This window comes from Ceratotherium simum, chromosome 8 (genome assembly GCF_057802395.1).
Source record: "Ceratotherium simum simum isolate JZ-2026a chromosome 8, ASM5780239v1, whole genome shotgun sequence".
In the NCBI taxonomy this organism is placed as follows: Eukaryota; Metazoa; Chordata; class Mammalia; order Perissodactyla; family Rhinocerotidae; genus Ceratotherium; species Ceratotherium simum.
This window is the reverse complement of record NC_141907.1, coordinates 55,568,545-55,697,142: the sequence shown is the minus strand read 5'-3', so window position 1 is coordinate 55,697,142 and position 128,598 is coordinate 55,568,545. Positions and strand designations below refer to the sequence as shown.

Here is a 128,598-nt window from a genome sequence, read left to right as displayed (position 1 = left end):
TGCTTATCAGAGGGCATTCACTATAAAAGAAACTCAGTGACTAGATGGACATGACAGCACATCCTGTGGATTTCAGTCAGCTTTTTTCCCTGTCTTCTGTGTTTCTTGAGAATAGGCCCATGTACAAAATGGTCATGAGAGCATAGGCTACTTAATATGTACTTCCCCTTTTCAGGACTGAACTAGTTGCTGGCATTGCATATATCTAATATTCTAATAGCTAACACCAATATTGAGCCACCAAGGTTGAGCATCATTTTCTGAGGTGACCAGCCACACATTGGTATTAAAATGATACGTAGGACTCCTTCCAGAATGGACGGTGCATCGTTTGGCCGTCATAGGGTGATACACATATTCAAAGTACATATTTGCCCTTCCCTACCTTCAGCTTTTCTTCCAGGACTACTATTCATGAACTTAGTGACTGCCTTTTCACTTGTGATGGTGTACCACAGATCCGCTCTGAATAGGGAGCACATTTTACAACAAAGGAAGCATGAAAATGGACTACCTGGTCTGAATGTATGTGTTGCATTGAGCTTTCAATTTTAATTTTACTCAGGTTGCAGCAAAAAATCAATTAACTGCCTGAAACAGCAGATCTAAGAAACCACACAAACTACATGGTAAGCACTTACAGTTTAAGAATGTATTTCTTTAGAAAGCTAAGTTGCTAAATAAACCAAAAAGACAGGACAAAAGTATAAGAGTCAAATCTCCGAATTGGTCTCTCCGCTTTGACTGACACGAGGTGTCCTCTGTTTATTGATGTTTCTTAGACACAGAGAGATGAGTACACAGATTGCTCAATGGAAATAGGTTGGTGACATTGTAGCAGGTTGAGTTTTCATATTAGGTAGGCACTAGATGTTGTTGTGACATCTCACGTTCTTTGGTTCAAAATTTACTAATTGGGTTACCTCATTAGACATGTGTCATTTTCTTAAATGCACCTGTGCTTGTCATATTCTTAACTGTCCATTGAGAGGTTGTCATCTATTTATCAGGATAGTCAGATTCACTTGGGGTGATGTAAATCAGTAAATGAGCTTATGGCCAAATTAAGTTCATTTCTAAGCAATCTTCCACATAAGGCAATTATAAATAAATGATGACAAGCAAACAGGATGAGTCATCTTTTGAAATACACATACCTCAATATGTCAATTAACTTAATACATTGGTGGAGAGGTCAATAAAAAGCTGAAAGATGGCATCTTCTGGAGGTCTGTCATTCAGGAAGTGGTGAAGATTTTACTCTTGGGGTCAGTATAGGATACCATTGCCTCCACAACCAAAATATATAAGTCTGGAACCAAGAGGTGGAAGTAGCCCCTTATACTATTACAAGAAATAAATCTTTCAGCAATTTTTGCTTCCAGTCTCCATGACATTAGGGCTCAATGGGTTGGAAGGTCCTATTGCTTGAAGAAGGAATGTATTCATCAGGAAGTAGTTCTGTGAAATTGGAAGATGAGAGTGTCCTCTGTCCTCTGCCTGAGCCAACAGACAGAGAAAGGAAATTAGGATGTTGCTCAGCAATAAACAATGAACACTATTTGGGGAATCCAAGAAATTCACTGGGATGCCTCTTAATACTACCCCTCCCAATAGTACTTTCCAATGGGAAGCTGCAGCACCCAGTAAGGATGGTACCACTAAGAACTTGGGCGTTATAACCACTACCTTCTCTTGATCTTTAGATTTGGGTTGATAATAGCTCCCCCAGTTCCCAGTCCCCAAATTCTGCATTATCCCTTGGTGATTCCCCTAAACCCTGCTCCTATGCCCAAAAATAGTTACCTAAGTAACATTAAATTTTTGATTAAGTACATTTGCAATCAAAATACTGAAAAGAAGCAAACATCAAAGAAGGCATTAAAATACTATGTGGGCTTGTGCCCTTTACACAAAATGAGTATCTATAGTTAAAAGCTCTGCTACAGATAATCATGTGTCTAGGGTTCTGTTCAATGATAATAGGACCCAATTACGGTTAGTGGATGCAACAAGCCTCAAATCCTACCCTGAATGACAAATATTTGCTTGTGAGAATAAGGAATGTCAAGGCAATATGCACAAGAAAAAATAGTGAAATGAAAAAAAAGAAAGATCATTAGGTGTGTTTGTGCTTATAAACCCAAATACATAGCTCTCTGGGTAGACGATGAGTACCTTTAGTCCAGATGTAACTGCTCCTTACACTGTTTAACAAGCATTCTAATTGGCTATGATAGACCAAGATACTGAAGACATCTGTGCTGGTGGTAACATCAATGAATGTGTTTGTTAGTAGTTATTGAACTGTACACAGAGAGAGGTGCATTTTATTGTCTGTAAATTATACCACAACAAAGATAATATAAAAAGGAAAAATGCATGCATTACCAAAATCCTGTCATGTGTATTTATAAAATGCATAATAGTACTTTAAGCTTTAAAATACACTACCATACTTGGAAACACATAATTTTTATAGTCTTTGTAGAGGAAATGTCTAGTTAAATATTTAATTGTCTATAAAAGTGGATCTGAAGTGAGAAATAAGGTACAGGTTTCCCTTATATTTGTCTTACAAAACTCATATTAGTCCAGAGATAAAGTTGGCTAGATGATTTACCCAGTAATTCATACCAAAGGTGTGAAATCCACCATCCTGATGATCTATGGACAAACGTGTCAATCATTCACAAACATAATGTTCACGTCCCATGTAATAATTAGGCCAGTCATGGGACATATGGTCAAATTGTTATCTCATTAATTATATGAATGAAACAAACCACTGATTTGTTAAAAACGTTTGTCAAATGTGAAGCAGTTAATTAAATGAAATGCCCATTTTTAACTCTTTCACCTGCAAAAAAGCATTTACAAAATTGTATGTCTCTCTAAGGCAATTAATGTATTATCATAAGAAAACAGTTAGTGAATTGAACTCTTAACATAGACAGAAATTCAGGGTGTTTAATGTGTCAGAAATGTGGAAATTTGAAACACAGAAAGAGCATTTATGGATAAAGTTCTTATATACATCAGAGTGATTTAACAAAGCTACTTCTCCTCTTAAAACAAAGCAAAGGGATATAAACTCTCTGGTTTTCGTTATTTAGAGAAATACGTAATAACTACTCACTAAAAGAGAACCCTTAAAGGCTACCCAGAAGAAAAATAATAAGTGTAATAATAATTTATCAGACATAGAAAGGCATACAAGTGAACCCAGGGGCCAGACTGTGGACAATCTCTTGTTCTTACTTTCAAGGAAAAATAACTCATCTTTATCAGTTCCTGGTAAATATGCTTCATTTCCATAACTTGTCTACTAGTCCTGTTTATCTATAGCTTAAGGGATAAAGATTTTGTATCAACCATTTCTGAAGGTATTTAATGGTTTGGCATATGAGAAGTGTTATGAGAGGTTCGGGGATTCGATTGGAGATGTAAAAGACACTTTCCACTCCAAACAAATGGACTGAAGGTATATTTTATTATATAGAGGATAGTAAAGGCGATAGTCTGCAAACAGATCCAAATAGGTCAAATATTAAGAGGGAAAAAACATCAGCCCAACTGGAAAGGGAAAACACCCACATCGGCTGAAGAAAAATGACACAAATCAACCGGAAAGAGAAACACCAGGTTGACCGACAAGAGAACACATCAAATCAATTACTTCATATCAAATCAATTACTTCACATCAAATCAGTTACTCACAACATCCACGCCCCACTGTCGGGAGAGCCCTGTCAATCGACACGGCTGGGCAAGGATCACACGTCCTGGGCAAGGTGTCCCTTCCACAGGTGGAACTCTCACCGGGTCTCAGTTTCCAGCAGTTTTTATACCATCAGTGATTTTCAGAGTAAGCAATTACAGAGTTTGCAGAGCAAGCATTTAGTATTTCCATGCACAAAATGGTTATCAGTGGCGTATGTGCACTGAGCCCCCTGGCTAACGTCCCAGCCCAGTAGTTGTGTACGTGCATTGTTCTCTTTGGTTATCGTCCTAGCCCGGCACAGATGGCCAGTCCATCCCGTGCTACGGCGCTCCAAGAGCCTTGAAATGTTACAACTTGCAACTCTCTCTGTGGGGGAAGGGCCAGTTCCCACCACACAGAAAGCAGCTTGGTATTTCTGTTTGTGCTGGTGGCTGTAGGTCAATGGAGCGGCCAAACATGGCCGTACTCATGTCAAGACAAGAAGCTAGCAGTATATTAACCATTTATCTCTAATTACAAGTGTAGTCATCCATTAAAAAAAAAAAATCCCTAAATACATTTCTTTCCTGGAGAAGCAAATTTTTTCTTTACAAGAACTGGAAGAATTTGTTCAGAGCTTTGGAGAATCTGGTATTGTGGTATTATCATTGGGATCAGTGATCAAAAATCTCACAGAAAAAAAACATGAACATGATTGCAGTGTCCCTTGCTCAGATCCCACAGAAAGTAGGATAAACTTTAAACTCTTTATCACATCTATAAATTGCTTTCCAAAATGGGAGGTAAAATTTCAAAATACATGTGTAGCCAAAAATCTTCCTACATATTTTTGCATTATTTTTACCCATTGGCTTAAATTTTGCAAATCTTGCTTTTCATTACTTTCGGAAAGTTATATGAATATAAATTAAGGATGAGATTTGGATAATATGGCCAAGGACAAAAGAATTTCTAGATTCATTCATCAACCAGGCTTCATTCCACTGGATTTTCTAAACAATGTGTGGAACCTGCAAGCAACGTCAGACGGAGACATGTTATCATTCCAAACACTTGTTACCCAGTGTAGAATTGTTAAAAAGGTTGAATTGACAAGCTCTAATTCTAGGTACAAAATGATCTCCAACTCCCACCCCTGCTTTTATTCACTCTTTTTCCAAACTGACTACAGTGTAAAATTTGAGAATAGCATACTTAAAGTGTCTTCTGGGAGACATGGCTTGGGTACCATGAATCCTCTTTTACTCTGATTGTGGAGTAGAAGAGAGAGACCAAAATCCAGTCTCAAATTAGCTACTACTTTTTCTAGTTTCAATTGGGAAATAGCAACAGAAATGCTGGGACATAGGTTCCTAAATTTAATGTCTCATCACTTACACATTGAGAATGTGACTTAGTCACTATAATTGCCTGTGAATAATCAGATAAACAACTCCAAATTTTGGAAATGTGGTGGAAATAGATACGTATAAATTTGGGAAAAAAGCAAGCGGAATCAAGTCTAACGTACAAAAAAGTAAAAATGTCCCCTTCTTTTAAAATCTTATCACTTTGCTAAAATTATAAAATCAGCTCTGTTATTGCTTTTGAGCTACAGGCTAGGTTCCTGCCTTATCTGAACTCCTTCCAAACAACCTACATTACTTTTATAACACTGTTGTTTGAGAATTGACCTGGAATATAGTACATAGCAACTTGCCATAAAAAAAAAAAAATGTTCCAGTAATCTAGGATTCCTTGGAATTTTATTCCATTGATATGGTTGCAGAATCAGGCTCTAGTTAGATTTACATCTTTTCAATCTTTTCCATATTATAAAGTGGGATTACATCACCTAATAAGATAGCCTAATAATTTTCACATTTTAGTTAATGGTGATCAGTTGACTACAATGTGGGATCCTCATTCTTGTGGATATATCAATGATAATATTATGATTTATTATATTTCTATGGGTTTTCCTCTTTCTACATGTCAACAACACTATATTATTGACTATATAACATAGAAAGATGTAAATCTTCAGCAAAATATCTATAGGTAATAAAATATAAGGAAATCACTCCTTATTTCCTTCAAAAAAATGTTTTAACAAGGAATGCAATAGAGAAACCTAATTGCCTTAGAGAATACTTAAATCATAAAAATAGACTGTAAACAGATATACGGGCATCGAAGTTGCTGCCAGTGAAAGCTCACAAAGAAACGAAAAATATGTTATTGGAAACTAGAGGAAAGGGAATCCTTGCTCAATAGAGTCAGAAAGCTTTGAGGACTTGTGTTCCATTATGATGTGGACAGCGGGACCTGTAAGTGGTGAACACATATGTTTAGCTGAGAATATTTCCCAGCAAAGTTTCAAGATACTTCCTGGTTTCTTCTGCTGCTTGTAGTAAAATGTGAGAGGAGAGAGATAAACTATGGAAGAACTGATATACAAGGAATTTGGGCCTGATGATTTGTAAAATTCAGAGCTGTCCAAATTGTAAAAGATGCTTATATGAAGAGATTCACTGTGAGAAAAACATGTTCTAGAGGAAAAACCAAGGATGTGGCTATGGAATTTTTTGCTAACACTTCAGAAAAATCAAAGGGTTAGAGTAATCAGTCACATAAAGAATGTTTGAAGAGATTGGGGGTATGACTCAATCGATCCAGAGAACATCTAGGAAGTTACTCCTCAGCCATGTCAGTTAAAGTCAAAAGAGAGAGAGGATTAGCAAAGTAAGATGTATCTAAGAAAGAATAAGCCTGTTATCTAAGGGAGTGAATCTCCATGACATACATTGGAGATCCACAATGTTACTGAGAATTTCACATCAACAGAAACACTCTCAGCTTTGACCTAAAGAGAGTAAAAACTGAAAGAAAGCTGGCTGATCTGGTGTCTACATGCAGGAAAAGAGCTAATAAAACTACTTGGCTGCAAATACATGCTATCTTCCACGAAAAAGGAAGGATTGCCCAGAAGAGAGAGTCACAATGCCAGAGCACAGAGTCATAAAGTACAAACGATCATGCCCAAGTCTTGAAATCTAGTGGCGTTTTCCCAGGTGGATTTCACAATGGCTTAGACAAACAACTCCTTTTTTTTTTTTTTTCATTTTCTCCTCTTTTGAACCAAAATGTGAATAACTATTATCTTGGGTCTATCACCATTATATTTTTGGAGCAGATAAATTGTTCTTTAGTTTCACAGAAAAGGAATTGTGTTTCATAATGGATCATACCAAGAGCCTCTCCAATACTTGATTTAGATGATATGGATGATGAGATTTGGGATTTTGATCTGATGAGATTTTGGACTTTGACTTCGTGTTGCAGTGGGTTGAGACTTTGGGGGAACTTAGGATGTAGTGAATATATTTTGCATCTACGATGGACTTCAAGTGAAGTAAAACATTTCCAATTCTACTTAAATTCCCAACTTCGTCTGATCTCTTACCAAGGTCAGGGCCCTAGTTGAGAAACAGCAGAATCCCAAGACATCTGATAAATGGTTAATGTTTAGAACAATAAAATTAAGATGGGCAAAAGCACAAAGCTGAAAAATTAAATAAGTGGTTTGAAATACTTCACTTCAACACTCCACATACTACTTGTATAGACATTGTGCTAAGCACCAAGTACACTACAATATAGAAGACCAGGAAAGTTAGTTTTTCTTGGTCTGGGAGATCTTTTTAACAGACACTTTCCATTGCCAGTATATATCTTTCAATTATCCAAACTTAACTTTGCCGAGAGGAGTGCTCCCTCATCACCACTTATTCATATATATAAAGCATCTTCTCGTTGGACTGTATTGTAAAAATTTGGAAACCTAAAAAAAAATCTCTTTGGGACCTTAACTATACTTAGCAAAATGTAATAATTATTATCAATGGATAAGAAGGTATGTAAGCTTAATTTAAGATTACAGAGGAAATAAATATCCAAGTTATAAAAACACTTACCTTTGACTATATATATTGTATGAGAGTACAGGAGACAGTGACTTGGAGAATAAAACCCAAAACCAAAGTCTCAAAAACAAATCTGCTAAAAATTAATCAAGAATCACAGGTCATAGAAAATAAGCTCTTAGATGAGATTCCATAGTAAGGTCATGCACAGTAATGTGAAGGAAAACAGGGATCAAATAGCAAACAAAGTAGAAAGCTGGATGGTAAATGGGATTGGTGAGTGGGTTGGAGGGTCTGTGGGAATGTAAGACCAAAGAAATTATTCAAAGCTACAGAGAAACTTAGGGAACATTTTAGGTAAATTAGGGACATCTGTGCAAGAGATTGATACACGTAAAATTTTACGACAAAGTTTCCCACCCTGACTTTCCAGAAGTTTTATGTCATTCCTTGAACAGGCACCCATCACAGCAGGGCTGAATTATTCTAGGAATAGAAATTGACAAAAGAGATCCCTTGGCCAAGTTCCTTTGTCAGAGAATTTTCAGCTTTTTGCGGGTGAATCTCCCTTACCACATATTCCCACATGCTTGGTAATACTTAGTTTTTCCAATATTTATAATTCTTCTCTAGACAAGAGACACAAATTAGGTATGGGAAGATAGTTGATAGACTGAATGATGGGATAGTACCTCAGGCCCCCATTCATTCCGTGCAGATATAAAGCAGCCTTCCCTGTAACTAAATTATAATAATCAATCCATGGCATAATATTTCAGTTTCTCAGGACAAAAAAAATATATGACATGGAGATGGAGGTGAAAGATATCATTTCATTTAGTGCATCTCATTCCTCTTATACTTTCCTGATCGCAGATGGTTAGGGACTTTGGTCCTGTAATAAGCTTTCTTCTGTAAAATACACCAGGGAGAGACTCTTGAAGCTATGGAAGGGAAGGCTTGTTGTTTTCCTGGAGAGATCTGCATCATTAAGGAGGTCTGTTGAGCCACTGGGCTTTCTCTGCTTGCCTCTCTCTATACCCCTACAGGACATTCAGCTTCCCATGAGTAACCTCTTTGTTCTCTGGTGCACCTAGAGACTACATTGAGACAAGTGTGACCAATGCAAATCTTCATGCTGCAGATCCATATTTAACGTGGGAAACCATCACGATGTTTAGAAAATAATTTCTTATTCAACCAACTTACATCGATCTTGGGGCATTTCTTCATTTCAATGAGCAGCAAAGTGGGTTCTGAGCCTGTTCCGTGTCCCATGCAAAACCCTGTCGCATGGGCCTTCGCCAGAGACTGAGGATCATTAGTTAGCAAAGAAAATAAATCAGGTTTAAAACGCCATAGGATTAAGTCAAAAAGTCACTAATATCCTAAAAGAGATACAAACCCAAGACTATGAAGACAAAATGAGAAGATGGTCATTGAAAATGTAATATTCATCCTATATACTGAAACTATTACAGAGAAATGTTGACAGAGAAATATAGAAATAAAATGTATCAGTTATCTTGAACTTGTAATACATGAAAAGGAGAAAGAATCTTTAATGAATATTTGAACTTAGAAAAGCTATAAAGGTAAAAGTATCTGGTTAACTATTAAGTCTCTCACATGGTTTTCTTTTTGATTTTTTTTTTGTGGTGGTGTTTAAATGCTTGTTTAAATTTTAAAACACTGGCATATTTTGAATATCTTGACCTACAGAGACCTGAAACTTTATTCTTATATATTCTAAGAAAATATGGATATAAATTCACAGATACACCTATTTTTCTTTCCCTATTTTCTATTTCAGGAAGACTCACTACATTGTGTGAATTGATGGGGAAAGCTGATATATGGCTGATACGAACCTATTGGGATTTTGAATTTCCTCATCCACTCTTACCTAATTTTGAATTTGTTGGAGGACTCCAGTGTAAGCCTGCCAAACCCCTTCCTAAGGTAAAATACTGGTCTCTTGAAAAGAGTTTTTCTTTCCCCATCCTGGTGCTTTAATGCATGATATTATGATAACCAGCAAATAAACAAAGGCCCCAATTCTGCCACTAATATCTTTTTTATAAAATGTAGATGTACAAGAAAAAAGGAGAGAAAAGGGGAAAAAAAGATACTTACGTATCTCATTGAATTGGTGTGAAAATAAAAAGTTCTTAAACAGTTATTCTTACTTGCCTACTCCATATTTCGAATTTTCCTATTCACTAAAATTTACTTGTAACCCCAAAATCAATGCAAGCATTGTCTTCACAATCATTCATGATTGTGCACAGAGCAGCAAAAAACTGATTCACCTGAGAGGCATGTTCCCAGTTGAGGTCACACAAGGTAATGTTCTGCCTTGTTGTACAGCTCTCATACTGTAAACAAGTGTCCCTTTCGCAGTCTATTTAATGCTGCATTTTTTTGCAATTTTGTGCTTTTTGTTGGTGATTGCGCTGTTTAGAATGGCCCTCAAGGATAGTGCTGAAGTGCTCTCTAGTGTTCCTCAGAGGAAGCAAGAAGGCTGTGACGTGCCTTAGGGAGAAAATATGTTTGTGGGATAAGTTTCACTTAGTTCCATGAGTTATAACACTGTTGACTGTGAGTTCAATGCTAATGAACCAACAATATATGTTAAATAAGGTGTCTTTAAGCAGACACACATGAAACAAGGTTGTGTGTTGATCACTTGATGAAAATGCTGTAAGGAGAGGCTTGCAGAAAACTAACCTTGTGTTTTCTGCTGGGAGCAATGGTTCAGTATTCACTAATGACATGTTTGTGGAAACTTCATAGAACATAATTACTGGGAATAATAAGAATCGACTAAATATGTAAAGCTTACACAGTGCCAAGCACATTGTACTTAATAAATATTAGCTATTGTGATTTCAATTCAACTAGTGACCCTTTTAACAAAAGGAATTCATTTTAGAAAACAAAGCAAGCAGATGAAAATGTTAAAATCTGTTTGAAGCTTTAAGCAGTCATACCAGTTTCTAAACTGGAGGGATTCCTTCTGAGATATACATATGTATTTATATCTGAGTGTTTACTGGCTAACTCCTGATAGGGTTTCCAGAAACATTTCTGAATGCACTCCAGCTTTTGATCTGATCCTACATGATATCAAAGAACTTCACAGCACAAAACAGAGCGGAGATTACTGAAGCCTGATAACACAATTTGTGGAAATCAGCCTCTCTCAGGAATTAGTAGTAGTGATGTGTTAAAAATCATGAGGGGGCCAGCACAGTGGTGCAGAGGTTAAGTTCGCCTGTTCCACTTCAGCAGCCCAGGGTTCACAGGTTCCGATCCCTGGCGCTCACCAATGCACCGCTTGTCAAGCCATGCTGTGGTGGTGTCCCATATAAAGTAGAGGAAAATGGGCATGGATGTTAGCCCAGGGCCAATCTTCCTCAGCAATAAAACGAGGATTGGCATCGGAAGTTAGCTCAGGGCTAATCTTCCTCCCCCCCCCCAAAAAATAATAATAATAAAAATCATTTAGTAGTGCATAAATTAGATAAGATATAATTCTATTTCAAACTTTTAAATTTTCTGATCTCACTAGCTGGCTTGCAAACAAATACAGTAAGTAAGACATCAGGGAGGAAATGCCAGGTTTAAAATTAACCTGCACAACATGTCACAGAGTTAGAAATATAAATGGAAGTTTTCAAGCAATTTTCATGATTTTGCAGTTTGAAAAAAGAAGATTATTCTTTTAGGTACATGATGACAGTAGTAGTTGCTGGGTAGGGAAATAGGGGTTGAATACAGATCTCTGTTTAAGACTTGTCAGGGAGACAATTTTATTTTTTTATTTTCTTTTGAAGAGTAAAATTACTGCCACAGTGTAAATCTCTTCATTTCTCTGGACTTTAATGAACAAGAAATGTTTGGGATCCAGAAATGCCCAACAAGGTGAAACTAATTAAAAAAATTGACGTTTTCAGATCTTTATCCTGTGGTGTGCTATTGATATAATGTAATATATTATACTTATATTATTATAGTTATTTTAAAGCACTTAAGTATAGACATTCTGTCATTCTGAGTATGTAAGTGTATATGTGTGTGTCAGTATGTATGTGTGTTTCCTTTAGTGGATCCCCTAGCAGGAGTTACCTAACATATGGCATGCCCTAATTAGATTACTTACATCCCAGAAGAAACTCTTAAAGTCACTTTAATTTTTCGTTTGAAAAGCTTTTGGCAGCGGGCCCTGTAGCCTAGTAGTTAAGTTCACGCACCCTGCTTCAGCTGCTCGGGTTTGGTTCTCGGTACCTATACCACTCATCCACAGCCATGCTGTGGCAGCAACCCACATACAAAATAGAGGAAGATTGGCACAGATGTTAACTTAGAGGCAATCTTCCTCAGCAAAAAAAAAAAAAAAAAAAAAAAACAACAAAAACACAAAAGCTTTTGCTCTAACTAAACCTGGGCTGAAACTGAGCACAGGAAGGTCAGAATCCAAAGTTATGGTAAGTGTATTCCATGCTTCAATTTCTCATCCAGTTGCTGGTGACTGGGACTGAACTTTGGACAGCCTGCCCATAACAATGGATGAAGTTGAGTGTAGCTGCTCTAATGTAAAAGGCCAGTAAAATTTTGCAACATAGCTCAAACTTCCAAAAGCTTCCTAAAAACTACATTTAGAGGAGAGGAGTTCAAGGGCTTAAAACTGAACACAAATCAAAGTCATTTCTTATTAAGTTTAAAAAAAGTCCACCATCATGCCTTCCCTGGTGAAATACAATGGTGGTTTGTTTCTTTAGATTCATTTGAATGTTCATTAGAGCAGAATATTTTCTCTCTCTCTTGTATTTTCTTAATGTTGGAGTGATGCCAGGTGTATACTTTGAGGAGTCATACTCTTACAACTTTCTTTTGTCAAAGTGTATAATTATTTTGAAATTTTAAATGGTAGTTTTTATGGGCTGAACTGTGTTCCTCCAAAAAATCCTAACCAATAGTACCTCAGAATGTGAATTTATTTGGAGATAGGGCATTTAAAGAGGTAATTAAGGCAAAAGGAGGTGCTATAGGGCCCACCCTATGTAGAGATTAAGACATAGACACATGCCAGGAGACCATGTGCAGACACCAGAGGAAGAGGACCATCTATAACCTGAGAAGAGAGGTGTCAGAAGAAACCAACTTTGTTGACACCTCTATCTTGGACTTCTAGCCTCCAGAATTATGAGAAAATCAATTTCTGTAGTTTATGCTACCCAGCTTGTAGTGCTTTGTTATGACAGCCCTAGAAAACTTACACAGTGGTATATAGGAATAAATTTGAATCTTGAATGTTGATGTGGTATATGGAATGTATTTTGAGAGTGTCAAGTTTGTATTATCATAAGAAAGGAGGATTATGCACTATTTGGAGGATGATACAGATATAACAAGCTACATATGTTTATAAAACTTGTCATTTGAGAAAAGACCATCAATTTCTGGCATACTCAATCTTTATTTTCTGGGAAATAATTTGTATATCAAGTACTTGCATCCCAGATTCTTGTTTACCTTTCATAAATTTATAATAATAACAACCATTAACTTAAAATTTATAAATATATCAGTTTCTCAGTAATGAGAACAAGACATTGTTGTGCATTTGGGAATATAGATATAGGTGGTTAAGTTCAGGATAATCATTTCTTGTAGAACAAACATCAGAGTTCAGAGTGGGTAAGTAATTAGGAGAGACAGCAAAAATATAGAGATTTAATAAAGGAATAAAATCAGGTAGGAGGGTGTATACACCAACATGAACGAAATTATTATTTTTGAAGTTTTAGTGGAATTTAAACTAGATAATAGGGCAAGAATATTTCCATTTTTTGTTTGTTTATTTACTTATTTATTTGCTTATTTTTTGTGGTAAGAAACAGGTGACATAAAATTTACCATCTTAACGATTTTTCAGTTTACAATTCAGCAGTATTAATTATATTCACATTATTATGCAATACAGCTCTACAACTTTTTCATCTTGGAAAACTGAATCTACACCATTGAACAATTCCCCATTTTATCCACTACCCCCAGCCCTGGCACCCACCATTATATTTGATGTTTCTATGAATTTGACTACTCTAAGTACCTCATATAAGTCGAATCATTTGTCTTTGTCTTTATAGGACAGGCTTATTTAAGTTAGTATAATGTCCTCAAGGTTCATCCATGTTATAAGTGACATTGTTCACTTCTTTTGTTTTTTAATTATTTTATTGAGGTAATATGGCTTATAACGTTGTATAAATTTCAAGTGCACATTATTATATATCAGTTTTTATATAGACTGCATCGTGTTCACTACCAATAGTCTAGTTTTTATCCATCACCATACATATGTCCCCCTTTACCTCCTTTGCCCACCCCCATCCCCTTCCCTTCTGGTAACCACTAATCTGTTCTCCTCATCTATGTGTTTGTTTATCTTCCCCATATGAGTGAAATCATACAGTATTTGTCTTTATCCGTCTGGTTTATTTTGCCTAGCATAATACCCTCTTATGATGGTCCATCCGTGTTGTTGCAAATGGAACAATTTCGTCTTTTTGTGGCTAAGTAGTATTCTGCTGTATATATATACACATTTTCTTTATCCATTCATCTGTTCATGGGCACTTGAGTTGCTTCCATGTCTTGGCTTTTGTGAATCATTCTGCAATAAACAGAGGATGCATATCTTTTTGAATTGTTGATTTCAAGTTCTTTGGAGAAATACTCAGTAGTGGGATAGCTGGATCATATGGTATTTCTGCTTTTAATTTTTTGAGAAATCTCCATACTGTTTTCCAGAGTGGCTGCACCAGTTTGCACTCCCAACAGCAGCATATAAGGGTTTGCTTTTCTCCACATCCTCTCCAACACTTCTTAGTTCTTGTCTTATTAATTATAGCACTCTGACGGGTGTAAGGTGGTATTTCATTGCAGTTTTGATTTGTGTTTCCCTAATAATTAGTGATGTGGAACATCTTTTCTTGTGTCTCTTGGCCACCTGTATATCTTCTTTGGAAAAATGTCTGTCCATATCCTCTGCACATTTGTTGATTGGGTTGTCCATTTTTGTTGTTGTTGAGTTGTATGAGTTCTTTATATATTTTAGAAATTAACCCCTTGGTGGATATATGATTTAAAAATATTTTCTCCCAGTTGGTGGGTTGTGTTCTCATTTCATTCATGGCTTCCTTTGCCTTGCAGAAGCTTTTTAGACTGTCATAGTCCCATTTGTTTATTTTTTCTTTTGTTTCCCTTGCCTGAGTAGACATGGTATTTGAAAAGATACTAAAACCCATGTCCAAGACCATACTGCTTATATTTTCTTCTTGAGTTTTATGGTATCAGGTTTTACATTCAAGTGTTTGTCCATTTTGAGTTAATTTTTGTGTATGGTGTGAGATAATGGTCTACTTCCATTCTTTTGCATTTGGCTGTCCAATTTTCCCAGCACTATGTATTGAAGAGACTTTCCTTCTCCATTGTATGTTCTTGGCTCCTTTTCAAAGATTATCTGTGCATAGTTGTGTGGTTTAATTTCTGGTCTCTTAATTCTATTCCATTGATCTGTGTGTTTGGTTTTCGCTAGTACCACTTTGTTTTGATTACTGTAGTTTTGTAGTATATTTTGAAGTCAGGGAGCGTGATAGTTCCAACTTTGTTCTTTTTTCAGATTTGCTTTGTCTATTTGTGGTCTTTTGTTATTTCATACAAATTTTAAGCATCTTTGTTCTGTTTCCATGAAGAATGTCGTTGGAATTCTGATCGGGATTGCATTGAATCTGTAGATTGCTTTAGGTAATATGGACATTTTAACTGTGTTTATTCTTCCAACACATAAACATGGAATGTCTTTCCATTTCTTCGTGTCTTCTTTGATTTCTTTCAATAGTGTCTTATAGTTTTTACTGTATAGGTATTTCACCTACTTGTTTAAATTTACTCATAGCATTTTATTCTTTTTGTTGCAATTGTAAGTGGAATTGTATTCTCGACTTCTCTTTCTGCCGTTTGGTTGTTAGTGTATAGAAATGCAATTGACTTTTGTATGTTGATTTTGTACCCTGCAAGTTTACTCTATTCGTTGATTATTTCTAATAGTTTTTTGATGGATTTTTTAGGGTTTGCTATATATAGAATGATGTCATTGGCAAATAGTGACGGCTTTACTTCTTCCTTTCCAATTTGGATCTCTTTTATTTCTTTTTCTTCCCTAGTTGCTCTGGCTAAAACTTCCAGTACTACATTGACTAAGAGTGGTAAGTGTGAGCATCCTTGCTTTGTTCCTGTTTGCAGAGGAATAGCTTTCAGTTTTTCACCATTGAGTAGGATGTCAGCTGTGGATGGGGCATATATGGCCTTTCTTGTGTTGAGGTACTTCCTTCTATACCCTTTAGATTAAGAGTTTTTCTCATAAATGTATGTTGGATCTTGTCAAATGCTTCCTCTGCATTAAATTAGATGGTCATGTAATTTTTTATTCTTCATTTTCTTAATATGGTGTATCATATTAATTGATTTGCAAATGTTGAACCATTCCTGCATCCCTAGAATAAATCCCACTTGATGGTGGTGTATGATCCTTCTAATCCACTTGCTAATATTTTGTTGTGGAATTTTCCATCTATGCTCATCAGTAATATTGGCCTGTAATTTTCTTTTTTTGGGTTGTCCAGTCTGGATTTGTTATCAGAGTAATGTTGGCTGGGTAAAACAATAGAAAGCTTCCCATCCTCTTTAATTTTTCAGAAGAGTTTGAGAAGGATAAGAATTAAATCTTCTTTGAATGTTTGGTAGAATTGGCCAGAGAAGATGTCTGGTCCTGGACTTTTGTTTTTTGGGAAGTTTTTCTTTCAATCTCTTTGCTTGTGATTGGACTATTCACATTTTCTATTTCTTCTTGATTCAGTTTTGGGAGGTTGTATGATTCTAAGAATTTATCCATTTCTTCTAGGTTATCCAACTTGTTGGCATATAGCTTTTCATAGTATTCTCTTATAATCCTTTGTATTTCTGTGTGTCTGTTGCATTTTTCCCACTTTCATTTCTGATTTTATTTATTTGAGTCTTGTCTCATTTGTCCTCAGTGACTCTGGCTAAGGGTTTGTAAATTTTCTTTATCTTATCAAAGTATCAGCTCTTACTTTCATTGATCCTTTCTATTGCTTTTTGAGTCTCTATTTCATTTATTTCTGCTCTGATTTTTATTATTTCCTTCCTTCTACTGACTTTGGGATATGTTTGTTCTCATTTTCTTGTTCTTCTAGGTATAGTGTGAGATTGCTTATTTGAGACTTTTCTTGTTTGTGGAGTTAGGCCTGTATTGCTACAAACGTCACTCTTAGCACCACTTTTGCTGCGTCCCATTAAGTTTTGGTATCTTGTATTTTCATTTTTATTTTTCTCCAGGTATTTTTTGATTTCTCCTTTGATTTCTTTACTGATCAAACAGGTGTTCAGTAGCATGTTGTTTAGCCTCTACATAGTTTTGACTTTTCCAACTTTTTCCTTGTATTTGATTTCTAGTTTCATACATTGTGGTCAGAAAAGATGCTTGATATGCTTTGAATCTTCTTTCATTTATTGAGGTTTACTTTGTTTTCAAACAATGGTGTATCTTTGAGTTTTCCTTTGAGAATGTTTCATTTACACTTGAGAAGAATGAGTATTCTGCTGCTTTGGGATGGAATGTTCTGTATATATCTATTAAGTCCATCTTATCTGATCTAATGTTTCATTTAAAGCCACTGTTTCCTTGTTGAATTTCTGTCTGGATGATCTATCCATTGATGAAAGTGGGGTGTTAAGGTTCCCTACTATTATTGTGTTACTGTCTACTTCTCCCTTTAGTTCTGTTACAGTTGCTTTATATACTTTGATGCTACTGTGTTAGGTGCAGATATATTCATAAGTGTTATGTCTTCCTGGTGGAATTTTCCTTTTATCATTATATAATACCCATCTTTGTCTCCTGATAATTTTTTGTCTTCATGTCTGTTTTGTCTATTACGACTGCATCTACTTTCTTTTGCTTGCCATTTGCTTGAAATATCATCTTCCATCCTTCCCTCTGAGGCTATTTTTGTCTTTAGAGCTGAGATGTGTTTCCTAGAGGCAGAATATTGTTGGGTCTTGTTTTTTGATCCATCCAGCCATTCTCTGTTATGTGATTGGTCAACTCAATCCGTTTAGAGTTAGAGTGATTATTGATATAGGAGGGCTTAATAATGCCATTTTATCTTTTGTTTTCTGGATGCTCTATATTTCCATTGTTACTTTTTCCTTGTATTTCTGTCTGCTGATTCAGTTTGGTGGTTTTCTATGATGATCTTCTCAGTTTTCTTTTATTTATGTTTTCTGACTTGCTCTTTTTGTTTTTTGGTTACCATGGGATTTTTATAAAAGATCTCATGGATGAGATAGTCCTTTTTCTGATAGACTCTTATCTCCGTTACCCTAAACAGGTTCCATCCTCTCTGTCTTCTCCTTTTACGTTATTGTTTTCACAAATTTTTCATTTTTGTGTTTTGAGCTTATGACCAAATTGAAGTGATTTTTGTTATTCCTGATACTTTCTTTCTCCTTATCCTTCATGTTATAATTAAGTTTTTATTAACCTATTCAGATACAGAGCTGCAATTTTCTGATTCTATCTGTCTATTTATATCCTTGCTCAAAGCTTTGTAAACCTTTGCCTTTTTGGGTCAGGAAGGTGAGCTTCTTTTAACATTTCTTGTAAGACAGGTCTATTGGCGATGAACTTTCTCGGCTTTTGTCTGGGAGAGCTTTTATTTCTTTGATACCTGAAGGATAATTTTGCTGGATAGAGTATTCTTGGCTAATAGGTTTTGTCTTTCAGTATTTTGAATATATTCTTCCACTCATTCCTAACTTATAGGATTTCTGCTGAGAAATCCACTGAAAGCCTCCGGGGCTTACTTTGTAGGGTATTTTCTTGTCTCTTGCTGCCCATAAGATTTTTTCTTTTTCACTATTTTTGACAGTTTTAATACTATATGCCTAAGAGAAGGTCTTTTTTGAATTGAGGTAATTAGGAGTTCTATTGGCTTCATGTATTTGCATGTCCAGTTTCTTCTCCCGGATTGGAAAGTCCTCAGCTATTATTTCTCTGAATAAGCTCTCTGCTCCTTTCCACCTCTCTTCTGTTTCTTGGATACCTATAATCCTTATACTTCTTTGTCTAATTCAGTTGGATATTTCTCAGAGAATTCTTCATTATTTTAATGTCTTAGTTCTCTTCCTTCCTCCACCTGAATTACTTCTAGGATTCTATCATGTTCACAAGGCAGGCATTTCTTAATATGCAAGAATTTTACAAAGAAAGACCTCTGGATATATCTCAGGAAAACAAGGAAACAACAACACCAAAAGCTCCAAGAATATAAACAAAATATTTTTCAGAGAACAGATTAAGAAAAAAAAAAAGCCCTCAGGAATAGAAAGACTGACATAAAACGGAAATGGCATCATTATATTCACTAAATACCAAACTAATGGATAAACAGTATGGAAATTACCATCATTGACAAGATGTGAATGTTACAAGCTGTAACATTGTAATAATGATAATACATCAAACAAAAATTAAGAAGTGAGCTTTAAGACACATTGATGAGAGGTTAAGAAGTGACTTTATAGTGAGAAGTCATTCCGTATTGATCAAAATTGGAAACATTTAGAAATAATTATTATAATCCATAATGTCAATATTCATTCATGGATTTGTATGTAATTTTCAGTAAGTGATTTATCTATTAAAGAAATATTATTCAAAGCCTGGAAATTCTTTTAATTTGACTATATTTTCTTTCTTTATCTGAATTTATTTGATTCATTTGAGATCGAAAGAATAATAAGAGAATAACAACTCAACAATACAAGGCCTTGGGGACTGAAGAATTACATGCACCCGGAAAAATACATCTTGGCATGCTATGGGGCTCTGTAAGATGAAACACTCAATCACGGGACATCATGTTAATGCTCACCAGAGATCATCCATCACAGAATAGGTGATAAACAATAAAGTAGTAAATAACAATAAATTGACTCAGCCAGTTTACATCAGCCAGCCTCTATCATCAGCCATCCCAATTCTGGCCCCAAGAACAAATGAGCAGAGTGTCCATGGTGGCAAAGAGTGAGACTATGTATGGACCCAAATGTATGGACTTCCATTTTCCAAAGCTGATCTAACTGCTCCCAACAGTAATTACAGTATCTAGAGCACCAAGTCTGCTAGCAGTAGAATGAAACACTGACTCCTTGATATGACATCATTCTTTGAGTGGATCAACTGGACACTTGGAGGACAGTATTCTAAATTGGATCTTTTTTCACTCTGGCTATTTACCCTGACAGGAATAGCCACATATACTGGGAATAACTTTATCTTATTATCTTCATGGACTCTGCAAAAAGGTCACATTCCACTAACATAATTTTAGCAGTTTAAACATTTGACAAGACTGAAATATATAAAAGCAGTATTAAAGTGATGATAGTTTAAGGCCATGTGTGAAAATTGACTGTAGCATGTCAAAACAAAGCCCTCTTTGAGTAGCTTAATTTTTCAGTAAAAAATAGTGTGGGCTATTTTGAATTTCTAAATTATGCAGATCCTATTCCAGATGTCTAGTCTCCTCAAACTCCACTTTCTTCTTCTTCATGAGTGATACCCCCAGTTTCTGATGGAGATCCTGTTCCTTGCAGTATAATCTGAAAAGTGGCTATGGTAAGAAAGCTTGAGTGATCTTAGTGTTCACCTCATTATTTTCCCTTCTCTTGGCTATCATATTTCTGTGATGTCTAATGTTCACTCTCTGAAAATAATTTTTATATGTAATTTGTCTAGTTTTGTAGTTGTTTATGGCAGAATGTTAGTCTGACTGCAGTTAAATTATGACGGCCAGGAATGGACGTCAATACCTTAATTCTTGAGCAGTACAAACAACTTGGAACATTCTTTGAGTAGACAAATTAAAGGCTGAAGAGGCTGAAGAAGCTTTGGAAACAGAAAAGAATTTTCATAGTGCAGACATACAGTGACTACTGAACTCATATCTAAGGGACAGTAAATATTTTTACAGACATATTAAAATTATGAGAACAAAAAAATACCTTTTTTTTTTCCTAATAAAGAACAAAGTGGTTAACACCCAGGCCAGAATGTACCCAATAACATTGAGAGAATAATACTGATACTGGTTGAATTCATTGAGCTGAGTCAAAGATCTTTAGCTCTTCTGTGGTGCATAACAAATATAATTAAGAAGAATGCTTGATTTAGGGGATTTTGGTCTTGTTTCTCAGGATTTCTTTGGCTATTTGAGGTGTTTTTGTCTACACACAAACTTTAGGATTGTTTTTTCCTATTTCTGTGAAAACGCCTTGAAATTTTTATAGGGATTTTACTTGTTATAGATGGTTTTGGGTAGTAGAGACATTCTAGCAATATTACTTATACTAATCCATGTATAAAGAATATCATTTAATCTTTTGTGTCTTCTTCCATTTCTTTCATCAAAGTCTTGCATTTTCAGTACATTCATGCATCACTTAATGACGAGGATATGCTCTGAGAAATGCATCATTAGGTGATTTTGTTGTAGTGCAAACATCATACAGTGTACTTACACAAACCTAGATGGTATAGCCTACTACACACCTCGGCTATATGGTAGTAATCTTATGGGACCGTTGTTGTAAATGTAATCCATCATTGACCAAAATGTTATGTGGTTCATGACTGTATACAGATATTTCATGTCCTTCGTTAAATTTATTCCTAAGCATTTTATCATTCTTGATGATACTGTGAATGGGAATGTTTTCCTTATTTCTTTTTTAGAGGTTTCATTGTTAGCGTACAGAAACACAACTCATTTTTGTATGTTGATTTTGTATCCTGAAAATTTAATGAATCCATTGATTAGTTCTAACAATTTTTTTGTGGAACCCTAAGGATTTTCTATATGTAGGACATATTAGGGGCCGAGCCAGTGGCTCAGCGGTTAGGTGCATGCACTCCACTTAGGCGGCTCAAGGGTTCGTGGGTTCGGATCCCGGGCGTGCACTGACGCACCGCTTGTCAAGCCGTGCTGTGGCCGGGTCCCATAGAAAGTAGAGGAAGATGGGCATGGGTGTTAGCCCAGAGTCGATCTTCCTCAGCAAAAAAGAGGAGGATTGGCATTGGATGTTAGCTCAGGGCTAGTCTTCCTCACACACACACACACACACACACATACAAAAAAGACATTATCTACGAACAAAGATAATTTTACTTCTTCCTTTCCAGTTTATATGCTTATTATTTCTTCTTCTTGCCTGATTGCCCTGGCTAGGACTTCTAATATCTTGTTGAATAAAAACGTTGAGAGTGGACAAATGCTTTTTTCCTGATTTTAGAGGAAAAGCTCTCAGCTTTTCACCAGTAAGTATGATGTTAGCTTGGGGCTTGTCATATATGGCCTTAATTGTGTTCAAGTATGTTTCTTTTATACCCAATTTGTTGAGCATTGTTATCATGAAAGCATGTTGTATTTTTCAAATGCTTTTTCTGCATCTATTGAGATGATCATATTATTCTTAACATTCATTCTAATAAAGTGGTGTATCAAATTTATTGATTTGTTTATGTTGAACTATGTTTTATCCCAAGGACGAATCTCAACTGATCATAGTGTATGATCCTTTTAATATGTTGTTGAATTCAGTTTGCTAATATTTTGTTGAGGATTTTGTTTTTATATTCATGAAGAATATGTATCTGTATTTTTCTTTTCTCTTCTAACTGGATAATTTCAAATGAATTGACTTTGAGTTCATAGATTCTTTCTCCTGCTTGATTGAGTCTGCTGTTGATGATTTGTATTCATTTTTTATTTCATTCATTGTATTCTACAGATTCAAGATTTCTGTTTGTTTGTCCTCATCTAAACAAAATAGTCTCTTTAATTTTTTTCCAGCTTTACGTTTGATTCTTTTGATGATTTCTGACTGTGTTGAACCTCCCATTTTGTACATATAATATTTTCCTGACATCATTGAGTCATCTACCTGTGTTCTTTTACAGCTCACTCAGCTTCTGTTAAACAACTCAATTTAATTTCATTTCAAGCAGTTCATAGATTTGCATTTCTTTGCTGTTGGTCACAGGAAAATTATTGTTTTCCTTTGGTTGTGTCATATTTCCTTGATTTTTCATGTTCCTTGAAGTCTTGCACTGGTGTTCACATTTAAAGAAGCAGTCACCTCCTCCAGTCTTTACTGACTGGCTTCAGGAGAGAGAGGTACCTTCACCTGTCAGTCTCACTAGGAATTTTGAGGTTTTCTCAGAACTTTCCTATGGATATTCCTGCTCCACACTTCTTGTTCCCACTTGAGGAAGGTTTCTTCAGATTATATGCCTTCTCTCAATCCCACAAAGCCAGACCAAGTTTTGAGAGCCTCCCATTTGCTTTCCCTAGGGCTGAGGCTTGAAATGCTGAAGTATGTGAGAATTCGCCTAGGCTCACAGATTTGGGCTGGCCTTCTACACTTGTTCACTAGCTGTCTACAAAGACTCACTCTCACCATCAATGGAAACACATACGTGAAGCCATCAGGGTAATGGGAGTGAAGTGCATGGAGCGTTAGGGGCATCTATGGGCCAATTGGGGGTGATCTGCAGGTGAGGTGTCCCTAGCGGCTTGTGAGCAGGCTTTCTAACAGAGTCTGCAAATTATTTAGTAGGAAGAACCATGAAGTGATTTGTAGCATCCCTTTGATGAGTTCTGAGCTCTGGTGGTAATCCCAACCTCTTCTACTCCCTCAGCTTGCAGATCACTCCAGTAATCTGAGTAAGGCAAGAAAGAAGCCCCTCCCTTCTGGGCAGCATCCTGCATGACAGGGGAAACTAGGCACTCACTCACTATATCATATTTTCTGCCATAGTAGAAATCACAGGTCACAGTGTTCTCTCCTGGCACTGAGCCATGCTGACTTGGGGGAGGAGGAACATAGACAAAGTGAAACTGTTCCTTTTACCCTCTTCAATGAATCTATTCTTGGAATTAATTGTTCCATGGTGGCTTGAAACTTCTCCATTGGACTCCTGGACTCCCAAAGGTACAATCATCCCTAGGTGACTGTCAAAATCAACTGTCCTTTGGGGGGCTGATAGTAGAGAACTCCTATTCTGCAATCTCCAGAAAAGAATTTCTTGTAATCTAAAATCTCAAAAGAAACTTATATGGATTGGAGGAGGAAAGTGGAACAGTATAAGATTAGAAAACTAGTCAGGATCTTGGGGGCCATGTCAGACAGTGCTAAATTTCAAGTATATAAAAGATAAAGTTTTTAAAGTATTTTGCTCAAGAAAGACATTCTCTGAAGTAGATTGTTTTTGAAAATTAGAAAAGTTCTTATGTGGAAAGTGGGTGGCAGGTGTGCAAAAGTGAAAGCAGGAATATCAGACGGCTATTTCAGTTAGTCTATGTTAGATACCTAAACGGACAGGATGAGATTGATGATAGTGAAGACTGATAAAGGAGAATAGATTGATATATCATTTGGGGTAGAATTTATAGTTATGATGATCAATTGAATAATTAGTCCTAATTCTTCTTAACCAATTATTTTTATAACAAAATGATAGTGTTGGGGCTGGCCCAGGGGCTTAGTGGTTAAGCTTACACACTCTGCTTCAGTGGCCCGAGGTTTGCAGGTTCAGATACCTGAAGTTATTGTCCAAAATATCATTGGATTCATTTCTACATGGGTTAGTGGCTTCCAGTTGTGGGGATACTAGCAAAATAATGGAATTTTACATTATAAAAACTGTCTTAGATTGAGAAAGCAAAGAAAATAGAATGGATGTGCTGGAAGGAAGGATAAGATAATTGTTATTTTCTTCATGACTTGCTTTTTCTATTCTTAGATATCTCTTCTCAACGCGAAATTAATCTAACCCAGAATCAAGACTTGAACCCATATCTGCAGTAACAGTAAGAAAATAAATTTTTTTTCTTAAAGATGTGATTTAGCAGAAAGAGCACTAAATTTAGCAGTAGAATATTTGGATTTAAATCTTCTCTTTGCCTTAATGCCTCTTACAGTGCACATATTCTCTCTTTCTGGCAGTAGATGATAGCCTCCTTCCTGAGTACAATATTTTGAAGTTATCACTCAGAGAAATACTAGAGAGGCAATTCTGTTGAAATAAACATTAAATGAAACCAGAGAAAAAGATACAAAAAATACAATCTTTTGAATATGCATCACATGGTGATGGATTTTCTTAACATTATTTAGAAATTATTTTAGCTCTGTGTTAACCTTGAATCCTCTTTATTTTCATATCCTCCAAGAGAAATTTCAAAACTCTGATTCTTAGTATTTTCTTCCTACCTCATTTTATTGACCTTTTTTTTTTTATGAAAGCAATTGCATTTAATTGTAGTCAATAATACAAAGTGTGCTGTTCAAAGTTCAGCCCAACCTACTATAAATTGGTTGAGAGTGTCAAAGAAGAGGTCTTTGGATTGTGAACTTCATGCACTTGGTTTAAGCCCAGGTTTTGTTTGAGCAGGAGCTGATAATGAAGACTGTGAAAGGCTTCTGTGCCCTTTTCATGCTGTATCTGTGTTTCTTCGACTCTGGAAGGACTGGGAAAGTACTTGTATGGCCTATGGATTTTAGTCATTGGATTAATTTAAAAGTTATTCTGGAACAACTCCATCTTCGTGGGCATGAAATAACCATCCTGGTACCTTCACCTAGCCTTACGATTGATCATACCAAGATTCCCTTTAATGTAGAGATCCTTCAACTTTCAGTAACTAAAGAAACTCTTATGGCAGAGCTCAATACAATTCTCTATGCTACTACTTTTGAACTGCCTAGACTTTCATGGTGGGACATACCAGCAAAACTGACAGAAATGATCAAGGAGTTTTTCAGGACATGCAAAAGAGTATGTGACAGTGCTGTCTCAAATAAGGAGTTACTCAGCAGGCTACAGGCAGCTAAGTTTGATATCTGTATTGCTGATCCTTTAAGCTTTTGTGGGGAGCTGTTGGCTGAGCTTCTCAATATTCCATTTGTATACTCTTTTCGGTTTTCTGATGGGAATGTCTTTGAGAGAGTGTGTGCTGGGCTTCCCACCCCTTCTTCTTACGTTCCTGGCAGCACATCAGGGCTGACAGACCACATGACTTTCGTACAGAGGCTGGAGAATTGGTTATTGTACGCAATGAATGATGTGATATATTTATATTTTCTACTTCCAGAATGGGATGAGTATTATAGCAAGGTTTTAGGTAAGAGAAATTTGCGTGTAATAACGATTCTTATCTCATATGTAAAATGTAAATATTTATCTGAATGTACAAAAACTTTAAAAAGGTGTTTTTAAGTGAGGTCTTGGAGTAGCTCAACTGTGGCTAAACAGTAGCAAAGCTGTTTTAAGTGAAAAAAAAGATTCTTTTGTTGGTTTGTTTTAGATGATTGAGTACTTACAACAGATCAGAGAAGGAATATGCCTTACGTTTATACAAAAGTCCTACTTGCTGCTGCTAATTTTTTTGAGTATCTGTATTACCCACATCTAACAATGTGCTTGATTTCCAATACCTTGGACTATTTCTCTCTTGTTTAAGTCTTTTATACACTGTTTTCCTTCTGATTAACTTGCTATTTCTTAGGCTTTCGTTTGCGTCCTATCTAGGCTTAGGTGCTTAGGTGCAGGGCTCGTCATGTGGTGAGCACAAAACTAGAAAATAAATACATATATCTTGGTTTCATCTGCTCTTGTCTCCCGAAGAAGAAAAAGATGATAGATTTTTCTCTGAAGGACCATGCTTCCAGATTTTTTAACTTATTTCACTGTTTTATTGTTGTTCTATTTAAAAATGCATTAGACTTCAACTAGTGAGCTTTGACCCTGAGCACAATGTTTCTCTATATTTCAGCAAGTCCGTTTACCCCTTCTTTTTTCCTTTTGCATAATTGATTTTTACTAATTTAAAAAAGTTGTTCACATGATTGTCTTAAGAATGATTTTTGCGTTTTGATATTAGTTTTCTTTGAGGAATCAGTACCCTGCTTACATTATTTAGGGGTTTTTTTTTTAGATATAATTGACATATAGTATTATATTAAATTCAGATGTACAATATAATGATTTGATATTTGTATGTATTGTGAAATGGCCTCTATAATAAGTCTAGTTAACATTCATCATCACGCATAGTTGTAAATTTTTTTCCTGAGATAAGAACTTTTCAGATCGACTTTCTTAGCAACTTTCAAATATACAATATAGTATTATTAACTGTAGTTTCTGTACTGCACATTACATCCCCAAGACTTACTTATTTTAGAACTGAAAGTTTGTACCTTTTGAACACCCCTTCATCTATTGTGCCCACCCTCCAACTCCCACATTTAACAACTACCAATCTATTCTCTGTATATTTTTTTTGTTTTTTAGATTCCACGTGTAAGTGATATCTAACAGTATTTTCTTTCTCTGACTTACTGCACTTACTATAATTCCCTCAAGTTTCATCCATATTGAGGCAAATGGCAGGATTTCCTTTTCTCTCATGGCTGAGTAATATTCCATTGTTTATATAACCACATTTTCTTTACACATTCATTCATCGATGTACACTTAAGTTGTTTCTTTGTCTTGGCTATTGTAAACAATGGTGCAATGAACACGGGAGTGCAGACCTCTCTTCGGGATAGTGAATTCCTTTTCTTCAGATATATGCCCAGAAGTGGAATTGCTGGATGATGAGGTAATTTTATTTTTAATTTTTGATAAAGCTCTATACTGTTTTCCATAGTGGTCGCACCAATTTACATTCCCACCAACAGTGCACAAGGGTTCCTTTTTTCTCCACGTTCTTGTTATCATTTGGTATATGTTGTCTTTTTGATGATAACCATCCTAACAGGTGTGAAGTAATTTCTCATTGTGGTTTTGATTTGCTTTTCTCTGAGGACTAGTAATTTGGAGTATCTTTTCAAGTACTTATTGGTCATTTGAATATCTTCTTTGGACAAATATCTATTCAGGTCTTTTGCTAATTTTTTAGTTGGATTATTTGTTTTTTTGCTATTGAGTTGTATGAGTTTCTCATGTGATTTGGATATTAACCTCTTATCAGATATATGGTGTGCAAATATTTTCTTCCATTTCTTGGGTTGTCTTTTCATTTTGTTGATCATTTCTTTTGGTATGCAGAAGTTTTTTCATTAGATGTAGTCCCACTTGTTTATTTTTAATTTTGTTGCTTATGATTTAGGCATCATATCCCAAAAATTATTGTCAAGACCGACATCAAGAATTGTTTTACTATTTTCTTCTCTAGGAGTATTACAATTTCAGGTCTTACATTTAAGTCTTTAATCTATTTTTAGTTATTTTTTTGTGACTGGAGTAATATTGGGGTCTAGTTTCATTCTTTTGCATGTGAATATCCAATTTTCATAGCACCTTTTAGTGAAGAGAGTGAGTTTTTTCCTTTGACTATTCTTGGTTCCCTTGGAAATTATTAGTTTACTGTATGTGCATGGATTTATTTTGGAGCTCTTGATTCTGTTCCTTTGGTCTACATATCTGTTTTTATACCAGTATCATATGGTTTTGATAGCTATAGCTTTATAATATAGTTTGAAGTCAGGAAAGATGATTCCTCCAGTTTTGTTATTTTTTCTAGGGATTGCTTTGGCTATTCAGAGTCTTCTGTGGTTCCATATGAATTTTACGATTGTTTTCCTTGTTAACAATTTTAACATAAGTATCTCTAATACCTTATCACTGCTAAAGTTTAAGATTATTCCTAAAAAAAATTAAAGTTTTCTTTATAGTTGTGATCTCTTATTTTTTAAGCAGCATCTGTTTTCCTTTTTTTTGGTATCTGTTCTAAATTTTCCTTGAGAAATTATTTCCTAACCAGCTCACAACAAATATGAGAACGTCTAAAGAAATTTTCTGCCCAGGAATATGCTAGATCTTCAGGGAGGCATATGATCTAATCAAGGCAAATACATTGCATTGAGACTTTTTCTGCGCTGTCTTTGACAGAAGTAGGTGCTCATATCTTCTAGACTTAACCCTAAAAAGAATGCAGGCAGAAACTCCTGCACTCATCACCTATCCATGGTCAGAGTTCAAGCAACAAGAGGCAAAACTGAGAAAAGGTAACTTAGAATCTCATCCTGGAGACATTTTCTGAGTCTTGGATTAGGTAGCGGCTGATCTACTGCTGGACCTAAATTGTTTATTTAATTCTGGTTCCAGCAGTTTGATACTCAGTTTTGGAACCTCTTACATAGCGAAGCATTAGTGATAGGACATGACTCTGTCTCTGATTCGTTCCTAATTCTTGGCACTCTAGAATATTCTTTCTAGGAATATATTAATAATCTGAGAAAGAGGAAAGAAGGCTTGAAAAATAGCAGGAAAACATTTCTTTGACTCATAAATTTAAAAATGCTATTAGTTATAGATTATTTAGTTATTCAGAATTTAGGATTTCATTTTATAATGTATTATAAGTATATTTTTCACATTTTTAAAAATATAACTCTTAACTCTTATAGAATTATTGAGTCATACCATAGATATATTCAAATCATTGAGGAGGAAATCAGTAAGATGGCAAATCTGGTCAAAAAATATTTTGAGGAATTATTTGTAAACCTTTTGGGAAGAAAAAAGGAATGTTAAGGTAATAGTACCAGGTTAGACACAAAACTGATTGATAGCCTATAGGACAATAAAATCACAATTTGGGAGGTGATATTTTCGGAAATATGCAAGTTAACATTTAACATCACTGTATCTGGACTCAAAAATTCATAGTAAATCAATAACAAATTACAGAGGTTGACATAGGCATATTCTTCTAAAGAACAAATAATCCTTCATTCGTTGTTCAAAAATACCCCAGCATGGTATAAAAAGTGCATACTGTAGTTTCTTTTGATTTCCAAATTTGAGACATTTCTCATAATCTCTTTATTCAGATCCTTTCTTTTTTACTCCTCTTGTACTATATTGTCTTCATTTCAAAAAGATGCATCAAGCACGCTAGATTATTATCTAGAAGTAGAGATTTAATGGGAAAAAGATACTATCTTTTTATGAAAGAGAGTGAATCAACCATTTGACTCTGCAATTCTACTCCTAGGTATATATCCAAGATAAATGAAAACATATATACATGAATGCTCATAGGAACATTATTCATAGCAGCCAAGAATAGAAACAACCCAAATGTTCATCAGCTGATGAATGAATCAACGAAATGAAGTATGTCCATACAAAGAAATATTATTCAGCGATAAAAAGTAATGAACTAGTGATAGATACTACAACATGAATGAACCTTGAAAACATTATGCTAAGTGAAAGAAACAAGCACGTAAGACTACATAGCATATGATTTCATTTATATGAAATGAATTAAGATTATTCTAGAATAGGCAAGTAGAACAGAAAGTAGATTAGTGGTTGTCGGGGCTGGGAAAGGGGGAAATGGAGAATGACTGCCAATGGATTTCTTCTGGTGGTAGTGAAAATATTCTAAAATTAAGTAGTGGTAATTGTTGAACAACTTTATGAATATACTAAATACTACTCAATTGTGTATTTAAATGGTATATAAATCATATCTCAATAAAACTGTCATAAAAAGGATGAGGCAGTGAAGCATCACACAAAGAAAACAAGATCATATCCATGGCTGACACCAATAAGGCATGAAAATGGGATAAGTAATCAATGTAAAACTGAATTTTGGATACATTTGTCATTACCGGACTCAAACTCATAAAGTATTGATATTTGCTTCTAATCTCTTATATGGATAGATTGTTCTGGTCAGTTCAAAATCCCTCGTATTTTCTGATCAAAACTTTAGTGCACTTAGAACATCAAGGTGAATATTCAAAAAGCCATATGGTAGGAAATCATATATTAGTTATGATTTTCCTTGTATGAGCAATACTGAATATAATTTCAAAAAGACATCAAACATCTGGGGAAGCTTCCTTATACCACAATAACGGAACAGAATTTGCAAATGACGCTCTGGTTCCAAGTTATGGAGAAATATTTGATTCAGAGTCACTAATTTGAGTTCTTACTCTGTTAACGTTTAACAGCTGCCACTTCAGTGTAAAGGTACCCCTTTTGAACTGTTTGCCAGCTAAACAGCTCAGAATAGCAAATATTTTGCCACCAGATTATTATGTAGAGCTATATCTTCAAAGAAAACAAAGCCGTGTGACACAGGATCTTTCATTTTGTATAGCAAAAGAGATAATCACTTTCAAAAATTTATTAAAAGATTTCTCTTCCTAATAGGATGTAATTAGTTATGGCAGCACACTTGAAAACACTAGAAAAAGGTGGATAAATCGCAAAAGTCGTTTTTGAAAGATATCAAAAAGCATTTGGAGCAGCAAGGATGAGATAAATTGGAATTCCAGAAGAGGAGGAGAAACTCTACCATAGTGAGCTGAGGATCACTGCCTGAGTATCTTGTTCCTGCTGGGAGAATTTGCCAATTCTGAGCATAAACTAGGGCTCAGGCTTAGTTCAAGCAAAAAGATTGTATTGTCAGCAGGCATTTGACCTTATTCTACACTTAAATTCTTGTTTGGTTATTCATAATCTCACTATGGTATACTCTAGGTAGGGGGAGGCCCATTGATTTCACATGGGTTACACATGCCCAATATTACATCTTTATGGATTTTTCTTAGAAAATTGGTTGGTAAAACATTTCCTACTTAAAATATCAGACTGTTTTTTATTTCACTTTTATTTAGGAAAACCTACCACATTATGTGAGACTATGAGGAAAGCTGAAATGTGGTTGATTCGAACTTCCTGGGATTTTGAATTTCCTTACCCTTATTTACCTAATTTTGAATTTGTTGGAGGACTACACTGCAAGCCTGCAAAGCCCCTACCTAAGGTAATTAAATGTCCCTATTTTTGCTTGTTCGAGTATTTGTCTTTTGGAAGAATTTCTGGTTTATTATTCATAATGTTTGACCCTCAAACTGAAAACATGGACACAGGAATTAATGGACATTATCCTCTTAAAATATTATACTGCAATAGATATCTTATAACATTACCATGGCAATCATTAGTGATGTTCATCAAGTATGCCAGATATTTGATAAGAGTGAAATTACTAGTCTTGAGTTTAGTGGAACCATGGAAATATTCTCTGGGCCATAACTACAATCTAAATTGTCATGGATCACTTCTACGCCTAACACATAATTGTCTGGTCCAGATATTCCAGAATTCTCTTTTCCCTTGATATGTCGACAGGCCGTGTTCCAAATATTGGCTACTCTGTCAACCTGAGTTCTGGATTAAGGAACATATGTGCCAACTGCAGCTCGATAGATGGACATATGGCATGAGAAAGAAAGAAGTTATTGTTGTAAGCCACTAAGATTTTGTAGTTCCATGTTATTTAGCATCACATCATCTTAGAAATGGACAATAGTGAGGAAATTATAATAATTTGAGAATAGATCAAATAGAGATATGGTGGTCTATCCAAAAAATCTGGCAGAAGTGCAGTAATGATGAACTGTTTCATTTGAATAGAGGAGAGAAATTAGACTGGAGAAGTATTCAGAGGATAGGTTATGGAAAAACAAAGGGGCAATACCAAGTATTTCTTTACTTCAAATTTAAGGTCAATGAAGGATCAATGTATAATTTTTAAGCAGTAATGTGATACAGCTTACTCTTTCGTAAATCTTGGCTATTGAATTTTTTGGAATGAAGCAAGATTTAAAGTAGGGAAATGAGCTAACATATAGTTGCAAGAGTTCCTGCAAGAGATTATAAAGATCCATACTACAATGTGATAGTGATTTTCAGTAGAAGTGTAGATATTTAAGAAGTATTTACAAAGAAACGCAATAGGATTTGATGATTGGCTGGAGATGAAGTGTTTAAGGTAGAGAGTTCAAGAATGAATCCTTGATATTTTGTTCTTTGATGTCTTCCTTTAATTTGCTTCTCTGTATGAAAATATTGGCATTTACTAAGATGAGGAAGAAAGAGGAGCAGTGGTGAGGGAAAATAATGTGTTCATATTTGGGCATGCTAAATTTGAGGTGCCAATGCCATGTCTAGTAAGTAGCTACTGAATACTGTGTCTTAATCTCAGGTGACAGATATGTAGTTTCTGTGATTTTTAAAAGTTACAGCCTTTTTTTGGATCCATTTAGATTTACAGAAAAATTGAACAGAAAGTGCAGAGAATTTCCACCTATCTCCTGTCCTTCCACACACAGCTTCCCCCACCATCAATATCCCACATCAGTGCGGCACATTAGTTACCATCAATGGACCAACATTTACGCATAAATATCAACCAAAGTCCACAGTTACATTAAGAATAGATCTGCATTGTCTGTTCTACAGGACTTGCTAAATATATAATGACTTTTATCCACCCTTATACTATATACTGTAGGCATATATATTCCATGATAATACTGTTATCCCAAGAGAATGCATTATAGGTATTTCTGCATTCCTTATTTGGTCAATAAGTTACACGGCAACCTCATTCCTAAATGTGTTTATGGAATCTTATAAAAAGACAAATGGAACCAAAAAGTAAAGAAAATTTCAATTTAAAATACAAAAAAAAGTAAATATACGGTTAGCATGTCATTATACTGACTGTTTCAGAGTAAAGTTATTGATAATATTCAAAGTATCTAAATATGAAGTAAAGTACCAGAGCTATTTATCTTAAAGTAGAATTCAAGTATTCTTCATTTGGAGCATCGTGGAGAGGGTGTTGGAAGGCAGTAGAGAGTATTGAATATGGTCATTGGCTTTACAATCAACAAGCTTCACAGAAATTTTGCTTTGCCACCTACTGCTGTATAGACTTAACAAAGTACTTAATCTCTCTGAGACAGCTTTCTCATTCACAAATGTACACGTCTCTTAAGATTACCGTACATTTTTGTTAAATGATGCACGCAAAGAGCTGAGCACATGGCAGAAGATAATAAGTAGTCAATAATTTGTAAGCACAAACACACAAACACAAACACCTCAAAACTATTTAGAACATGCTAGATGGAAACCTTCAATGTAAATAATTTTAATTTGCCTAATAACCAGTGATTTCAGGTCATATTTCGTACTTTAAAATTGTTAATATATGAAAAGGCAGAACTGTTTGAATAATTCAGACACATTGAGAAAGTTGTGTGACTATTTTATTCTTGTAACTCTAGATTTTCAAATTACAAACATTGTTTTCTTTACAGGAGTTAGAAGAGTTTGTCCAGAGCGCTGGAAAAGATGGAATTGTGGTATTCACTTTGGGGTCAATGATCCAAAACCTTACAGAAGAAAAGTCTAACATAATTGCATCAGCCCTTGCCCAGATTCCACAGAAGGTCAGATAGTCTTATTTTTTGAGGGGTAGCTATTTGAAAATCCATGTAGGTCTCCTTAAAAATGTACTTTACAAATGTAGGAAAAACTATTGGTGGTGTTAGTGTCAATTTAACTTAGCCTTAAAGAAAAAATATTAAATATTAGACGATGGTCGCTACTAATATTTGACTGCTATCTTGCTTTAAAACTGGCATTACTATCAGGAAAACATATTGCAGTATTTTCTTTAAATAATGAACTAAAACTAAATCATTCAGTGATATTAAACAATCTGTCAGCTTTATGGCTGGGTTTTAAGGCTTCTATGTAATCTAATCTTGTTTTGCTGTTCTTGTTTGTTTTTCATACCTGAGGCAGGCATACAAGGTACAACTAACATGATAAAGAGTAAAGGAAAAGATATTCAAAAATGTGACCTCAATTCACAAGGTTCCTTGGGATAATATTTCCTACTAATTAATGGTTTTGGAACAGGCTCTGGTGGAGTACTTCTAAATAATGACTCTTTTATTTAAAAAGTTAAAATTTTTAGCAACATTTAAAAGATTTGTACACTCTATGTAGAGCATCACTCTATGATGCTCCTACAAAATATGAGTCTTTTTATTAACTTAATTCTAGATGATAATTGAGCAATGTTGTTTTTATACTATCAGGGATACTTTTCCTTTCTAGCTTTAGTTAAAATAGACAAATACATGTCATTTTAAGTTCTAAAAGACCACAACAATACTTGTCTTTATAACCAAATTTCTTTCAAAAGTTGTTTACGAAAGCAGTACTGATTTAAATATTTAATCTAAAAAGGATCTTCATAAAAATATTGAATTTTCTATTGCATTAAATTATGATGCTTAGGAGTGACATCAGAATGGATAAGGAAGCACCAAGGATCTGTCTCTTAACCTAAACAACAATTGTACTTGCAGAAACTGTCTAAAGAAGTAACTATGCTAGAACTCTGAAGTCTATCTAAACACTTGTAACTTCCAGGGGAAAACTTGGCTGGTAAATAGTGATTAATTAAAATCAGTCAATTTCAGCCTTTAGCATAGCTACAGCTTCAAATCCTCCATCACTGAGCCCAGGTCAGGCCAATGCCTGTATTCTTGGTATGGTTTGGTGGAACCAGGATAGGCGTTAAGGACCATATCGTCCAAATATTGAGTTTGTTTTCTGATTGTTGATTGCTGCTTTTAATCATTGAGGTGGAGGCATGGAAGTTGGCCACAATTGTTTCAACCCCACTAGCTGAAGCAGCTTCTGGGAGATTTAAAGGAGGAGCACTATTTTTTTTATTTTTCATTATTTCTTTTTTCTCCATTTGGGAGTCAGACATTAAAGAATGAGGCCATTCTAAAACAGCCACAAATTCAGTGGAATTTAGAATGCCATATGCATATCCAGGGAGAGACACAGGCTCAGAAAAGGTCTGAGAAGATGTGAAGCTTTCACCTCAGGCTGATTCCTGGCAAAGAGACACACTTCAGCACTAAAAAAAAAGAAAAATCAAACAATAAGGAAAGGGAAGAATCTTATTTCTAGAGTTAATACATTATAAGAATCAAAGTCCAGGGCTCTACAAAAATTGCAAGGCAAACAAAGATATAGGGAAGTGTCGCTCACTCAAAAGACCAAAATAAATTGAGAGAAAGTATCCCTGAGGAAGCTGAGATGTTGGAATTACTAGACAAAAACTTTAAAATAATTGTCTTAAAGATGCTCAAAGAACCAAAGGTAGACATTGATAAATAGAAGAAAAAACATAGGATTAAAATGAAAATATTAATAAAGAGAAAACAATTATAAAAAGAATCAAAAAGAAATACTGGAGCTGAAGTACAACAACTGAAATGAAAACTTCAACTCAGGGATTTAAAAGCAGATATGAGCAGGCAGAAGAAAGAATTGGCAAACTTGAAGAAAGGATGATTGAAATTATTGAGTCAGAGGAACAGAAAGAAAAATAAATGAAGAAAAGTGAACAAAGCCTAAGGGACTTGTGAGACACCATCAAGTGGATGAACATACACATCATGGGAGTCTTAGCATCAGAGAAATGGGGAAAAATAATATTTGAAGTAGTAATGGCTGAAAACATCCCAAATTTAATGAAAGAGATGAATCTAAAAATCCAATATGATTAACAAACTTCAAGAAGGGTAAACCCAGGGACCCACACCAAGACACATTATAATTAAGCTGTTGAAAGACAAAGACAATGAGAGAATCTTGAAAGCATCAAAAGAGAAACAACTCATTACATAAATGATCTTCAATAAGATGATAAGCCAATTTATCCCCAGAAACCTCGGAGGCCAGAAAACTGTGGGTTGGTATTCTCAGAGTGCTGAAAGATAAAATTCTCAGGCAAAATTTTCTTCAAAAATGAACTAAAAATTAAGACATTCCCAGATAGACAAAATTTGGGGGAGATTATTACCACTAGACCTGCCCTGCAAGAAGTGCAAAAGGGAGTCTTTCAGGTTGAAATGAAAGGTTGCTAGACAGCAGCACAAAACCATATAAAGAACTAAAGATCTGCAGTAAAAGTAACTACAAAAGCAATTATAAAAGCTAGTATTACTGCACTTTTGGGTGACTCCACTTTTTACTTTCTTAATTATTTAAAAGAAGAGTGCAAAAAAACAATTATTAATCTATGTTATTAGGAACACAATGTATAAATATGTAATTTGTGACATCATTAGCAGGAAGGAGGGTGGAGCTATAAAGGAGTAGAATTTTTGTATGTTATTGAAGTTAACAACCAAAGAGTCAAAGAGTAAGTGGCAAGGATAATTAAAAAATACTTTAAAATGAATTAAAATAAAACAGACTGACATATGAGATGCAGTTAAAGCAGATATCAGAGGGAAATTTATAATTGTAAGTGTCTATATTGAAAAAGAAGAAATATCTAAAATCATTCACCTAATTTTATACTTTAAAGAATTAGAAAGGAAGGCAAACTAAACCGAAAGTTAGCAGAAGGAAGGAAATAGTTAAGGCTAGAGAAAAGATAAATAAAACAGAGAATCGAAAAACAATAGAGAAAATTAATGAAACAAAAACTTGGTTGTTTGAAAAGATCTACAAAATTATCAAATTTTTAGGTAGAGTGGCAAAGAGAAAAAAGAAGATGCGAATGACTAAAATCTGAAGTGAACATCGGGAGAGCACTACTGACTTTACTGAGATAAAAAGGATTATAAGAAGGCTATTATGAACAACTGTGCTCCAATAAATTAGACAAACTAGAATTAATAGATAAATCCCCCCAAATCACACAGGTTTTTTCAACTGACTGAAGAAGAAATAGAACATTTCAACAGACCTATCACAAATTAAGAGATTGAATTAGTAATCAAAAACAGGTCAAAAGGAAAAGTCCTGGGGCAGATAGCTTCATTGGAAAATTATATCAAACATTTAAAGGAGAATTAAAGAATTAAATTAATTCTTTTCAAAGTCTTCCAAAAAATTTAAGAGGAAGGAACACTTCTTAAATGGTTCCATGAGGCTAGATTTACCCTGATATAGAAGTCAGATGAGGAGGACATCACAAGAAAAAATTATTACAGACTCGAGATCCCTTGTAAATAAAGATGCAAAAATTCTCAACAAAATGTCAGCAAATCAAATTCAACAGAGGATTGAAAGGAGTATTCATCATGATAAAATGTAGTTTCTCCCAGGAAGTCAAGGGTAGGTCAACATAAGAAATCAATATAATGCATTAATACAATGAAGAAAAAAAACACACACACACAATCATTTCAACATACACACAAAAAAAGAATTTGACAAAATCCAATATTCCTTCCTTCATGAAAAAAACTCTCAAAAAACTAGGAATAGAGGAAAAATTCATGAATATCATAAAGAATGTTTTTGGAAAACCCACAGCTAATATCTTACTCCATGGTAGAAACTGAAACTTTCCCCCTCAGATAAGGAACAACACAAGGATGCCTGCTTTTACTGCTGCCATTTAACATTGTATCAGAAGTTCTAGCCTAGGATATTATGCAAGAAAAAGAAATAAAAGGTATCTAAATGGGAAAGGAAATGGTAAAACTATTTCTATTTGCAGATGACATGACCCTATATGTAGAAAACCTTCAAGAATCCACAAGGGGCTGGTCCGGTGGCGTAACAGTTAAGTTCATGTGCTCTGCTACAGTGCCCTGGCATTTGCAGGTTTGGATCTTGCGCACTGACCTACACATCGCTCATTAAGCCATGCGGAGGCGACACCCCACACGGAACAACTAGAAGGATGTACAACTATGACATACAACTATCTACTTGGACTTTGGGGAGAAAAAAGTAAAAAAGGAGGAAGATTGGCAACAGATGTTAGCTCAGGGCCAATCTTCCTCAAAAAAAAAAAAAAAAACAAACAAACAAAAACCCAGAATCCACAAAAAGGTACTAGAACTAATAACCAAATTCAACAATGTTGCAGGATACAAGATCAACACACAAAAATCAGTTGTGTTTAGGAGTTGGCCCAGTGGCTTAGTGCTTAAGTTTGCACGCTCTGCTTTGGCAGCCTGGTGTTTGCAGGTTTGGATCCCAGGCATGGACTTATACACTGCTCATCAAGCCATGCTGTGACAGTGTTCCATATATAAAATAGAGGAAGATGGGCACATATGTTAGCTCAAGGCCAGTCTTCCCCAACAAAAAGAGGAAGATTGGTGATGGAGCTAAGGGCCAATTTCCCTCGACAAAAAGAAAAAAAAATCAGTTGTGCTTATATACACCATCAATGAACAATCTGAAATTAAAAAAGCAATTCCATTTAAAAGAGCAAGTAATAAATTAAATGCTTAAGAATTAGTCTAACCAAGGAGGTAAAATATTTGTATGCTGAAAACTATAAAACATTATTACTACCAGAAATGAAAGAAGACCTAAACAAATGAAAAATCATGCCGCGTTCACAGATAGGAAGACAATGTGGTTAAGATGTCAACACTGTCCAAAGCAATGTACAGACTCAATGCAGTGCCTATCAAGATTCCAACAGCCTTTTTTGAAGAAATGGAAAATCCAATCTGCAACCTCATGTGGACCTGCAAGAGCCACAAATAGACAAAACAATCATGAAAAAGAATAAAGTTAGAGGACTCATATTTTCAGCTTTGAAATTTACTATAAAGCCACAGTAAATTTAACAGTGTGGTACCGGCAGAAAAACAGACATAAACCTATGGACTAGAGGACAGTCAGAAATTAATGCTCCCATATACAGCAAATTGATTTTCAACAAAGGTTTAAGACCATTCAGTGGAGAAAAGTCAGTCTCTTCAAAATAGTGCTGGAAAATCTTGATAGCCACATGCAAAATAATTCAATTGGACCCTTACTTTACACTATATACAAAAATTAACTTGAAATGGGTCAAAGACCTAAGCTTTAGAGGTAAAACTGTAAAACTTTCAGGAGAAAATCATTCTCACATTAGATTTGGCTATAATTTCATAGATAATGAAATTATCTATGGCCATAATTTCATAGACACCAAAGCACAGGCAACAAAAGAAAAAGTAGATAAATTGGACATCATTAAATAGAGAATTTTGTGCATCGAAAGATACTATTAAGACAGTAAAATACAATGTCCGCAGATTGGTAAAAATATTTGTAAATTATATATCTGATAAGGGATTAATGTCCACAATGCATAAATGACTCCTATAACTCAACCACAGTAAAAACCCAATTCATAGGTGGGAAAGGACTTGAATAGAAACTTCTCCAAAGAAGGTATACAAATAGCCAATAAGTACATAAAAAGATACTCAGCATCATTAATCATTAGGGAAATGCAAATCAAAAGCACAATGAGATACCACTCCACACTCATTAGGACAGTTATTATCAGAAAATGGAAAATAACAAGTGTCAGTAGCATGTGGAGAAATTGGACCTCTTGTGCATTGCTGGTAGGAGTGGAAAATGATGAAGCCACTGTGGAAAACTGTTCTGTGGTTCTTCAAAAAGTTAAATATAGAACTACCATATGACCCAATAACTCCCATTTTAGCTGTATTTACAAAAGAATTGAAAGCAGCAAGTTGAACAGATTTGTGTGCACAGTGGTCATAGCAGCATCGTTCACAATAAGCAAATGAATGGATAAACAAAATGTAGTATATATACACAATGGAATATTACTCAGTATTAAAAAGGAAGGAAATTCTAATACATTACTACATGGATGACCCTTGAGGACACAATGCTAAGTGAAATAAGCCAGTCTGAACAAAACAAACGCTATATAATTTCACTTATATGAGGTACCAAGAATTGTCAAATTTATAGAGACAGAAAGTAGAATAGAGGTTGCCAGAGACTGGGGAGTAGGGGAATAGGGAGTTATTGTTTAAAGATAGAGAGTTTATGTTTAGGATAATGAAACGTTTGAGGTGTAGATAGTGATGATGGTTACACAACATATTGTATACTTAAAATAGATTAAAATGATAAATATCTTCATGTATATTTTACCGTAATAAAAGAAAAACAATGCTTGTTTCTACGTACTGTCAAATATATAACAAAAGTTCAAAACACTAACAAATTCTTAAAGTGAATGTAACATTCCTCCCCTTTGCTTCTGAAAACTCCATTTAAAAAATTTCCCTTACCAGAATGGCCTAGTAACACCAATATGTAAATATTTCAGATACAGATTGTCCTTTTTTTTTCTGTATCTACTAAATGAGAATTGTCCTAATGATGATAGCCTATCTGTTAGGATTATTGCAAGCGTTTAAAAACGTAATTGTGTTTCAATCCTTTAAAAACATGCATTACTTAATCACTTACGGCCTTAGTTTGCTCATCTGTTACATGGAGGCTTTGAACTAGGTTAATTCTAAGTAAATGAATCATGTGAATTGTGAAAATCTTCTAATAAAGTAAAGGCATTTATCTTAACAGGTTCTGTGGAGATACACAGGAAAGAAACCAGATACATTAGGACCCAATACACGGCTGTATGAGTGGATTCCACAGAATGATCTTCTTGGTAAGACCAAAGAGAAGCAAAACTAAACAAAGTTGAATGAGAGATAATCTGAGTGATTCCTCAATACCAGTAAATCCAACAAATTTGTATTGAAAACAAGGACAAAAAACACTTAAGGTTTTCTTCATATTTCCTCTGGAGTTTCTTAAAGAAAAAGTTATTCATGACTCTTGTTCAAGACTATAAGACACATTATTTGAGACCATAGTGATAAGTATAAGTACTACTGCAATGGACTTTTGCAGTGGAGCAGAGAGATTGGATTCAACTCTGAAAACAACAAGGAAAAGTAGGGATGTTATAGCCGAGGAGCAGAGCAGCAGAACAATCCCAGGAAGGAAAATTATTCTGAGGAAACCTCGAGGGAAGGAGAGACTCTTGCTAAACTGACTTAATCATATTCTTGCTGATGGCAGGCCAGGGTGATCAGGCATCACGTGGGGGATGATTAAAGATGAGGAAACTAATCAGGTATAAAGGATGATCAGATATTGAGACTGGGAGTGTCTAGCTAAACTGATTTCGTAGGATTCTTGCTAAAATTAGATAATGCAGAGACAAACACAGAAGCCCAAAAATCAGGGCCTAGTTGAGAAGAGAGTTCAGAGGAGCCTGACTAGAGTTTGGACAAGGAGAGAATCTCTTTCAAGCTCTGACATGAATACGGAATTTATAATTCTCCCGTTTATGATACAATCTCTCCCTCCTCAGAATCAGAGTCAACGTACCTTTAGATCAGGCTCTCATTAACTTTGGCATAGAATATTGCAGCACCTCCTGAGTTTCTGTATCCATTTTCTCCCACCTCTCTTCTCTCTTCCCCATTATAACTACTCGAAAATGAAAAACTGGTAATTCTCTTCATCATTTCTAATATTATAAATGGCTCCATATTACTATAAAATCAAGGTCAAAATCCCATTTTCCTAAACAAGGTACTTCATGAACTTGGCCTGGTCTACCTTTCTACCCTGCTATGCCAACATTCTCCCATGTAAGCCCCACACATCATACTTCCCCTTCCAATCCACACAAGAGTTTCATTTCTTCAATCCCTCCATTCTTTTTTATCAATGTATTCCTGACGCCAACAACTTGTCCATCTGACAACTACTCTCCATCATTTAAACTACACAGAAAGCTTCTCAGAGATTTATGGAATGACTTAACTGCTGGAATAACCAGTTGCTGCTTTCTTTAGAGTTTATATGTCTTTATACATGGCCTCATGACACAGAATTGTATAGAAGATGCTGACTAATTGAATCAATGATTTGTACAGGTGTCATTATTTTCTGTTTCTGAATCTCTCACAACTTAGAATAATCATATATTTTTTCCTGTTAGGTCATCCCAAAACCAGAGCCTTTATTGCTCACTGTGGAACCAATGGGATCTATGAAGCTATTTACCATGGGGTCCCTGTGGTGGGAATTCCTTTTTTTGGTGATCAGTTTGATAATCTTGCTCGTATGAAGGCCAAAGGGGCAGCTGTTGAAGTAGACTTGCATACAATGACGAGTTCGGATCTGCTTAAGGCTTTGAGGGCAGTTATTAACAACCCTTCGTGAGTATAGAATATATTCTTTACTGAGAAGTATCTAGTATTGGAAACAAATTATTTCACTCAATTTTAAATTCATTACTTTTAAATAATCACCACTGCACAATTTATATCAAATGCAATGGACTTATACTTCCTATACTCTATGGCAACATTTTGATTCACCTATTGTTAATGGGTAATAGATTACAACCTCAAAGAAAAACTAAATTTAGGTAAAGAAAATAAGGTATCATTAGAAAGACACATATGTTTATTTTTTATTACTAGTAATTATTGTTTATTTCTTAAAAAATACAGATATTACCATTTTAAGAATTTAGCAATATAACCAAAAAAAAAGAGAAACAAAATTAAAAATCACTTAACTCTCTTCATGCAGCTATAACCAATTACCAATAGAGAAATATTACTTCAGATATTTCTTTTTGCTAATTTATATGTAAAAAAGAAAAAGAAATAATTTTATAAATACTGGATCTTGCTACTTTTTAATGAAAAAATATTCTATATTGCTGTATTTTAATTTAAAACAAGGGAAAGAAAATGAACTAAAATTGAGAGGTCCAAATGGCGACAAGAAGTCCCAGCCTTTCTGTCTCTCCACAGAGATCAATAACTGGAGAACTATCCATGAACAAAATGACTTCTCAGAGAGCTCTAGAGTCAAAATATTTTAGCAACACAGTGAAACAAAATAAATAAATAAATAAATGAGAACAGTTGCCCAAGAAGAGAAAGAAGATAGCTTCATTTTGCCTATATCATCCCATTTGCAAGCCAGCATTGCTCCGTGACAAGAGGGACTGCCCAGGTAGAAAGAGTTCCTCACCAGGAAAGGAAGAGTGGGTTGAGTGACCAGATTCTCAAGTCTTTTGGTCCATAGAAATAGAAAAAAAAAATCCTAAATTCATATGGAGCCACTAAAGACCTCAAATAGCCAAAGAAGTCCTGAGAAAGAACAAAGCTGGGGGCATCACACTTATGATTTCAAAATATACCACAAAGCTATAGTAATAAAAAAAAGTAATGGTACTGGCAATAAAAGACACATAGACCAATGGACAGGATTGAGGGCCCAGAAATAAACCCTCACATATACAGTCAACTAATTTTGACAAGCTAGTAAAGAATATTGAATGGTAAAAGAATAGTCTCCTCAATAAATGGTACTGGGAAAACTGGCTATCGTATGCAGGAGAATGAAACTGTATCCCTATCTTACACTGCTCAAAAAATTAATTAGAAATGAATTAAAGACTTAAATGTAATACCTGAAACCATAAAACTCCTAGAAGAAAACATAGAGGAAAAGCCCTTTGACATGAGTCTTGGTAATGATTTTTTGGATATGACACCAACAGCACAAGGAACAAAAGCAAAAATCAACGAGTGGGAACTTAAAGGCTTCTGCACAGCAAAAGGTATGATACCAAAATGAAAAGCAACCTATGGAATCGGAGAAAATATCTGCAAATTATGTATCTGATAAGGGGTTAATATCCCAAATATATAAAGAACTCATATAACTCAATAACAAAACAAACAAACAAAGAAACCATGTAGATAAAAAAACAAGCAGGGAGGCTGGCCCCATGGCATAGCGGCTAAGTGCGCCCACTCTACTGCTGGCTGCCTGGGTTTGGATCCTGGGTGCGCACCGAGGCACCACTTGTCAAGCCATGCTGCGGCAGTGTCCCATGTAAAGTAGAGGACAATGGGCACAGATGTTAGCCCAGGGCCAGTCTTCCTCTGCAAAAAGAGGAGGATTGGCATGGATGTTAGCTCAGGGCTGATCTTCCTCACACACACACACAAAAAAACACAAGCAGGGGGGCTGGCCCCATGGCCTAGTGGCTAAGTTTGCTGTGTTCTGCTTTGGCAACCCAGGCTCAGTTCCCAGGTGTAGACCTACACCACTCATCAGTGGCCATGCTGTGGCAGCAACCCACATACAAAAAATAGAGGATGATTGGCACCAATATTAGCTCAGGGAGAATATTCCTCAAGAAAAAAGAGGAAGCTTGGCAACAGATGTTAGCTCAGGGCAACTCCTCTTCAGTAAAAAAAAAAAAAAAAAATCGAGCAGGAGTACTTAATAGACATTTTTCCTAAGAAGACATCAAATGGCCAAGAGGTACATGAAAAGGGGCTCAACATCACTAATTATCAGGAAATGCAATGGAAACCACATTGAGATATCACCTCACAACTCTTAGAATGGCTGTCATGAAAAGACAAGGTATAACAAGTGCTGGTGAGGATGTGGAAAATAGGGAACACGTTCTCACTTTTGCTGGGAATGTAAATTGGTACAGCCATTATGGAAAACAGTATGGAGTTTCCTCAAAAAATTAAAAACAGAATTACTATACAATTCAGCAATCCCACTTCTGGGTATATATCCAAAGGAAATGAAAACAGGATATGGAAGAGATATCTGTTCTCACATGCTCATCACAGCATTATTCACAATGACCAAGATATGGATACAACCTCAGTGTCTGTCAGTGGATGAATGGATAAAGAAGATGTGGTATATGCATGCAGTGGAATGTTATTCAACCTTGTGAATGAAGGAAATCCTGTCATTTGGACAACATGGATAACCTTAAAGACATTATGCTAAGTGAAATGTCATACAGGGAAAGACAAATACTTTGTGATATCATTTATACGTGTGCTCTATAGCGGCAAACTCACAGAAACAAAGGGTAGTCCCTGGTGGTTACCAGGGCCTAGGGGTTCAGGGAATGGAGATATATTGTTCCAAGTGTACAAACTTACAGATATAGGATGAATAAGTTCTAGGGATCTTTGTAAAGCATGGTGATTATAGTTAATAATACTGTATAGTTAATAATAAATCCTAAATGTTCTCAACACACCCACAACGAAAGCTAATTATGTGATATGATGGAGGTAATACGTAATGCTACAGCGGTAATCATATTGCAATATATAAGTGTTTCAAGCTACCCATTGTACATCTTAAACTTATACATTGTTATATTTCATTTATGGCTCAGTTAAGGCGGACAAAACCCTTTCATTTTGATGTTACTTGGTAATGCTATTTCATTTCAAATAAACGAGACTGATCATAAATAAATTCTCAACAATAAATGATTACATTAATTTTGTTATCTGATTTCAAATAAATGTATTCAGGGAAAGAAAGAAGCTATAATCAAACTATAATCAAATAAAAGAATTGCCAGGCATTGGATAAATATGCTTTAATAGATATATCACTTGCTATAAATTACATATAAATCCATGAACAAATATTGATATTGGTGATTAGAATAATTATTTTTAAAATGTTTCCAATTTTGGTCAATATAATGACTTCTCGCTAAAGTCAGTTCTCAACCTCTCATCCTCGTCTCTTAACCTTCAGATCTTAATTTTCCTTTGCTATATTATCATAATTATATTGTTAAGGCTTACAACGAATACATCTTGTCTACAACCACAATTTCCATTAGTGTTTAACCTTAGTTTGGTATTTATATGGATTTAATGATGCCATTTGTGTATTACATGAGTATATTTCTAGAGGGGTTTTGTTTTCTTAACCTGTTCTCTACCAAATATTTTGTTTAGGTGACTTGGAGCTTTTGTTGTTGTTTCCTTGTTTTCCTGAGATATATCCAGTGGTATTTATTCCTTAAAATCTTGCGTGTTAAGAAAAGCCTGCCTTGTTTTTTTTAAAAACAAAGGACTACAGGCCTTTGTATAAGTTTTATGGCTCTCGATTCTCTTCTCAGGACTCTCTACATGTTACACTGTTCTCTACAATTTAATGTTCTATTTTCTTCTCAAATGATGATTGCATGTCAGTGTGGAAGAATAACCTCCTTCCTTCAACTCATTCACGCATCCAAGGAAATCCTCCTTCTAGGTCTTCCATCCAAAATCTTAAACCAAAACCCTGGCCTGATCTTTTGTTCCGGGAGTGAAGTTAGAAGGGTTGGTGATCTGACTATTGCCCTTGTCCCTTCTCACCACTGGCACTTGCATCCCTCAATAGCTTGAAGCAAGGCTTCCAGTATCTACTCACTCTCAGGCCCTACTTTTTGCCCATAGGTTCACATTAAGCTTTTTGGTTTGGTGTGAAATGTCAGAGCCGTGAAGATCATAGACAGAAACCATTACCTGCTACTGTTGAAGACTAGCTTTTGTTAACACTAACACTCCAGACCAAAGCCTGCGGGGGGAAGAGAGGGTCTCTTTATCACAATTCTGCCCCTCAGTGCTACTTTCTGTCACTATCTTGTTCTTAATACCACACTTAGCAAATGAAATCAAAATTCTGTATTCTCAACTGACATAATCTACATTCTTATTCTGAACTTTTTAAATGCTATTTCCAATCAGAAATTATTTTCTCCCCACCTCCAATTATTACTTAGAGTAGAAAATACTGAATAATTCCAACTGATAGGCCACCCTTTCTAGAAATTTCTCTTGAGGAAATGAACTGTTTTATACATTCTGTGTTCTTGGTGATATCATCTATGACATGTTTATTATATAATTATATAGTATACTTTTAATGACATAACATAGTTTTAGGTAGATGATGTTCTCAATGAATTTTACAAGTTGCTTTCTATGTATCCAATCTCTTTAGCTATAAAGAGAATGCTATGAAGTTATCAAGAATTCACCATGATCAGCCTATGAAGCCCCTGGACCGAGCAGTCTTCTGGATCGAGTTTGTAATGCGCCACAAAGGAGCCAAACACCTGAGGCCAGCCTCCCACAATCTCACGTGGTACCAGTACCATTCTTTGGATGTGATTGGGTTCCTGCTAGCCTGTGTGGCAACTATTATGTGTCTGGTCACAAAATGTTGCCTGTTTTGTTGCTGGAAGATTGGTAAGACAGGAAAGAAGAAAAAGAGAGAGTAGTTTTCTTTGAGTTTGGCTGGAAATCTTGATAGGGTCATCCTAATTAGTCTAGCCACTGATTTGAACAGATTCCTCTCCTACTCTTCTAAATTCTTGTCCATTCCTTAGCTTATCAAGTTAGAGATTAAAGACACTCCCAAGGATTTTGCCACTTGATTTATAATTAAGGTGTAAAATAGTCTATTCTTTAAAAAGCGAGGAGGGGTCCGCCCGGTGGTGTGGCGGTTAAGTGCGTGTGCTCTGCTACGGTGGCCGGGGGTTCCGATCCTGGGTGCGCACTGAGGCTCTGCTTGTGTAGCAGCATCCCCTAAAAAGTGGAGGAAGATGGGCATGGATGTTAGCTCAGCGCCAGTATTCCTCAGCAAAAACAGGAGGACTGGCGACAGATGTTAGCCCAGTGCTAATCTTCCTCACCAAAGAAAAAAAAAAAGGAAAAAGAAAAAATAGAGGCCCACCTAGTGGCGAGCGGTTAAGTTCTCGTGCTCCAATTTTGCAGCCTAGTGTTCAGATCCCAGACACCGATGGATACACTGCTTATCAAGCCATGCTGTGGCAGTGCCCCATATAAACTAGAGGAAGATGGGCACAGGTGTTAGTCCAGGGCTAATTAGCAAAAAGAGAAGGATTGGCAACAGATGTTAGCTCAGGGCTAATCTTCCTCACAAAAAAAATAAATAAATAAATAAAAAGAGAAGGTAAATATATAAACACATGGAAGTTACTACTATTGAAATCATAGTGCTTTACTTTGTTCATTTCTTACAGTTCAACAAATTGAGATGCTGTTTGAGGCCTCAGGAACATAATGATTAATTCTATATTCAGTATAAATCACATTGAACATTTTCTAAGTATTTAACATCATTTTGATTCCTATATGCTATAATTACTGCATATTCTCTAAAACAACTAAGCAAGAAGTAGGATAGAGCACTCTATAGCCAGAGCTTCCCTTCCAATTAGGAATATCAGGAGATTGTCAGGGTTTCTACTCTTCTGTGAAGCATGTTTTATACCACCAATTTCCTTTCATCTGACACATCTACCTTTGTCCTCTTTAGAGTATAAAACGCTTTTTTTTTTGTTTTTGATTTGAAGGTTGACTTTGATTTGGAAATTCAATATAAATCAGGTGATTTATATTGTAACATGTATGGCTTCAGAGAACTAGTTGATTTTGACAAGTTAGCATGATTGATGGTGTGGTGGAGCAAAAGTAAATGGTTGGAATGTAATACCTACTCTTTTAAGTAACTTAATTTTTTAAAAAAATTCTTTCCTACATTAATTTTACTTATAGTATCCATACTTGGAAAGAAGGGGCAAAACTACTTAGCTACACTGCAGAGACTTTGGGGGGAAAATGCATCTGTCAGAAGTGCTATTTGCTATGGGGGTGACTTCTTCATCTAATCAGAAATTCAATGAGTTTGCCCATTTCTTCCTCTTCGTTTACCCAGTCACTTCTCTTGGTCCTCTCATAAACTGACCTGTGACCACTACACCAGGCACAATTACTTAGGCTTCTTGTTAACTAGTGTTAGCCAGAAATCTGCAGTCAACTTGAGGATGTAAGTTGAATTTTAATAGAAGTAAGGCTTTCTCTTCCTTTCTTTTCTAAAAAGACTCTCTTCCAATATATTTGCCAATTCTTTGTCCTTGAGGTCAAAGAAGCATTCAATCTAACTGTGATAAGATTATCTGCTAAGCAAGTTAAGTACGTGATTTACCACAGAGTTTGATATTTATAATCCAAGCTTAACAGACCTAAAATTAAAGATCTGTCTTAGACCAATATAAATCATTAGGGGGATTTCTCTTTTTAAAGGAATAGTGATAGAAATAAGAGGAAGGTAAACAACTTGTTCTTAGATGGGACGTTAACTTTAAAGCAATATAGAAGAAAAACAGATATTTTCTCAATTTTATGAGGTTTTGAAATAATTATAATGATTTAAGATATAGAGTTTAAAAAACGTAAACACTAATGCTGCTTATTTTAAGATCTAATTAATGTAGTCAGAGTAATAATTTACAATGGTGCTGAAATTTTTATTCTGGCAATAAGATGATACTCTTTCCTATCATAGTCTTTAAAATCATAGTTTAAACTTTGGTCAATTTTTGTAAAGTCAGGATATCCCTTAACTTTTTCATTATTATAAAATGATGTAACATAAGGAGTTAAAGTAAACTGAAGATTTGGACACTTTTTTAGTAATCTCTGAGTTTATTCAAAAGAATTACGCTGACAAATAGATGAATATATTGTATATCTTGTAGGCACAAATGCTTTTCTTTAAAACAAATATTTACCTATCCAAATCATCTATATATCATTATATTAAATGTATTAACATTCTGGTAATGATTTTGGGTACACAGAGGCTAAACCTTTGTAACTTATTGTAGTTTTTCCAGCTTAAGTTTTATTTATAACATATTTTTCAGGAGTTTAATGACTTCTAGCTTTCTTAGGTAAAATAATGTAATTTAAACTAGTTTATTTTAAAAATATTTACAATTCCTATGTGACTATATCATGAAACTCTGCTCAAATTTCCTCTGGATCATAATTTAATAGAATATCTAATAAGTAGATGCAGATATTTTGTACATATTCACATGCATATACGTGAACAAAAAGTTACGTCCTCTATATTATAAATAAAAAGTGATTCATATTGTTTTATGTTTTGATTTTTGAACTTGCTTGCCATTTACAATGAGGGAAGTATTTGTTTCTGTTATGTCTTATATATTTTACCAAAAATAATGATTCACCTACAGTCCCAGATCTACCATACTCCCTAAATTAGCGGAATAGTATACATGATATTTTAAACTGTTTTATAGCTGGGCCTGAGAAGAGTCTGCTGCCTATGAAACAGAGAATCTAAGTTCTGCAATGTGCATGGAATCACTACCTACCTTCTACTTCTCACTTTCATTTTCTCCTTGGGCTCTTGGCTTTTAAATCCCACTCCAGTTCTGTCATTGTTCTGGATTCTGGCTGCAAACACAGACAAAGAAGCTGAAATCCTAATCTTTCAGTCTCAGTTTCTGCCAATCATTTCCCCCAGAGACGGTCCTTATATCCATCAGATGAAATCCCCTCATAAAGGATACAGTAATCCAAATGACACCGTGCAATGCAGGCACCTATCTTTCACTCTTAAAGCAATTGTCAGATCATAAAATCATGATTTTAACATGAAAGGAACCACCCCACTGTCCTGGAGATCCCTTGCCCCAATTAACATTCCTTCTTATGGCTCCTGTCTCTTTTCCAGGAACTCCAAGAGAAAAGATCTCATCACCCAGGTAATGATGAGGGTGGGGGGTCCTAAAATTACTGGAGAGTTTAAAATAAACTAGATCTTTCCTCTTTCTTTATCTAAAACTGCTATTTCATCAATAACTAGTAGGAATTGAAGGAAGATTCACTTTCCAGGTGTCATGATGGTGTCATATTGCTTGTGTGAGAGGTAGAAGAAACCACCTCTGGTAGTATTACTCCTACACAATCCCTTTCCCGTTAGCGGCGAGCTTCTATTCCATATCTTCACAAAACCCAATGCTATACATCTGGAGAATCTCAAAATTAGAAACGTAAATTCACCTATTACTTTTATATGTTTACTTGGGGAGCTGGTCCCCAAGTATTTGCTACTCTTAGAGCCTCAAGAAATAATTTGAGTACATTATCTGCCAGAGTTTATTACAGAGCAATGGCCCCACTACCCAATCAGGTCCCTCCCAGAGGGATTATGAATATGGACTTGATCATGGGCCTATGCCTCATTCCTGGGTCCAGATGAGAGCTTGCTATGAGGTGCTATTCATTTTTTTCTTCCTACTGGAAATATAATGCTATCTTGACACACATGTTCCAAGTTCTCCTCTGAGCATTTCTTGTGACATCTCTCTTCTAATTGCTTAGCTCCTTTGTGATGCAGCAATTTATCTCAACCTAAATCAGAAGTTAATTCCAATTCCAATTCCAGATGAGATCTCTTTATCAGGTTAAATTACACAGAGTCTATTTACCATGGCATTTGCATTCTGGAGAAAGAGAAATATCTAGATCTTTCAGAGGTTATTTGATAATCACTTTCAACTGTCACTAATCTCTGGAGACCCAAAACACCACTATGGTACAAAATGAAGAGTGAGAGTAGATAAAGGTCAAGTGATAGGTGAAGGTTTACCCTCAGTTCTTCTTTTTCTTTTTTTTGAGGAAGATTGGCCCTGCGCTAACACCTGCTGCCAGTCTTCCTCTTTTTTCTCCCCAAAACCCCAGTACGTAGTTGCATATCATAGTGGTAGAGTTGTAGCTGTTTAATGTGGGATGCCACCCAAGCATGGCTTGATGAACAGTGAGTAGGTCCGCGCCCAGGATCTGAGCTGGTGGACCCTGGGCCGCCGAAGCTGAACATGTGAACTTAACTACTACACTACTGTGCGGGCTCTGACCCTCAGTTCTTCTTACAATGGATGCAGTAGGATCATGGAATCATCTTATATTATTTCTCTGAAGCCAAAATGTAGATACACTTAGTAACTGACAGAATCTCCATATGAGTGACCTCACCAGTTTGGCGACAGCCCCATGGTTATCTTCGTGAAAGTCTAGAGTCTAGTACTAACTCTAGCCCAAGAAAAGGATGAGTGGCTAACTAAGGATTTATGATTTGGTGTTAAAATTTAAAAGTCTTCCCCCCCTTTTCCCATTAGCCTCCAAGGCCAGTTTGTTTATTGATGGCTGACAGCTGCTGTAATCTGTGAGATAGGCTGCCTTAGCAAAAGGTTTAGAGGAGCACAAAGGATTACACTAGTCATTTTAATCTTGTACAAAAAATCAAAATTCATCATATAAATCTCAATGATCCTATCCTGAGACAAAATGTGCCCTATACAAATAAGAAATGACCCCAGGGATCTGTGCCTGGAAGTCTTTCAGACCCTTCATGCTCCCCTTTACTCTCTTTCCCTTACTTTAACTCCACAAGCTCTAATTTTCCTTTAATAAAAGCACTACCTGTGTATTCTCTGGAGTCCTGTGAGTCCTTTGAACTACCCAAGCTAGAGATCTTCACAAAAGGCCAAGTGGAATTGCCTGCTCCTCATCTATCAAGATACTACATCACACGCACTGCCATAGTTCTGGGGGATCTTCAGATATTCATGTACTATCAGAGACTTGGAAGATACAGAGGTGATGATTCCTATCACAACCTCATTTAACACACCTGTTTGGAGTACTAAAAGTTAGGTGGATCGTAGAAATGACTATAATTTATAACAAACAATTAGTAAAACTAATCACAGGTACAAGTTCAGATGTGATATCTTTCGTGGAGCAAACCAGCGCAACCCCTGGCATCTGGAAAATGCTTTTAATTGAGAAAACGCTTTTCTCCCCTATCCCTACCAACAAAGATAATAAAATGTCTGGCAATATATACCATACACAATATTCAGAGTGTGAAGATATTTGTGACCCCTGAAATGCTTATCAGAGGGCATCCACTACAAAAGAACTCAGTGACTAGATGGACATGACAGCACATCCTGTGGATTTCAGTCAGCTTCTTTCCCCATCCTCCCTGTTTCTTGTGAATAGGATCACATAAAAAAATGGCTGCGGAGGCATAGGCTACCTAATTTGTACTTCCACTTTTCAGGACTGAACTAGCTGCTGCCATTTCATATGCCTAATATTCTAATAGCTAAGACCAATATTGAGCCCCCAAGATGGAGCATCATTTTCTGAGGGGCCAGCCACACATTGCTATTAAAATGATACATAGGACTCCTTCCAGTATGGGAGGGGCAGTTTTTGGCCCTCACAGGGTGACACACGAATTCAGAGTACATATTTGCCCTTCTCCACCTTCAGCTTTTCTTCCAGGACTACTATTCATGAACTTAGTGACTACCTATTCTCTTTTGATGGTATACAACACATCACCTCTGAATAGGGAGCACAGTTTACAGCAAAGGAAGCATGAAAATGGACTAGCTGGCCTGAATATACACATTGCATTGAGGTTTCACTTTTAATTTTACTTAGGTTGCAGCAATAAATCAATTAATTGCCCGAAGCAGTAGATCTAAGAAACCACACAAACCACATAGTAAGCATTTACAGTTTAAGAATTTATTTCCTTCGAAAGCTAAGTTGCTAAATAAACCAGAAAGACAGGACAGGGGTATAAGACTCAAATCTCCAAACTGGTCTCTCTGCTCTGACTGACACTAGGGGTCCTGTGCTTACTGATGTTGCTTGGAGAGACAAAGGGAGCCAAGTACAGGGATTCTCAATGGGAATAGGTTGGTGATATTGCAGCAGGTTGAGTTTTCATACTAGTTAGGCACTGGATGTTATTGTAACATCTCACATTCTTTGGTTCAAAATTTTTTAAATGGGTTACTTCATTAGAGTTGCATCCTGATTCTTAAATGCACCCGTTCTTGTCATATTCTTAACTGTCCATTGAGAGGTGATCTTCTATTTATCAGGATAGTCAGATTCACTTGGGGTCATCTAAATCAGTAAATGAGCTTAAGGCCAAATTTAAGTTCACTTCTAAGCAATCTTCCACATAAGGCAGTTATAAATAAATGATGACAAGCCAACAGTATGAGTCACCCTTTTCAGTTTTGAAATACACATACCATAATATGTCCATTAACTTAAAACAACAGACTTAGTGCACTGTAGGACTGGCCAATTAAAAGCTGAAAGATAGCGTCTTCTGGAGGTCTGTAATACAGAAAGTGGTGAAGATCTTACTCTTGAGGTCACTATAGGACGCCATTGCCTCCACAACCAGAATATATAAGTCTGGGACCAAGAGGTGAAAGTAGCGCCTAATACTATTACAAGAAATAAATCTTTAAGCAATTTTTGATTCCAATCTCCATGACATTAGGGCTTAATAGGTTTGAAGGTCTTATTGCTTGAAGAGGGAATGCATTCATCAGGAAGTAGTTCTGTGAAATTGGAAATTGAGCCTCTCCTCTGTCCTCTGCCTGAACCAACAGACAGAGAAAGGAAATTAGGATGTTGCTTAGAAAAGAACAAAGAACACTATTTTGAGAATCTGGGAAATTCACTGGGATGCCTCTTAACACTACCGTGCCCAATAGCACTTGCCGATAGGAAGCTGCAGCAGCCGATAAGGACAGTACCACTAAGAACTGGGTCTTATAACCACTACCTTTTCTTGACCTTTTGATTTGGGTTGGTAATAGCATTCACAGTTGCTAGCCCCAAAATTCTGCATTATCCCTAGATGATTCCCTTAAACCGTGCTCCCATGTGCAGAAATAGTTACATAAGTAACATCAAATTTTTGATTAAGTAAGTTTGCAATCAGAGTACTAAAAAGAAGCAAACATTGAAGACGTCATTAAAATATGATGTGGGCTTGTGTGCATTACACAAAATGCGTATCTATAGTTAAAAACTCTACTATAGATAATCACTTTTCTAGTCTTCTGTTCAATGATGATAGGGTCCAGTTATGGCTAGTGGATGCAACAAGCCCCAAACCCTACCCTGAACTACAACTATGTCCCTGTGAGAATGGGAATGTCAAGGCAATATACACCAGAAAAAATAGTGAAATGAAAAAGAAAGAAAGATCATTAAATGTGTATGTGCTTATAAACCCAAATACATAGCTCTTTGGGAAAATGATGAGTGCCTTTAGTCCAGATGTCACTGCTCCTCACACTCCCTAAGACACATCCAATTGATTTTGAAAGACCAAGGTACAAACGAATCTGTGATGGTGGTAACATCAATGAATGTGTTTGTTAGTTATTTGACTGTACACATTTATAGATGCATTTTATTGTTTGTAAAGTATATTTCAACAAAGATAATGTAAAAAGACAAAATGCATGCATTAAAAATTATTATCATGTATACCTGTAAAACACATCATATTACTGTAAGCTTTAAACTACACATTCTCACCTGCCAAACTTGGAAACATGTAATGTTTATAGTCTTTTGGAGGAAATGTCTAGTTAAATATTACATTGTCTCTAAAAGTGGATCTTAAGTGAGAAATAACTTGCAGATTTTCTTTACCTTTTTCTTATAAACTCATATTAGCCCAGAGATAAAGTTGGCTGGATGATATGCCCAGTAATTCTTGCCAAAGGAGTAAAATCCACCATCCTAACGACAAAATGTGTCAATAAATCACAAGCATGGCTTTCAGGTCCCATGTAATAATTAGGCCAGTCATGAGATATATGGTCAAATTGTTATCTCATTAGTGAACTGAATGAAACAAACTGCTGAGTAGTTGAAAATGTTTGCCAAATATGAAGCAGTTATTAAATGGCATGCCCATTTTTACCTCTTCCTCCTGCATAAAAATCATTTTCAAAATTGTATGTCTCTCTAAGGCAATTGATATCTTATGATAAGAAAATAGTTGGTGAATTGAACTCTTAACAGACAGAAATTAAGTGTGTTTAATGTACTAGAAATGTGGAAATTTGAAACATCAGGAAGAGCATTGTGAATAAGGTTCTTATTTATATGCATCAGAGCGATGTAACAAAGCTACTTCTCTAATTAAAACAAAGCAAAGACATGCAAACTCTCTGGTTTTGGTTCTTTGGAGAGATACATAAGAACTATTCACTAAAAAAGAATCCTGAAAGCCTACTGAGAAGAAAAATATATCAGTAATAATAATTTTATCAGACACAGAAGGGCATAGAAGTGAACCTAGGTGCCAGAGTATGGACAATCTCTCGTTCTTGCTCTGTTGGAACAAGAACTCATTTTATCAATTCCTGGTGAACATGGTTCATTTCCATAACATGTCTGCTAGTCTTGTTTATCTATGGTTTAAGAGATATAGGTTTTATATCAACTCTTTCAACTGAAGATATTTAATGGTTTGGCATATTAGAAGGCAGCAAAGTATTAACAACTTATCTCTGTTCACAAGTGTAGATATCAATTAAAAAAAAATATCCTTCTAATGCATTTCTGACCTGGATGAGCAAATTTTTTCTTTGAATAAAATGGAATAATTTGTTGAGAGCTTTAGAGTATCTGGTATTGTGCAGTTTTCATTGGGATCAATGATCAAAAATCTCACAGAAGAAAACACAAACATGACCACAGTCGTCCTTCCCCAGATCCCACAGAGAGTCAGATAAACTTTAAAGTCACTATCATATCTATAAATTGATTTCCAAAAAGGTAGGTAAAATTTAAAAATACACGTGTAGTCAAAAATCATCCTATATCTTTTTGCATTATTTTTACATCGGCCTAAATTTTACAAACTTTGCTTTGCATTGCGTTCAGAAAGTTACATGAATATAAATTAAGGATGAGATTTTGATATCATGGCCAAGAACAAAAGAATTTCTAGATTCATTCATGAAACAGTCTTCATTCCACTGGATTTTCTAAATGAGGTGAGGAACCTGCAAGCAGCATCAGATGGAGTCATGTTATCATGCCACGTACTTGCTTTCCAGTATAGAATTGGTAAAATGTTGAATTGACAAGCTTTGACTCCAGATATAAATGAGCTCCAACTCCCACCCCTCCTCTTATTCCCTCCTTTTCCAAACAAACTACAGTGTACAATTTGGGGATATCATACTTAAAGTATCTCCTGAAAGAGATGATATAGTCCACCATGAATCCTCTTTTACTCTGATTGTAGAGTAGAAGAGAAAGACCAAAATCCAGCAAAAATAGCTACTACTTATTTCTAGTTTAAATTGGGAAACAGCAACAGAAGTGTTGGGACATAGGTACCTAAATTTAATGTCTCTTCACTTGCCCACTCAGAGTGTGATTTAATCTAATTACTTCTGAATAATCAGATAAACAACTCCAACTTTCTCAGATGGGGTAGGAATAGACATGTATAAATTTGGGAAAAAAGTGACCAGAATCAAGTCTAACTGAAAAAAGTTAATAAGTCCCTTTCTTTTAAAATCTTACTATTTTTCTAAAATTATAAGATCAGCTGTGTTACAGCTTTTGAGCTAGGATCATGCTAGGATCCAAGCATGGGCTAGGATCATGCCCGATCTGAACTCCTTCCAAGCAACCTGCACTACTTTTATCACAGTGTTATTTGAGAACTGACCTGCCATATAGTACATAACAACTTGCTGTAAAAAAAAAAAAATCTTCCAGTAATCTAGGATTCCTTGAAATTTTATTCCATCAATATTGTTGCAGAATCAGGCTCTGGTTATATTCATGATCTATTCAATCTTTTGCACTTTACAAGTTGGATTAAATCTCCCAATAGGATAATCTGATAATTTTCACATTTTAACTAATGATGGTCAATTGATTATAATGTGGGATCCTCATTCTTGTAGATGATCAATGATAAAATTTCTGATATTTCTATGGGCTTTTTTCTTTCTACACCAAAACTATAGAAAATGTGTGACTAGGCGCCTAGTGGCAAAAATACGTTAGACTCAAGTCAATGATTTCTGTCTACAATATTCTAGGAAACAGTGTTTCCCCCATACTATACAATAAAAAATTAGTTTTACTGCCTCTCTAAGAAGAATACACGTTATTTCTTACTCCTAAGTCAATGACACTATATTGTTGACTACATAACATAGAAAGGTATAAATCTTCAGCTAACTATCTATGTATAATAAAATATAAGCAAATCAATCCTTATTTCCTTCCAAAAATGTGGTAAAAATGATTCTACTGGAAAAATTGTAGTTGCCTTAGAGGATACCTAAATCATAAAAATAGACTGTAAGTAGAATTATGGGCATTAATGTTGCTGTCAGTGAAGGCTCACAAGAAAATAAAAAATGCATTATTGGAAACTGGAGGAAAAAGAATCTTTGGTCTATAGTGTCAGAAAGCTTTGAGAAATGGTGTCCCATGATGACATGGAAAGCAGGATTTGTAAGTGATAAACTTATATGTTTTGCTGAGGATATTTCCCAGCAAAGTGTCAAGATACTACCTGGGGTTTCTTCTCCTGCTAATAGTAAAATGTGAGAGGAGAGAGAGAAATTGATGGAAGAACTGTTAAACAACAAGGAACTTGGGCTTGAATGTTTGTAAAATTCATAGTCTGACAAAATTGCAAAGTAAGCTGATGATAAGAGATTCACTGTGAGAAAAACATGCTGTAGAGGAAAACACAAGGGTATGGCTATGGAACCTTTTGCTAACATTTCAGAAAAAAGTCACATAGTTGGATTATTCAGTCACACAGAAGACTGAAGAGATTAGGAGTATAACTCAATCAATCCAGAGAACATTTAAGGAAGTTACTCCTCAGCCATCTCTGTAAAAGTCAAAAGAGAGAAGGGATTAGCTAAGAAAGATCTACCTAAGAAAGAATGACCCTCTTAACTAAGGGAGTGAATGTCCACGATATACCCAGGAGACCCGCAAAGTTATTGAGAGTTTTATACTAGCAGAAACACCTTCAGCTTCGACCAAAAGAGAGTACCAAATGAAAGAAAACTGTCTGATCTCCAGATTTCTGCATGCAGAAAATGGGCTAATAAAACTACTTGGCTGCAAATACATGCTATCTTCCATGAAAAAGGAAGGATGGGCCAGAAGGGAGAGTCATAAAGCCAGAGGGCACAGCCATGAAGTACAAACAATCATCCCCATGTCTGGAAATCTAATGGCATTTTCTCAGGTGGATTTCGCAATGGCTTGAACCAGAAACTCCATGTTTTGTTTTTTTTTTTTTTTCATTTTCTCCTCTTTTGAACCAAAATATCAATAACTGTTATCATGGGTCTATCATCATCATATTTTGGGAGCAGATAAATTGTTCTTTAGTATCACAGAAAAGAAATTGTGGTCCATAACATATCCTACCAAGAGTCTCTCCCGTACTTGATTTAGATGATATGGATGATGAGATTTGGGACTTTTGAGCTGATGAGATTTTTGGACTTGGACTTGATGTTGCAATGGTTGAGACTTTGGGGGATCTTAGGATGTAGTGAATGTGTTTTGTATTTGTGATGGATGTAAATCTTTGGGTCCCAGAGGACAGACTGTTATGACCAGAATGATGGCTGTCACAGATATCCAAGCCCTAATCCTTAGAATCTTCTAATATGTGAGCACCCATGGCAAAAGGAACTTAGCAGATGTTGTTACTGATTTCTAATTTTCTACCATTGTGGTCAGAAAAAATGAGTGGAAGTATTTCAATCTTAAGTTGCTAAGACTTGTTTTGTTGCCTTTCATATGATCTCTCCTGGGAAAGTTCATGTGCACTTAAAAATGTGTATCCTGCTGCTGTTGGATGGAATGTTGTATTTATGATTTTTAGATCCATTTATTCTAACGTATAGCTCAAGTCCAACATTTTCTTGTTGATTTTCAGTCTGAATGATCAGTCCATTGCTGAAAGTGGGTTATTGATCCCTTGCTATTTTTTGTGTTGTCCATTTCTTCCATCAGATCTGTCAGTATTTACTTAATATATTTAGGTACTCTGACATTGGATGCATATATATTTACAATTGTTATATCTTCTTGGTTAGCTGACCCCTTTATCACTATATAATGACCTTCTTTGTTCCTTGATACATTTTTTGGCTTAAAATCTATCTTGTCAGATATAATTATACCCATGGTCTCTTTTGGTTTCCACTTATATTGAATTTCTTTTCCATCCCTTTACTATGAACCTTGTGTGTCCTTAAAGCTGAAGTGAATCCCTCGTGGGCAGCTAGAGTTGGTTTTTTTTTTTTTTTTTTTTTTTAAATATATCCACCCACTCTGTGCCTTTTGATTGGAGAATTCAATCCATTTTCATGTAGAGGATTTATGGATATGTAGAGACTTAGTAATGCCATCTGATTAATTGCTTTCTCACTGTTTTTTTTTTTTGTTGTTGTTGTTGTTCCGTTGATTCTTTTTTCCTTTCTTTCTGCCTATCTTTGTAAATTGATGATTTTCCATGATGGTGTGCTCTGATTCCCTACTCTTTATGTTTTCTGAATCTATTAGAGGTTTCTGCCTTGCTGTTAACATGAGGCTTCCATAAAACATCTTATAGATAAAACAGTTCATTTAAAGTGATAGCCACTTCACTTTGATTGCATACAAATCTCCACCCATTTAGACTCTTTTTTATGTTTTCATGTCACAATTTACCTCTTTTTATGTGGTCCATTTGTTAACAAATTATAGTAGCTGTATTTTTTTATTCTCTTTTCCTTTAACCTTATACTATAGTTAAGTGGTTAACACACCATCATATTACAGAATTAGAGTTTTCTAAATGTAACTGTATATTTACCTTTAACAGTGTGTTGTTTATTTTCATATGTTTTCATGTTACTAATTAGTCTTATTTTATTACAGCTAAAGAAATCCATTCTGCATTTCTCGTAATGTAGGTATGGAGTAATAAACTCTCTTAGCCTTTATTTGTCTAGGAAAGTCTTTATTTCCCCTTCATTTCTGAAGAATAATCTTACCAGGTAGAGTATTCTTGGCTGACATTTTTTTTCTTTTACCATTCTGAATATATCATTGTACTCTTCCCCGGACTCTAAGGTTTCTGTTGAAAAATCTGCTGAGATCCTAATGGGGGTTACTTTGTAAGTTGCAGATTTCCTTTCCTTTGATGCTTTTAGGATTTTCTGTTTGTCTTTAATTTTGGGTGGTTTCATTACAATATGTCTTAAAGAAGATTGTTTTGAATTGCAGTATTGGGGTGATCTATTAGCTTTGTTAACTTGGATATCCAAATTTCTTCCCAGGTTTGAGAAGGTCTTGGTTATTATTTCTTTAAATAAGCTTTCTCTCTCCGTTTCCCTCTTTTCTCTTTCTGGAACTCCAATGATTCAGATATTGATTTTTTTTGATGATGTCCCGTGGATGACATAGACTTTCTTCACACTTATTTATTTTTTTTCTTTGTTCTCCTCTGAAGGGATTATTTCAAAGTTTCTATTCTGTAACTCACTGATTCTATCTTCTGTTTGGTCTGTTCTGCTATTGATTCTATTACATTTATCATTTCATTTATTGAATTCTTCAGCTCCAGAGTTCTTTTTGGTTCTTTTTTATGATTTCTATCTCTTTGTTAAATTTATCTTTTTGTTCTTGTATTGTTTTCCTAAGTTCATTGAATTATCTGTCTGTGCTTTCTTGCAGTTCACTATGTTTCCTCAAAACAGCCACTTTGAATTCCTTATCAGGTAAATCAAAGAATTCTGATTGTTTGGGTTGGTTACCGGAGGATTATTGTCATCTTTTGGTGATGTCATGTTTCCTTCATTCTTCAAGTTTCTCGGAATTTTGTATTGCTATTTTTGCATTTGAAGTTTCAGTCTCCTCGTACAATCTTTACAGCTGCCTATAGGAGGGAAATAGTTTTCACTAGTCCTACTTAAATCTGGGGCATTGTCAATCTTGTATAGATGAACGTTTTCTACACTTCGTTCTCCCTTTTGTGGCAGAAATCTTAGGCTTGTATGTCTTTTATTGATCTTACAACTCACTAGACCAGCTGTATGAAACCTCTCTCTTGTTTTCAAGAAGGTGGCACAACAGCTCAAGTTTTTGGTTTCTCCTTTGCCCATAGGCCCTGGCCTGTTTCCTGTGCACTATCTTTGTCTACCAGAACTCTCACTGTTGCTCTCAGGAGCACAATGAGATGGTTTCAAAGTTGGGGAAGGTAGGAGGTTGACACTAGGGGCATTAAAAAACTAACTAAAAATAAATACGTGAACATATTTCAAGGCTGAACTTGTCTTGATTATTGAAGTATAAGTACTCTAATTAGTTTAACAATATTTGTTGATGAATGTTTGGGATATTTTAATTAAACTTTGCTTCATTTCCTACAGTTTCATTGAAAGTATAAGAAGAGAGAAGAAATTCTAGATTTGAGTGTTAGAGTCCAGCTTTCATAAGGTTTAGGGAGATCCACGGTGCTAGATACATCTTTAGATGGCTCATTATGCAAGCAAATCCCTTAAAAGAGAATAGTCAGAATTTTGTGTTTAGAGAATAAATCACCTCCTATGAAAATTTATATTAGATTTTAAATTTCATTATGATACATAGCTGCTATTTACAACAAAATAGAGCTATTTGGGAAAATCATGTGTTTCACAACTTCGATATTTTTTCCTAAGGGCTTTAAAGATTCTTTACTTTGGTGTTCTCCCTCTATACATAATGTTTAATTGTGCATCTTCTGAAATGTAGTTCGTCTAATGAGGTTAATATCTTTGAATGCTTATCCTTTCAAAATATATGCGTATGGATATCTTCCCACAGGAGCAAGAGAAATGTTGAGCTTCTTTAAGATTTGTGGTGCTGTTGAAAGTGTTTTTGAAAGACAATTGTATATGAAGCTATTATTCCACATAAACAAAATTTATATAATCTTTTCTTGTTCTTTCTCTATCTTTTCAAAGACCTTTCTTTCTTCTCTTTCATCTCTTTAATACATAAACATTGAGTACCTCAGCAGAGGTGATATTAATAATATCTTTTCCTCTACATTTTAAATTTAGGTAACATATATCTGTAATTGACAAAAAAATAGAAAATTATAAATGTAGACTCCCAGTATTGGGTAAAATTGGAAACCTCCTCACAAAGTTTTAACAATTACTCACAAAAGTCATTTTGTGGTAAGAGAGTTCTATAAGGAGAAAAATGTAAATATCTCAATTGATCAAGAAGTTCATAATCTAAAATCTTAACAAACAAAATAGTCTTTGTCTCACAGCCCAATTCATTTCAAATATAACTCTTATTATATGTATCTGCCAAGAAAATTTACAACAGGATTTGCATGAGTTCATCTAAAAAGTATGGGGTAATTTTAGAGAAAAATAACATCTTTAAAGTGAAAAATATGTTAGATATATTTCCTAAGTAAAATTATTGCAAGAACTATTTTGTTCAAACATACACTATAATAAAATCCATAAGATAGAGGATAGTTTCTTAATATTTTCTTTGCAATTAAGATCATTAAAGATCTTTCCAATGATTATCCTTAAGAATGTCTTCTAGATATCAATTTTTCATTAGATTATTTGTTAACCAGTCATCCTTTAACATTTCCTGCCTTTCTAAAGTGATTAGGCATTTGGCAAAATTCCAATTCCATGCTTTAAGAAATAGTTTTGAGTGAGAATTATATGCAAAATTATTTACCTTATTAAAGAATATAAACTGCAAAATCAAAGGAACCAGCATATTTAATGAAAAAATATACTTACACTTGAAGATATCTGACCTAAGGTTTTCCATACACAAGGAGACAACAGAATAGGCATAAAACCTGGAAAAAAATAAAGTGCCCTACTTATCTCTGTTCAACCACACACACACATCACTGCGTGATATTGTGGTTTTGATTTCTTTCTGTTAGTCAGAACATCTGAAGAGCGCTAGAGGACCATGACTGTGTATCTTACTGACCAGCCCCCATCTGACACATCATAGCACTCTGCCCTGAAACTGGGGTTAAACACGTGAAACAATCATTACCCTAATAATCACTTGCAGTGGTTCAAACCACCTATTTTATTTCTCCCACTTTGTGCTTTTGCTCATGTTATTTTTGTTTTCATTAATAAATTTATTTCTCTTTTAATACACAGTACTGCCTCCTCTATCAGGAAAAGGTGTTAAAATTATCCAAGAAAAAAATATCTTTTTCTTCTTTTATTTTTATATGTCTTAGTTTGTGTCATCTAAAACTCATATATAATGAAGGAGAAGAAAACAGTGTATTTTCTTTCTATGTGCATTTTCTTTATTTTAAAATAATGCAAGTATGTTATTAAAACGATCCCTTAAATTGAGAATTTCTCTGAACTATATTTGTTTGAACCACAGAACAGCTAAAGACATTTAACCCATACCCAGTGAATTCATCCATTATCAATAATAGTGTCCCAATGTTGTTGGGTGCTTCCTGGTCTGAGTGTTAATCATTTTGTTCTTTATTAGAAAAAAAAAAAAAAGGTGCTTATTTTATTCCCTTAATTTTAGTAAAGCTGGAAAAATAAGAGAGTGTACTTTCTCTAAGACATAAGATCAGTAAGTCTCTAAAAATTTATATTAGGAAAATTCCCTTCTTGTTACAAAGCTTCCTCAGTTTCTTCTTTAAATTTTCTGCTCAAGAATATTTCAAAATGTTTGGACTACTTTACAATTAGGTATTGACTTCCATTTCTGGCCCTTATGGTGTAACTATGACTAGACATGGTGTTTCATGGTCAAGTGTACCATCTCCAACAACACCCTGTAGCATGCCGGGACCTGTTTTTCCCAAAGGCATGTAATTCTTCAGTCTAGATGGCATTGTCTTGCTGTGTGGTGATTCTCCCATTAAGCTTGCCACAGATTCCACACAGCTATTATATGTTGTACAACGCTGTTTTTGGTGGCCTGTTTTGTCCCTAGGGCTGCCTGCTCTATAACCATATCCATAGGTTTTCATGGATTAGGCCTGCTGGCTGCAAATCTGATCTTACTGTTCACTGTGATCATTGTGACCACCTGATTTCTAATGTTTGAGCACCACCACTTGGTCTCTTTTATTTTTGGATTTGTTTATGATTAATATTAGTGAGTTCAGTTTTATAACTACCAAAAGAGCTGACCCTCATCGGACAACCACACTGAGCATTCAGTAAACAATCATCTGGTAGATCTTCCGGACTTACATAACATATCTATCTTAATATATCATATATATAGTCTTTTGATTCTTTCTCTCACTGTTTGCCACGGCGCTTCCAGCACGTCACATTCACTTTCTGTGGGCCATCACTTTTCCAAGTTTCAATGGCATCCTAGTAGTCTGTTAACATGATCTCCTGGAGTCTGACCACAGGTATTAAATCCTGTATCTTGAGAGAGTGCCCCAGAATAAAACTATGCTTCCTTATGCAATTTTATCTTCTATTTCCCATAATCCAGTTGCTCAGCATACAGTTGCCTATATAATCTCTGAGTTCTTGGTGGTAAATATTGGCTAGATTGTTCAGTTCTTTGAGTTATAATATCTTTCCTCCCTTGGTAGTCCAGCTTGTATCTGAATGTATTACAATGTGACAACCCAAGTTATTGGTCTATGGCCAAGAAGGGAGATAAGAGCAGATCCTGAGAAGGACGTATGATGTCCTGTGGGTAGAAGACACTACATCATCCTCAAACCATGGAGAAGTGCTATCCCTTAAAAGAGAGGAGTGGGCCACTTCTGAGGACTCAAAGTGTTCAAGAGAATCTGGGATTTCAATATTGTCATGTAGAATGAAGCATTTATCAGATGTCTTGGGATTCCACTCTTTCTCAACTAGAGCCCTGACCTTGGTAAGAGATTAGACTAGGTTGAGAATTTATGTTTTATTTTTAGAATGATACAGATATTTTTTAGGCCTTCTGAAAAGGATTAGAATCTCTCTATCTTGCTACGAAGGTGGAATCTCTCGCTTTCACAATTAGCTTTAATTTGAAGGTTAATAGCTGCCATTTTTCCATTTTTTTCTCCAAAACATGAATTCCGCAGAAACAACCATCTAGGCCCATGGTCCTCATAATTTCTACTTTTCCCATATTTATCAAACACCTGATATATCACAACCACTAGTGACTTTCCTTTCAACAGTATATGGTCCCAATACACCATCACTGAAAGTAGTAAGAATTTCACAGTTATCACAGTTCCAGGGCTATTTGTGTCCCACCTACCACTTCATTACAACTGGTGGTGAATGATCCAACTCTGAAATCTGATCTCAGTGTCTACTCTCTTATTCCACTCTTGTGTACACATTATCAGAGGTTGAGACCCCCAGGAAGTAGACTCTGAGCTGGATATTAGCTTGCATGGAGATTACTAAGAAGTGCTCTTGGAAACAAAGTCTGTAAATGTGAAGAGTAGGAAACAAGATTGGACAGTGAAGAAAACAGGGACACAATAAAGTTTCAGCAAGGTCTCAACAAGCCCACTGGGAGCTCTGAAACTAAGATCACCTTTAAGAGTTGTCCCACATTGAAATAAGGAGACCAGGCATTGGACTTGGGCTTCCCCAGGAGGAAGACATCACTATAGACTAGACAGTTCTCTTCAGCAGAGGCCGTCTTCAAGGAAAGACGGTAGAAGAGGGGTGTTAGCTGACAATGTTCTCATCAGTTGGGGAATAACTTCCATATCCCCAAAGGACAATCTGGGTAACACATCAAAACATCCACCAAATTGCATTACCAATATCTAAGGATATTGCAACTCTGCTTGCAATGTTTTGCTTAGAATCTTTGTAAAAATTCTTTTTCAGAGATATTCACCTCTCATTTCAGGTCAACAGATTATTAATAGCATGAAAACATATCTATCTCAAGACAAGCATCTTTCCCTTCGTACTTCTAATTTGATGGGAATGCCTGGTAAGATTTTTTTTTTTGAATGCAATTTACCTGGATTAAAAAGACAATCTAAGAAAGCTAAAAATAAGATACTTAGAGGATAAATATTTTCTAAGAGTAAGTGTTGAGGATGAAAGAGTAACAAAAGAAATATTGCAAATGTTCAGAAAAGAAAAAGATCATAATTTAGAGGCAATATTTTCAAAGAAAAGAACAAAATGAAATTGGCACTTGACAGTCATGCATTTTTGGATAAAAAGGAAAAAAGGGAAGGAGTATCTACAGTCAGAAAAACCAAGGCAAGAGAAATGAAATGGAGCTAATATAACAGGTGTGAAAATATGGAGGAGGAAGTTCAGAAAGCCTGCTTGGAAATGCTCAAATAAATCAGAATAGATTTGTGTTGACACAATGCTGCTTTCTTATCTGGAGACTCTGTACGTACAAGGTAATGTTCACTTAGCCTGGAGGCAATAGTGTTTACAATGATCCTGGGATTTATTATATGCACATACAAGCACAAGATCATTTACCCTTTTCTTTCTTTCTTTGCTTTCCAAACTCTCTACTGTGAACTCTTTTAATCATTGTGAACTTGATATATACCAGTTATATTTTTAACCACTTAATTGATTCTTCCCTGGATATAAATGAGAGCTACATCGAAGTTAAAAGAAATTTATAAAGAAAGAATGAACTTTACCAGGATGTCTAAGAAATGGGTCTCTCTTCTTGCATTGTATTGTTACTTCAGCTGTGGGTTCTGTGGAAAGGTGCTGGTGTGGCCAACTAAATACAGTCATTGGATCAATTTAAAGACAATCTTGGACAAACTTGCTCAGAGGGGCCATGAGGTAACAGTGCTGGTATCTTCAGCTTCCATCCTCAGAGATCCCAAAGAACAGTCTGCTCTTAAATTTGAGGTTTATCTACATCCTTTACTAAGAATGAACTTGATTTGCTTTTTATGACATGGATCAAGACGTGATCATATGAGTTACTAAAGAGTGTATTGTGGGCATATGATTCAAAGATGCAAAAAATAAATTATGAATATTCTGATTCTATTCAAAAGCTCTGTGAGGATGCAGTTTTCAATAAGAAATTAATGAAAAAAACTGCAAGAATCTAAATCTGGTGTTCTTCTTGGAGATGCCTTTCTCCTTGTGGTGAGCTGCTGGCTGAACTATTTGACCCACCTTTGGTCTACAGTCTTCAATTTACTACTGTCAAAACGTATGAAAAAGTCTGTGAAGGGCTTACATTACCTCCTTCCTATGTACCTGTTGTCACATCAGAACTTAATGTCAAAATGACATCTATGGAGAAAGTGGCAAAATATGTCGTATTTCCTATATTTCAACTTTGCATCTGAGATCTTTAACAAGAAACTGGATAAATTTTACAGTGAGCTATTAGGTAAGTCAATGATTTACTTATTACATTTTCCCTACGCTAGATGGAAAGAAACCTTACTTTCTTTGTAAGTGTTAGAGTGTATCTGTATATACATATATACAGATACAGATATATATATACACAGAGATCTGTACATATATATATACACACACACAGATACATACAGATATATATGTATAAAAAATAAAGAGAAGTTATATTTTCTTAGATTTAGTGTCATAATGGACATATGATAATTTCTCAGTCAAAATTTACCAATCATTCAAGAAATCATGTGCAAATTACTCTAGAATTCTGTGACACTGGAGCTTTAACTCAATTTGACATTCATCTACTATGTTAATATTCTTAGGGTTTGTTTATTTAAACACCTATAATTGTACTATATTTTTCATAAATCATAATGTCTCTGTTATTTATTGCTATATAAGCAACCATCCTAGAGCCTAGAGTTTAAAACAGAAACCGTATTATTTGCTCATGATCCTCTGGACAGCAATTTGGGCTGGGCTCAGTGAAATATTTCTTCTTTGGGCCTTGCTTGGGCTCACTCATTAGGCTACAGGTAGCTCTCAGTTTAGTTGGGGCAAAATGGTTCAAGAAAGTATGACTTACATGGCTGACGTTTGGCAGATTAGCTGGACACTTTGTCTCCTCCATGTAGCCTCTCCAATAAGCAGGCTTGTACTTTTTCAGAGGTCAGCAGAATTCCAGAACAGCATGCATGAATGTTCTAGGTCTAGAACATGAATATCATTTTTGCCGACTTCTACTAGTAAAACAGGTCATGAGGCAAATCCAAATACAAAGGATGGAAAAATAGCCTACGCCTCTTGATAGGAGGAGTTGCAAAGAATACATAGCCATTTTCAATATACTACAGTAAGAAATGTCATTAAATACGTCTGAAAATCAAGAGCGGTTCAGCCATGAGGAAATATATTTTTCCAAACTGCATCTAGTAAAAAGTTTACTTTATGTACAAGAAAGTATGCCTACTTTCTGTAAACTTTGTTTCTTCTCGTCTTTACAATTGAATATTTCTATGAGCTCACAGCTAAGGTTCCTTTCAGCTTTCAGAATCAAAGTCTCTGACAGCTCTCTTTTAGATTCAATTTTTCTATTATCATATCTGAATTGTTTCTTTGGTCTAATCATCTAGTATCTTTATTAAGAGAAAAATAGCTTAGTTATGGATGCATTGTCTCTGAACATTATCTAGTATTACTCCTTCCTTCTCAATGGAATAAAAGTCATCTGCCAAATAAACCTAAAACTTTGAAAATTACTTTAGAATTATCAATGTCTATTTTCTTATTCTACAATTACTACTTCCTCGCAGTTTAAAAAATAAAGTGGAATATGAGGGTCTAGTATATTTTTCATCTCTCAATGGTATCTCATCATGATTCAATGAGCACGTTCATTCAATAACAAAGATTTCTTTAGGTTCTGCTATGATTTTATTTCCAGGAGGCAGAAGGAAATTAGTCAACACTTGTTGAGAATTACTCTCTTCCAGGATAACTTTTACATCCTTTATATTTATTAACTCACAGAAGACACACATAGAAATCCTTTTTGTAGGTACTATTATTCTCCTTATTTTACAGATATGGAAAGCAAAGTACCGAAAGTTCAGGTAACTTACCCAAGTTCTCATGGGTAGGAAGTGTTGGGAATGGGATTGAAATACAGCAGTCTGGCCCCTGAGCCTAAACTCTTTGCATATTGCATTAACTGATAGAAAAGAGAGAGACTCTGACTTCAAAACTCCACATATGACCTAAACGGACATCGTGCTAAGCACCACGTATACTATAAAATAAAAGATAAAGAAAGTTAGTTTTTCTTGTTCTGGGAGATCTTTTTAATAGATATGTTCCATTGCCAGTATATATCTTTCAACTGCCTAAACTTAGCTTTGCCAGATGGGGTGCTCCCTCACCACTATTTACTCATACATATAAAATATTCTTTTGTTGTGCGCTATTGTAAAAATTGTGAAACCTAAAATAAAATATCCCTTTCAAATGAAACTTAACTATACTTAGCATAAACGTAATAATTATTATCAATGGATAAGAAGGTATGTAAGGTTAATTTAAGATTACAGAAGAAATAAAGATCTGAGTTAGAAAAAGATTAACTTTTGACTATATATATATTGTATGAGGGGACGGGAGGCAGTGACTTGGAGAATAAAACCAAACAGCAAAGTCTCAAAAACAAGTCTGCTAAAAATTAATCAAGAATCACACGTCATAGAAAATAAACTCTTTGATGAGATTCCAGAGCAAGGGTATGCAAAGAAATGTGAAAGAACACATGGCATCAAATGGCAAACAATCAAAGAAAAAAAATGATTGGTAAGTGGGGTGCAAGAGAGGGTAGATCTACCTACAATAAAATAATAAATAAATAATTCAAAGACCAAAGTTTCTAAGATTAATTTGCTAAAAATGAATCAGGAGTCATAGGTCATAGAAAATAAGGTCTTAGATGAGATTCCATTTTAAGGGCATGCACAGTAATGTGAAGGAAAATAGGGATCAAATGGCAAACAATCAAAGTAAAGAGCTGGACAGTGAATGGGGTGGGTGAGTGGGTTGGTGGGTCTGTGGGAATGTAAGCCTAAGCAAATAATCCAAAGCCACAAAGAAGCTTAGGGAACATTTTAGGGATGCTGGTGCAAGAGATTGATGCCAATAGACTTTTATGACAAAGTCACCTTTCCATCCTGACTTTCCAGAAGTTTTATGTCATTCCTTGAAGAGGCACCCATCACAGCACTGCTGCTTTATTCTAGGAATAGAAACTGACAAAGGAGATTCCTTGGCCAAGTTATAAATGCTTAAAAGGCAGAATTTTCATCCCTTTTGCAGGTGAATCTCCCTTACCACTCATTCCTACATGCTTAGTAATACTTACCTTATTTTTTCCTTATATATAACTTTTCTGTAGACTAGAGACACGAATTAGGTATGGGAACATACTTGATAAACTAAATGATGGGATTGTGCCTCAGGCTCCCATTTTTTCCAGGCAGTTATCAAGCAGCCTTCCCTTTACTTTAAATCATAATAACCAATCCATGTCAGAATGTTTCTAGTTTCTTCAGAAAGAAAAAATGGATTACATGGAGATGGAGGTGAAAGACACGATTTCATTTAGTGCTTCTCATTCATCATGTACTTTCCTTTCACAGATGGTCCAGGACTTTGGTCCTGCAATAAGCTTTCTTCTGTAAAATATACAAGGGAAAGTGAGTCTTTAAGCTATGGAAAGGAAAGCTTGTTGTTTCCTGGTGAGATCAGCACCACTAAGGAGGATTCTTGAGCCACTGGGGTTTCTCTGTTTGCCTTTCCCCACCCTTGAAGGATACTGAACTTCCCACGAGTAACCTGTTTATTCTCTGGTGCAACTGGAGACCAGATTGATGAAAGTGTGAACAATGCAAATCCTCATACTTTAGATCCATGTTTAATGTGGAATTTCATTATGATATTTAAAAAAAAAATTCTTATTCTACCACTTACATCATCCTTGGGGCATTTGTTCATTTCAGTGAGCTGCAAAGTGGGTTCTGAGACTGGTCTGTGTCCCATGTGAAACCCTGTCACATGGGCCTTCCCCAGAGACTGAGGATCATCAGGTAGCAAGGAAAATAAAACATGTTTAAAATGCCAATGGATTAATTTAAATTGTCACAAACATCATGAAAGAGATACACACCTAATATTATGAAGATGGAAAATGAGAAGATGGTCATTGAAAATATAATGTTCATCCTATATACTTAAATGGTTACACAGAAATATTGACTTAGAAATATAATGTATCAGTAATTTTGAGATTGTAATACATGAAAAGAGGAATAAATCTTTAATGAATATTTGAACTTAGAAAGGCTGCTGAGGTGAGAGTATCTCATTAGCTGTTCAAGAGTCTAAGAAAAAAATGGGTATAAATTCACAAATTTACATATTTTCCTTTAACTATTTTCTTTTTCAGGAAGACCCACTACATGGTGTGAATTGATGGGGAAAGCTGATATGTGACTGATACGAACCTATTGGGATTTTGAATTTCCTCATCCACTCTTACCTAATTTTGAATTTGTTGGAGGACCCCGGGGCAAACCTGCCAAACCCCTGCTTAACATAAAACTTTGGTGTCTTGAAAAGAGTTATTCTTTCCCAATCCAGATATGTTTGTTAGATAAGCTTCATTTAGTTCCATGTGTTATAGCACTGTTGACTATGAGTTCAATGCTAATGAACCAACAATATATATTAAATAAGGGATCTTTAAGCAGAAACACACATAAAACAAGGTTATGTTCTGACCAGTTAATGAAAATGCTGTAACAAGAGGCTTGCAGAAACCTAATCTTGTGTTTCTGCTGGCAGCAATGATTTGGTATTCACTAAAGTCCTGTGTACGGCAACTCCATAGAACATAACTCCTGGGAATAATAAGAATTGACTAAATATCTACAGCCGTTACACAGTGTCAAGCACATAGTGCTTAAAAAATATCAGCTATTGTGATTTCAACTTGACTAGTGACCCTTTTAACAAAAAGAATTCATTTTAGAAAACAAAGTAAGCAGATGAAAATGTTAAAATCTATTTGAACCTTTAAGCAGTCTCACCAGTATCTAGACTGGAGAGATTCCTTCTGAGATATATATACGTATATATCTGAGTGTATACTGGCAAATTCCTGATGTTGTTTCCAAAGACATTTCTGAGTGCACTCCAGCATTTGATCTGCTCTTACATGAGATCAAAGAACTTCACAGCACAGAACAGAGCAGAGATCATCATAGCATGATAATGCAATTTGAAGAGTTAGCCTTTTTCAAGAATTAGCTGTAGTGGGCATTAAAATTATTCAATAGTGTATAAATTAGATAAAATATAATTCTATTTCAAACTTTAAATTGACTGATCTCACTAGCTGGCTTGAAAACAAATATAGTAAGTAAGACAACAGGGAGGAAATGCCTGGTTTAGTGTTAACTTGCACAACAGGCCACAGAGTTAGAAGTATAAATGAAAATTATCAATAATTTTATGTCATAGTCTCCAATTAGTTCATATACACACTGATCAGATGTTTTACCCATTAAATCACACTCTCAAGGAGTACAATCTACTCAAAATAACTAGTTTACAAGCAAAATTTGTCACATTCATTATCAGTCATGGCTTTAGTTCCCTTGAAATATCTGGACCATGATCAGATAGAATCAAATTTACCCTCAAGACTGAAACATTCTATATAAAAATAATATTAATACACTCTCATTAGGACTTTGAATGAAAATAGGAAGAAACAAACTGCAGGAAGTTTTGAAAAGCCATTTCCTTAATATGAGACGAGATTACTATAACACGTTCAATATTAGCAAAAGCATGTGCCAGAAAGAAATAGGATATGAAACTTTAAGAAAAGGAAAATTATTTCATAAATTCATTAATCTTTGCCTTTTGCAGTCAATTAATATAATATCACCAGAAAAAGGGTTAATAGGTCAGTGTCTCCTCTGAAGCTTAATTTACAGAGCCTTTTGGTAGTGGGAATTTGAATCACCAAGAAAGGTTTTGGCTAATAAATTGAGCGTTCTTATTTATGCATATATAGATGATTTAATTGGAGCACTTTCTTTCTTTTACCAAAGCAATAATATGTAACCTCATAATCAGGTCATATTATATGTAGGCTTCATAATCAGGAAAGCCTACACACCAAAAAAGACTTCCTGAAAAACTGCCAAGAGGAAAAGTGGATCAATTCAACAACAAATATATCAGACATGAAGTAACATACAAATGCAGGAAGGCTTTTGACTCTATTCAAGGAATTCTGTTAAAAGTTCAGATCCTTTTAAATTCTTAAGTCGTCTGTTTATTCTTCAAAAGAACACCAAAGGAAAAAAAAAAAAAAAAACCTGTTCATCAAACAAAGCTAGGTTTATTTGACTTATTGCAGGAAGAGGGATCAGAACCTTGACGGTTTCAGAAAACAGAAGTCAGAGGAAGACAATTCTCAGGTCTTTGGCCTGGGTTAGTGACATCAAGCAGGTGATATCAAGGTTATATAAAGTAAAGAACTAGTTATAACTGAGCAAAGTTTATGACATAACTCTGGATTGCTGGACGCAGTGAGGTGAGGTCTGGAATCTTGTCTTAGTGAGAAAGCTGTGTGTTTTAATCAGTACACTATAAAATAGTTGGTCACATCTTGTCATCCTGGGACAAATTACTAAGCTATTTTAGGTGGCTCTCAGTATTATATAACTCAGGCCTGGGAGAAAATTTCCTGTTCCTGGTGTTGTTTGACACACGGAATGGAATATATGATCTTTTTAGTATTCATTTAAGAAAATTAAACCCGTGTTGCCACAATGGTGACAGTTTATTCAGTGAAGACTTTCTCTTTACTCTCATCTCTCAATGAGAACTGATAAATGAATCACCGTAATTACCAGGTGCTAATGATGCCTCACGTACAAATTTTCAATAGTTTCTTGATCCATCTTCTTACCTCCATGCTGTACTGCATCAGACTACCTTCCTTGCTTCTGTCATAGTCTTTTTTTCTAAGATGATATAGGCAAACACCACTACTTTTCTTTGGTATAGTATTTATTTTACTGTATTGGGCTCTTTTTTGGATGATTATTTCTTATTTAACATCTAGGAATAAATACATTAATTACAATGTTTATTAAAAATTTCAGTAGTTTTAAAAATCTAAATTTTCATAATTCTTAACAACTTTACTGTTATTTTTCTCCTTTTGCTTGAGGAAGATTAGCCCTGAGATAACATCTGTGCCAATCATCCTCTTTTTTTTTTTTTTTTCATGTGGGACAATGCCACAGCATGGCTGGTAAGTGGAGTAGCCCATGCCTGGGATCTGAACTCATGCACCCAGGCCACTGAAAAGGAGCATGCAGAGCTTTAACCATTAGGCCACGGGGCCGGGGCCAGGCCCAACCTTATCATGTTTTTAATGTCATATTTAGTGAATTTCATAGTAGCTTAGTGACCTCTGCTGGCTTAATGCTATGTGTTATATTTGTGGTAACTTTGAGACTTGACTATAAATATTTTGACAATTCCCCCATCAGGTCTCCTCCCCTTGAACTTTGGCAGGCCTTGCAGCTGTCTCAGCAAAAAGAACGTGGTAGAAGTGATGCAGCATAACTTCCAAGCTTGGTTAGAAAAGGTAATACCTTCTGTCAGGGTCTCTTTCTCTCACTCTCTTTCCCTCCCTTCCTGCCTCTCTCTCCATTCACTTAGGAGCCCTGTGTCACACCCAAAGTACCTAAGACTAAGAGATTATGTGGAGGTGAGATTGCATAGAGATGCCTAAAACATCCATTGTTGTTTTAGCCCCCAGCAGTTTGCGTCTTCTCACACAAATTTTAATGGATCTCTTGCATACACACAAAAAGAAAACTATGCAAGATGATAGATTAAGTTGATTGTGCTTAATACTTCACAATGTGTACATTTGTCTAATCACATTGTACACTTTAAATATAGACAATTTTATTTGTCAACTATACTTCGATAAAGCTGGGGAAAATAGAAATTCTTCTATATCTCAGTACCCTTGCAACTGCTTTTTTCTCTTTTGATCTCTGTCTCATCTTTCCAAATTCATCTTAAATTTCATCTTCTTGGAAAGGTTTTCCTCCACCTTATTAAGTAATATGGTTTTCTAGGTTATTATTATTATAATTATAATTATTTTGGAGCCAAATGTCCTATTTTTATTTACATATGAAAAGTGCGTAATATAATTATGATGGATATAGTTCATAACACCTGAGAGCAGGAGGACCTTTTGAGGAATTGAACGTTGACTACATTATATAATGCAAGTATCTATATACATACAAAAAGTGTATTTTTTAAGTACATAACACTTTTAGGGATAAATACAACACACAAGTGTAAAATAAAACATATACGCACAAAAACATCTAAAACATAATGTAACTCTCACAGAGAACTACAGATGGAAGCCACAGAGGAGTACTTTGTTGCCCTTCAATAAAGCAGAACAACCAACGATAAATATACTTACTGACATACTGAACCAAACCCAGGTGACTCAGTGCTTATTCTAACAGCCACTTGCAATACTTAGACTGTGGCACTGTAAGTCAGGTGTAGACGGTGTGCACATCACCTCAAAGTACCGGAATGTGTGGCCCTAGCACCCAGAACAGGAAATGCCAACTCTTTCAACAGTAAAGGGTTCAGTCAGTTGTAATTTTGTTTACTGTCAAGAGTCAGAGAAATACTTGATATTCCTTATAGTTTCTCTTTAATAGTAAGTAAATTACATTACAAGAACCTGCCTATATAAATTTATTGATCTAATCACATTTTTGTAACTTTTACAGTAGTCCTAGCCCTTTCATAACTATCTCCTTGTACTCTATAAACCAGCTTTTCAAATTGGCCCAGAAAACAACTAGTCCTCATTTTTCCTTTATAATACCATTCTTCCCCATTCTTTGAGATTAAATTAAGGAAATCTGTATTCGTCACTAGATTCTTGGCCTGTTTTTATCCACCACTGGGAAAGAAGCTACTTGCAAAGCGGCTTCAAACACTGTTTTGTGTGGCTTGTAGACAACTGTGATGAACTCATCACCACAGTTGTGTCTCAAATGTGCAAGCTCTGACTTACAGCAGGCACACTGAGGACAGTGCTAGGAGAATTAAAAGTTCCTAGTGTTTTTGAGACCCACAATCACCTGTAATTTATGTAGTAAATTCTAAAAATTAAAACCACTAAAAAAGGCATTATCTTAACATGTAATTAGTTAACCCATTAGTATTTGTAACATACAAAATGGTTTATTTGAATTTAGGAACTGCTGCTGCTATAAAGAACTCTTTTGTAAAGAAATAATAAAAAAAAAATAAGTTAACCCTAAAAAACTCAAAACATTTTCTACTAAATACCGATATAAACATGTAACAAAGACTATAAAAAGTAATTCATTTGAATATATGCAAACTCTTTTAAACTCAAATATTGTTTTAATACTCATCAAGGACATATATGAGTTGAAGAAATTACATTGAAAGAGAATAGATTGTAACAACTCTATTATCCTGCAAATGTTTTGTAACGAAAATGCCTATTTCATTCCAATGTGGACAGAGGTTTTCATTATGGAAAACTGTAGCTATTTCTCAGTGGAACTCATTCTTTTGGATTTAATGAAGGCCATGCCATGTGTCCACATGTGAATGTTTAAGGCAGCTTCAGCTACAAAAGTTTTTGTGCACACTTTGCATTTTCTGTTTCATCCCACACCATCAGATGAGTTATCCTTGTGGCTGGGTTTGTTCTCCTACTCCTTATCTTCCAAACCCATTCACTTAGACACTGGCTGAGGTTCCTTCTACTTGTGCACAATGAACAGGTGCCTGGACAGAGAAACATGAGGCATACAACAGCAGCCACATTTGGGCGCTGGTAGGAAGCACCATCTGATTTGTGCTGCAGGATGTTCACAGAACAGCAGGAGATCTTTTGTGGTGAAGCTGCACACAGCACACCTGTGAACCTTAAAAACATTTCTCTTTAGCTTTTCCAGTGATCGAATAATAGTTCTTCTAGAGATCTGAACTCTAAAACTGTTTCTTCCAGCTTCCCCTTGGGCCTGGGAAACTTGGGATTTTCTTCTGTTTCTGTTTTCACTTCATTTGTTGCTTTTTTCAATTATTAATTTTTAGAGTCTCATTACATTTTAGAGTACTTATAAAAATTAATAAGTAATAGAATGATAATTTGTTTATTAAAAGTCTGTAGTAACAATTATTGATAGATATAATATACTGTGCTATGCACTGGTGACAGAGAGAGAGACTAGTCAGAAAAGGACCCTGGTCCTTTTGAGTTTACAATCTACAAGAGGAGACAGAAAAAGCAAACAAGCAAAAACTAAGGAACAAAAGATCAAAAGTGCTATATAAAGGAAACAAACAGTTGGAGAGGTGAGACAAGGTTAGTTAAAAATTGTTGAATTGGGAGTTTAATATCTGTCCTCCTCTCCCCCAAATGACTTTAGTTTCTTTGAAAACAGGCATCACTACATACCACACTGTCTATCCCACTGTAAGTTAGTGCTAAGTGAGTTTAATGAATAAATGAATGAATGGATGGCTTACAAAATATAACATTTATTGAATGTCTACAAATTTCACTGAACTAAATTCTTTGCGTATATTATTTTGCTTTATATTCATAACACTCTAAGCCATCCATATATTATAGGTAATAATAAGTATTTTGCCCCAAATCAGAGAACTTCTCATATGCTGGGCCATCTGATTCCAGAATGGAGATGTGTGATCAAGATAATTAACCTTAAAGATAATGGTTCTATAAAGGTAGACTTATTCAGCACGTAATAATATTCTTACTTCATTCCCATTCTATTTCTTCTGTGCATTGGCTTCTGTTCTCTTAAATTTTACATTCAAATATACCTATAAATAATTGAATTTGCACATGTATAATTTCCCAAAAATAAACGTTTACAAAACACTCTTCAAATCCAGTTACAGTTCAATAAATATTCTGTTATCCAAAGATTATATTGTGAGTTGACCTCTAACAAGTTGTATATGAAAAAAAATGGGAAGGAGAGAGAAGAAATAGTTAGTGTATACAGATAACACATGAATGTGACAAGCAAAGAGAAAATTTCAAAGCTACTATAGTCCTCATTTCTGTAGATTGGTCACGATGTCATTGTTGATATGCATGGCTTCCTTCTTTAGTGCCATCTCATATTTCCCTTGCCTTCAACCAGAAACTTCTCCTCATTCTTTACCTGGTTGAGGGACCCAAATCTTCATTCCTGAAAGGTCTGAGTCTTTAATCATCTTGCCTTTTTCTGGTTGTTGTTAGTGTTCCATTAATATTTACAATTTGGCATGGAAGTAAATGAGGCATTCCAAAGAATCCTCCGGGTTCCAGATGTAGTCCTGCTTACCTCCATTGTGTAGCAGCGACTAGACTTCCTCTTGGTAATTAGAATGAATCACTCCATACAGTAGATTAACCTAGATTAACCTTTTTTTTTTTTCCCTTTAGTCTGTTGTTTCAGAGGCATAAAAAGCCCAAAAGAGGCTAGATGATAGTTTTATCTTTTAATTCAATGAAACCATTATTGTATCCTCTGGTGGAAGCATTCCTCATTGAAGATTAAGATGAGTTGCTGGAATGGGAAGCAAAAATTCTCCAGGTATAACGGAGTAATCCCACTTCTACTCCTTGATCCCTGCTCCCACGTATTCTGGCTATGGGGAGACAGCACTATGTAATGGTCTCTGAATCAAAGCATACACCGCCTCCTATAAAACAGAACCTCATCCTCTCAGGGTTTTGCCCCCAAGTGTTGCTGTAACTTAGTCATCAGTAAGCCATTCCACCTTTCAACTGGGCCAGCTACTTCTGAGTGACGGGACATGTGATAAATTCCATTGCGAACTTTTCTGCTCACTCTGTGCCTTATCTATTCATTCTTTTCATGATGTGTTTAATGAGTACAAGTTCTTCATTTTCATATGCTTAAACTTACCATTGTTTCTTTTTTCTACAACTAGTGTTGTCACTGTCTTGTTTTCAAAGCCTTTGCTTTATGTCAAAATCATGAAAATGCTGTTCTGTAACATTTTAAAAATAGTTGATAGTTCTGCCTTTTGCACTTAGGTCATCAATACATTGGGGTTGATCTGTGCATATGCTAGGAGACCAGAGGCCAGTCTCTCTGTCTCTTATTTTTTCTATACAGGTAAGCAATTGTTGCAATGCAATATAATGAAACGTATAGCCTTCCCCTCCGAGGTCTCTAACCATCTCTATCATGTAGCAAATATTCATACATGCATAAATGTTATAAATGTTTTCTGGATCCTGTGTTAGGCTCTATTTCTCATTCTGCTTGTTTCTGCTCTGATATCACATTGACCTAACTATTATAGTTTTCTATCATGTCTGCTGCTGGGTCCACATACGGCAGTCCTGCTACCAGGTGCTTGCATGGGCATGCCTCTCCCCAGGTCCCTGGGAGGACTCCCACTGTTGTCACTGTGCAGGTAGGGAAATATGGGTTGAATACAGATCTCTGTTTAAGACTTGTCAGGACAGACAATTTTATTGTTTTATTTCCCTTTGAAGAATAAAATTATGGCCACAATATCAATCTATTCATTTCTCTGGACTTTAAAGAATGAGAAGTATTTGGGATCCAGAAATGACCAACAATATGAAACTAATTAAATTACAAAAATTGAGGTTTTCAAATCTTTCTCTTGTGGTTTGGTATAGATATAATGTAATATATTACATGTATATTACTAGAATTATTTTAAAACACTTAAGATAGACAATCTGTCATTATGAGTATAAGTGTATATGTGTGTGTGAGTATGTATGTGTGCATTTCCTTTAATGGATACCCTAGCAGGAGTTTACTAATATATAGCATGCCCTAATTAGATTACTTACATCCCAAAGGAAACTCCTAAAGTCACTTTAATTTTTCATTTGAAAAGCTCTTGCTCTAACTAAACCTGGGCTCAAACCAAGCACAGGAAGATCATAACCCAGAGTTATGGTAAATGTATTCTGTGCTTCAACCTCTCATCTAGTTAATGGTGAATGGGTCTGAACTTTGGACAGCCTGCCCATGTCAGTGGATGAAATTGAATGCTGCTGCTCTGATGTAAAAGGCTTATAAAATTGAGCAACATAGCTCAAACTACCAAAAGCTTCCCAAAAGCTACACTTAGAGGTTAAGAATTCAAGGGCTTAAAATTGAATGCAAATCAAAGTAATTTCTAACTGAGTCTAAAAAAAGTCCACCATCATGCCCTGTCTATTGAAATATGATGGCTTGGATTTTTTTTCTTTAGATTCACTTGCATGTTCATTTGAGCAGAATATTTTCTCTCTCTGTTGTATTTTCTTAATATGGAGGTGATGCTACATATATACTTTGAAAACTCATACTCTAATTTACCACTGTTTTTTTTTTGTCAAAATGTATAATTTATTTTGATGCTTTAAATGGTGGTCGTTATTGGCTGAACTGTGCCCCCTTCAAAAAGTCCTAAATGCAAGTACCTCAGAATATGAATTTATTTAGAGATAGGGCATTTAAAGAGGTAATTAAAGTAAAAGGAGGTCATATAGGGCCCGCCCTTTTTGGAGATTAGGACACAGACACATGCCAGGAGACTGGGTGAAGACCCCAGAGGACGACGATCTATAACCCGAGAAGAGAGGCCTTAGAAGAAACTAACTTTGTTGACACCTTGATAGTGGGCTTCTAGCCTCCAGAATTATGGGAAAATAAATTTCTGTTGTTTAAGCTACCCAGTTTGTGGTACTTTGTTATGGCAGACCTAGCACACTTATACAGTGGTATATAAGAATAAATTTGAATCTTGAATGTTGATGTGGTATATGAAGTGAATTTTGAGAGTGTCAAGTTTGTATTCATGTATGAAAGGAGGATTACACATGATTTGGAAAAGGATACAGATATAACAAATTAGATATGTTTATCAAACTTGTAATTTGAAAAAGATCATTAATAGTTCTTGGCATACTCAATCTTTATTTTCTGGGAAATAATTTATATATTGAGTACTTGCATCCAGATTCTTGTTTAGCTGTCAAAAAGCTATAGTAGTAATAACTATTAACTTAAAATGTATAAATATATTAGTTTCTCAATAATAGGAACAAGACACTGTTGTGCATTTGGGAATATAGATAAGTGTGGTTAACATTAGAATAATCATTTCTTGCTAGAACATACATCAGAGTTCAGAGTGGATGAGTAATGAGGGGAGAAGGCAACAATATAGAGAGTTAAAGAATAAAATCAGATTAGATGGTGTACTGAGCAACTTGAAGGAAATGATTATTTTTGAAGTTTTAGTTGAATTTAAACTAGATAATAGGGCAAGAATATTTCTATTTTTTGTATAATTGTTTACTTATTTATTTATTCATTTATTTATTTGGTGTGGTAAAAAACAGATAACATAAAATTTACCATCTTAACCAATTTTCTGTCTACAATTCAGTAGTATTAATCACATTCACGTTATTGTGCAATGGAGCTCTAGAACTTTTTCATCTTGGAAAACTGAAACTACACCATTGAACAACTTCCCATTTTCCCCCTCCCCTCAGCCCTGGTGACAACCACTATATGTGATGTTTCTATGAATTTGACTACTCTATGTACCTCATATAAGTGGAATAATTTATCTTTGTCTTTTTAGGACTGCCTGATTTCACTTAGTATAATGTCTTCAAGGTTCATCCGTGTTATGGTAAGTAACATGGTTACCTTCTTTTTTAATTTTAATTCTTTTATTGAGGACATATTGGTTTATAACATTGTGTAAATTTCAGATGTACATTATTATATATCAGTTTTTGTATAGACTCCATTGTGTTCACCACCAATAGTCTAGTTTTTATCAGTCACCATACATATGCCCCCCCTTTGCCCCTTTGCCCCTGGTAACCACTAATCTGTTCTCCTCATCTATGTGTTTGTTTATCTTCCACATACGAGTGAAATCATACAGTATTCATCTTTCTGTGTCTGACATTTCATTGAGCATAATACCCTCAAGGTCCATCAGTGTTCTTGCAAATGGCACAATTTTGTCTTTTTATGGCCAAATAACATTCCATTGTATATATATACCACATTTTCTTTACCCATTCATCTGTTCATGGGCACTTGAGTTGCTTCCACATCGTGGCTATGGTGAATGATTCTGCAATGAACAGAGAGATGCACAAATCTTTTTAAGTGTTGCTTTCATGTCCTTTGGAGAAATACTCAGTAGTGCGATAGCTGGATCCTATGGTATTTATGTTTAATTTTTTGAGAAATCTCCATGTTATTTTCAAGAGTGGCTGCACCAGTTTGCATTCTCACCAGCAGTGTATGAAGGTTCTTTTTTCTCCACATCTTCTCCAACACTTCTTAATTCTTGTCTTCTTAATTATAGCCCTTCTGACAGGTGTGAGGTGGTATCTCATTGTAGTTTTGATGTGCATTTCCCTAATAATTAGTGATGTAGGACATCTTTTCATGTGCCTGTTGGCCACCTATATATCATCTTTGGAAAAATATCTGTCCATATCCTCTGCACATTTGTTGATCGGGTTGTCCATTTTTGTTGTCATTGAGTTGTATGAGTTCTTTATATATTTTAGAAATTAACCTCTTGGTGGATATACAATTTAAAAATATTTTCTCCCAGTGTGTGGGTTGTCTTCTCTTTTTGTTCATGATTTCCTTTGTTTTCAGAAGCTTCTTAGACTGACGTAGTCCCATTTGTTTATTTTTTCTTTTGTTTCCCTTGCCTGAGTAGACATGACATTTGAAAAGATACTGCTCTGACTGATGTCAAAGAGCGTACTGCCTATATTTTCTTCTGGATTTTATGGTTTCAGGTCTTACATTCAAGTAATTAATCATTTTGAGTTAATTTTTGTGTATGGTGTGAGATAATGATCTACTTTCATTCTTTTGCATTTGGTTATCCAATTTTCCAAACACCATTTATTGAAGAGACTTTCCTTTCTCCATTGTATATTCTTGGCTCCTGTGTCAAAGATTAGCTGTCCATGGATTTGTGGTTTTATTTCTGGGCTCTCAATTCTATTCCGTTGATTTTTGTGTTTATTTCTCCATCAGTATCATGCTGTTTTGATTACTATAGCTTTGTAGTATATTTTGAAGTCAGGGACTGTGATACCTCCAACTTTGTTCTTTTTTCTCAGGATTACTCTGGCTATCTGTGGTCTTTTATTTTTCTACACATATTTTAAGATTCTTTGTTCCATTTCCATGAAGAATTTCATTGGGATTCTGATCAGGATTGAATTGAATCTGTAGATGGCTTTAGGTAATATGGACATTTTAACTATATTTATTTCTCTTATCCATGAGCTTGGAATGTCTTTCCATTTCTTTATTTCTCCTTGATTTCTTTCAATAATGTCTTATACTTTTCATTGTATAGGTCTTTCACCTCCTTGGTTAAATTTATTCTTAGGTATTTTATTCTTTTTGTTGCAATTGTAAGTGGGATTTTATTCTTGATTCCTCTTTCTGCCAGTTTTTTATTAGTGTATCAGTGCAACTGATTTTTGTATGTTGATTTTGTTCCTGCAACTTTGCTGTATTTGTTGATTATTTCTAATAGTTTTTTGGTGCATTCTTTAGGGTTTGATAATATAGAATTGCATCATTTGTAAATAGTGAACAGTTTTACTTCTTCCTTTCCAATTTGGATCCTGTTTATTGCTTTTTCTTCCCTAGTTGCTCTGGCTGTAACTTCCAGTACTGCGTTGAATAAGAGTGGTGAGAGTGAGCATCCTTGTCTTATTCCTGTTCTCACAGGAATAGCTTTTAGTTTTTCCCATTGAGTATGAAGTTGGCTGTGGGTGTGTTATATAGGCCTTTCTTGTGTTGTGGTACTTTCCTTCTATACTCATTAGATTAAGAGTTTCTATCATAAATGTATGTTGGATCTTGTCAATTACTTTCTCTGCATCTAATGAGATGATCATGTGATTTTATTCTTCATTTTCTTAATGTGGTGAAAATTTGCTCATGTTGAACCATCCCTGCATCCCTAGAATAAATCCCACTTGATCGTGGTGTATGATCCTGTTAATGAATTGTTATATTTGGTTTGCTAATATTTTGTGGAGGATTCTTGAGTCTATGTTCATCAGCAATATTGGCCTGTAATTTTCCTTTTTTGTGTTGTCTTGTCTGGCTATGGTATCAGGGTAATGTTGGCCTGGTAAAATGTTAGGAAACTTCCTCTCGTCTTCAATTTTTCAAAACAGTTTCAGAAGGATAGGTATTAAATCTTCATTAAATGTTTGGTAGAATTCACCAGAGAAGGTGTCTGCTCCTGGACTTTTGTTTTTTGGGAGGTTTTTGATTACTGTTTCAATCTCCTTATCTGTGATTGGTCTATTCAGACTCTCTATTTCTTCTTAATCCAGTTTTGGAGGCTGCATGATTCTAAGAATTTATGCATTTCTTCTAGGTTATCAAATTTGTTGGCATATAGCTTTTCATAGGATTTGCTTATAATCCTTTGTAGTTCTGTGTGCCTGTTGCATTTCCCCCTCTTTCATTTCTGATTTTATTTATTTGAGTTTTGTTTAATTTTTTCTTAGTGACTTTGGCAAAGGGTTTGTCAATTTTGTTTATCTTCTCAAAGAATCAGCTCTTACTTTCATTGATCCTTTCTATTGTTTTTTGTTTGTTTGTTTTTTGCTGAGGAAAATTGGCCCTGAGCTAATATCTCTGCCCATCTTCCTCCATTTTGTATATGAGATGCCGCTACAGCATGGCTTGATGAGCAGTGCGTAGGTCCATACCCGGGATCTGAACCCGTAAACCCTGAGCATAAACGGAGCTTTTGAACTTAACCACTATGCCACTGGGCCGACCCCATCTATTGTTTTTGAGTCTCTATTCCATTTATTTATGCTCTGATTTTTCTTATTTCCTTCCTTCCACTGACTTCAGGGTTTGTTTGTTCTTCTTTTCTAGCTCTTTTAGATTTAGTGTGGGATTGATTATTTGAGATTTTTCTTGTTTGTTGAGGTAGGCCTGTATTGCTACAAACTTCACTCTTAGTACCACTTTGGCTGCATCCCACAAGTTTTGATATCTTGTTTTTTCATTTTTGTTTGTCTCCAGGTATTTTTTGATATCTCCTTTGAGTTCTTCATTGATCCAATAGTTGTTCAGTAGCCTGTTGTTTAGCCTCCACATATTATTGACTTTTCCACCTTTTTTCTTGCAGTTGATGTCTAGTTTCATAGCATTGTGTTGGAAAAGATGCTTTATGTGATTTGAATCTTCTTACCTTTACTGAGGCTTGCTTTCCTAACATATGGTTTATCTTTGAGAATGTTCCACGTGCACTTGAGAATAATGTATGTTCTGCTGCTTTTGGATGTCATGTTCTACATATATCTATTAAGTCCATCTCATTTGATCTAATGTTTCTTTTAAGGACACTGTTTCCTTGTTGGATTTCTGTCTGGATTACCTATCCATTGAGGTAAGTGGGGTGTTAAAGTTCCCTACTATTACTGTGTTGCTGTCAATTTCTCTCCTTAGTTCTGTGAATACTTTTTTTTTATACTTTTGTACTCCTGTGTTAAGTGTATGTATGTTAAAAAGTATTATATCTTCTTGGTGGAATGTCCCTTTTATCATTATATAATGCCCATCATTGTCTCTTTTTACCTTTTTTGTCTTGACGTCTGTTTTGTCTGATATACGTATGACTACATCTACTTTATTTTGCTTGTCATTTGCTTTGAGTTTCATCTTCCATCCTTCCTGTTGAGCCTATGTTTGTCTTTAGAGCTAAGATGTGTTTCCTGGAGGGAGTGTATTGTTGGGTCTTGTTTTTTTTAACCATCCAGCCACTCTGTGTCTTTTGATTGGTGAATTCAATCCATTTAGATTTAGACTGATTATTGATATAGGAGTGCTTAATAATGCCATTTTGTCTTTTGTTTTCTGGATCCTCTATATTTGTATTGTTTGTTTTTCCTTGTATTTCTGTCTGCCACGTCATTTTGGTGGTGTTCTGTGATGATTTTCTCAGTTTTCTCTTTATTTATAAGTTGTGACTCTGGTATGATTTGTTTTGTTGTTACCATGAGGTTTGTATAAAAGATCTCATGTCCTTTTTCTGAAAGCCTCTTATCTCCATTAGCCTAAGCAGGTTGCATCCTCTCCATCTTCTCCTTCTATATTATAATTGCCACAAATTATTCATTTTTGTGTTGTGAGTTTATGACCAAATTGAAGTGATTCTAGTTATTTTGGTTACTTTTTTCTCTTTATCCTTTAGTTTATAATTAAGTGTTTACTACCCTATTCTGATAGAGAGTTGCAATTTTCTGATTTTATCTGTCTATTTATCTCCTTGCTCAAAGCTTTGTAAACCTTTGTCTTTTCGTTTCAGGTAGGAGAGATTCTTTTAACATTTCTTGTAAGGGAAGTCTAGTGGTGATGATCTCTCTCAGCTTTTGTTGTTCTGGGAAAGCTTTTATTTCTCTGATAACTGAAGGATAATTTTGCTGGATAGAGTGTTCTTGGCTGATAGATTTTTGTCTTTCAGTATTTTGAATATATCCTTCCACTTGCTCATTGCCTATAGGATTTCTGCTGCGAAATCCACTGAAAGCCTGAGGGTGTTCCTTTGTAGGGTATTTCTTGTCTCTTGCTGCCCTTAATATTTTCTATTTTTCATTATCTTTTGATAGTTTTAATATTATATGTCTTGGAGAAGGTCTTTTTGCATTGAGGTAAGTGAGAGTTCTATTAGCTTCATGTACTTGCATGTCCAGTTTCTTCGCCATGTTTTGGAAGTCGTCAGCTATTGTTTTTTTGAATAAGCTTTCTGAGCTTTTCTGCCTCTCTTATCCTTCTTGGATACCTATAATCATTATGTTACTTTTCCTGATTGAGTCAGATGTTTTTCAAAGAATTTTTCATTATTTTAATCTCTTATTTGTCTCCCTTCCTCCACCTAAATTATTGCTGTGTTTCTATCTTTGTGCTCACAATGCAAGCTTTTCTTAATATGCAAGAATTTAAGGAAGATGGACCTCTGGATATATATCTGGTAAACAAGGAAACAACAACAACATAAGCTCCAAGACACATACACAAAATTTTTGTCAGAGAACAAATTCATAAAAACCAAACCTCTCAGGAATAGAAAGAATGAGGTAAAACACAAATGGCATCATTATATCCACATAAATATCAACCTAATGTTAAATATTGTGGTAGTTTACAAGACATGTATGTTAAAAGCCTTAACAATGTAATAATGATAACACATCAAACAAGAATTAAGGCGTGAGGTTTAAGAGACCTGGAGGCAAGGTTAAGAAGTGACTTTATAGAGAGAAGTCATTCTATGTTGATCAAAATTGGAAAAATTTAAAAATAATTATTCCAATCTGTAATGTCAATACTTATTCATGGATTTATATGTAAATTTTAGTAAGAAATTTATCTATTAAAGAAATATTTATCCAAAGCTTGACAATTATTTCAATTTGACTAGTTTCTTTCTTACTCTGAATATATTTATTTGATTTATTTGAAATAAAATAGCATAATAAATGTAATCATTTGTTGTTGAGAATTTATTTATTTATTTATGATCACTTATTTTTATTTGAAATGAAACAGTATTATCAAATAACATAAAGATTAAAAGATTTTTTCCAGTTTTACTGAGATATAATTGAAATATAACAATGTGTAAGTTTAAGGTATACAATGTCTAGATTTGATACATTTATACATTGGAATATGATTACAACTGAAGCATTTGCTAATACCTCCAACACATCACATAATTACCATTTCTTTTTTGTGGTGAGAACATTTAGGATCTACTCTCTTAGCAACTTTCAAGTATATAATACAATATTATCAGCTTTAGTTACCATGCTGTACACCCTAGAACTTTTTCACCTTATAATTGGAAGTTTCAAACCAAGGGAGGGTGCTCAATCTTCAGAAGTCATGCAGTCACAGTGATCACAATAAGCAGTAGTGTCAGAGTGGCAGCCAGGCAGGCCAAACCCATGGAAAGCTATGAATATGGTTATATAGCAGGGAGCCCTACAGACAAAATAGATAAGCCAGTAAAAGTGCATGGATAAGTCTGTACTACCAGAAGAGTTCAAGGATAGGTATCTGAAGGATGAGGGTAATTTCTCCCCTAAAATCATAATCACTTGCCAGGTTTTTGGACCTGAGCATTTTCAGACCTGGCACTCATTGACTAATAAAGAGAGTGGGTCCTCCGGAGGAAGAATCTTGTAGTGTGTGTGTATGTAGTATGTGTACATGCTAATAATTCCATCAATTCTTTCCCAAAGAGACAGCAGCATCCTAGAAACACCTGATGATTTTTTCAGTCCCCAAAACATATAACGGAATAGATACAATTTGTAATTGACACAAGCCCCAAAAGGTATCCTTGGCCTATACGATAAGGTCTAGCATAGTGGGAAATGCCAAACAGAAGCACTTTGCATTAGTTTCTTAGGGCTGCTGTATCAAATTACCACAAACTTCGTGGCTTAAAACAATAGAAATTTACTGTTTCATAGTTCTGGAGGCAAGATGTTTGAAATCAAAGTGTTATCAATATTCACTCCTTCCGAAGGCTTTGAGAAAGAATCAATTCCATGCCTCTCTCCTACCTTCTAGTGGCTGCTGACAATCCTTGGTTTCCTTTTAATCTCTGTCTTTATATCACCTTTCCCTTTATGTGTCTATAATCTTGCTCCATCTTTCTTCTAATAAGGAGACTTGCCATTGGGTTTAGAGTCCACCCTAAATCCAGTATGAACTTATCTTGATGTCTTTAACTTAACTATATTGCAAAGGCCCTTTCTCCAAATAAGGTCACTTTCATAGGTTCTGAGGATTAGGGCTTGGACATATTTTGGGGAAGACTACTATTCAACCAACTATATCCTTGAAATATCTTCTGCCCAACACTCCCCTGACTTTGCAGCCAAAGTGCAAACAGAAAACAACATCACAGTTCTGAGGATAGTGCAAATTAAAGGTGTTAAAGACTTAAATGATGCAGGATGTTAGACTCTATTATATCTCCATTAATTAACAGTCTGGCAACTGCATACCCAACAGGTCCTGGAGACTGATATTAAACAGCCAAAAACTCTACCAAGTAGTATGTCCGTTCCCAGCCTCTGTGCCAGATGTAGGATCTCTGCTAGAGCAGATTCACTCATCTTCAGGCACACGAATGGCAAGAGGCTGTTGCTTTGGTGAATGTGTTCTCTTCCATCCCTATCTGAAAAGAGAATCACAAACAGTTCTCATTCTCTTGGAGCAGACAATGGCATACATTTACATATTTGCCTCATGACTATGTAAAATAAGCTTTCTTCTCTTCTCTCACATGATAACCCAAAGACATATAGATTCTCCAGACATCCTTCAGAAAATTGAGCTAACTCACTATGTTGATGATATTATGCAAATCAAAAAGATGAACAAGAAGTGGCTAGTATTTTGGATGCTATTGTCACATATGAGCTCCAGAACTGAGAGACAAACTCTATGAATATTAAAGTATCTGCCACATCAATAAAATTGATATCCAGTCATCAGGGGTATTTGAGGTCATCATTTCCAAATAGAAAATAGATTTTCACATTTTGCCTTTCTCTCCACAAAGCAGGAAGACAGTGAATTGTAGGCCTTTTCAGGAATTGAAGGAAATATATTCCATACTCTGGTTCATATACCAGGTAACACAAAAGACTACCAGCTTTGAGTGGGCTTAGAGCAATAAAGGGCTCTGCCGTAGTATTAGCCTGTGAAGGGCTGTTTTACTAGGTAGACGTTATGGTATTAAAAATGTCAGTGGTGAGAGAAGATTCTGTGTGGAATTCATGGCAAGCATAAGAGAATCACAACCCAACAAGACAATGCCATCGGGACTGAAGAATTGCACATATTTGGAAAAACACATCCAGGCATGCCATGGGGCCCTGTTAGATGAAACTTTCAATCATGGGACACCATGTTAATGCTCACCAGAGAACATCCATTACAGAATAGGTGATAAACAATAAAGTAGTAAATAACAATAAATGGATTCAGCCAGTTGACATTAGCCAGCCTCTATCATCGGCCATCCCAGTTCTGGTCATAAGAGCAAATTAGCAAAGTGTCCATCGTCACAGAGAGTGAGGCTATGCATGGGCCTAAATGAAAGGACTCTCATTTACCAAAGATGATCTATCTACTCCCAACACGAAGCATCTAGAGTATCTAGTCTGCCAGCAATAAAATCACTGAGTCTTTGATATGGTATCATTGTTTGAGTAGACCAACTGGACACTTGGGGCCCAGTTTCCTAAATTGGATCCATTTCACTCTGGCTATGTACCCTGACAGGAATAGCCACATGTATTGTGAATGACTTTATCTTATTATCTGCACGGGATCTGCAAAAAGGTCACATTGCACTCCCCTGGGATTTTAGCAATTTAAAGAGTTAGCTGACAAGCCTGAAACATATAAAAGCACTATTAAATAGAAGATACTTCAAGACCATGTGTGAAGATTGAGTTTAGCATGTCAAAACAAAGCCCTCTCTGAGTAGCTTAATTTTTCAGTAGAAAATAGTGTGGGCTATTTTGAATTTCTAAATTATGCAGATCCTATTCCAGATGTCTAGTCTCCTCAAACTCCACTTTCTTTTTCCTCATGCAGTAATAATCCCAGTTTCTGGTGGAGACCCTGTTCCTTGCAATGTAATCTGAAAGGTGACTATAGGCAGAAACCTGGAGTCACCTTAGTGTTTATCTCATTAGCTTCTCTTCTCTTAGTTATCATATTTCTGTCATGTCTAGTGTTCATTATCTGAAAATAGTTATTATATATAATTTGTCTGGTTTTCTAGTTGTTTATGGTAGAAGGCTAGTCTGGCTACAGTTACACCATCATGGCCAGAAATGGAAGTCAATATCTTAGTTCTTAAGCAGTCCAAACAACTTGGAACATTCTTTGAGTAGACAAATTAAAGCAGAAACGGTGGAAGCTTCTTAAAAAGAAAGGAATTTTCACAATGTAGACGTGTAGTGACTACTGAACTCATATATAAGAGACTGTAAACACTTTTATTTTTCCAGACTTACTAAAATAATGAGAACAAAAATAAGCGCATTTTTGTATATATATGTAAAGAACAAAATGGTTAACACCCAGGTGAGAATGTACCCAATAATGTTGAGAGAGTAATACTGATAATGGATGAATTCATTGGTGTGGGACAAAGGTCTTTAGCTCTTCTGTGGTTAATAACAAATGTAATTCAGAAGAATGCTTGACTTAGGGGATTTTTTAAATAATATTCTAGTATAATTTTAAAATCTCAGTTTTTTTCCAGCTTAAATAAAATATAGTTACAAGTAATATCATGTTATTTTGAGGTGATTTGATACACTTATGTATTACAAATAATTTCCAGCTTAGCATCAGTTAACGCCTCTCTCGTGTCACATAAATACCATTTCTTTTTGTAGTGAGAAAATCTAAAATCTATTCACTTATCAACTTTTAAGTATAATGCAGTATTATTAGCAATAATCATTATGTTGTACATTAGAACCCCAGAATTTATTCATCTTAAAACTGAAAGATGTTGTAGGCTTTGACCAACATCTCATTTCTCCCAAATAGCTGACTATGGAAACGAATATTCTATTCTCTGTTTCTGTGAGTTTGGATTCCCCATATATGTGAGATCATATAGTATTTGTCTTTCTTTCTGTGACATATTTCACTTACATAATGTCCTCAAGGTCCATCCAGGCTGTGGCAAACGGCAAGATTTTCATCTTTCTCATGGCTGTTTAATATTCTATTGTATACACTCACCACATCAATTTTACCCATTCATGTGTTGATGGACACTTAGGTTGTTTCCGTATCTTGGCCATTGTGAATAATGCTGCAATGATCATGGGAGTGCAGCTATCACTTCCATATGCTGTTTTCATTTTCTTGGATAAATACCCACAAGTGGGATTGTTGGATCACATGGTTAGTTCTATTTCTAGATATCTATTTCTAGATAGTTCTAGATATCTATTTCTAGATTGTTCTATTTGAGGGACCTACACATTGTCTTCTATGGTTGCTGTACCAATTTATATTGCCAACAACACTTCACAAGTGTTCCCTTTTCTCCACATCCACATTAACTCTTGTTATATCCTGTCTTTTGATGATAGCCATTTTAACAGGTGTGGGGTGATATATCATTGTGATTTTGACTTGCATTTCTGAGATGATTAGTAATGTCAGCCGCAGCTTCATATATCTGTTGGACATTTCTACATATTCTTTGAAAAATATCTATCACTTCCTCAGCCCAATTTTTAATCAGATTTTTTTTTTTTGCTATTGAGTTGTATGAGTTCTTTATGTATTTTGGATATTAACAACTTATCAGATATATGATTTGCAAAAATTTCCTCCATTACATAGGTTGCTTTTGCATTTTGTTGATTATATCTTTTGCTTTGCAAAACTTATTAGTTTCATGTAGTTCCACTTGTTTATTTTTGCTCCTGTTGCTTGTGCTTTTGGTGTCATATCCAAAAAATCATTGGCAAGACAAATGTCAAGGAGCTTATTTTTATGTTTTCTCTAGGAAGTTTACAGTTTTTGGTGTTACATTTAAGTCTTTGTCCATTTTGCGTTAATTTTTGTGAGTGGTGCACTATAGGGGTCCAGTTTCTTTCTTCTGCGTGTAGTTATCCACTTTCCAACCCCATTTATTAAAGATGCTATCCTTTCTCCATTGAGTATTTTTGGCTCCCTTGTCAAATATTAGATGACTGCATATTCGAGGCTATTTTTTATGGGCTCCGTACTCTATTCCATTGGCTTATGTGTATATTTTATATCAGTACCATACTTTTTGATCACTATAGTTTTGTAGTAAAGTTTGAAATCAGGAAGTGTCATGTTTTCAGCTTTGTTTTGGCTTCTCAGTATTTCTATGGCTATTAGAACTGTACTTTCTCTCCATACAAATTTTAGGATTGTTATTTCTATTTCTGTGAAAATGTCTTGGAATTTTTATAGGGATCGTATTTAAAATAAATGGCTATGGGTAGTATGAACATTCTAACAGTATTAATTTTAGTGACCCATGTATACAGAATATCATTTCATCTTTTGTGTCTACTTCCATTTCTTTCATCAAAGTCTTGTATTTTATTTTAATTTTGTTTTTTCATGAGGAAGATCAGCCCTGAGTTAACATCTGTTGCCAATCTTCCTTTTTTTGCTTCAGGAAGGTTAACCCTGAGCTAATATCTGTGCCAATCTGCTTTATAAGTGAGTAGCCAACATAGCATGGTGAAGATCTGTGCTTGGTATCCAAACCCATGAACGCAGGCTGCCAAAGCAGATTCCACTGAAATTGACCACTAGGCCTCGGGGCTGACCCAAAGGCTTGTGTTTTTCAGCACAGTCGTGTGTCACTTAATGACAGGGATATGTTCTGAGAAATACATCATAAGGAATTTTGCCATTGTGTGAACATCATAGAGTGTACTTACACAAACATAGATGGTATTTCCTGGTACATACCTAAGCCATGTGGTACTAATCTTATGGGACCATCATGGTAAATATGGTCCCTCCTTGACCAAAATATTGTTGTGTGGTGCATGACTGTGTACAGATCTTTCATGTCCCTTCTTAAATTTATTCCTAAGCATTTTAATGTCTGATGCTATTGTGAATGGGAATGTTTTCCTTATTTCTTTTGCAGATGTTTCATTGTTAGTGTACAAAAACATAACTCATTTCTGTATGTTGATTTTGTATCCTGAAAATTTACTGATTCCACTGATTTGTTCTAACAATTTTTTGGTGGAGTCTTTAGGATTTTCTATATGTAAGACATATCATCTGCAAACAAAGATAATTTTATTTCTTCCTTTCCAATTTGGATGCCTATTATTTCTTTTCCTTGCCTGATTGCCCTGGCTAGGACTTCCTACACTATATGGAATGAAAGTGGGAAGAGTGGGCAGATGACTAGTTCCTGATTTTAGAGGAAAAGCTTAGAGTTTTTCACCATTGAGTATGATGTTAGATGTGGGTTTGTCATATATGGCTTTTATTATGTTCCTTTTATACCCCATTTGTTGAGCATTTTTCTCACAAACGAATGTTGTCATTTTCAAATGCTTTTTCTGCATCTATTTAGATGATGGTATGATTCTTGACTTTAATTCTAATAATGTGATGTATCAAATTAATTGATTTGCTTATGTTGAATCATCTTTGCATCCCAGGAATAAACCTCACCTGATCATAGTGTATGATCCTTTCAATATACTGTTGAATTCAGTTTGCTAATATTTTGTTGAGAATTTTTCTTCTATATTCATCAGGGATATTGGTTTGTAGTTTTCTTTTCTCTTCTGACTGGATAATTTCAAATGACTTGTCTTTGCATTCACAGATTCTTTCTCCTGCTTGATTGAGGCTGCTGTTGATGATCTTTTTCATTTTTGATTTCATTCGTTGTATTCTTTAGCTCCAAGATTTCTGTTTCTTTGTTTGTTTGTCCTCATCTAAAGAAAAGAATCTCTCATTATTTTACGGGTGCTTGATTTGAATTTCAATATATTTGAGTAATTTTGACTGAAAAAAGACAGATCATTTTTCTTTGTGTGTGTGTGTGTGTGTGTGTGTGTGAGGAAGATCAGCCCTGAGCTAACATCTATGCCAATAATCCTCTTTTTTGCTGAGGAAGACTGGCCCTGGGATAACATCTGTGTCCATCTTCTTCCACTTTATATGGGACCACAGCATGGCCTGACAAGCTGTGCATCCATGTGCGCCCAGGATCCGATTGTGGGCCACCAGCAGCAGAGCATGCGTACTTAACCACTATGCTACAGGTCTGGCCAGACAGATCCATTTTTTAAACTTTTTGAATTGCTTCCTTGAATACTTCTTTTGCTGAGGGAAATTTAAATAAATTTATTTGCAGTCATAAAAAAACAAACAAACAACAAAAAGAACAAAAGAAACTCTTTACGCTTTTTTTCCAGCTTTATGTTTGATTATTTTTATGATTTCTATCTCTGTTGAGCTTCCCATTTTGTACATATATTATGTTCCTGATTTCGTTGAGTTGCCTACCTGTGTTCTTTTATAGCTCACTCAGCTTCCATTAAACAATTCAATTTAAATTCTCAAGCAATTCATGGATTTGCATTTCTTTGTTGTTGGTCTCTGGAAAATTATTTTGTTCCTTGGTGGCATCATATTTCCTTGATTTTTCATGTTCCTTGAAGTCTTGCGTTGGTGTTCACATTTAAAGAAGCAGTCACCTCCTCCAGTCTTTACTGACTGGCTTCAGGAGAGAGATATCCTCACCTGTCCATCTGACTAGGAATTCTGAGGCTTTCTCAGAACTTTTCTACAGATATCCGTTCTCCACAATTCTTGTTCCCCCTTGAGGCAGATTTCTTGTGATTATATGCCTTATCTGGATCTCACAAAGCCAGAGCATGTTTTGAGAGCCTCCCCTTTGCTTTCCCTTGGGCAGAGGCCTGAAATGCTCAAGTTTTTGAGAATTGTCCTCAGCTCACAGATTTGGGCCGGCCTTCTGCACTTGCTCACTAGCTGTCTACAAAGGCTCACTCTCACTGTCAAGGGGAGCACACACCTGGAGCTACCAGGGTAATGGAGGTGAAGTTCATGGAGCATAGGGGGCATCTGTGGGCCAGTTGGGGTTGGTCTGAAGGTGAGGTGTCCCCACTGGGTTGTGGGTAGGCTTTCTAATGAAGTCCTCAAATTGTTTAGTAGGAATAATCGTGACGTGGTTTGTAGCAACCTTTTGATGAATTCTGAGCTCTGACTGTGAACCCAGCCTCTTTTAGTCCCTCAGCCTTGCAGATCTCCTCAGTAATCTTGGTAAGGCAGAAGGAAGTGGGCTTCTTGGGCAGCATCCTGCATAACTGGAGAACTAGGCAATCAATCACACGATCACACTTCCTGCCATAGCAGAAATCACAGGTCACGGTGTTCTTTCCTGGCACAGAGTCATGCTGCCTTTGGGGAGGAAGAACACAAACAGAGTGCAACTGTTCCTTTTACCCTCTTTGATGCATCTGTTCTTGGAATTATTTGTTCCACGATGGCTTGAAACTTCTCCGTTGGTCTCCCAGATTACCAAAGGTACTATCATACCTAGGTGACTGTCAAAATCAATTTTCTGTGGGGAGGATGACAGTAGAGAACTCCTGTTCTGCAATCTGCTGATGTCACTCCAGGAAAGAATTTCTTATAATCAAAAAGCTCAAAGAAAGCTGATATGGTTTAGAGGAGTAAAGTGGAACAACTTAAGATTAGAAAGCTAGTCAGGATCTTGGGGGCCATGTCAGAGAGTGTAGATTTTAACATATATAAAAAAGAAAATTATTAAAGTATTTTGCTCAAGAATGACATTCTCTGAAGTAGATTTTTTTGAAAATCAGAAAAGTTCCTATGTGGAAACTGGTTCTCAGGTGTGCAAAAGTGAAAGCAGGAGTATCAGAAGGCTATTGCCATTAGTCTAGGTTAGATATGAAACTGGCCAGTGTTAGATTGATGAAAGTATATACTGATACAGGAGAACAGCTTGATATATAATTTGGAGCTAGAACTTCTAGATAAGAGGTTGAATTGAATAATTGTTCAATTCAATTTTTTATTTTCCAATTATTCTTATAATAATAAACTGATAGTGTTATTATTGTCATATATTCCTATTGATTAATTACTTGAGGTTGAAATCAACTTTTTAAGCAAAAAATAACAGGTGAAGTTATTGTCCTAAATATCATTGGACTCATTTCTACATGAGGTAATGTCTTCCAGGTGTAGGGATCCAAGCAAAATAACAAAATTTTACATTATAAAAAGTCTCTTAGATTGAGAAAGCAAAGAAAATAGAATGGATATGCTGGAAGGAAGGATAAGATTATTGTTATCTTCTTCAAGACTTGCCTTTTCTATTCTAAGATATCTCTTCTCATCAGAACATTAATCTAAGCTAGAATCAGAATATGAACTCATATCTGAAGTAATAGTAAAAAAATATATTCTTTTTCTCTTAAAGTTAGATATGATTTAGTGGAAAGAGCACTAAGCATTAGAATATTTGGATTCAAATCTTCTCTCTTCTGTAACACCTCTTACAATGTGCATATTCTCTTCTTCTGGCAGTAGATGATAGCCTCTTTCCTGTTTTAATATCTAAGAGAGTTATCAGTAAGTGAAATACTAGAGAGACGATTCTATCAAATGAACATCAAGTGAAACCAGAGAATAAGATACAAAAAATCCATACTTAATTGAATATGCATCATATTGTGATTCATTTTCTTAACATTGTCAGGGGAAGAGGGAGAATCTTCCTCTGTCCTTTTCCTTAAGGTTCTTATGGCTGGCCAAATAATTAACAAGACAGGTTAGCAGGAGAAAATAATACCAAGTTTAATAACATGTATACATGGGAGAAACTCAGAAATGAGCAACTCGTCCCTCTGTCTAAGCTGCTTGCTTAAGTATTGCAGCTAAAGGCAAGGAACGTGTTGGGGGTGGGTAGTGGTCTGGGACTTCAGAGGGCAGGAAGACAATTCTTTTCAGGGTCATCTATAGATAATGTGGTCAGGGAGTGACAGAGTTTTTGATAAAAGGGGCTTGGTGCCTTTCCTATTGTAACCTCTATCCTACATTATCTTTACAGCCATCATGATAGAAGATCTGTTCCAGGAAGGAGCCACCACGTCAAATTCTTTAGGCAGTTAGTGGGGGAGGTCAAATGTCCCTCAGAGAAAACAATCAAGGTAAAGAGATATATTTCAGGGTGGCCAAATCTTGATCTCCCACAACATCATTTAGAAATTGTTATAGATTTGTGTTTCACTTTAAGCCTCTTTATTTTCATATACTCTACAAGAAGTTTTGAATCTCTGATTCTGAATATTTCCCTCCTAACTCATTTTATGGACTTTATTGACTTTTTTTTTTATCAAAGCAGCTGCATTTGCTTTTAATCAGTAATATAAAGTGTGCTCTTCAAAGTTCAGCCCAACCTACTATAAATTGGTTGAGAGGATCAAGTAAGAGATCTTTGGATTGTGAACTTCACACACTTGGTTTAAGCCCAGGTTTTGTTAGAGGAGGAGCTGATCATGAAGACTGTGAAAGGCTTCTGCATCCTCTTCATGCTGCATCTGTGCTTCTTCAACTCTGCAAGGGCTGGGAAAGTACTTGTATGGCCCACGGATTTTAGTCATTGGATTAATTTAAAAGTTATTCTGGAAGAACTCCATCTTTGTGGGCACGAAATAACCATCCTGGTACCTTCACCTAGCCTTATGATTGATCATACCAAGATTCCCTTTAATGTAGAGATCCTTCAACTTTCAGTAACTAGAGAAAGTCTCGTGGAAGAGCACAACACCGATCTCCACACAATTATTTTTGAACTGCCTAAACTTTCATGGTGGGACATGCAAGTAAAACTGATAGAAATGAAGAAGAGTTTTTTAAGGACACTGAAAAGAGTATGTGACAGTGCTATCACAAATAAGGAGTTACTCAGCAGGCTACAGGCGGCTAAGTTTGACATCTGCGTTGCTGATCCTTTAAGCTTTTGTGGGGAGCTGTTGGCTGAGCTTCTCAATATTCCATTTATATACTCTTTTCGGTTTTCTGATGGGAATGTCATTGAGAGAGCGTGTGCTGGGCTTCCTACCCCTTCTTCTTACGTTCCTGGCAGCACATCAGGGCTGACAGACCACATGACTTTCTTACAGAGGCTGGAGAATTGGTTATTGTACGCGATGAATGATGTGATATATTTATATTTTCTAGCTCCAGAATGGGATGAGTATTATAGCACGGTTTTAGGTAAGAGAAATTTGCATGTAATAAAGATTCTTATTTCATATGTAAAATGTAAATATTTATCTAAATGTACAAAAACTATAAAGGTATTTTTAAGTGAGGACCCAAGCTCCCATTGGTCTTGGAGCGGCTAAACTGTGGCTAAGCAGTGGCTAAGCTGTTTTAAGTGAAAAAAAAAGATTCTTTTGTTTGTTTGGTTTAGATGATTGAGTACTTACAACAGTTCAGAGAAGAAATATTCTTTATATTTATACAAAATTCCTACTTGCTGCTACTAATTTTTTTGAGTATCTGTATTACCCACATCTAACAATGTGCTTGATTTCCAAAACTTTGCACTATTTCTCTTGTTTACTTCTTTTATACATCCGCTTTCTTTCTGATTAACTTGCTAATCTTAGGCTTTCTGTTTGTATCCTATCTACGCTTAGTTGCTTGGTTGCAGGTCTTGTCACATGGTGAGCACAAAACTAGAAAATAAATAAATATATCTTGGTTTCATCTGCTCTTGTCTCCCAAAGAGGGAAAAAAAAGCCAAGTTTTTCTCTGAAGGACCATGTTTCCAAATTTTTTAACTTATCTCACTGTTTCATTGTTTATGTTCTGTTCAAAATGCATTAGACATCAACTAGTGAGCTTTGACCCTGAGCACAATGTTTCTATTTCAGTAGTCTGTTTACCCCTTCTTTTTTCCTTTTGCATAATTGATTTATTTTAAAGTGTTCATATAACTGTATTTGGAAATATTTTGCGTAAGATATTGGTTATCTTTGACAAAGCAGTACCCTGCTTACATTATTTGTTTCTTTTCAGATATATTGACATATAACATTATATTAATTTCAGGTGAACAATATAATGATTTGATATTTGTATATATTGTGTAATGATCACCAAAATAAGTCTAGTTAACATTCATCACCACATGTAGTTACTAATTGTTTTTTCTTGAGGTGAGAACTTCTAAGATCGACTTTCTTAGCAACTTTCAAATATCCTATATAGTATTACCAACTGTAGTCACCAGGCTGTACCTTATATCCAGAGAACTTAGTTTAGAATTGAAAGTTAGTGCCTTTTTAACACTTTCCCCTCTTTTGCCCATCCTCTACCCCCTGCATCAGACAATAACTAATCTATTTTCTCTATCTATAGGTACATTTTTTGATTTTAGTTTTTTTTTTTTTTTTTTTAGATTCCACATATAGGTGATATACAGTATTTGTCTTTCTGTGTCTGACTTAGTGTGCTTACCATAATTTCCTCAAGTTTTATCCATCTGAAGGCAAATAGCAAGATTTCCTTTTTTCCCATGGCTGAATAATATTCCTTTGTATATATAACCATATTTTCTTTATCATTCATCTATTGATGTACACTTAGGTTGTTTCTTTGTTTTGGCTATTGTAAATAATGCTACAATGGACATGTGAGTGGCGATATCTCTTGGGGATAGTGATTTCCTTTTCTTCATATATATACTCAGAATTGGAGTTGCTGGATCACATGGTAGTCCTATTTTAATTATTTTGTGTAAGCTCCATACTGTTCTCCATAGTGGTATCACCAACTTACATTCCCACCAACAGTGCACAGGGTTCTTTTTCTCCACGTTCTTGCCATCATTTGTTATCTCTTGTCTTTTTGATGATAGCCATCCTAACAGGTGTGAGGTGGTATATCTTCCTCTTATGATTAGTAATGTTGAGCATCCTTTCATGTACTTATTGGTCAGTTGAATATCTTCTTTGGATAAATATCTATTCATGTCTTCTCATTTTTAATCGGATTATTTAGTTTTTTGCTGTTGAGTTGTAGCAGTTTCTTATAAATTTTGGATATTAACCCTCGATCAGATATATGTCTTGCAAATAATTTTTCCCATTTCATGGGCTATTTTTTCCTCTTGTTGATCATTTATTTTGCTATGCAGAAGCTTTTTGTTTGATTAGTCCCACTTGTTTATTTTTAATTTTGTTGCTTTATGCTTTAGGCATCATATCCCAAAAGTATTGTCAAGACCAATGTCAAGAAGCTTTTCCCTATGTTTTCTTCTGGGAGTTTTACAGTTTCAGGTCTTACATTTAAGTCTTTAATTATTTTCAGCTAATTTTTGTGAGTGGAGTAAGATTGGGGTCTAGTTTCCTTCTTCTGCTTGCCAATATCCAATTTTCCCAGCACTATTTACTGAACAGACTGTGTTTTTTTTCATTGAGTATTCTTGGTTCCTTTGTGAGTACTTAGTCGACTACGTATGCATGGATTTGTTTGTGGGCTCTCAATCCTATTCCATCGGTCTGTGTGTCTATTTTTATCCAGTACCATATGGTTTTGATTACTATTGCTTTATAATATAGTTTGAAATCAGGAAGTGTGATTCCTTCAGCTTTGTTCTTCTTTTTCAGGGTTGCTTTGGCTATTCAGAGTCTTCTGTGGTTGCATATGAATTTTAGGATCATTTTCCTTGTTACTAATTTTAACAGAAGTATCTCTAATACCTTATGAATACTAACATTTAAGTTTATTCTTAAAAAATTAAAATTTTCATTTATAGCTGTGATCTCTTATTTTAAAAAGCAGCGTCCTTTTTCCTTTTCTCTGATACCCGTTCTAAATTTTCTCTGAGAAATTATTTCCTCACCAACTCACAACTAATATGATTGCTTCTAATGAAGTATGCTGCCCGAGAATACGCCATATATGTTCTGGAAGGCATATGACCTACTCAAGGCCAACACATTGTCTTGAGACTTTTTCTGCGCATTCTGTCACAGAAGTAGGTTCTTATTTCCTCCAGACTTTACCCTAAAAAAAGTGTGGGCAGAAACCGCTGCACCCATCACTTACCTGTGGTCAGAGTTCAAGCAGCAAAAGACAAAACTGAGAAAAGATAACTTAGATCTCATCCTGGTGACATTTTGTGAGTCATGGATTAAGTGGTGACTGATCTACTGCTGGATCTAAAATGTTGATTTACTTCTGATTCCAGCAGTTTGATACTCAGTTTTGGAACCTCTTACATAGTGAAGCAGTAGTGATACGATGTGACTCCGTCCCTGCTTCTTTCCTAACTCTTGGCACTCTAGATAGTATTTTTGGGAATATATCAACAATTTGAGAAAGAAAAATGAAGGCTTGATAAATGGAATACATTTCTTTAACTCTCATAAATTTTTAAATGCTATTAGCTATAGATTATCATTTGGCTATTTGGAATTTAGGACTGTTATTTTATAATGTATTCTATTTTTTTTATTTATTTTTTTTTTTATTGCAGTAACATTGGTTTATAACATTGCAAAAATTTCAGGTGTACATCATTGTACTTCTATTTCTGCATGGACTACATCATGTTCACCACCAAAATACTAATTACAACCCATCACCACACACATGTAACGAATTATCCATGCACCCCTGTGTTCATTGCAGCCTTATTCACAATAGCCAAGACTTGGAAGCAACCTAAGTGCCCATCAAGGGACGAATGGATAAAGAAGCTGTGGTATATATACACAATGGAATACTACTCAGCCATAAGAAACGACGAAATCCAGCCATTTGTGACAACATGGATGGACATTGAGGGTATAATGCAAAGTGAAATAAGTCAGAGGGAGAAGGCCAAATACCGTATGATTCCCTTCATTAAGTAGTAGATAATAACAACAATAAACAAACACATAGGGACAGAGATTGGATTGGTGGTTACCAGAGGGGAAGGGGAGAGGGTGGAGGGTGAAAGGGATAATTCGTTACATGTGTGTATATGTATTCTAAGTATATTTTTCAAATTTTTAAGCATATAACTCATAACTCTTATAGAATTATTAAGTGAATCATACCATAGATATATTTAAGTCATCAAGGAGGAAATCAGTAAGATGGCAAATCTTGTTCAAAAAATATTTTGAGGAACTTTTTATAAACATTTTGGGAAAAAAAAGGAATGTGAAGATAATACTACTAGGTTAGACACAGAACTGATTAATGTCCTATAGGGCAATAAAATCATGATTTGGGGGGTGATCTTTTCTACCAGATGGAAATATACAAGATAACATTTAAGATCACTGTATCTGGACTCAGAAGTCCATAGTAAACCAGTAAGAGAGAAGAAAGTAAAATAAAGGCACATTCTCCTAAAGAATTAAATACTCCTTCATGCCTTGTTCAACAGTTCCCCAGCATGGTATCAAAAGGGCATTCTTAGAAAATTGGATGGTAAAACATTTTCCACTTAACATATCAGTTTATTTTTCTTCTGTCACCCTTCATTTTTATTCAGGCAAACCTACCAGTTTATGTGAGACTATGGGGAAAGCTGAAATGTGGTTGATTCGAACTTCCTGGGATTTTGAATTTCCTTACCCTTATTTACCTAATTTTGAATTTGTTGGAGGACTACACTGCAAGCCTGCAAAGCCCCTACCTAAGGTAATTAAATGCCCTTATTTTTTGCTGGTTTGAGTATTTGTCTTTTGAAATGATTTCTTGTTTATTATTTATAATATTTGGCTCTCAAACTGAAAACATAGACACAGGAATTAATGGAAATTAACCTCTTAGACTATTATAATGCCAAATATATCTTATAACATTATCTTGGCAATCATTAGTGACATTCATCAACTATGCCAGATATTTGGTAGGAATGTAATTCCTAGCCCTGAGTTTAGTGGAACCATGAAGTACTCTCTGGGCAATGACTATAACCTAAAGTGTGAAGGATCACTTCCAGGGCCAACACCTAATTGTCAGATCCAGATACTTCAGAATTCTCTTTTCCTTTGTTATGTCAAGAGGCTATGTTCCAAATATTGGCTACTCTCTCAATCTGAGTTCTGGATTTAAGAATATATGTACCAACTGCAGCTCAATAGATGGTCATATGGCATGAGAAAGAAGGAAGCTGTTGTTTTAAGCCACTAGGATTTTGTAATTGCATGTTATTTAGCATCACCCAATCTTAGAAATGGACAATAGTGAGGAAATTATGATAATTTGAGAATAGATCAAATTGAGATATGATGATCTATCCAAAAAGTCTGGCACAAGTGCAGTATTGATGCACTATTTGATTTGAATAGAGGAGAGACATTAGGTTGGAGAGATAATCTGAGAATAGGTTATGAAAAAACAAATGGGCAATCCAAGTAGTCTTTACTTCAAATTTAAGGTCAATGAAGGATTAATGCATAATTTTTAAGCAGTAACGTGGTACAGTTTACCCTTTATAAATCTTGGCTATTGAATTTTTTAGAATAGAGCAAGATTTAAAGCAGAGAAATGAGCTAAGATACAGTTTCAATAGTTCCTGTGAGAGATTGTAGAGATTCAAACTAGAATATGATAGTGATTTTGCTTAGAAGTAGAAAGATTTAAGAAGTATTTACAAAGAAAATCAATAGGATTTGATGACTGGCTGGAGGTTGAGGGTAAGTGAGAGAGTTCAAGAATGAATCCTTGGCTTTTTGTTTCTTTGTATATCTTTCCTTTATTTGTTTCTTTGTGTGGGCAATTTAGTAGAGAATATTGACATTTACTAAGGTGAGGATTGAAGAGGAACAGTTGTGAGGGCAAATGATGTGTTCCTGTATGGGCATGTTGAATTTGAGGGCCCAGCCAATGCAATGTTTAGTAAGAAGTTACTGAATACAGTGTCTGAATCTCAAGTGACAGTTCCATGTAGCGTTTGTGATTTTTTTAAGTAATAGATGTTTTTTAGATCCATTTACATTCACTGCAAAATTGAACAGAAAGTACGGAGAGTTTCCACCTATACCCTGCCCCCCTCCCACACACAGCTTCCTCCACCATCAATATCCCACACCTGTGTGGCACATTTGTTACAATCAATGGACCAACATTTACACATCTTTATGAACCAAAGTTCACAGTTTACATTGAAGTTAAAATTGTGTTGCACATTCTATAGATTTTGATAAATGTATAATGACATGTATTCACCCTTATAATATCATACAGAATGGTTTCTCTGCCCTAAAAATCCCCTGTTCTCCACTTTTTCATCCCTCCCTGGCCCTAAATCCCTGTGAATCATCGATTTTTTTACTGCCACCATAGTTTTTCCTTTTCCATAAGCAGAGGTTTTAAATTAAGGATGTCAAGCAATAAGAAAACATGATTTTGTATCTGTTAAGTCACCCTGGGTAAAAACAGAACTTGAGGTGGAGCAGAAGACTGAGCCAAATGCCCAAGGCTTCTGTGAACAGGGGTGTTCCTGAAAGTCTGACAGTTGACATAGTGAGCACGGGTAGTGGATAGTATAGATTAAACATAGTAAACATTAAACATATAGATGAGGATATTTTATAAAAGTATTGAAAAGGAAATGATTGGAAATGCAGTCATGAGAGGGGAGGACATAGATAAAGTCTCTGTCTGGACCCTGATGCAGGTACAGTAAAATGAGTACAGTATACTGAAAGAATTATAGGGCAAGACCCAAGTTTCAGCTAAGAAAAGAAAGTATATGAAATGCTTAATAAAGATGCTGAAAATGTTTGGGAATTTTTAAATCATGTAACAGAACATTTTACTTATTCTTGTTATATGAATACATTATTTAATTTTGACAAGTTAAATAATACTGGCTGTCCATTCTATATTGTTCTAAACCATTGCTTCTGCTCAGAAAGTAGTCACTTAAATATTCTGAGCCTTCTTCCTATTATTTCATACTTTTTGATAAAAGATCCATGCACTGTAGAGATTCAATTGTAAAAGCATAGAAGTCAACTGTTGTGATAGTGTGAAACTTACTTATATGCATAGTTGCTGTATCTTAATAATTCAAATATATTCAGAACCCTCCTATTACCTTATTATTTGTCCAATAACACACACATATATGTATGTGTATATTTATGTATTTATTTATTTTACCTACAGTGTGGCACTAAGAATCTACCTGATGATTTTTTGTATAACCTTCAAGAATAACCAGAAAGAGTCAGAGCTTTAAAGTATTTCCAGCGGAAATTTTTTCCCATGTCTCCTCCCACCAGAGGACAGTAGGGCCTTGGGGACACTACAAAAGCACAATCAAAATCTCTGCATTCAAATAATGCACGTGCTCTCACACATGAAAATGTTGACTCCTAGGTCTATGACGGCTGTAATGATTCTTTAATATAGGAAGTACTTTCATAATATTTAATTTTTTGAATAATTTACATTCAATTTTGGTATTACAATGTTTCAGGATTTTTAATAATATTCCTAACTATAAAACAGATTAAGAACACTAAATCTACATGTTATATACAAATACAAGGGCCAGTGTGAATGTGCAAAGTAACCCATAATGAGGGTGAAATGTAAAGTAATCATGAGGTATGAGGCTTTAATGGAAACACGATGGGAGAACCTGGTAAAACTTGACTCTTTCCACAAATGTATAGTTTCATCAGGAGGGCTTGAGTGGTCCCATCTTCCACATCACATCTAGCCCTTGATAGTATTCTATTTTCTAATATGTGTCAGGTTCATAGAGGTAAAGCGGTATCACATTGTTGTATTTTATTGCTAATCGCAATTAATAGCAAAGTTGAACATCTTTTCAGAAACTTACCAGTTATTCTGAATTTCTCTTTGTTAAACTCATTTACTTGGTGTATTTTTCTTTTGAATAATCTATCTTTTTTTTTTGCCAAGTGATGCAAATTCTTTCCATAATCTAGAATACCTAGGTATTAATCCTTGTTCTAGCCGTTCCATATATCTTCCTCTATGAATTCATATATTTGTTAATGTTACCTCTGATTTCCTTTTTTAAACATAAAGTACTAAATTTGATGTAATCGAATCCATCCTTTTTTACTTTATGGTTTGTACTTTTCAAAGTCTCATTTAAAACAATCTCATTTCTAAGATTATAAAGATATTCCTGAATATTTTATTTTTAAAATTATAATATTTTACTTTACTGTGGATTCATTTACTCCATTTAGATTTTATAGTAATGTATAGTGTGAGGTAAAGATTCATCTCCCCTTTTTGTTTAAGTAATGAGTATATTTTACAGCACCACCTAATAATAAATAAGCTACTCAGCGTGAATTTTTCTCACTGATCGTCTCAGTGACTTGTGATATCACCTTTACATATAGCAGGCTTTTACATACTCATGGTTCCTTTTCTGGTCTCGCTATTTTGTTATACAGTTCACTTTGTCTGTTAGGAGGTTAGTAGCACTCATTTTGTATTATGTATTATTATCTGGTTTAAGAAGTTCCCAGTATTTCCTTTTCTTTTTCAAAGTCTGTTAATTATTTATTAAAAGATATTCTGTATAAATTTAAAAATATTTGCCAATTTCTCAAGAAAATTATGCCATAATTAAAAATTAATTTTAAAAGATTGATAGGTCTACATATTAAGTCAATCCATCTATAACCACAGTGTGATGGTTAATTTTATGTATCAAATTTCCTGGACCAGGTACTCAGATATTCAGTCAAACATTTTCTCAATATTTCCGCAAGAGTATTTTTGGATGAGATTAACGTTAAATAGTGGACTTTGAGTAAAGCAAATTGATTTCTATTTTATGGGTGAACCTCACTCAATTAGTTGAAGGCCTGAATAGAACAAAAGAGTGACCTCTCCCAAGCAAAAGAATATTCTGCCAGCAGACGGCCTTCAGACTTGAACTACATTAGCTCTTCTTTGGGTCTCCAGTCTGATGGCCTACCCTGCAGATTTTGGACTTGCTGACCTCCATAATCACGTGAGCCAATTCCTTAAAATAAATCTCTCTCTATAGACAGATAGATACATATAGATAGACAGATATACACACACATATCCTATTGTTTCTGTTTCTCTTGAGAACACTGACTAACACACACCATATACCACTCTATTAGGGTCTTCTTTTATGTAACTTACTATGATTTGAAACTTTTTTCAATAAAAGTGCATGTATCTGTACTCTTAAACAGTTTATATTTTTAATTACTACAGTAAATGATGACTTATTTTAAATTTTCAGGTTTTTTACTGCTGTTCTGAAAAAATATTATCGACTTTTTGTGGTGATTATGAATCTGACCAACTATTATTTATAATAGTTTGCATATTGGTTATTTTTGTTTCCCCAATATTGTCATGTACATATATACAAAATTTACGTCTTCCCCTTTCAATCCTCACACATTTTTTCTTGTCTTATTTGGTTGCCTTAGTTTGGTTAGTATTAAACATAGGGTAAAAAGATTTCTTTTTACTTCGACATGATTAAATATGCCATTTTTATTTTGAAAGCAAGGCCATACATTTCCATCACATTACTGTTCTCTCCAGCATATGCGTTACAGGTATTTCTTCATTACTTACTTGGTCAGTAAGTTATATGGCTATCTCATTCCTAAATGTGTTTGTGGAAAGTTATAGAAAGTACAAATGGAGCCAAAATAAAAGAAAATTTGAATTTAGAAAAAAGAAAATATACCATTAGCGTGTCATTATAGTAACTGATTCAGCATGAAAGTTAATGATAATCTTCTTAGTAGCCAAGGCTAAATATGAAGTGAAGTACCAGAGCTATTTATCTTAAACTAGGAGTCAAGGGTTCTTCATTTGGAGCATTGTGGAGAGGGTGTTGGAAGGCAGTAGAGAATACTGAATATGTTCATTGGCTTTACAATCAACAAGCTTAACTTAGAAACTTGGTTCTACCACTGCTGTGTAGCCTTGAACAAGGTACTTTATCTCTCTGAGATAGCCTTCTCATCTGCAAATGTATACATATTTCTTAAGATCACCACATATTTAAGTTAAATGATACATGTAAAGAGCTGAGCACATGGAAGAAGATAACAAGTAGTCAATAGTTTGTAAGTGCAAACACACACACACACCCCTCATAAAAATGTTTAGAACATACTGGATGGAAATTTTCAATTTAAATCATTTTTAATTTGCCTAATAAACAGTAATTTCAGGTCATATTTCATACTTTAAAATGGATGATATACGAAAAGGCAGAACTGTTTGAATAATCCAGACACATTGAGAAAATTGTGTGACTATTTTATCCTTGTAACTTTAGACTTTCATATTACAAACACTGTTTTCTTACAGGAGTTAGAAGAGTTTGTCCAGAGCTCTGGAAAAGATGGAGTTGTGGTCTTTACTCTGGGGTCGATGATCCAAAACCTTACAGAAGAAAAGTCTAACATGATTGCATCAGCCCTTGCCCAGATTCCACAGAAGGTCAGATAATCTTATTTTTTGAGGGGTAGCTATTTTAAAATCCATGAAGGTCTCCTTAAAAGTGTACTTCACAAATGTAGGAAAAGCTATTGGTATTGTTAGTGTCAATTTAACTGAGCCTTAGAAGAGGGTCGCTAAAAACATTTGACTGCTGTCTTGCTTTAAAACTTGCAATACTGTGAGGAAAGCATATTGCAGTATTTTCTTTAAATAATGGAATAAAACTAAATCATTCAGTGATCTTAAACAGTCTGTCAGCTTTATGGCTAGATTTTAGGACTTCCCTGTAATCTTATTTTTGTCTTGTTCTTCTTGCTTGTTTTTCAAATCTGATTCATACATACAAGTAACAACTAACATAACAGAGAGTAAAGGAAAAGATATTCAAAAACATGGCCTCAATTCACAAGGTTCCTTGAGACTATATTTCCTTATAATTAATGGTTTTGGACAAGGCCCTGGTTGAGCCTGGATCTGACAGCTTAGATTCTTGGAGTACTCCCAAATAATCATTCTTCTATTTAAACAATTAAAATTTTTAGTAATATAGTAAAAGATTTATGCAGTTCACTCTATGATGTTCCTACAAAATATATATTTTTTATTAACTTAGTGCTAGATTATAACTGAGTAATGTTGTTTTTACATTATCAAGGATACTTTTTCTTTCTATCTTTAGTTAAAATACACAAACATATGTCATTTTAAGTTTTAAAAGACCATAACAATACTAGTATTTATAACCAAATTTCTTTCAACAGTTGTTTGTGGAAGCAGTACTCATTTAAATATTTAATCTAAAAAGGCTCTTCATAAAAATATTGAATTTTCTATTGCATTAAAGTATGATGCTTATGGGTGATGTCAGGGTGGAGTAGGAAGCACCAAGAATCTGTCTCTTAATGTAAACAACAATTATATGGGCTGAAACTGTTGGAAGTAACTGTGTTGGAACTCTGAAGTCTATCAGAGCACTTGCAAATTCCAGAGGAAAGATTGGCTGGTAAATAGTGATTAATTAAAATTGGTCAATTTCAGCCTTTTGCATAGCAGGAGCTTCAAATCCTCCATCACCCAGCCCCAGGGCAGGCAAAACGCTTGTATTCTCCGTGTGATTTGGTGGAGCCAAGGTTGGCAATAAGGACTATATCCTCCAAATATTGGGTTTCTGCATTCTGATTGCTGATTGCTGCCTTTAATCACTGAAGTGGAGGCATGGGGGTTGGCTACAGTTGTTTCAACCCCCACTAGCTGAAGCAGCTTTTGGGAGATTTAAAGGAGCATCACTATTTTTTTTTCTTTTTTCCCTTTATGTTCATTTTGGACCCAGACATTAAAGAATTTGGCCATTCTAAAACAATGACACGTACGGTAGAATTTAGAAAGCCATGTGCCTGTCCAGGGAGAGACACAGGCTTAGAAAAGATCAGTGAAGATGTAAAGCTTTCACCTCAGGCTGATTCCTGGCAAAGAGACACTCTTCAACAATCAAAAAAAAGAAAAATGAAACCATAAGGACAGGGGAGAATCTGATTTGCAGAGTTAAAACATTATAAGAATGAAATGTCCAGCTCTCTACAGAAGTCACAGGCATACAAAGACATATGAAAGTATGACTGACTCAAAGGACCAAACTAAATTGAGAGAAAGTATCCCTGAGGAAGGGTAGATTTTGGAATTACTAAAGAAAAACTTTAAAATAATTGTCTTAAAGATGCTCAAACTACTAAAAGAAGACAATGAAAAGAGAAGACAGAATATAAGAACAAAATGAAAGTATCAATACAGAGAAAGAAATTACAAAAAGAACCAAGAAGAAATGCTGGAGCTGAGAAGTACAATTGAAATGAAAAATTCATGTCAGGGATTGAAAAGCAGATATGGGCAGGTGGAAGAAAGAACTCACAAACCTGAAACAAAGATGATTGACATTATTGAGCTAGAGGAACAGAAAGAAAAGTAAACAAGAAAAGTGAACAAAGCCTAATGGACATATAAGACACCATAAAGTGCAGAAATACACATATTGTGAGAATCCCAGAAAAAGAGAAATGGGCAAAAATAATATTTGAAGTAATAATGGTTGCAAAAGTCCCAAATTTAATGAAAGACAATCCAAGAAGAAAACAACTTCAATAGGATAAAGTCAGGGACCAAGACACATTATGATCAAGCTATTGTAAGGCAAAGACAATGAGAGAATCTTGAAAGCAGCAAGAGAAGCAACTTCAGTAAGATGATCAGCCAATTTCTCCTCAGAAATCTTGGAGGCCAGAAGGCAGTGGGTTGGTATTCTCAAAGTGCTGAGAGAAAAAATTATCAACAGAGAATTTTATATCAGGCAAAATTTTCCTCATAAAATGAATTAGAAATTAAGACATTGCCAGATAAACAAATGTTGGGGGAGATCATTAACACTAGACCTTCCCTGCAATAAAGGAAGTGTTTCAGGTTGAAATGAAAGGATGCTAGACAGTAACAGAAAACCACATGAAGAACTAAAGATCTGTAGTAAAAGTAACTACAAAGGCAAATATAAAAACTATTATTATTGAACTTTTGGATGTAAGTCCACTTTTTTACCTAATTATAGAAAAGAAAAATGCATAAAAACAATTATTAATCTATGTGTTTAGGAACACAATGTATAAATTTGTAATTTGTGGTATCTTTAACGGAGAGGGGGATGGAGCTATAAAAGAGCAGTTTTTGTATGCTACTGAAGTTAACAACCAAAGGGTCAAAGAATAAATCACAATGATAATAAAAAATAATATGAAAAAATGTATGAATAAAAATAAAAAATAAAAATAAAAAATAAAAAATGTATGAAAACCCAACAGACTAAAACTTATGAGAGGCAGTGAAAGCAGTTCTCAGAGGGAAATTTATATCTGTAAATGCCTATATTGAAAAAGAAGAAAGATCTAAAATTAATAACCTAATTTGATACCTTAAGTTATTAGAAAAAGAAGGCAAACTCAACACAAAGCTAGCAGAAGGCAGGAAATAATGAAGACTAGAGTAAAGATAAATAAAACAGAGAATAGAAAAACAATAGAGAAAATTAATGAAAACAAAAGTTAGTTCTTGGAAAAGATCAACAAAATTATCAACCCTTTAGACCAGCAAAGATAAAAAAGGAGAAAATACAAATAACTAAACTCAGAAGTGAACAGGGGGAGAAAACTGCTGACCTTACAGAGATAAAAAGATTATAAGGAGGATATTATGAACAATTGAACTCCAACAAATTAGACAACTTAGAAGAAATAGATAAATTCCTTGAAACACACAAGTTCTTTAAACTGACTGAAGAAGAAATATAGAACATTTCAAAAGATCTATAAGAAAATAATAGATTGAATTAGTAATCAAAAACCTCTCAACAAAGAAAAGTCCTGGACCAGATAGCTTCACTAGTAAATTGTTTCAAACATTTAAAGAACAATTTATGAATTAATCTTCTTCAAAGTCTTCCAAAAAGTTACAGAGGAGGGAACACTTCCTAAATGATTCTTTGAGGCCAGAATTACCCTGATACAGAAGACAGATGAGGACATCACAAGAAAACAAAATTACAGACCAAGATCCCTTGTAAATAGAGATGTAAAAATCCTCAACAAAATATTAGCAAATAAAATCCAATAGAATATTGAAAGGAGTATTCACCATGGTAAAATAGAATTTATCGCAGGAATTCAAGGGTGGGTCAAGATAAGAAATCAACATAATACATTATATTAATGGAATGAAGGAAATAAAACACAAGCTCAACTTACACACAAACAAGGAATTTGACAAAATCCAATATTCTTTCATGATAAAAACTCTCAGAAAACTAGGAATAGAGGGAAAATTCCTCAATATGATAAAGGATATCTTTGGAAAACCCACAGCTAACATCTTAATGGTGGAAACTGAAAGCTTTCCACCTACGATAAGGCACAACACAAGGATGCCTGCTTTTATTGCTGCTATTTAACGTTGTACCAGAGTTCTAGCCTAGGATATTATACAAGAAAAAGAAATAAAAGGCATCCAAAGTGGAAATAAAAAGGTAAAACTATTTCTATATGACATGATCCTATGTATAGAAGATCTCCAAGAATCCACAAAAGTTACCAGAATTAATAACCAAATTCAACGATGTTGCAGGATACAAGATCAACATGCAAATATCACTTGTGCTTATACACCATCAATGAACAATCTGAACATGAAATCAAGAAAATAATTCCATGTACGAGAGCAACTAAATGGATTAAATGCTTAACAATAAATGTAACCAAGGAGGTGAAATATTTGTATGCTGAAAACTACAAAACATTATTACTACAAGAAATTAAAGAAGACCTAAATAAACAAAAAGTCATGCTGTGTTCATGGATAGGATGACTTAATGTGGTTAAGATGTCAACACTGTCCAAAGCAATCTACAGACTCAATGCAATGCCATAAAATTCCAACAGCCTTTTTTTGTAGAAATAGAAAATCCAATCCTCAACCTCATATAGACCTGCAAGAGCCACAAATAGACAAAATAATCTTGAAAAAGAATAAAGTTAGAGGACTCACGTTTTCCAACTTTGAAATTTACTATAAAGCTACAGTAAACAGTGTGTTACTAGGAGAAGAACAGATTTGTAAACCAATGGAATAGAGAACAGAGTCAGAAATTTACCCTCACATATATGGTCAACTCATTTTCAACAAAGGTTTAAGAACGTTCAATAGAGAAAGGACAGTCTCTTCAACAAATAATGCTGATAAAATCTTGATAGCTACATGCAAATGAATGAAGTTGGAACCTTACTTACACTGTATACAAAAATTAACTCAAAATAGATCAAAGACCTAAATTTTGAGGTAAAACTATATAACATTCAGAAGAAAATATTGGAGAAAATCTTTCTCACATTGGATTTGACCATGATTTCATAGATAATGACACCAAAAGCACAGGCAACAAAACAAATATAGACAAACTAGACTTCATCGAATTAAGAACTTTTGTGCATCAAAAGATATTATTAAGAAGGCAAAATACAATGTCTAGAGATTGGGAAAATTATTTGCAAATCATGAATCTTATAAGGGATTAATGTCCACAGTACACAAAGAGCTCCTATAACTCAACAACAACAGCAAAAATATAGTTCAAAATGTGAATGGACTTGAATAGACACTACTCTAAAGAAGATATACAAATAGCCATTAAGTACATAAAAAGATACTCGACATCATTAATATTAGGGAAATGCAAATCAAAAGCACAATGAGATACCACTCCACACTCATTAGGATGGTTATTATCAAAAAAATGGAAAATAACAAGTGTTGGTAGGCTGTAGAGAAATTGGACCTCTTATGCATTGCTGGCAGGAGTGGAAAATAGTGTAGCCACTGTGGAAAACAGTTTTGAAGTTCCTCAAAAGGTTAAGTTTATAAATTCCACATGACCCAAAAACTCCAATCTTAGCTATATATCCAAAAGAATTGAAGTAGGAATTTGAACAGATTTTTGTACACAACAGTCATAGCAGCATCATTCATGATAACCAAATGAGTGGATAAACAAAGTGTAATATATACACACAATGGAGTATTGTTCAGTCTTAAAAAGAAAAGAAACTCTAATACGTTTCAGCATGTATGAACCTTGAGGACACAATGCTGAGTGAAATAAGCCAGTCAGAACAAGACAAATACTATATGTTTTCACTTATATGAGGTACCTAGAGTAGTCAAATTTATAGAGACAGAAAGTAGAATAGAGATTACCATGGACTGAGGCGTAGGGGAATAGGGAGTTATTGTTTAATTATAGAGAGTTTATGTTTGGGATGATGAAAACATTTGAGGTATAGATTGTGGTGGTGCTTACACAACATTGTGGATATATTTAATGCCCCTGAATTGTATACCTAAAATAGACTAAAAGGATAAATATCATTATGTAAATTTTACCATAAAATAAAGACAATGCTTGTTTCTACGTTACTGGCAAATATGTAACAAAAGTTCAAAATGCTAACAAATTCTTAACGTGAATATAAGTAACATCCCTTCCCTTTGCTTCTGAAAACTCCATTTAAAAAATTCCCTTTACCAGAATGGCCTAGTAACACCAATATGTAATTGTTTCAGATACACATTGTCTTATTTTCTTTATCTACTCAATGAGAATTGCCTTGATGATGATAACCTATCTGTTAGGATTATTGCAAACATTTGAAAACATAGTTGTAGTTTCAATGCTTTAAAAACACCTATTACTTAATCATTAGCCTTGATTTGCTCATCTGTTCCATGGAGGCTTTGAACTAGATTAATTCTAAGTAACTGTCTCAGGTGATTCTGAAAATCTTCTACTAGAATAAACATATTTATGTTAACAGGTTCTGTGGAGATACACAGGAAAGAAACCAGATACATTAGGACCCAATACACGGCTATATGAATGGATTCCACAGAATGATCTTCTTGGTAAGACCAAAGAGAAGTAAAACTAAACAAAGTAGAATGAGGGATAATCTGAATGATTACTCAATATCAAGTAAATCCAACAAATTTGTATTCAAACAAGCAAAAAAATCCCTTAATGTCTTCTTAACATTTCTTCTGGAGTTTCTTTTTTCTTTTAATTTTTTGGGAGGAAGATCAGCCCTGAGCTAACATCCGATGCCAATCTTCCTCTTTTTGCTGAGGAAGATTGGCCCTGGGCTAACATCCGTGCCCATCTTCCTCTACTTTATATAGGACGCCGCCACACCATGGCTCGACAAGCAATGCATCGGTGTGCGCCCGGGATCCGAACCAGCGAACATGGGGCCACCGCAGCAGAGTGTGCGCACTTAACCACGTGCACAACCAGGCCAGCCCCTGGAGTTTCTTAAAGAAAAGATTACTCATGACTCTTGTTAAAGACTGTAAGGCACACTTTTATCAAGGCCATCATGATAAGTATAGGTCCTACTGCAATGGACGTTTGCAGTGAGGCAAAGAGATTGGACTCAACTCTGAAAACAGCAAAGAAATGTAGGGATTTTATAGCCAAGGAGCAGAGTGGGTGGGGGTCATTGGATAGAAAATTACTAAGAGGAAACCTTAGGGGTAGGGAGAGACTCTGGCTGAACTGACCTAAACAGATTAGCAGGCCAGGGTGACCAGACATCACGTGGGGGATTATAATTGATGGGGAAACTGATCAGGTATAAAGGGTCATCAGATATTGAGGCTGAGAGAGTCAGGTTAAACTGATTTGGTAAGATTCTTGTTAAAATTAGGCAATGCAGATATAAACACAGAAACCCAAAAATCAATGCCTAGTTGAGAAGAGAGTTCAGAGGAGCCTAACTAGAGTTCGGTCAAGGAGAGAATCTTTGTCAAGCTCTAACACTAATATGGAACTTGATTCTCCCATTTATCTCTCCCTCCTCAGAATCAGAGTTAATATAACTTTAGATTAGGCTCTCATTAACTTTGGCATAGAATATTGCAGCACCTTCTGAGTCTCTGTGTTCATTTTTTCCCACCTCTCTTGCCCACAATAAGTACTTGAAAATAAAAATCTGATAATTCTATTCATCATTTCTAATATTATAAATGGTTCCACTTTACTATAAAATCAAGTGCAAAATCTCATTTTCATAAACAGAAAACTTCATGAATTTACCCTAATCTATCTTTCTAGCCAGGTGTACCAACATTCACCCACTGAAACCCTACACATCCTACCTCTTCTTTCCCATACATGCAAGAGTTTCATTCTTCAATCCCTCCATTCTTTTTTTATTAACGTATTCCTTATCCTAATAACTTGTCCACCTGGCAACTACTCTCCATTATTTACTCCACACAAATCTTCTCAGAGGGTTATGGGAGGACTTAATTGCTGGAATAACTAATTGTTACTTTCTTTAGAGTTTATTGGATTTCATATATGGCCTCATGGCACAGAATTGCATGGAAGAAGTTACCTAATTGAATCAATGGTTTGTACAGGTGTTATGATTTTCTGTTTCAGAAACTCTCACAACTTAGAATAACGATATATTTTTTCCTGTTAGGTCATCCCAAAACCAGAGTCTTTATCACTCACTGTGGAACCAATGGGATCTATGAAGCTATTTACCATGGGGTCCCTGTGGTGGGACTTCCCATATTTGGTGATCAGTTTGATAATATTGCTCGTATAAAGGCCAAAGGGGCAGCTGTTGAGGTAGACTTGCATAAAATGATGAGTTCCGATCTGCTAAACGCTTTGAAGGCAACTATTAACAACCCTTCGTGAGTATAGAATATATTCTTTACTGAGAAGCATCTAGTATTTTAAAAGAAATAAATTCTTTCATTCAATTTTAAATTGGTTACTTGTAAATAATCACCAAAATATAATTATTATCAAATACAATTCTCTTATACTTCTCAAATTCTATGGCAGTATTTTGATTCACTTGCTATTAATGGGTAATCAATAACAACCTCAAAGAAACACTAAATTTACTTAAAGAAAATAAGGTATTGTTAAACAGATGTAGATCTTTATTTTTTATTAATAATTATAATTGTTTAATTCTTAAAAATTGTAAACATTGCCATTATAAAGAATTTAGGCAATATAACAAAAAAATAGAGAAACAAAAATAAAGAATCATTTGACTCTCCTCGGGCAGCTATAACAAATTACCAATAGAGAAATATTACTTCAGATATTTCCTTTTGCTCATTTACAAATAAAAAAGAATAAGATAGAAATGCTTTTATAAAAATTGGATCATGATACTTTTTAATGTAAAAATATTTTTATAACTAATTTTAATTTAAAAGAAGAGAAAGAGAATAAAGTAAAATTGAGAGCTCCAAATGGCGACATAAAAGACCCAGCCTCTTAACAATTAGATAATTATCCACGAAGAAAATCAGCTCTGGGTGAGCTCTAGAGTCCACTCAAGAAATGTTAGGGACACAGTGAATCAAACAAACAAAAAAACTGGAACAATTGCCCAAGCAGACAAGGAAGATAGCTTTATTTTGCCTGCATTATCCCATCCCCAAGCCAGCACTGCTCAGTGACAAGAGGGAACTTCCCAACTAGAAAGAGTTGCTCACCAGGAAAGGAAGAGTGGGTTGAGTGACCAGCTTCTCAAGCCTTTGGGGGCACAGAAATAGAAAAAAAAAAAAAAATCCTGAATTTATATGTAGCACAAAAGACCCCAAATAGCCAAAGAAGTCCTGAGAAAGAACAAAGCTGGAGGCATCACACTTCCTGATTTCAGACTATACTAAAAAGCTATAGTAATATAAAAAAGTAATGGTACTGGCAAAAAAAAAAAAAAAAAAAAAACACTTAGACCAATGGACAGAATTGAGGGCCCAGAAATAAACGCTTGCATATATGGTCAACTAATTTTGACAAGGGAGCCAAGAATATTCAATGGCAAAAGAATAGTCTCCTCAATAAATGGTGCTGGGAAAACTGGATATCACATGCAGGAGAATGAAACTGTACCCCTAACATACACCACTCACAAACATTAATTAGAAATGGATTAAAGACTTAAACATAAGACCTGAAACCATAAAATTCCTAGAAGAAAACATTGGGGAAAAACCCCTTGACATGAGTCTTAGCAATGATTTTGTGAATATGACACCAATAGCACAAGGAACAAAAGCAAAACTCAACAAGTTGGACTACATGAAACTTAAAGGCTTCTGTACAGCAAAAGAAATGAATGCCAAAAAGAAAGGCAACCTATGAAACATGAGAAAATATTTGCAAATTACATATCTGATTAAGGGTTAATATCCAAAATATATAAAGAACTCTCATAACTCAAGAGCAAAACGAACAAACAAAAAACCCAACTAGACAAAAAAATGAGCAGGAGTACTGAACAGACATTTTTGCAAAGAATACATACAAATGGCCAAGAGGTACATGAAAGGTGCTCAACATTACTAATTATCAGGAAATACAATCAAAACCACAATGAGGTATCACCTCATACCTGTTAGAATGGCTGTCATGGAAAGACAAGATATAACAAGTGCTGGGGAGGATGTAGAGAAAAAAGAAGACATTTTCACTTTTACTTGGAATGTAAATTGGTACAGCCACTATGGAAAACAGTATGGAGTTTCCTCAAAAAATTAAAACTAGAATTACTGTATGATTCAGCAATCACACTTCTGGGTATATATCCAAAGGAAATAAAAACAGGATATGGAAGAGATATCTGTACTCATATGCTCATTGCAGCATTATTCACAATGGCCAAGATATGGATACAACCTAAGTGTTGTCAGTGGATGAATGGATAAAGAAGATGTGGTATATGTATACAATGGAATATTATTCAACCTTGTGAAAGAAGGAGATCCTGACAGTTGTGACAACACGGATGACCTTAAAGTCATTTTGCTAAGTGAGATGTCATACAGGGAAAGACAAATACTTTGTGATATCACTTATACATGTGCTCTATAGAGGCAAACTCACAGAAACAAAGGGTAGACCCTGGTGGTTACCAGGGGCTAGGGGTTCAGGGAATGGAGACATATTGGTCAAAAGGTACAAATGTACAGGAATAAGATAAGTAAGTTCTAGGGATCTTTGTAAAGCATGGTGATTATAGTTAATAATACTGCATTACATACTTGAAAGTTGCTAAATGAGCAGATCCTAAATGTTCTCACCCCACACACAAAAAATGGTAATTATGTGATGCGATGGAGGTAACAGCTAATGCTACAGGGGTAATCATATTGCACTACTATAAATGTATCAAATCAACACGGTGTATACCTTAAACTTACACATTGTTATATTTCAATTACATCTCAGTAAAGCTGGAAAACATCCTTTCCTTTTGATGTTACTTGGTAATACTATTTCATTTCAAATAAATGTAACTGTGATCATAAATAAATAAACAAATTCTCAACAATAAATGATTACATTAATTGTTATTTTATTTCAAATAAACATATTCAGGGAAAGAAAGAAACTATAGTCAAATTAAAAGAATTCCCAGGCTTTGGATAAATATTCTTTAATAGATAAATCAGTTACTATAACTTACATATAAATCCATGACAAATATTGACATTAGAAATTAGAATAATTATTCCTTAAATGTTTCTAATTTTGGTCACTATAGAATGATTTCTCACTATAAAGTCACTTCTCAACTTCTCATCCTTGTCTCTTAAAACACACATCTTAATTTTCTTTGATGTATTATCATTATTACATTGTTAAGGCTTACAACATATACATTTTGTCTATGACCACAATTTCCAGTACTGTTTAGCCTTAGCTTGGTATTTATATGGATTTAATGATGCCGTTTGTGTTTTACCTCAGTCTTTCTATTCCTGAGGGGTCTTTTTTTTCTTAACTTGTTCTCTGACAAATATTTTGTTTATGTGTCTTAGAGCTTTTGTTGTTGTTACCTTGTTTTCCTGAAATATATCCAGAGGTACTTATTCCTTAAATTCTTGCATATTAAGAAAAGCCTGCCTTCTTTTGATAAAAGCAAAGGGCAGCAGGGCCTTGTATAATTTTTCTGACTCCCAATTCTCTTCCTCAGAACGTTCTGCATGCTGTTGCACTATTTTCTACGATTTAATGTTCTGTATTGTCCTCAAATGACGATTGCATTTCAGTGTGGAAGAATAACCTCCTTCATTCACCTCCTTCACAAATCCAAGGAGATCTTTCTTCTTGGTCGGCCATCCAAAACCTTAAACCAAAAATCTGGCCTTGTCTTTTGTTCTGTGAGTGAAGTTAGAAGGGTTAGTGTTTTTGCTATCGCCATTGTCCCTTCTCACCAGTGGCACTTGCATCCCTTTATAGCTTGAAGCAAAGATTCCAATATCTACTCACTCTCAGGCCATAGTGTTAGCCCATAGGGTCGCATTAGCTTTTTGGTTTGGTGTGAAACGTCAGAGACAGGAAGATCACAGACAGAAACCATTACCTGCTGCTGTCGAAGACTAACATTGTTAACACCCACACTCCAGACCAAACCTGGTGGGGAAAGAAAGGAGTCTCTTTATCATAGACCTGCCCCTGAGTGCTGCTTTCTGTCACTATCTTGTCCATAAAACCACACTTATCAAATGAAATCAAAATTCTGTATTCTCAACAGACATAGCCTATATTCTTAGTTCTAAACTTTTTAAAGGTTGTTATAGAAAATATATCTCCCCACCTCCAATTATTACTTAGACTACAAAATATACAACAAATTCCAGCTGATAGGCCACCCTATCTAGAAATTTCTCATGAGGAAATGAACTGTCATACGCATTCTGTGCTCTTGGTGATATTATCTGTGACATATTTATTATAAAACTATGTAGTATACTTTTAATAACATAAAATAATTTTAGGTATATGATGTTCTCAATGAATTTTTCAAGTTGCTCTCTATGTATCTAACCTTCAGCTATAAAGAGAATGCTATGAAGTTATCAAGAATTCACCACGATCAGCCTGTGAAGCCCCTGGACCGAGCAGTCTTCTGGATCGAGTTTGTCATGCGCCACAAAGGAGCCAAACACCTGCGGCCAGCCTCCCACAATCTCACCTGGTACCAGTACCATTCTTTGGATGTGATTGGGTTCCTGCTAGCGTGTGTGGCAACTATTATGTTTATGATCACAAAATGTTGTCTGTTCTGTTGCTGGAAGTTTGGTAAGACAGGAAAGAAGAAAAAGAGAGAGTAGCTTTCCTTGAGTTTGGCTGGAAATCTTGATAGCACCAATGCAAATTAATCCAGCCACTGATTTGAACAGATTCCTCTCCTAGTCTTCCAAGCTCTTGTCCATTTTTCAGTTTGTCAAGTCAGAGATTAAAGACATCCTCAAGGAGTTTGTCAAATGATTTAGAATCAAGGTTTAAAATAACGTATTCTTTGAAAAGAGAAGACAAACATATACACACATGGAAGTTGCTACTATTGAAATCTTAGTGCTTTACTTTATTCATTTGTTTTAGGTCAACAAATTGAGATGCTGTTTGAGGCCTTAGGAACATAATGCATAATTCTATATTAAGTAGCAATCATATTGAACATTTTCTAAATACTTAACATAATTTTGGTTTCTGTATGTTATAATTACTGCATCTTCTCTAAAGGAACTAGACAAGAAGTAGGATAGAACATGCTATAACCAGAGCTTCCCTTCCAATTAGGAATATCGGGAGAATGTCAGGGTTTCTACTCTTCTGTGAAGCACATTTTATACCACCAATTTCCTTTCACATGACACATCTGACTTTGTCCTCTTTGGAATACAAAAAACTGCTTTTTGTCTTTGATTTTAAGATTGCCTTTGATTTGGAAATTAATAATGATACTATGTGATTTATATTGTAAAACTTTGTGGTTTCAGAGAACTAGTTGATTTTGACAAGTTAACATGATTGATGGTATGGTGGAGCAAAAGTAAATGATTAGAATTCAATATCTACCCTTTTAAGGAACTTAAAACATTTTAAAATTGTTTCCTACATTAATTTTACTTATAATAACCATATTTGGAAAGAAGAGGCAAAACTACTTAGCTACACTGCAAATACTTTGGGGAGAAAATGAATTTCTCAGAAATGCTATTTGCTATGTGGGTGATTTCTTCATCCAATCAGAAACTCAGTGATTTTGCCCATTTCTTCCTCTTCGTTTCCCCCATCATTTCTCTTGGTCTTCTCATAAACCAACCTGTGACCACTACACCAGCAACAATTACTTAGGCTTCTTGTTATCTAGTGTTAGCCAGAAATCTGCACTCAACTTGAAAACTAAGTTGAAAATTCAACTAAGTTGAATTTTACTAGAAGTAAGGCCTTCTATTCCTATCTTTTCTAAAAAGACTCGCTTCCAATACATTTGCCAAGTATTTGCCCCTGAGATCAAAGAATCATTCAATCTAACTGTGATAACAGTTAGCAACTTCAGTTGCTAACTGAAGCAACTTCAGTTGCTAACATTAAGCAACTTCAGTTGCTAACATTAAGCAACTTCAGTAAATGATTTACCAGACAGTTTGATATTTATAACCCAAGCTTAGTAGACCTAAAATTATAGCTTTACTTTAGAACAATATAAATCATTATGGAGATATCTGTTTTTTACAGGAACTGTGACACAAATAAGAGGAAGGTAAACAATTTATTCTTAGGTGGGAAATTTAAAGAAATATAAGAGAAAAAATATATTTTGTCAATTTTATGAAGTTTTGAAGTGATTAAATAATTATAATAATTTAAAGTGTAGAGTTTAAAAAATGTAAACAAAAACACTGCTTGGTTTAAGATCTAATTAATGTAATCAAAGCTATAATTTATAATGGTGCTGAATTATTTATTCTGGCAATAAGGTGATGTTCTTTCCTATCATAGTCTTTAAAATCATAGTTTAATCTGGTCCTTTAATGTCAAAGTCAAGATATTCCTTCACTTGTTCATTATTGTAAAATGATGTAACGTAAGTAGTTAAAGTAAACTCAAGATTTGGATACTTTTTTAGCAATTCTGAGTTTATCCAAAAAAATTACCCTGACATGTAGATGAATATATTCTATCTTGTAGAGACAAATTCTCTACAAGATTATAAACAAATATTTACAATTATAAACAAACAAATATAGCAATTATAAACAAATATATATAAACAAACATAAACAATTATAAACAAATATTTACCTATAAATCATCAATATATCATTAATTTAAATATATTAACGTTCTTGTAATAATTTTTGATATGCACAAGTTAAACTTTTGTAAATTATTGTATTTTTTGCAGTTTCAGTTTCATTAAAAACACATTTTTCAGGTGTTTAATGACTTCTGGCTTTTTTAGTCAGTTAAAATAGCATATATTAAAATACTTTGTTTTTAAACTATTTACAATTCCTATGTGACTATATCCTGAAACTCTGCTCCAGTTTCTTCTGGATCATAATTTAAGTGAAAATCTAATAGGTAGATGCAAATATTTTGTACATGTTAACAAGCATATATATGTGAACAAAAACTTGTGTTTTATATGTTATAAATAAAAAGTGATTCATACTGTTGTATGTTTTGATTTTTGAACTTGCTTGCCTTTTACAATGAGGGAAATATTTGTTTCTGTTAAGTTTTCACATTTTACCAAAAATAATGATTAATGTGCAGACCCAGATCCACTATACTCCCTAAATTAATGGAATGGTATCTATGATATTTTAAACTGTTATACAGCTGTACTGAGAAGAGTCTACTGCCTAGGGAACAGAGAACCTAAGTTCTGCAATGAGCGTTAAATCACTACCTACCTTCTACTTTTCGCTTTCGTTTTCTCCCTGAGTTCTTAGCTTCTAAATCCCACTCTAGTTCTGCCATTGTTCTGGATCCTGGATCTAAATCTAGCAAGAGAGGCTGAAATCCTAATCTCTCCCTATCAGTTCCTGTCAATCATTTCCCCCAGAGAGAGTCCTTTCATTCACTCAGATGAAATCCCCTCATATATGATACCAGTAATCCATATGAAACCATGAAATGCAGGCACCTATCTCTCACCCTAAAATCAATTGTTAGATCAAAAAATCATTATTGTTCCATGAAGGGAAGCCACGTTACTGTTCTGGATATCCTTTGCCCTAATTAGCCTGCCATACTGTTGCTCCTGTCTCTTTTCTATGAGCTCATAGACATAAGATCTCATCACACAGGTAACAATGAAGGTGGAGAGTCCTAAAACTCCAGGAAAGGTTGGAATAGACTAGATCTTTTTTCCTTTATTGATATAAAACTGCTATTTCATCAGTAACTAGTAGGAATTGAAGGAAGACTCACTTTACAGGTGTCACAATGGTGTCATATTGCTTGTATGAGTGGTAGAAGAAACCACCTCTGTTAGTACTACTTCTTCAACATCCCTTTGCAGTTAGTGGTGAACTTCCATTCCAGATCTTCCAAAAACCTAATGCCATATATCTGGAGAGTCCCAAAATTCGAAATGTGAATTCACCTGTTACTTTTATATGTTTACAAGGCCAGATGATGACGATGCTGGTCCCCAAGTACTTGCTACTTTTAGAACCTCAAAGACGTAAGTTGAGTACATTATCTAGCATAATTTATTACAGAGCAATGGCCCCACTACCCACTCATGCCCATCCTAGAAGGATTATGAACATGGACTTGATCATGGGCCTGATGCCTCATTCCTAGATCCAGACGATAGCTTGCTATGAGGTGCTATTCACTTTTTTCTTCTTACTGGAAAATATAATACTATCTTGACCCCCATGTTCCAAGTTCTCCTCTGACCATTTCTTGTGACATCTCTCTTCTAATTACTTAGCTCCTTTGTGATGCAGCAATTTATCTCAATGTAAATCAGAAGTTAATTCCAATTGCAATTCCAGATGAGATCTCTTTATTAGATTAAATTACACAGAGTCTATTTACCATGGTACTTGCATTCTGGAGAAAGAGAAATAGCTAGATCTTCTAGAGGTTGTTCAATAATCACTTTGAACTGACACTAGTCTCTGGAGACCCAAAACGCCACTAAGGAACAAAAGGAAGGGACCTGAGAGTTCATAAAGTTCAAGTGATAGGCAAAGATTTACCCTCAGTTTTTCTTACAATGGATCCGATAGGATCATAGAATCATATTATTTTTCTGATCCCAAAATGTAGATACATTTAATAACTGACAGAAGCTCCATTTGAGTCTCATCACCTGGATGGAGGCAGCCCCATGGTTATCTTCTTGGAGGTCTAGAATCTAGTACTAACTCTGGGTCAAGATAAAGATGAGTGGCTAACTAATGATTTATGATTTGGTGTTTACAGTTTGTAAATATTCTCCCGCTTTTCCCAGTAGCCTCCAAGGCCAGTTTGTTTATTGATGGCTTACAACTGCTGTAATCCATGAGACAGGCTGGCTTTGTTAAAGGACCAGAGGAGCACAAAGGACTCCATTAGTCATTTTTGTCTTGTACAATTAGAAAAAATTCATCCTACAAATCTTGGTGGTTCATGTCCTGAGGCAAAGTATGTCCTGTACAAATAATAAATGACCCCAGGGATCTGTGCCTGGAAGTCTTTCAGACAACTGATGCTCACCCTTACTCTCTTTCTCCTATTTTAACTCTACAAGCTTTAATTTTCCTTTATTAAAAACATTACATGAGTATTCTTTCTGGAGTCCTTTGAGTCCTTTCAAGCTAGAGATCTTCACAGAAGTCCAAGTGGAGTCTACTGGAATAGCCTACTCCTCGCTTTCCAACAACATAATACATCACAAGCACTGCCATAACTCTGGGGGATTTTTAGATATTCATGCTACCATCAAAGACTTGGAAGATACAGAGGTGATGAATCCTATCACTACCTCATTCAACACCCCTGTTTGGAATACTAAAAGTTAGATCAGTCATAGAAATGACTATAATCTATCACAAACTTAATTAGTGAAACTAGTCACAGGGGCAAGTTCAGATGTGGTATCTTTATTGAATCAAATCAACACAGTCCCTGGCATCAGGTACACCACTATTAATCTGGAAAATGATTTTCTCCCCTATCCCTACCAACAAAGGTAATAAAGTGTCTGGATTTATTTTGGAAATATATACCGTATACAATATTCAGAGTGTGAAGATATTTGTGAGCCATGAAACGCTTATCAGAGGGCATTCACTACAGAATAAACTCAGTGACTAGAGGGACATGACAGCACATCCTGCGGATTTCAGTCAGCTTCTTTCCCCATCCTCCCTGTTTCTTGTGAATAGACCCACATACAAAATAGCCATGGCTTCATGGGCTACTTAATATGTACTTCCCCTTTTCAGGACTGAACTGGCTGCTACCATTGCATATGTCTAATATTCTAATAGCTAACACAAATATTGAGCCCCCAAGGTTGAGCATCATTTTCTGAGGTGATCAACCACACAGTTGGTATTAAAATGACACATAGGACTCCTTCCAGATTGGAAGGGACAGCGTTTGGCCCTCACTGGGTGATACACATATTCAGAGTACATATTTGCCCTTCCTTACCTTCAGCTTTTCCTCCAGGACTACTATTCATGAACTTAGTGACTACCTATTCCCTTTTGATGGTATACAACATATCACCTCTGAATAGGGAGCACAGTTTACAATAAAGGAAGCATGAAAATGGAATAGCTG

At 35.1% G+C, this 128,598-nt stretch overlaps 2 protein-coding genes across 3 annotated transcripts; both read left to right on the top strand.

The window, feature by feature from the left end:
* The first annotated feature begins 25,247 nt into the window (after positions 1-25,247).
* LOC101406076 (UDP-glucuronosyltransferase 2C1-like) lies at positions 25,248-48,021 on the top strand. The gene is made up of 6 exons (XM_004419129.3): positions 25,248-25,968; positions 31,499-31,647; positions 33,995-34,126; positions 41,085-41,172; positions 42,520-42,739; positions 47,376-48,021. Exons 1-6 carry the CDS (start codon positions 25,248-25,250, stop codon positions 47,653-47,655), a joined length of 1,590 nt encoding a protein of 529 aa, XP_004419186.1. The 3' UTR covers positions 47,656-48,021.
* Positions 48,022-67,794: 19,773 nt separating this feature from the next.
* On the top strand, positions 67,795-123,155 carry LOC101405808 (UDP-glucuronosyltransferase 2C1-like). Of its 2 annotated transcripts, XM_087434719.1 has the most exons (7): positions 67,795-68,010; positions 99,650-100,148; positions 104,434-104,582; positions 110,256-110,387; positions 116,789-116,876; positions 118,460-118,679; positions 122,849-123,155. In XM_087434719.1, exons 1-7 carry the CDS (start codon positions 67,795-67,797, stop codon positions 123,126-123,128), a joined length of 1,584 nt encoding a protein of 527 aa, XP_087290845.1. In that variant the 3' UTR covers positions 123,129-123,155. The 2 variants fall into 2 exon arrangements, with proteins under 2 accessions (XP_087290845.1, XP_004419185.1); XM_004419128.3 differs by lacking the exon at positions 67,795-68,010 and having other exon boundaries at positions 99,428-100,148.
* Positions 123,156-128,598: the final 5,443 nt, after the last annotated feature.

Excerpts from the sequence above, each read along its gene's own strand:
- LOC101406076 (XM_004419129.3), top strand. The coding sequence starts at position 25,248 with ATGAAGACTGTGAAAGGCTTCTGTGCCCTTTTCATGCTGTATCTGTGT. Across the intron at positions 25,969-31,498 it reads GTATTATAGCAAGGTTTTAG|GAAAACCTACCACATTATGT; the intron begins GTAAGAGAAATT and ends ACTTTTATTTAG. Across the intron at positions 31,648-33,994 it reads CTGCAAAGCCCCTACCTAAG|GAGTTAGAAGAGTTTGTCCA; the intron begins GTAATTAAATGT and ends TTTTCTTTACAG.
- LOC101405808 (XM_004419128.3), top strand. The coding sequence starts at position 99,428 with ATGAAGACTGTGAAAGGCTTCTGCATCCTCTTCATGCTGCATCTGTGC. Across the intron at positions 100,149-104,433 it reads GTATTATAGCACGGTTTTAG|GCAAACCTACCAGTTTATGT; the intron begins GTAAGAGAAATT and ends ATTTTTATTCAG. Across the intron at positions 104,583-110,255 it reads CTGCAAAGCCCCTACCTAAG|GAGTTAGAAGAGTTTGTCCA; the intron begins GTAATTAAATGC and ends GTTTTCTTACAG.